Source organism: Stegodyphus dumicola, chromosome 8 (assembly GCF_044657685.1).
Source record: "Stegodyphus dumicola isolate Sdum_Otavi_A_Nest chromosome 8, ASM4465768v1".
Classification (NCBI taxonomy): Eukaryota; Metazoa; Arthropoda; class Arachnida; order Araneae; family Eresidae; genus Stegodyphus; species Stegodyphus dumicola.
Genome location: NC_140775.1, coordinates 121,095,183 through 121,239,361, shown reverse-complemented (window position 1 = coordinate 121,239,361; position 144,179 = coordinate 121,095,183). Strand labels below are relative to the sequence as shown.

The 144,179-nt window shown below is 32.6% G+C and overlaps 1 protein-coding gene across 3 annotated transcripts; it reads right to left on the bottom strand.

Annotated features, from left to right (window-relative positions):
* Positions 1-25,219: 25,219 nt before the first annotated feature.
* On the bottom strand, positions 25,220-142,715 carry LOC118192948 (sodium/myo-inositol cotransporter 2-like). Of its 3 annotated transcripts, none has more exons than XM_085822331.1 (15): positions 142,416-142,715; positions 94,754-94,825; positions 94,565-94,669; positions 88,427-88,486; positions 83,834-83,938; positions 70,064-70,169; positions 66,777-66,857; positions 65,891-66,096; positions 60,775-60,910; positions 54,437-54,544; positions 48,816-48,966; positions 36,836-37,004; positions 33,411-33,626; positions 30,767-30,911; positions 25,220-28,408 (listed from the first exon to the last, which is right to left on the bottom strand). In XM_085822331.1, exons 1-15 carry the CDS (start codon positions 142,557-142,559, stop codon positions 28,146-28,148), a joined length of 2,067 nt encoding a protein of 688 aa, XP_085678457.1. In that variant the 5' UTR covers positions 142,560-142,715; the 3' UTR covers positions 25,220-28,145. The 3 variants fall into 3 exon arrangements, with proteins under 3 accessions (XP_085678457.1, XP_085678458.1, XP_035219857.2); XM_085822332.1 differs by having other exon boundaries at positions 25,220-28,405; XM_035363966.2 differs by lacking the exon at positions 142,416-142,715 and adding an exon at positions 100,132-100,476.
* Positions 142,716-144,179: the final 1,464 nt, after the last annotated feature.

The window sequence follows — 144,179 nt, the reverse complement described above, 5'->3', positions numbered from 1 at the left end:
TACTGCTACCCCCCTATCAAAATTACCAGCAATTCGGATTTTGACAGGTGTTTACTAAATTTGGAGTCCATTCTCAAAGAAGCGAGAGCTGCGGCTTCAAAACCAATTTTCTATCCGGGTGTCAGACTCCCACCTGAAACTAAATCCAAAATTAAGCAGCGGAACTTTTTGCGAAAACTTTGGCAAAGGTCGCGTGATCCCAATATCCGCGCCCAATTTCGCAAAATACAGAACGAGATAAGGACTGAAACCCGACTCTTCAAACAGACGGAGTGGAAACACTACATTGAGTCCCTAACGACTGAAGACAATTCGATTTGGCGGGCTGCCGCTCGAATACGCAAACAATCCAGACACATTCCGCCGCTCCAAACGGCCGATGACGCACGGATGGCTTACACAAACACTGAAAAGGCAGAAGTCTTAGCCGACAGCCTTGCTACTCAATTCGCTCCTAATAACGACGCCTACTGTAACCGCCCGGTTACTCAAGGGCGCATACATTCACGTGTTGAAGAGTTTTTTACACAACCTTTCACGCCTGAACTTAGGCCCACTGATCCTAAAGAGGTGATGGAATACATCAATAGACTGAAACCCAACAAGGCTCCAGGCATGGATTCTATCTCTAATCGCATGATTAAAAATTTCCCTGTAATGTTTATTGTTTGGATTACGGTCCTTATTAATTTTATGCTAAGGAGAAGCTACTTCCCCGACCGCTGGAAAATTGCAACGGTCGTCCCCATTCCAAAACCGGGGCAAAATCTAAACTTACCCGTCAACTACAGACCAATTAGTCTGCTTTCCTCACTCTCAAAAGTATATGAATATGTCTTACTTAATCGCCTGAATGAATTCTGTCGAGATCAAAACTTAATCATCCCGGAACAATTCGGCTTCCGACCTAAACACTCCACGGTACACCAGTTACTACGTGTAGTGGAATTCATTCATGAAGGCTTTCGTAAGCGAGAGAATACTGGAATTGTCTATCTTGACATAGCTAAAGCCTTTGACAGGGTTTGGCATGACGGACTTATTTACAAGCTCATGCGACTTGGATTTCCGGCTCACATCATTAAAATTATTAGCTCGTGCTTAGTCGGACGAAGCTTCCGCGTATGAGTTAACCACGAACTCTCCTCTCCCCGCCCGATCCATGCTGGATGTCCTCAGGGCAGTCTTGTCTCACCTCTGCTCTTCAATATCTATATCAACGACGTGCCTAAGGCACCTAGTATCGATTTAGCTTTATATGCAGACGATACGGCCATCCTAACTCAACATACCAACATCACCACAGTAATCTCTACATTACAGAGTTACCTTTCAGCCTTAGAACTCTGGCTCGGACTGTATAAAATCAAAATTAATGTCGCTAAATGTGCTGCCACTTTATTCATCCGAAGAAACATCCCTCGTTTAGATAATCTAATTTTCTTCGGTGAACCTATTCCCTGGGTTACTACTTACAAATACCTTGGTGTTCTACTAGACTCAAAATTAACTTGGCAACATCACATTCAAAAAATTATTGCGAATGCGGAAGCTGTCAAAGCCAACCTGCGCCCCTTTTTCGCTAAAAATAGCGACCTGTCACTTGATAACAAGATCTTGCTTTATAAATCTATCATAAGGCCTATTCTCACTTACGCGAGTCCCATCTGGGGCTCAGCTGCTCTGACTAACCGTAAACACGTCCAAATTTTTCAATCAAAATTTTTACGGCAGATATTAAACGCTCCATGGTTCATAAGGAACGATGACATTCATAACGACCTCAAAATTATGCCCATTAATCGCTTTATACAGCGACTTTCGGAAAGATTTTTCAAAAACATCCATCTTGTTGGAAATCCAGTATTACATACCCTGCCGGTATATGATCCTGCGGTTGCCTCTTCTAAAAAGCGACCCAGAGCAATCTTACAACCTGATTATGCTCAACTACCTTTTAAACGGCGTCGGTATTGGAATACAGATGCCCAAGTGGATGCTTACCTCTTGTTCCTAAACCCCAACCGCCCCCGCGTTAACAATGCGTAAGGGCATTGACCGGAGGAATCCTGTTCTTTAACTCTTTAAGAAGAGCCTTCTAACGTTTCTTTAACAAGGGACAACCTATCGCCGCAGCCGCACGCGACTGCACTTAATTTCTCAATAGCTTCTTAAAAGCTTCTTCTCCACCCGCTAAACGGGTTGCTTTCGACCCCCTAAGGGGACCTTTTAACGTCGCACTAAATAGCGACCAATAATTTTCTTCTCCTCCTTCAGTGTATCACACTGAACTGCTACTAGAACCCGCCCAACGGGTTTCGCCCCCAGCCCTTTTTGCCCAACTCTCCGGATTGCTTGTCCTAAGGATTTTATTTTGCTGTTGATATCAAGAATCAAGGAAATGTATTGCACCTTTTTATTCTTTTCAAAACTTTTTGAATGTTGACTCCTCTCTCAAAATTTATTCCTGGCCCTTTTTAAACACAAAATTTAATTTAAAGAATTTCTAAGAGTTTTCCTTTTTTTCTCATGCGGAAGGCATTATCTGAAAAGCTTTTATTTTTATAATTAGGCTTCAAAATCTTCCCTTATTAGATGAACCCCTCTTTTGATGTAATTATTCTATCTCTGATGATGTGGAGTTAAAGGCCTAGCCTAGCGCACTCCGTAAATTAACTTCCTTGATCCTTGATCTCCAGCCGGAACATTTTCGGATAAATTTTAAAATGTTGCTCGTAGCCGGGACGCATATTTCACAAGTGCACATCTGTGTAGCCATCGAGGGAGTGGCCTCTAGGATGAACCAATGAGCATCCAGTAATATATCTGTCATGTCACATGACCTTTCGCGTGCTTTAAGATTTAAGCAAGATGGTTGAAAATATTCTGTACAAAATAATTAAAGCATCATCGTTTGCTTCTGAAACTTTTCATTGCGAAGTTAAATCAATTATAGGAAATTCTGAAGATTTCACTACCTGGTTGAAATAAATACAAACACATGTTGGATAATTCGCAAAAATATCGATGTGAAATATTGCTTAATAAGTGGTAAATAATATGAAAAAAGAAATATGTGATAAAGGTCTGAGCTCAAATGCTCATAAAACTATGCGTAAAATAACTAAACTTTACATAACTTTACATAAAACTATGCGTAAGAGAAAATTATTTACACCAATTGTATAAGAAAATAGAAGTCAGCACTTTTTATTGCAGTCCATATGAAAAAGATGTTCTATAATAATAATCAATGCAGAATTTTATTCAAAGTGAACTTTACTAATTTGCATTCGAATACATTTAGTGTGTTAAATTTCACATTTAATAACTGCTCACTCTTAAATGTACTGTCTACACAAGAAGTACTCATGAAATAGAGTGAATTTATCGTATTCACAACGAGTATATTCAATTTACTCACATATAAATTTTAATGTTAACAATGGATATAATCAGATCATATGTATTCTGAATCTTACACTTTAAAAATCAAAAGAATGCAAGCACTGAAATAAGAAAACACTAGATTCATCGTAACACTTTCAGTCATTCTCAGCTCAATTAAAAATATATATGTACACTTGAATTCTCTTAATCCACATAATATGGCGTGAACATCAATCCTGATACTAATGCGTGATAAAAATCGCGAAAGTGAAATGTCAGCGATTAATCAAACTCAGTAAACGAAAGCACTAGGAGATTTAGCGTCACAAGAGCAATAGCAGCTCATTGGTCCATTTTCGAAACCCCTCCCTCTGTAGCTACGCTGATGTGCACTTGTGAAATATGCAGCCGGGACAGGTTCCTCCTAGCTAGACGAAACATTTCTCGGAAGCCTGCCGCTTAAAGCCGTGTTACTAGAATCTTGTTTCTCGGAATTGTGCCGGGTAAGCGCGCACGTCCATAGAAGTGATAAGGCTTTAGTTGTTTAAGTTGCTTCGTTTTTTATGTGATAATACTTTCTCTTTAATTCTATAAACAGACATAATTTCTTGTTCAGTTACAAAGTTCCGTTAAGTTACAAAGGATATGCCTTTATTCATTTTTTGCAGAAATTCCACTTTTTTTGTTTAATGGATTTCGAAACATACTTTCGCTTTGTAGATCCTTTACATATTAGTAAATATATATCAGAAATTCTATTCGACATAATCGAAAGTTCAAGCTTACTTTTATAAAATTGCTCTAACAGTTTGCAAAAAATAATAAGCCGGATACAATTCGAAGATTAAGGAACAAGGCAATCTGCAACATTAACTGAATTAGATAATTTTAGCTTAGCTTATACCGTCCGTGATACATTAAACGCGCATTCGTAACTATTTTGCGCATGCGCACACGCATATTCGCAGCCGTAAAAATCTTACGCGCATGCGTCAACGTGACTTATGCGCAGAAAGTTTGTAGCTTTAAGGTCCGGATTATGGGTGTCCGAATCAACGAGTTTTGACACCTCCCTTTGTGAAATGGTATTTTCAGCACTTTGCACATCAAAACAAAAGCCAGGAATTCCTTAAATTCTCATGTTCGCACCACATGACTTCCTTGTACGGTGGGCATCTGGAAGCCCATGTTTGGAACAATGGCAACACTGTACGGGTGAAAAAAAAAATTCTGAAAGGTTTTTAGATTTTAAATACGTCTAAAAGGGCGCTTTTTTAACGTTTTGTGTGTTACTTTTATTTATTAAATATCATATTCTTTGCACTTAAAACCATAAAATTCAGTTCAACAGCAATATCGCAAATTAATTTTAAAATGAGCATATCTTTAGAATTTCCGATAACTTCCCCCCCCCGTACAGTGTTGTCATTGTTTGCTTTGATATCGTTTAGTTCGTTAAATCAAAAATTCGTTGAAAAGTTACAAAATCTGAAATCGATAATAAAATAAATTTCAAATGTGGGCTTTCATATGCCCATACTTGTATTAGGCTTTAGGTACCGTTTTTTTATCACAATATGAGAAACATACAGACATTTATACACATTCTTCATTATTTAATTTCTTTAAATATACCACAGGGCGATAATGTTTGATGGCAAGAATTCGAAAAATGAAACAGACATTTAAAGTTCTCGATGCAAAAAGCCAAAACTAAATTAATAGCCCTTGTGGCCTAACGCCCTTTGTTCTCCCTTTGGGTGTAATATAAAATCTGAAAACTTTCAGATTTTTTTAAAATGAATTTAAATTATTTAATACTAATTTTCACCATGCGTCAAATAATTTTGAATAAACATTTAAGTTTAAACACGGTTACCAGACACGAAGTGGGTTGCAAGATACCGGAAGTTTTCCGGTATCTTGCTAAAATTACTAAAAATGTTAAAAGGATTAAGATTTTTACGATTAATTTAAAATTTAAAACAGATGATTGCTTTTGAGTTAATTGTTTATTAGATTTAAAAAAAAACATTATAAATAATAACGAATGCAAAACTTTTTCAACTATAAGTACAAGGAAATATATGTATATATACCCACAAGTATAGATGTATACGTTCTATTAAAAGCCCAAAAAACGCACATTTTTGGCTGCACTTCATTTAAACCTCTTTCCTCGTATTTCATTCGAGATATATCTCTCATTTAATCAATTCAGTTCTCACTTCGAGCGAAGGGGAAAATACATAAAAACTCGAAATATCTTCATTTAAAATTGCAAAATACACAGAAATATAAAACACTGAATACAGCTAAAACGGTTTAAAAAAAATATGTTTTACATTTAAAATTAGAATTTCTACCCCAAAACAAGTACATGTGGCCAGAAGGCACATTTTTCGGTGCACAAATATAAGTTTCTTTTTGGTCCCACTCGGCAAAAAGACACTGAAGGAGCAGAAAGACTTAATTCACTATTCTGCTAAGTTTCAATTGCAAACAAATATGGCCGCTATAATAAAAAAGTAGGCTTAGCCATGCCTAAACATCTTTTAAATTGTTGACCATTCTACAACTATTGTATGCAGACTAAGTAAATGCATAAAAATCTTAACCGGAAGATAAGAACAACATAATTCAGTCATTTTTAAAGCAAAAAATGCACAATTTACCAACACATAAGAATAAAAAATTGAGCTTACTGAGCCGAGTTACAGAGTGCATATATTTATATACATTTGGTGCAGCCAATTACATACAGAAAGGGATCAGCACAACTGCATGTTGTAGCAGTCCTATATACAAAATTTCAGCGTTCTGAGGCTAGTCATTTTTGAGTTATGCGAGATACGTACGTACGTACAGAAGCCACGAAAAAAGTCTCTTCTGGATCCATTTTAAATCAGTTTTATAATTCATTCGGTGAAAAACAGTCCTTTATTCTGTCCTTACGCACAGATGTCACGCAAACATCGTTAAACTGTATTCGATAGCGGTCAAAATGGATATTTTCGTTGGAATATTGTACCCGAAATTTTTCGTGATTACGGTACTTCCTTTACTTCGTAACAAGGAAGTAAAATGAGGCTTGTTTTGATAGAATTATTATGAATAAACAGCAATAACCTAGCCATTAAAAATCTAAATATTGCTTTTTATGTTACAGAGTAATATATATTGTAAATAAACACGGCATTTTTTTATGCAGTAAATGTTTTTTCTTAATTAAAAAATACACCCAATTTTTTTAAAGGGTTGCAAGAGCTTATTTTTAGATTCAAGGGTTGCTGATCATAAAAAGTTTAAGAACCGCTGTATTATTTGCTTTGACTTCAATGTCAATTCATGTTTACAAACTGACGACTCATCTCCTGTAGTAGTTTTTCTTTTCCCTTAGAAAAGCCCTCCACGAAGGCATCCCTTCCTTCAGCTAACAGCCGTCGAGTATTTTGCCATAATCAAACCATCTCTTCTATTCATCATAGTATTAAAAAAATTGTGGTTTGATCAGTCAACACAATACTTTTTTCATTTCAGTTTTTATTCATCAAGCATTTTGGACCAATTTTTTAGCACAATTTTCTCATTCCTAATTTCTTGACAAAAATAATATGAACAGTCATTATTCGTTTTTCTTAAATTCAGCTCCTCAACAATCAACGCAACAATTAGTCATTATGCTATGCTCAGGGCATCATATGAGCAATGCTTTTATGAGTGCAGTTGAAAGCCATCTTATTTCATCAATCATGTTTTCTCACTCCCCTTTGAAATGTGTAACCCACTCCAGTAATATTGGCTTCCACACTAGATTTTTCATATACCTGCCTCAGTGTATTATGAATTTGTTCTATTCTTCCTAAACTTGATGAGAAATTTCTTGGTAACGTATTTCTCTGTTAACACATAACTTTTTAGATCAACCATGCGCGAAAAATGTCTCATAGTTTTATAAAAATTAAAAATAAATGTTGTTCACACACTATACACATCTCAAAGGAACCAAAACTTGGACTGCATATCCTTATTATGCTTTTCCCCATTCAACATTGTGCTAATATTGGCTGGTGGGGAAAAGCGTCAGTCCACAATTATATTCGGACCACATAAATTCGAATGCAATAGTGAAGAAATGTTAATGTTAATGTTGATTGGTGCAAAAATCTTAAATGCAAACATTTTAGGACATTGGATCTTTTTGCAGCCAAGATACAGATATCTTTCCTGATGACCATTTCTTGTTTCAGGCAGACATTATTGCAATACTTACTGCCCGCAAGAGAATACAAGGAATCGATTGAATTATTTAAGTACAATAAAGCAAATGAGGGCTACCCGTTGATTGATATTTTTGATTAGTTATGCCCATAAGTTTGAAATCAAAATCTTGTAATATTAAGACACAATAACACGCCGAACAAATATTAATTCAGAAGTCAAACAACAAAAATCAGCGTTATATTTACAAAATTTTCACAGGACTAGTTTCGATGGTTTTACCGAATGGCCTATGTATATACTGAGTCAAGGAGAGAGAGGAAAGAATTCTATATCTCCCATTCTGCTGGGCCAATTGACACAATTTATCTTGCATTTTTTATGTCTTGAAAGTGCTACTTAGCAGATCTATTAGATTTATATACAGTATTGTTCTAGTATAGGTAATTTGGCAAATAAATGAATTTTTGTTTTTGAAATGATATATCAATTTTCTCAATATTTCGATCCTATCCTCAAATTCTACAAAAGTGTCAAGTTTCGTAAAATTCGCACGGATAGTTTTTAAAAAAATTATATATTTTATTTCCGCAATGCTAATTGAATTTTGGTATATATGTTTAATTAATCTCTCTTTTTTTTATGTAACACTTACTTGGTTCCTTTTTTCAGAACTTAAAATTTAGGTTCAATCAAAATAAAATTCAAGTTTTTTATGATTTATTTTGAAAATTTTAATTTTAAAATAATTTTTAAAAATTTTTTGAAAACAATTTTTGAATTGTAACCTATAAAATTTTTAACCATCATCTTAACCTAGATGTAATTGTACACATACCTGCAAACATTTTATTAGCAAAATTTCCCAAGATATTCGTGAATTTATATAATGGCGCGTTTTGAAATTTGGCGATAATACTGCCGAATGTGGTTTACGCACTTAATGAATTGCGAGTTATTTTGAACGTTAAATTTCTAAATAGACTTCAATTCTAGAGAATTTCTTTGTATGCATTTTTATTAATAATGCAAATAAATATTTACCAATAATACATGAAAAGCTATTTTTACTTTCTCCTGGGAAGTATTGTAATCGCCAAATATTTCGGGTTTCATATTTCAACGAAAATATCCATTTTGACCGCTATCGAATGCAATTTAACGATGATTTTGCTTGACATCTGTACGTAAGAACAAAATAAAGGACTCCCCTCCCTAAAGAACTATAAAACTGATTTAAAATGGATTCAGAAGACATTTTTTTCGTGGTTTCTGGACGTACTTACGTATGTATCTCGCATAACTCAAAAACGAGTAGCCTCAGAACGTTGAAATTTTGTATATAGGACTGCTTTAACATGTTGTTATGCACTTCTCGTTTTGGTTGCAATCGGCAGCACCAAAAAATTATATATATATCCACTCTGTTACTCGACTCAGTGAGCTCAGTGTGCATTGTTTACTTAATTGAACTATGTTCTTATCTTCCGATTAAGGTTTTTATGCCTTTAATTAATATGCATGCAATAGTTGTAGAATGATCAACAATGTAAAAGTTATTTAAGTGCGGTTCAGTCTTTTTTTACCATAGCAGCCATATTTGTTTACATTTGAAACTTAGCAGAATAGTGAATTAATTCTTTCCACACCTTCAGTGTCTTTTTGCCGCATGGGAGCAAACGGAAACTTTCAGTTTTGTGTACTGAAAAATCTGCTTCTTGAATTGCTTGTTTTTGAGTAGAAATTGTAATTTGAATTGTAAAAATTGTTTTTTAATTGTTTTAACTAGTGTTTTATGTTTTTCTACGCATTTTAATTTTTAATGAAAATATTTTGAGTTTTTATGTATTTTTGCCTTGCCGCGAAGTGAGAACTGAATGAATTGAATGAGAAATATATCTCTAATGAAATTCCAGGAAATAATTTTAAATGAAATGCAGGAAAAAATGCGTATAATTTAATATTATGTACTACAAGGAAGTCATGGTGTGTACACATCAGCGTTTTTTAAGTGTTTTAACCGTATTTGCGTTTTATATTTTTCTATATGTTTTAATTTTTAATGAAGATATTTTGAGGTTTTGTGTATTTTTGAGTTGCTGCGAAGTTAAAACTGAATTAATTGAATGAGAAATTCTCTAATAAAATTCGAGAAAATAAGTTTAAAAGGAATGCAGCAAAAATGCGTATAATTTAATATTCTGTGTAAGGAAGTCATGTGGTGTCCGCATCAGATTTTAAAGAGTATTAATCAAAAGTTTAAAGACTTGCTTATTTTTTTTGGTGGGGGGGGGACTTTCATGAGAGTAAATTTTTAATTTCGACGTTTTATCATCTGATATTTTACTTAATATCATTTCATATGCAACAAAATTAATTTTGCTGATTTCAAAATTGTTCATCATATACACATGCAATACTTCTGAGTATGTCAAACACTACATCTAAAATATAAAGCTTGCTGTTTTTTACTACAGAAATGGGTAAAAGCGGCAAAATTTAATGGAATAAAAGATTTTTATCATCTTTTCTGTGCGTAGCAAAGGCAACAAATAAATATGATATTTAAGATGTTTTATATCCACAGATATTTACTTGCCTTTACTGCAAACTCCAGTGAAACGGTGTAGCACCAAGGTACCTGGGTTAACGAGAACCCTACCCCTTGTAAAACGGCTAAGTTGTTTCGAATCATATCCAAAAAATAACCAGAACATAAAATCGAACAGGTGAAAAACTCAAATTACTTAAATCTCACATCCATATGAACCAGTGACAAACGTTGCAATAACGGATAGCCATGATCATGATCATAATAATGAAAAAGTATTACTAAGATGGACAGAAATAATCCTTAAATTTCATCATCCGCAAACTTTACTAGCATCATCGCAGCTCTGAATCCCTCAGTTAGCTTTTCGGCAGTAGACTTTGCAGCACGTGTATTTTCGCAATGTGATCGATCATACTTCGCAAGAAGCTGCTGACTTTTTTACTGCATACTAAATTTCTTAAACTGTTGTTTATGTTTGAAAATGCCCTTAAGTATCATCAAAGACCCTGTTTCGGAGCAAAATATATTTTAATGTAAGCATAGGATTTAGAATAAACACATTTTAAACAGTTAAATTACTATCTATCGAGACCTGATTTCTAATCATCACACGAAGCTTCGGAGAATTTCTGCTTTTCTTATTTGAATAACCGTGCATAAATAGGTTGGTTGGTTATTTAAATATGGTGAAGCATATGGAGATTATCTAAGGAAAGGAATGCTTTCGTAGAGGACTTTTCTATGGAAAAGTGGATCATACGAGTATCATTGGAGAAGATTACGAAAACCATGCAGCCAGCTCGTTTGCCTGGTTTGGTTTCTGGGAAAGATTATAATCAGTCATTAATCGCTCAGCTGCTAGTAAGACCATTTAAATTAAGTGCCAGGCTCTTATGTCAAGTATCTTATGTCTAAGTATCTTATGTCATTAACCAGTTATTTAAATCTTCACTCTAACTTTTGCTTTTCGTATTCTTCACCAGAATTCAATTTAGCTTTATGTGTATTTAAGCCGAGGGTTCTGAATCTCTATCGAGAGAGTTTCTGGCAATTGTGTTTTGCTGCTGGTATTTTTTGCCAGCTCTGTTCAAAAATTATATTCTGCTTTAGTATTCTTGCTAGCCGATTCTTTAAATATGCAGTATATGAGTCAGCTTATTCTATTTAATATGTAGTCTTGGGCTACGTTATTGATGTTCGAATTTGTTCTGGTCTGTTAATTTAAAATATCCAAAAGTTGTGGAAATTTCATCTTTAGCAGAAGTTGTACATTTATCTTCAGATTAAGAGCAAAATAAAAATTTTTAAAAAATTAAACCATCTGTATTTTGTGAGTTGATCAAGATGTAGCAAAATTTCACTATTTGTCTAATAGGGTCTTCAGGATTTTCTCTTGTTTCCAGTTATAATAGCAACTCTACAGATTCTAATTTACTGTTTGATTTTCAAATATTTAAAGTATTATATGCTCAGGCACAAACAGCAGAGTTTTGTTAATGCTTTAGTTTTTAAATTACCAAGCCGTAGCGCAGATGAACATTCATTTACATTTGCTATTATTGTATTCACTTTGGTGTTCTTGAAATCTTAAGTTAAAGGCAGGAGAAAGAATGAAAGGAGCATTACACATTAAATAGAATAAGCTGGCTCATATATTTTACCACAGCATATTTAAAGTATATGATAGCAAGAATGCTAAAGCTGGAATATAATTTTTAAACAGAGCTGGTTAAAAATACTAATAGCAAGATATTATTTCTCAATTAAAGATACAAAAACCTTCAAACAGACAGAACGCTTATAATGTCGCAGAAAACAAGCTATTTCAAAAGTGAGTATGGTATAAAGCGAATGTAAAAGGGGCGATGATTGCAGATAAAAGTATCTATAGAATGCCGTGCCTCAAGATAATTATCAATGCATTAAGGTTTTCTTGAGGCAATAAGCCATTAAGAAGATTAAATATTTATTTATTTATTTGATAAAATTTAGTCTTTTTTTATGTTATGCTGTTTGATTTTGTACGATCTAAAAAATAAATTTGAACTTATTTAAAAATGTGGATAATATTTTAACAAACTAAATGTAGGCTTCTAAAATAGTGTAAAGCTATGGCATAGCGATAAAATTATGGAAAATTGTTTGTATGTCTATCATTCTAAATTCAAATGCAGATGATGCAACTTTCTCATTCATGTGTCTTTTATGAACGGCCCATCGGAAGATGTATTAACAATGCCTCAAGGTATTTTCTCTTTATAAAAAATGTATATGAATAAACATGTTTAAAGTGCATAATATGAATGAATGAATAAAAATTTTCAAAATAACTATTTGAAAAACTGTAATTCAAACACGTAACTCAAGTACTTAAAATAAAATTCTAAAAAGGAAAAAATTTTAAAAATAACTGTGATTAAAAAATATAATATGAAGTAAAAAAATAAGCAAGAAAGGAAAAACAATACTTTTTTTTTCCACTTGTGCAGAATGGAAGGAAAATTAAAATGGGTTGTCATAAATTGAGAACTTTACTAGATTTTAACTCAGAAATTGTCATAAACTGAGAATTATTCTTGGCACAAAGTAAAAAAAGTACGCTAAGTTAAATTTCCAAATTACTGATTAATTTTCCCAGCAAGTTTTACAAAATTTGGTTTTTAGGCATAATTTAAGTTGTAGAATCGAAATATGAAAAGAAATTGTCATGTCAATTCAGAAAAAGGTCTGAGTTTGTGCCAAAATACATATGTTAAGAACAATGCTATATATAAGTTTAATATATATCCTAAGCCACGCGACGACGTGAAAAACGCAAGTTAAATTTCGTCAATCAGCCCAGTAGAACGGAAGATATAATACTGGCCGACCCCCCTTTTTTTTTGACTGAGTGTACATTATGTATGTAGAGGATAGGAAACTGAAGATTAAGTATTTATTAACTTATTGAGAACCAGTTATTAAAAATTGGATACATAAGGTACACTGCGAAATAAAAAATGGGACAGTTCTATGTCTCCTGTTCTACTGGGCCGATTGACAAAATTCAACTTGCGTTTTTCATGTCTCGAAAGCGCCACTAAGATATGTATTAGATTTATATATAGCATTATTCTAATATAGGTATTTTGACACAAAATCGGACTTTTTCTGAAAAAACATACCATTTTTTTTCCCAAAATTCTATTCGACTCAAATTACACCAAACTACCACGTTTTGTAAAAATCGCACGAGTAATTTTTAAAAATATTGGCTCTCAAAATTTTAGCTTCTCGATGTTAATTGAGTTTGGTATTGTTACTGATTTGGTATTTAAATATCTTATGTTAGTTGAATTGTAATTGTATGTTAGTTGGAAATGTGGTTCTGAAGGTCACCTACGACGGCATTGCAGAACACCCCAGGGCACGTATAATAAAATGGATGATTTGATAAGACCAGTGCATGCCTTAAGACGGAATACTTGTGAGAAGAAACCAACCCTAAAGTGCTGGAACTGCGGTGTTGAAGGCCTCAAGGCCTCATACGAAGGAACTGCAGAACACCCCAGATCACGGAAAATAAGAGAGATAGGTTGAACAGACAATTAAATGCCATGGGACGGAAAAGGATTAACAAGAAATCAAAGTGCTGGAATTGTGGAACTGAAGGCCACGTACGGAAGAATTGCAGAACACCCCAGGGTACGAAAATTGAGACCATTTCTCAGCAACGACGCAACAAACAAATTAATGACCATATCAAGGTACGCAGGTTGCCAGATAATGAAAAACCTTGTTTTAAAGCGCTCAAGATTTCTACAGTGAGTGGCAACAGTAACGGACTGTCCATCAATGGGCATATCGATGGAGTTCCTTGCAATGTGATCATTGACACAGGAGCTAATGTTACCATCATTAGGAAAGATTTAGCTGAACAGTTTAAAGATAAACTTATTTGGACGCCATCCTGTGTTACTCTTCAGACTGCGTCTGGTGATAAGATCGACGTAGCTGGGAAGTTAAACGTGAACATCACGTTTGGAAGGGCCGCCTACCATCACACGGCTTATGTGGCGTATATTACAGATATATGCATACTCAGATTGGACTTTTTAAAGAAATACAATTTTTCCTTATACTTCAAAAACAACAAACTGCTTTCAGCATCTGCTGACATGACTATCCATCCTCAGAAGGGATCCTCACCTGGAAATGCCGACGCCTTGTCCGAAAGACCCAGCTAAGGAAGCTGCCGAAATCATACTAGGGTGGAAAAGAAACGCAAGACTACCAGCTATTCTCCATCTCAGATGCTCTTCGGTCGAGACCTTCGTCTGCCTTGTGACCGCCTATTTGGTCACCCTACGGATGCGCCTTCATCGCCTGAGGAACACATCCAAGATATCCAGCCCCGGTTTGAAGTGATGCACCGTTCTGCACGAAAGCGAGTGAACTTGGCGACGGAGAAAGTGAAGACGAGATACGACACGAGAGCTACTGGACACAGATTCAACGAAGGAGACAAGGTGTGGTTGTAGAACCTGATTCGACGAAAAGGAGTCAGGCCTAAATTACAGTCACCTTGGGATGGCCCGTACGTGGTCCTAAATAGGCTGAGTGACCTCGTAGTTCGGATTCGTAAGTCTTCGAACTCTAAACCTAAAGTCGTTCATTACGACAGGTTAGCTCATTACTATGGCCATAGTACGTAATATAAATAATTATAAATAGTGTCTTTTATTATACCATGGTCCTTTTTGTTTCCAAATGTGTATTTAGTATTTGATAGCATTTGATTTGTTTTATTTATTGGATTTATTGTTCATGTTTTTTTTGTTTTGTTATTGTAATGTAATGCTTATTATTGCATTTATGCTTTAATTGTAAGTTTGGCTTCCGGTCCAGGGATTGTACTGCCCGGAGCGCGTGATGAATATTAAAAGAAAGCTAAGCCGGAAAATTGAAAATACAAGAGCGCGTGCATGTAACATTTAATAAATATCTCCTTTTGATTCGAGAAAGTACTAAAAAATTCTCGCGCACGATTTTAAAATCTTATAAAAGGAGGAAAACCTCTCAGTTCGTAGCACACACATTCAGAGGTCGCTGAGCGACGCACGCATCTTGATTTGTTGTAAGTATTTTTTGCTCTCTCCTCCTCCTCCTCATCAATGGCGGCCAAAAAACCACCAGACCGATTCTGGAACAGGCATGATAGTGACAGCGATATGGATCATTCAGATTATTCCACCTCATCCAAAAATAGCGAAAAATTTGAACTTAAAAACTATCTCAAAACATCCTCCGGCTCAGACTCTACGCTACAACAGACGAAAAGAATAAAGAAAAATAGCTCCCCTAATCCAGCGACTCCAAAAACTAAAGAATTCCGAGAAACTATGGAAAAATATAAAAGCATTTTCCCTAATTTAATTAAAGGTATCCAAACCGGAATAGAACAATCAGAAGAAGAAACACAATATAATGTACTCAGGAACGAAGTACTTGGAGAAATTTTAAATAAATCACAAGAAAGGATGATCGAACAAACCGATTTAATCGACACAGGCTCAATGGATGAAAAAACTTACATAGAAAATGTTAAAGAACACGAAAATTTAACAGAAACAATTCAGGATGTAATCAGCAAAATAAAATTACCTAATCAAGAAACCGCAAAAAGAATTTCAGAAGCGTATAATTGGAAAAAACCCTCAAAAACTTGTAAAGCTGATCAAAACCCCAAACCAAACACGGAAATTGAAAAATCTAACAGATTGGAACCCTTAATCAATAACGAAAATAAAGAATCCTCTGAAAATAAACCTAATGACAAAGATGTAATAAAAATCCCACCAATAGTTATAACCAACGAAGATTTAGACTGGCTCGATTTACAGAAATTACTAAGCACTCAAATCCTTAAAAGTCATTATGAAACGCAAATGAAAGCTAAAAAGGTTTACCTTCAAACTAACACCGAAGATGACTACAATAATGCCATAGAATTTTTAAAGAAAGCAGGCATAGAATTTCATACCTATCAACTCTATTCAAAATCTACCATTAAAAGTAATCTTAAAAAACATGCCAAGAAGCATTTCCGAAGCTGCTATCCTAGAAGATTTACAAAAAAGGAAATTCCCAGTAATCAAAGTAAAGCAGTTTACCAAAAGAATTGAAAGCGAATATATTAAATTACCTATTTATTTCATTGAATTAGAAAGAAACAAAGCTGGCGAAGCAATTTTCAACCTAAATAATATCTTCAACTTTAACATCCTAATAGAAAAATATTCTCCTAAAAACAGAAGACCAGTTCAGTGCTATAAATGCTAAAATTACGGACACTCACAAAATAATTGTTTCAAAAAAGATATCTGCTGTAAATGCTCGCAGAACCACCGTACAAATACTTGTACTTTAAAAAATGATGATAAACCTACCTGCTATTTTTGCCGAGGCGAACACGTCTCGTCTTATCGTGGATGTCCGATGTACAAGGGCTCCAGTCTGGACACCGGTCGAGATCGATATCGGAAAAGCAGTCGGGATTCCCTTTCCACTCGACAGCAGAAGGGAGAGCGAGGCTGGCCCCTTCAAATTCCGTCGGCGGAAAGTGAAGTGGAAATTCCGTGCGGAAGTGACGTTTATTGCATAGCAACAAGTCTATCTCACCTCTACATTGCTCCAGGCTCAGGGAAAGGGGTAGTTTGTTGTCAAAGGGGCTGTTTCGCACGTGCTTATTACTGAGGATGGCGGTAGAAAAAAAAATCGAGTTCGAGTAAATGGTGAAATTTTTCGAAAAAATACGCTGCTGGATTTAGTAAAGAGTATGGAAAAAAGAAATGGGGAACGTTAATGGATATTTTAAACGCAGAAAGAAATGGCCTTTTCAAAATTTCAGGTATGTGAAGAAACGTAAACATAATTTTACGTATGATCTTTTGCAAAATGGAAATTTCCTAAAAGGTTATATGTTTGTAAACTATTTGTTAAAAGGTTATGCAACAACGTCATAAGTCAAATAATTGAAACATAGCACCGCGTACGGTGTTTAATTACGTACAGTTAAAAGCGATTCCAACCCAAACCAGCAGAGAAAACTCAAGAAATTCCCAACATTAAAGATTTTCCCGCCCTCTCAAAAAATGAAACAGTTAATAAAGATAATCCAGGAAATATCTCATACAGTGCAATTCTAAAAGGACAAAAAATTCTAACAGAAGATGAAAACTCAATAGCAGAAGTATTTTCAAACCCCAGAAATATTTAAATATATCCAAGACATGACCGAAGTTGCAAAAAAATTAAAACCACAAAATCAAGCACCGAGAAACTCTCAATGGCCTTCCAAGCAGTGAAGATTGCCTTACAATTTGCCGAAGACGAAAACTAAGCTCCTACTCTATTTATTTTACGATCTCCAGACCCATCAACAGATGGCGACACTTACGTGAAGATGCTATGCCTAAATTCAGATTCTCAGCCTGCTTTTCGCCGGTGCAAAAGGATGGCGCCACCTCTCCAATAGAAGCGAATGCTTCTGGAGTATTTTCTATTTCCCAACTTAGTTCAAGGATTTCATTTAGATGAAAATTCAGGAAAATCAGATACTGAAATACAATACGATGCACTCAAGCATGATGCACTCACAACAATTTTGAATAAATCCCAAGAAAGAATAATAGAACAAACTAATTTAATGGATACAGGCGTTATGGATGAAAAAACTTATATAGAAAACGTAAAAGACCACGAGAATTTAACGGAAACTATAAATGATGCACTCAGCAAAACAGAAATACCCTTAAAGTTAAGCAGCCACTATCGGGGTCAAGGCACGGGAGGGTGACCTCCCACGGGACTACGAACTAAAGTCTTCTACTGCTTACTGTAGATCTCTCACTGCTCCTATTGGTTTCAAATTTCTTTTATTTTATTTAATTTAACTTTTAGTTTACTGGAAAGTATGTTTTTATGTCTCTGCAATTGAATATTTTGTAAATAGCAAATTCTCATGATTTTCGCATACACGTCTCAACAGCCAATCAAAAGACCTCTACTAAGAGATATCTTTGACTGCTTCTGCTGGACTCCCTGCGGAATTTTACTTTTGTATATAGTCTTTCTAGTTGTGAGAAAAATGCACTTTGATGAGTTTATGCACTGAATATTTGTAAAAATGCACACTGTACCTGAAACTTGGACCAGCATCTCTCCAGCCTACCAGACACCGCTATAGCCTCACGTGACAAAGTAGTCACACCTTCTTTCATTTTGCATCCTGTCCTCCGGACACACTCATGCATTTGCTATACCTGCAATGTACTTTTTAATTCATGACAGCCGGTATACAGCTTGCTATCAGCAAGCTACACACGGCAATAGTGGGAAAAGGAAGGACAGAAATACCCAATGAGGAAACAGTATTAAGACTTAAAGAAAAATGGAAAAAACCCACCAAAACATGTAAAGCGGACTCAAACCCCATACCTGATATTGAAATTGAAAAATCAAATAGATTTGAACCCCTAAATAATAATGAAGACAAAGATTCCACTGAAAATAAATCTAAAGACAATAGTGTAAAAATCCCACCAATAGTCATTACCGACAAAGATCTAGACTGGCTTGAGTTACAAAAATTATTATGCACCCAAATACTCAAAAATCCTTACGAGACGCAAATGAAAGCCAAAAAAGTTTATCTCCAAACAAATACCGAAGACGATCACAGTAACGCTATAGAATTTTTAAAGAAAGCAGGCATTGAGTTCCATACATATCAACTCCTTTCAAAATCCATCGTCAAAGTTATACTAAAAAACATACCACGAAGCATTTCCGAAGCAGCCATCCTAGAAGATTTACAGAAAAGGAAATTTCCAATAATTAAAGTAAAGCAATTCACTAAAAGAATCGAAGGCGACTATGTTAAATTACCCATTTATTTTATCGAACTTGAAAGAACCGCAGATGGTGAAGCAATTTTCAATTTAAACAATATCTTCAATTTTAACGTCATAATAGAAAAATACTCCCCCAAGAACAGAAGACCAGTCCAATGCTACAAATGTCAAAATTATGGACACTCACAAAATAACTGTTTTAAAAAAGATAGCTGTTGCAAATGTTCAAATAATCATCGTACAAATACCTGTACATTAAAAAATGATGACAAGCCTACTTGCTATTTTTGCCAAGGCGAACACGTCTCGTCTTATCGTGGATGTCCTATGTATAAAAAGAGATTCCAAACTAAATCAGCAGAAAAACCTCAAGAATTTCCAGCCCTTTCAAAAAATGAAACTACTAATAAAGAAACTCCAAGAAATATCTCATACAGTGCAATCCTAAAAGGACAAAAAACGCCAACAGAAGATGATAACCCTCTAACAGAAGTCTTTTCAAATCCAAAAATATTTAAATTCATTCAGGACATGACCGACATCGCAAAAAATATTAAAACAGGAAAATCAAACACTGAAAAGCTCGCAATAGCATTCCAAGCAGTACAAATAGCCTTACAATTCGCTGAAGATGAAAACTAAATTCTTACGCAAATCAACCAACAGATGGCGACACCTACGAAGAATCTAAGCTTAAATCGAGAAATTGTGCCTATTTTTCACCGGTGCCAAGGGATGCCGCCACTCTCCAATAGAAGCGAACGCTTCTGGAGTACTAAATTTGGAATCCCGTTCAAGGGTACGTAGGTAGCTGCCTGGTTAAAGACCTTTTCAGGTCTGTGTACCAGTTTCCAGGCTCAGGATGAGGATGTGGATGTGGTGGTTAAAGACCTTTTCAGGTCTGTGTACAGTTCTTAGGATCAGAATAAGGATAAGTTCGTAGTAGTTACTTAGTTTGTTGTTGTTAGAAGACTGCTCTTGTTGACTGTAGCGAGTTCGCGGATTAGCTTTCTTTAGCTGTTTTGAATTAAGTTCTTTTGAACGTTTGAGTAGTTAAAAGATAACTACTGTGAGATATTGTAATACTGCACGAATAATTTGGGAAATTTAAGCATATTTGTTGTGATAACAAATATGCTTAAATTTTAAATAAATATAAATTTTTATTCATTTTTCATCCGACGTGTGCATTCATTTCGTAACGAACCTGTACGCACGCAACAGTATATATTTATTAATCTCTCTCTTTTTTTTTTTTATTAAACTTATTTGATTCTTCCTTTCACATTTCGAAATTCAGGTTCATTCCAAATAAAATTCACCCATTTTTTATGATTTTTAAAATTGGTATCTTTAAATAACTTATGAATTTTTCAAAAAAATTTTAATTATAATCTATAAAATTTTTACCATCATCTTAAAGTAGACGTATTTCTAAGCATACCTGCAAAAATTTAGAGTATTTTAATCAACTTTCCGAAGATGTACGTGAATTTATATATTGGCTAGTTTTTAAATTTGGCATATTTGTTTAAAGTGATAAAAAATCAAATGAGGTTGAAAGTGAGATTTTAATCATCATGAATCTATAATAAATATTTCAAAGTTACTTGTCAAATCATTTCTATGGGACGAAATTCTCATTCATTTTATCACCTCTAATGGCTGTTGCCCAGTGTTCTAACGTTAGGTCTTTTAACATTCCATTTAAAATTGGTGAATATTTTTTAAAATTAAAAGTAGTTTAAAAAACGGTATATTTCAACTACATGTTTTCATGAATTTTAGAAGGATATTAATTGCCAGTATTAAATACATAGACAGCAGATTTTCTTTTAATTTCAGAATGACATATTAACAATAGTTTTGAATTATGAATTCTTCCACAGTGCATCTTTCATCATGTAATAAATAATGTTTTTTAATTTTAGGTCGCATTAAGATATTTTAATATTCTTTTGTACATGCGATCCTGAATTAACTGTAATGATTTGAATCGGTCTTCGATACAAAATACCTTATGCTTCCTCAATTGTGTTTCATCCCCCCCAACAATTCTAAGAGTAGAAACATTCAACCATTCTTTCGCTTACATGACTACACTGCTGGCCATTAAAATCGCAAGGAATGATCTGACGAACATCAAAATTACATGAAAGGAAAAAGATGTTGGGATATGCAAATGATTCGTATTTCAGTGCATTTAGACAACGCGGGAGGAAGAAACGACATTAGAAACGCTGCATAAAAGAATGTGCAGTGGATTTCTTATTTGGAAAGTGCTTTGTAAGCTCGGACTTTCGTGTTATGCCTCGAATAAGAAGACGAAATGCTTAGCTTATCAGCAAGTGTCCAAATTCCATAAAGGCAGGATTGTTGCCTATCGAGAGTGTGGGTTATGATGCAGTGATATCGCTCATCGCACAGGTCGATATCCAACCACTGTCATATGCGAATATGGAATCAATGGACTGCTAAGGGTCATACTGAACGGCATGCAGGATCTCAATGCCCTCTCATGACTATCGCCTGAGAGGACAAACATATTGTGATGCTAGTGCTGCAAAACCGTACAACCATATCATGGACCATTAGTCTGAAACTGGGCATGTTTCCGCTTGTACGGTGCATCAACGTTTGCAGCAGCGTGGACTATCAGCACGACGACCATTACTTCAGCTTCCCTTGACAGCATAGAGAGAGAGGCGGGGACAATGGTGCACCAAACGTCAGAATTAGATACAGGAATGGCACGATGTCGTCTTTTCAGACGAGTCATGGTTCTGCGTGCAGTATTCTAATGGGCGTATATGTGTCTGAAGGCTCCGTGGAGACTGCACGTCACCTGCTTGCACTTGATATCGGTACAGGAACCCTGCATCTGGTGTGATGGTTTGGGCAGCCATGGGGTACACGACACACACATCTCTAGTTCGGATCGACGGACGACGCAGATCGGAACATTTTTGACATCTTAGTCCAGTGGTTGAGCCTTCTCTTCAAAGTCTGCCAAACGCTATCTTCCAACAATATAATGCAAAATCACATTGTTGCACATCGTATTCTGACCTTTTTCGATACACAGGGTATTCGGCTGCTGCCCTGGCCTACAAGGTCTCCAGATCTGTCACCCATCTGGTCACGGGCTGCTGAGAGACTGGCCGCCACTCCTCTCCTGCTAATACGATTGATGAAATGTGGTACAGACTTGAAGCAGCATGGAATGAATTGCCCATTCGACATCATGTCTAATCGGGCAAAGTCCGTTTTAGCTGCCCGGGGTGGCAGCTGCTTCTACTAATTTTGCACCCCTATAAACCGCCAAACGTCTTAGAAATTTAATGCTATACTGTCTATGTACAATAAATATCTTTTTTATATTTGCTTTCCTTCATGGTGTTGCAATTTTAATGGCCAGCAGTGTACTTTGGATAGCCAAATCACACAGAGCGCGAACCTTCCGTTCTTGATCTTGAAACCGAATGACTATATAAAGGGTTTGCAAGTAAATAGTTTCGCTTCTACGGAAATTACAGAGGGAATTCTGTGTTTTACACACATTCATTTTTCTTTGTTTAGGACACATATCAAAATCGGAATTATTACGCTGAGTTCAATTGGTTCTTAATATTACACAATCTGCTTATATGACCTGTCTTTTTAAGACATGGAAAACATGTACCTTTAATTGTTTATCACTTAAAGTCATTTCTTTTCCTTTGAAACATCTTTTGCTGGGATGGAATTTATAACAAAAAATGCAATTAAGTCGTTTATCTGTACTATTATCAAGGCTTACCAGAATTGAAGCCATCACAAGCTCAACTTCCTTTAAGTTTTCTGGAACAGAGCTCTTTTTAAAATTAGAGTGAGAGCCAAACCCAGTTCTTGCTAATGACACCATTTTTTCCCCTTGATTTCTTCGCAAAGAAAATTCATTAGTTTTTCTCACGTGCGAAAACTCTTGGAATCACTTGCCGTGTAATTTCGCCTTGTTTCTCAGATAAACAACATTTCTTCTGGCAAACCGCTTTCAACTAATGCAATTACAAAAATCCCCAAACCTTTCTTGCATTCTTTCTAAACTCTCAGTTCAGTTTCCAGACCATCATCGTCCTTGGCCCTCAGTTCCGACGTATTCATAACCACACATAATAAATAAATCACGAACATAAATCGGGACAAGTAAATCATCCTTCAAATCGTTCTTTTAACAGTTCGATGGCCTTTGGAAAATTTTTCGCCGTAGCCGGAAAACTCTGAATAAGAGGTTCAGCTTTCGATTTTGTCTCCACAGACTGTACTAGATATTGCAAATTATCATCATCAGGTAGGGACTTTCTTGTCTTCATGAATCTTCTGAAATAAGCTCCAGAAGGACAATCTCTTGATTCAAGTGAAAATTTTGTAAGCTCAATTTTTGGTAATTAAAATTTTCTTTTTTTCATATCTAGCTATAGAAGCTTCTTGCATTCGCTTTTTCAGTTTAGCGCAAATTTCTACGTGCCTGTCCTTGTATGTTTCTGCTTCTTCGAAGTCATCGAAATATAATTTTGTACCATCTACAGTCTTCAATAAACTTTCAGCAATTAATGACTGACAACCTTGAAGTCTCTGAAACTTGCAAATGCTTTAAACAATAACTTGCAAATGCTTTAAAATGGACACTTCATTTACTTCATAACTTTTTTAGCCAGCTAATTATCATTTTTTTTTTTTTTTTTCAGATTGAAAGTAAATGACGTTGTCAATCCCTTCCATTGTGCTTTCAGTGCAGTCAAATCCATCTCTAAGGAATAATTCAAACTTCAAAGCTCTAGATTCGAAACCCCTGTCTCGCCGAGAGTACCACGTCCCTATGTTGAAAATGAAAAGCTAGAATACTTTCTTGAGTTGGCATCTGGCCGATGAAGGGCCTCAAAAAAGACAGGAATCATTTCACAATCATAAAACACTTTACTGAAGCACATAAAACACACAAGGACAAACAGGACATGCAAAATGTTTCTTACATATCGTTCTTCTACTCAAAAGACGATGCCAGACTACCCCAACTTAAATTCACTCGCAACATCAGTAGCTCAATGATATAGAGCTGAGATCCTCAGACCTATTGTGGTTCTTTATGCTACAGCAATCGGAGATGAATTCATTGTCATGGATGACAATGCCAGATCACATCATGCTCAGCTAGTGGACAATTTCCTTTTCTACGAAGGAATCCTTCAAATGGATTGGCTAGCATGTTCCTCATATATGAACCCAACTAAACATATTCGTGGTATTCTAGTAGAAGGGTTGCTAGTTGCTTATTACCCCCAGAAACAATTCAGTAGTTGTAAAGCTCTTTTCTACAGAAGTGGAAGAGAAAATCCCGGTCCCTCACTGATTCCATACCTCGTAGGTGTGCAACATTGCTTTCGATCAGAGGAAACCATACCCCTTATTGGAACTCATTTAAATCTGAAAAATCACATTTCTTGTTCGTTTGTATAACAAGCACAAATTGTGCATTTTTTGTTTACCGGCAAACATCATCAATAAAATTTAATTTTTATTTGTACATTACTTCTATTTCTTTTCTCACATCTTACAACACCTAATTGTTTTCAGCGGTGTAATATGGCATTACTTGGCAAATATTCACATATACGAAATATTTTATTCTTAACATATTAATTATTCAATAACTTATTTTAGTGCATCACTATTCCTTTCTGTTTCAAAATATTTATAGTGAAATGAAAACAGTGCATTCAAACTTAGAAGATTTTTTAAAATGTAGTTAGTTTTACAGAAAAGCTTTCAATATTCTTTCTAGGCACTAACTGCCACCAAATCATATAATATTTTGTACACAAACTCCTCTACAGTTCAAAAGGTTTATAGAAAATTCATCTCATGCATGGATTTGCAATATTTGGCTGTTAGAGCACATGTGCATATTTTACAGAAGAAATATATGAAGTGACATCATCTTGGAGAGTGTAGTTTCAGTTCATAAAATAGAACTGCCCTATAAATTTTAGTGGCTGCATTTCAAACATAGGTGTATGGCTATCCAACTAAATCCTTAGCTATTAAAATGACATTTCTCAGATTAATGACTTATCAAGCCTGCTACAGGAAGGCCTTTCAAAGATTTTGAACATGAATCTCGATGGAGAACAAAAAACACCATTTGTTGTAGTTTTTATTTATTTTCATGACAAAAACAATTTTAATGAAAGAAGCAGCACACAAAATGAAATATATAAGAAAATGATTTACAAATTAAGCACATCCAAAATGTTAACCATGATAAACATACACAGAAACATGCAAGTCCAAACACATCGATAAAAATGTAAATAATACTGAAAATTAAATGTATAAGTCACATTAAAATATAAATACTAGACTTTTTAGACCTTAACAGTCATTTTTTCCCAAATCCAAGAAATCATATTTCAGTACTGAATATAATTTCAATGCACGTTAGTAAGATACACTTTTCTGAATACACATTTTTTAGAAAAAAAAAAAAAAAATTCATTCTATTTGTACATTGAAATATGCAAAAAGCCACATTAAAAAAACCTGGGGGGGGGAAGAGACAGACAAATTGATACTTATAAAAATACTTTTCTTGAAGAAATAGTTACTCTAGTAATCAAAGAAAGTTTAGTATAATGACACAATTTTTCTACATACATGTGTGTGATGTCTACACATAAAAGCATTAAATGAAAGATTTTCTGAATACATTTTTAAAGAAAGGGATGAATAAAAAAATCCATTCGCAATGAAATAGGTTTATATACAAATACATCAAAGGAAGGTGTATTTAAAAAAAAAAGTGACTGCAGTGCAAAGAATTTTAACGAATTAATGACTAGAATATGTTACTCTAGTTCTCCAGAAAACTCAAGAATTCATTCATTCATTCTAAGAGAAAATATATCACAAATGTTCTTTGTACAACAGATCATGAATCTAAACTGCACAGTTATAATACTACTAACCCTTTCAACCCTGATTGTTTACTTTCATCATAATACTTAATTTTTAATTTTGGCAAGTATTACGTTTTCCACTTTATTGCAAATACTTTTTCAAAATACCATAAAATTTCAAAAAATTAATTAATACGACACCTGGTCCTCAATATATCACAAATGAGAAATTTTTATGAGCTACAATTTCTTTATATCAGATTAATATGTATGAAAAATACCAGAGTTTCTTAAACTGTGGGTCACGACCTGCAGCATGGGGGTCACCAAAAATTTTAGCAGATTTGATATTTCTTTAACTTATTATAATAATTTTATAATTATCAAATATTTTTATACAATGTATCTGAAAATAGATAAAGATAAGACAATACAGACAAAGAAAAAACGATAACATTGACTTTTTTTTTTATAATATAAACTTTTACGTTACTTGCTTTGCACATGACGATATCATTTCGTCTGTTACTTATTTAAAATTTTCACATTGTTCATGTCTTTAGTTAATGACCTAAAAGTTAAATCACCCAAAACTGCAATAGTATATTACAGTAAAAATTAAAAAATTGACAGTTTCACTGATGCGTGTGTCAGATTTGTGTAATGCTTGTACGGTCGTACAAAATTTTCGTAAATATTATGAGGTCCTGGAGTCAGGAAAAAATTCTCAGTGATAAAAAGGGGTCGCGACTGAGAAATGTTTTAGAAGCCTTGAAATATACAAATGTAGTGAACAATTATATTTGAATATATTTCAGAACACCTCACTATCATATAAAATCTAAATTTTTACAGTTTTATAAGCGAGTAGTAATCTATTTCAGAACACATCACTATCATATAAAATCTAAATTTTTACAGTTTAAGCGAGTAGTAATCTTTAATTTATGGAAAATCAATGTCACAAAATGTATGCCAAAAAAAGTATTTTTGCAACTGGCAATACTATTTTTCATTGACGTAAAATCCATTTCCCACTGTTACCAAACTATTTTGTACATATATGTAGAAAGAAATAACCTTACAAGTTGTCTTTCAATGTAAAAATGAAAGGACAAAAAATTGTTTTATCAAAGTAAAGTATTTATAAAACTAGTTCTGCAGTTACTACTCAGTAACTTCTGATATAGAATATTTTAGCATACAAAATGCTAGGTTAAGTACCAAAATCTGATCTAATTACTTGCTGAAAATAAAATGCCTCAATCATAATTTTCATGTAACTAGATTGCGAACAAGTAATGATCTATGTATAAAATCATATAAATATTTTAATAAAAAATGTATAAGAAAAATCCAAATGTTCTTAAATGACATGGTGTTTGGAAAACCAAAAATTTCTCTAAAGGTTCATTATAAAAATATGACACATTACTTTTTTTTGTCTAGTGTAACTTACATTTGCTTAAAATATATGACTTGAAATTATGTATTTTATACAATGTCTTTCCAAATGATTGTTGCTAGCAGTTATTTTGCAATATAGTTTAATTCTTTTCTTTTTCAAAATATTATTTTACTCATTACCTGAAATATAAAAATACTACTCATCTTAAACTACTCAAAAATGTATTTTAAACTAACATGTGGAGGTTGCTTCTCCTTTAGACTACATCAAAGGATAGAATACAACAGTACATATTATTTTATACACTATTAGAAAGTGCTGTGAAAAAACACTAATGTTCATACTGAATATATTTTCATACCAGTTGTTTGAAACATTAGACACTGATCTAATAAAGTGTTTACAAAACTAAATATAACCGTGATAAGTTTGTAAGAATATGACTCCACTGTACTTACTAAGATTTACATTGCAATGCAAGGTAATAGTTTACAACTTTTTCAAATATCAAAAGGCCAATTTTTATATAAGTTGCACACACATATATATATTTAAAAATTTAAAAATTATAATGCTTAAAGGGAGAATCAGAACTTTTTTGTTTGTTTACAAAGCTTGAATTTATCACCCCCTTGAATTTCCATTTTTTCCATTATTTAAATTCAAAGAAAATCACTATGTTATGCTGAAATACAATTTGTTACTTTTAATTTGAAGAACTAGGATGTAGAACTTTAAACATCTTAATACTCAAGCTTCTTTATAGCTACAGAAAAATAAGCATATGTAAATACTGGTATAGCCAATGCAATAACCAATAAAGTGTTAAGAATAATTTTATCTCTCTTGCTTTGACGCAGAGATGCAATTTCGGTGAGGTGCTGAAAAACCTCCTCATTTTTATCTTGGGTATTTTGATTAAAACCACAAAACCAATTGCCCAATTTCTTCAGATAAAAAACTGCAGTTTTTTCTTCAATTACTCCAGGTACTTGAGCTTCTTCTGCTAAGGAAAATAGAAAAAATGTTGTGAAAATATAAGATTGTATTTACATCAATCTGATTTTTTTTAATACAACATAAAATAATTATGACCAACCAGGATTTCCAGATGTATTCATTATTTTTATATTTCAATGTAATCTCAACAATTTCTTTCAAAGAAAAGAAATATCAAATATAATTTAAATTTCAGTCTGAATAATTAACGATCTTGTACCTTAGTGCAAGTTCAGTTTCCAGCATGTCAAATAATTTTAAAGCAAGATGTTTAAGTAGTATAGTTTTGGAGGGCTTAAAATGTTACATTTATAATGTTGTACAATGCAACTACAACAACCTTACTATAATAGATAGCTATTTTTTAAAAATAGATTTAAGTTATAATTTAGTGGTCACTTGCACAAAGTGGGAAAAAGTAAGTTTTTCTAGTGTGAGCAAGCATTTATGTGTGCTTAAAGCTATTTTAACCCTTTCGAGACTAACGGGGCAATATGTCCCAAGGCAGTTCATTTTTAGTCTTGAAAGGGTTAAGACATTATGAAATTAAACTATTTATGTGTTAAATTAAAAATATTCCAGAAGCATAAATGTTAAATTTTATGTACGACTATCTTATGGGGAAAACTTGGGAATACAGTTTTAAATGTTATAAATTTTCAATCACTAGCTTCTTGACATGTTTTCAATCCAAATATTACTTCTTTATAGCTACAGAAAAATAAGTGATAGTGAACTGCAAAAATTTTCATACACTTCAAGATGTATATCAGTGTATATCGATCAATTTTGATTTTCACCTCATGACATATACATTCTGAAATTAACTCAAAAACTTTTCCTACATTCTTTGGAAATGCAGTGTTGAAGGTGAAAGATGTTTGTGAATCAAATTTCTCTATGTAAAATTTCAGAATTCTTAAATGTTAATATATTAATACAATACGTTATTATTACAGATAAATATCTATGAATAACATTATATAATCTGTGATTTCTTCAAAAGCACTAATGTGAATTAATTGCTGTCACGAAAAAGAAATTTTCTCTTCTATTCAACAACCTTTTTTTACTAGGAGGGCATATTTTAGAGATGCAGAATTTTAAAGGACACTGTAGGGCAGCTATAATAATTATTAAAACCAAACATACAAACAATTATAAAAATCTGAAAACTTTCAGGTTTTATATTACGCCCAAAAGGGCATTTTTTTAAAACCTTTTGTGCGTTACCTTTATTTATTAAATATCATGTTCTTTGTGCTTAACAAGGTCAATATCAGTTCAAGAGCAATATCTCAAAATAATTTAAAAACAGCATATCTTTAGAATTTCCGATACACAGTCTCATGTGCTGGATATAAAAATGTTTTCCCCCCTCTAGAGTAAATTGTCATTGCCATTGCTCGCTTTGAAATTGTTGAGTTTGTTAATTAAATTTCGTTAAAGTTTTACAAAATATGAAATAGATAATAAAATAAACTCCAAATTTGGCTTCCAGATGCCCGCATTTGAATGGAGGACTACATTATTCAAAATTTGATGTCTCTAGGTACCACTGTTTCCTCATAGTGCGGAAAGCATACATACATTCATGCAGATTCTTCATTATTTAATTTCTTTAAATATAATGCAAGGCTATAATAATTTGGTGGCAACAATCTGAAAAGTGAAATGCCGTTTTATATAATGACAACCAACACAAAATGCCAAAATGAAATTAATAGTCCTTCTGGGAAAATTTCTCCTTTAGGCTAGTAAATAAATAAATAAGAATAAATACATAACTGAGCTAATGTATGTGAATTGTAAAAGTTATAATATTCTTAAAATCTATTGTGGTAATGCAAAAATGTTTAAGAAAAAAATTAATATAATATGTTGTTCATAAATGTTAAAACTGCAAACTATTTTGTGCAATTGAAATAAGTTACTGATACACAATGATCAGCTGAAATGAAATTATATTCTTAGTAATACCATGTTACCGACCTCAGTCCTAGACAATTATAATTGCAGAATGGGGCTGCATTTAATGGGAAATTTAAAAGCATCAGAACTTCCACAAAACTACTAAGAAATAAGAGGAAGCATTATTACTTATGTGCTTCCATTAAAAGAAAAAGTCCTTGTTCCTCAAAAAAAAAAAAAAAAAAAAAAAAAAAAATAAATAAATAAATAATAAAAAAATAAAATAAAATAAAATAAAATCCCAAACTATTTTTTTTTTTAAATAACATGCTATTACTAAATAGAAATCCACTGATAGAGATATATTCAACAATATGCTAAATATAAATAAAAAAATATTGAAACATGTTCAAAGATAACCAAAATAATAATTTAAAAATGATTTATAGATTACCATCTATATCTCCAGCTTCTTCTTGGCTCATATCATTTAAACATACTTTCTCTTGGAGGTCAACATTTCTTCGCATTTCAAAATTATCCTTATCATCATCCCTATCACCTTCTTCAAACCTAGTCCAGTAGGTTGTCCTAACAAGCTGTTGAAAAATTACAATTAAATATCATTTTGCACTATGGGATATAGAAAATTTACAGAAGCAATAAATTTTCCAAATGTTTAAAATTCATAAATTTCATGGTTTGTAGAGCTTTTCAAAAAACTTTATTTTACATTTGAGTAAAAAGATAAAGTGTAGTAATATTAACATTAGAGTTTGGGAAATTTACCTATATATAAAACAATGGCAATAGTTATTTTGACTGCTCTTAAATAGCGTTTCAATTTATAAGTAAAAAATAACAAAAAGAGAAAAATTAAATATTAGCATGTCATTATATATTATTTCCATAACATCAGAATTATTAAAAATGCTTTGACTAATATTAAGAAGTACACCCTCCCCCAGAAAAAGAGGGGAGGACAGTTCTATCTCTCTTTTACTTTTCCAATTGATGAAATGCAACTTGCAGTTTTCCATGTCTACATAGCCTGATTTATGATACCAATTAGATTTCTATATAGTGTTGTTCTTACATGTGAATATGACGCAAAGTTGGACTTTTTATGAAATGAGATGCCAATTTTTTTTTTCTAAAATTTGGTAAGAAACTCACTGAGCAAATCCAAAATTTCAAATTATGATAGAAATTAAATAAGTTCGGTTTAAAATAAAATATTATTAAATACATGGGAAATTCTATTAACACTGCAAGATTAAAATTTTAACTGCTAATTTAAAAAAAAAAACTGTTTTAAAAAAATGTGTTAAAACTTGGCACTTTGGCATAGTTTGAGGCATAGAAGGAAAATGCAGAAAAAATTTGGCTTCTAATAAAAGTCCGATTTCGTATTCAAATAATATACAGGGTGTGGGAGGAAAACTTCCTCATTTGAAACGCATGCCATCTAGCGACATTTATTCCTAGAAGGGTGGGGTGGCGCTCATTGAAAAGAGCGGTATCTACAGTTTTATGTCATGTAAGTTTAGTACCGATCATGCAGTGAACGAGAGAGGAGCGCACGTTCTCCGTGGAGACTGTACTTTTCAATGTACTGCATTTTCATCCATATAAAGTGGCAGTGGTGCAAAAACTTTCCATGCGATTTTCTTTCGCAAAAAAATACATGCAAAGCCGTTCTTGACAATATGTTTCAAGATGCCGCCCTTGTGTTCTTTAGCGATGAGGCTCATTTTCATCTTCCCAGTTGCAGCATGCATTAAGCAAAACATGCAATAATGGTGTGGCACGAATCCCCGAGAATTTCATGAGCAGCCCCTCCATACAGAACGTGTGACTGTTTGGTGTGCATTGTCCAGAATAGGCATCATTGGACCATGATTTTTTGGAGAACATTTCCCTGAACACCTTATCTCCTTATGGGGCGATTGTCAGTGGCCAGCACGTTCGCCTGATTTAGCCCTGTGTGATTTCTTTTTGTAGGGCTATCTAAAATCTCTAACATCCAAAGACCTTGGTTCAACTGAAGAACAATATTCAAGCTGCTGTCGAGAACATACCCACTGATATGCTGGTAAAAATAGAAAGAAACTTCAAAATTCGACTATCTCAATGCATTGACCAGAACGAAGGTCACCTTAATGAGAACGGAGGCCACCATTTTTAAACCATAATAAAAAGAAACTTTAAGTGTCTCTTTATAACATAAAAAAAAAAAAAAATTAAACTATATCGCTAATAGTATTTGTGTTATTCATTTTAAAAATAAGGTAGTTTCCACCCTGTATTAGAACAATATTATATATAAATATAAAATATATCCTAAATCACACTTTTGAGACATGAAAAATGTCAACTGAATTTTTTGTCAATCAGTTGAGAATGATGGAAGTATGAATATAACATATGGAGCAGATCATTTGGAGTTTCTGTTATTGTTTTAATTAACTTAATTTATGATGCAATATTTTTCAGATTATGATTTCTAATCGATTTCTTTGTTAACAGAATATATTTTCATATTGATGCAAGTGATTATCAATCGTAAGCTACACAGCGATGTATTTTTTTTTTTACTTCATTTATTAGCCTTACCTAATCTGCTAGAGTATTTTTTTCTTTATTTCTAGAGTATTTTATTTTCTATTAAGAGGATTACTATATTATTATGTTCTAAGGAGTATGAAAAACATGAAAAGCTTAATTTATTCCCTGTTTGCATTTGATTATATTTCCGATTTTTTTATTACTAACGATTTTTTAGTGTTTGGAGTAGCTGAATCAGTTGGCACATTTTCTGAAGAGTTTAAACTTTCTATAAACCAGCGGATAGTGAATTCAAATAGAGTGAATTAGAGTGCCCTTCACATAATAGTAAGTCCAAGATTTTTGGTATTTAAGTGTACAAGATCAAATAAATCATAGCCTTTTATTTTAAAAATAAAAAGATAAAACAAAATACTCTTTGAAACCTCACTGGCCTTTTCATTTCCAATATGAGTGTATTAATCACTATGCATGTTATGAACACAGAAATATTATTTATTCGAAAAACTAAACAAAATTTAGTGGCTTACCCTAAACTCTTCTGGAGGTTCTGTCATAAGGCTGATGATAACTGCAGAAATTACAGTGATACAGAACAAAATACAAGCAAAGTACATATAATGAACTTTTTGAATGATGACAGGTCTTGTATCAATTTCATTGCAAGCAGGTTGTCGATAAATGAAATCCAAAACCATTCGGGTAACACCAACTAGGAAACCAAGCATCATAGCCCAAAAGCAGCCCTAAAAGAGTAAAAAATATAATGTATTTGTTGCATCTGCTACTAAGTTATGTTTTTCATGGTTTTAACATTAAAAATTCTGCATCTACTTCAACAGACTCTGTATAATGATACTAAAATTATTAATTCTCAAACTTCTTCTCTTATTCAAAATGCAGATTTATAATAAAAAGTATAAATTTCATATATACAGTCAAAAGTCCATAATCTGGAATGATCTATAATCCGGACCTCAAAGCTACAAACTTTCTGTGCATGCGTCAACGCATGTATTAACGCATGCGCATAATACGTTTACACATGCGTAAATTACGTGTACGCATGTGCATTTAATGGATAACAGATGGTATAAGCTAAGCCAAAATTATCTATTTCAGTTAATGTTACAGATTGTGTTGTTCCTTAATCTTCTAATTGGATCTGGCTTATTATTTTTGGCAAACTATTAGAGCAATTTTATAAAAGTAAAGCTTGAATTTTCGATTATGTCAAAAAGAATTTCCGATTCTGGAGCTGCCAAAGGATCTACAAAGGATTATGTTTCGATGTCCATCAAACAAAAAGTGGAATTGCTGCAAAAAATGGATAAAGGCATATCCTTTGTTTCTCTAACCATTCCGAAATCTGTTTATCAATTTCACGCTGCTCTGCGGGGGAAGGGGGAGGGGAACGTTGCGGCGCGCACGCAATGAACTGGAAGTTGATCTGTCAACACTATCCTTATCTTCAGGGCAGATGTTTTTATTTTATTCAGCTTATAATTCCTTACTAATTGTAGTATTTCATCTCGATGTACTCCGTCTTTGATATGATTTAAATCAAATTCCTCATCATTATAAATATCACGAATACACATCAAATATTTTTCTGGTTGCAATTTTCTAATTTCGACTATACATAATGTATGCTTTACGCATGGGCGCGTTGAAAGAAATGTCTCATAAAGTAAACAAATAAATATTAAGCTCTTTTTTTGTAAATTTTGATACCCTTTAGATCATAATTGCTCTTTATTTCATAAATTACAGTTTCATATTTTTTATTTCATAATTTCTGCATGCCATCTTACCAGATTTAAACTGATGATGTATAATCTGGAATCGCCGAAGTCCCGACGAGTCCGATTAAAGACTTTTGACTGTATTTAACGATTTTATGTTACATGCAGATATAAGATGTGCTTAAATAACATGCAATAATATTTTAATGTAAATATGGACAGCTGAACAAAACTTTTCTTTCAGGAGTGAAGTTTGGATGAAACTTCCCCTTCAAACATGAGATATTTTAAAGAACTCACCTACAAAATTGATGCAAAGCAAATGCAATGCAGTAGCAATTGGTGTTATGAGCATAACTGAAAGCATATGTTTGTTAAGTATAGCTGAAAGCATATATTCGTTAAGCATAACTGAAAACATATATTTAATATTAAGCAAAATTGAAAGTATATACAGTAGAAAGTTTGAAATCCGGATGTCCATTATCCGGAATAATCTAAAATCTGGACCTCAGAACCACCACTAACGGTTTTTTCGTAGGCTTTACACACGTGCCTTTGATTCTCCCCTCCATGCATGATAAAACATCTGGAGAGTCCCGATTTTTAATTTCACTTCGATACTAAATAAAATACCTCATTATTGAAGAAATAATCATTTTAGCATAAATTTGTATGATCAGTAATTTGGCTCCGTTGCTGCATATCTGCTTTAGCACACATCTCAAACCGAAACATTCCACATAGATACATCGTTGATTTGACACCAACCTGGCAAATCATTATTTATTATACTTTCCTTTCATCACCGCATGTTTATCAACACATGACAACTTGAGTAATGACTCATGTTGCGATGCAGAAAAAATTTTTTTATGTTAGTGTTTGAATAATAAAGGAGTATGGTAACCTTTTATGCTGACATTTCGCTTGGCGATGATTACAGATTTACGTTAAATGCGCTAAAAACGTTGACGAGGAAAAATTTACCACAACTCTCTTTCCATATGCTAAAAATAGATTTTGTTGATAATACTCATAGAACCAAAGACTGAATTTAGGGCTATTTTAATTAAGAATAACTTATTTGTTATTCACATAAACCCAGAATGAGTGCCAGGGCTCATATGGCCGCCTTGGGTTGCAGAATTTAGGACCCACAGAGACTGCATCAGGCGGTAAGATATCTAGCGGCAGCCCTCAGTAAGTTTTAAGTATATGTGGGAATTCATTTATTCAGAACTCTGATAAGCCTTAAGCATGTGCAAGAAATAGACATAAGTATAATAAATAACTAAACTAACATAATAAGTCTGATAAAATATAATAGAACAACTTGTCGTTAGTCGCGAAGCTCATGATGCATAATAGCCAAATATGTATAGTGAACAATAGTTAAATTTGCTGATGCTAGCTGCGAATTTAAAGGTTTTCGGATATCACAAAACAAAGGAGAAATTTTCCAATTAACGGATTTTGTAAAGCAATGCGGAGAAGCGGTAATGAATGAAGATGATATAAAAGAAGTTTTTCATTGTGGTGACAATGCTTTTCAATCATGAATCAATTAATGAATGGCGAAATCTGTAGTATGGTTCTAAATCCAGAAAATACTGCTACAGATAGTGAAGAAAGTGACAGAGAAGTTACTGAAAATGAAAAAAATTTTGATTGACAAGTTAGTCGGAATTCTCGAAACAGCAGTTACAGGACTTCAAAATTATGTCTGTCTACAGAATTAAAGAGATAGTATTAACACACACACACACACACACACACACACACACAAAAAAAAAAAAAAAAAAAAAAAAAAAAAAAGCAACTTAAACAACTTAAACTGAAAGAAATGTTTAATAAGGTAAACAAATAAATACTAAGCTTTTTTTTTTTTTTTTTTTGTAAATTTTGATACCCTTTAGATCATAAATCATGATTTCATATTTTTAATATAATTTCTACATGCCTTCTTACTAGATTTAAACTGATGATCAAATATATGGAAAAGATCATAAATCTGCAATCGCCGAAATCCCAACAAGTCCAGATTTCGGACTTTGTACTGTATAAGTTAATTTAAAATCCTGAGATTAATACAAATTCATGATTTTATATTTGAGTATTAATATATACTCTATTACATATAATATGTGTTCATGATTTCATATTTGAGAACTAACTGCAAACAGATAAATAGATCTCAAGCAATTTACCTGTTCATTCATTCTTTTCCACAAAACAGCTAAAATATAAACAGCTGCAATTGGTGGGGCAAGGTATGCTGATACTGACTGAATGTAGATAAAAAGCTGCCCTCCTTGCAAGTTTTGAATTATAGGTATCCAACCAATACTGATGAGGATCATTAATATAATGAAAGTTCTAATAAAAAATAAAAATACTGTCTGAACAACAGAAGAAATAATTTTAAAACATACATAAAAATCCATAATTTAAATTTTTTTGTTCAGTTATAGATAAATAAAATCACTATATTAATGTCATTATTACATTTTTTGCTTTATATATTTACATATATATAATTATATATATATACACTGCTGGCCATTAAAATTGCAACACCATGAAGGAAAGAAAATACAAAAAAGATATTTATTACATATAAACAGTATGGCATGAAGACCAATGATTCAATTTGTAAGCATTTTGAAGGTTTGCAGGGATGTGAAATTAGTATAAACAGTTGCCACCCCTGGCAGCTAATACAGCCCTTACCCATTAGGCATGAAGTCAAATTGCACTTGGATGACAGAAATGGGCAACTCATTCCATGCTGCTTCAAGTCTATCCCACATTTCATCAACCATATTAGCTGGAGATGGCTGGTGGACTAGTCTCTCAGCAATCAATGACCAGATGGTTTCAATGGGTGACAGATCTAGTGACCATGCAGCAGTCGAAAACCCTGTGTATTGAGGAAGTTCAAAACATGACATGGAACATGACGTTTGAGGACCTCGAAGATACGGTGCAATCACTGGATGTAAGATGTCAGACATGTACCATCTGCGTTCAAATTACCATTGATCTGAACTAGAGATGTGCATGTTATGTACCCAATGACTGCTCAAACCATCACACCAGATGCACGGCTCCTATGCTGATATCAAATGCAAGCATGCAAAGTTCAGTCTCCTCGGATACTCCAGCTATGTATAGAGTCATCAGAATACTGCATGTAGAACCAGGACTTATTTGAAAAGGCAACATTGTGCCACTCCTGTACTCAACTTTGTCATTTGGCACACCAGAGTTGCTGTCTCTCTCTATGCTGCATTGTCAAGGAAAGCTGGAGTAATGGTCACCCTGCTGATAGTCTACACTGCTGCAAATGTTGATGCAACTTACGGGTGGATACTGAGCGTGCTGCAAACATGCCCATTTACTGACTAATGGTGTGTGATGTTGTCCTACAGTTTTGCAGGGCTGACCTCACAATATGTCTGTCCTCTCTGATGTTAATCATGGGAGGGCATTGAGATCCTGCATGCCATTCAGAAGGACCCTTAGAAATGCATTGCTTCCATATTCACATGACAGTGTTTGGATGTTGACCAGTGTGATGAACAATATCATGGAATGGTAATCCACACTCTCGACAGGCAACGATCCTGCCTCAATGGAATTTTGAAACTTGCTGATAAGCATTTCCTCTTCTTATTAGAGGCATAACGCGATATTCTGAGCAAACTCCAACTTTCCAAATGAGAAACTGACTACACAACTTTTCTTTTATGCAATGCTTCAGATGTCGTTTCCCCCTCCTGCATCATCTAAATGTGCTGAAATTCTAATCATTTGCATATCCCAACTTCTTCATGTGATGTGATGTGATTTTGACATTTGTCAGATCATTCATTTCTTGTGTTGCAATTTTAACGGCCAGCAATGTATTCTGGCTTCAAACATATTTCCAGAAAAGTAATTAGTAATGCAATTATTAGTCAAATACTCTGTAATGATAAACTAGATATTCAAAACTAGATATTAATACTTATTCAAGTTCTTAAAAATAATTTGGTATCAGATAAATTTATTAATTACTGTCTTAAAAAAACAGACATTAAATACTCAATTCAAACCTGTTAACTGATAAGGTTATGACAATTTATTCCTAAACCTTCAAAAGGTGGATTAAGTTAAATGTCTGTTAGTTTAAGATTTATAAATTTTGTATATATAATTTTGTATATATTTTTTGTATATACAATTTTTTTCTGGCATTCTATTCTGTTGCTAACTTATGGGCCTATTTAAATTTTCTCAGACTGGTAAACAGTCCTTTTCTAGTAAAGAGACCTCCTTCTTCTTTATGCTTTTTAGAAATAAATTAATTTATTTTATCTGTTTGATTAGAAAACGTTTTTTACTAAGAAACTAGTATCTAATAACAACTTTAACTAGCAGTAAGATTATCTCGCCATTTTAAGGCAACCATCTCTAAAATAGAGTTTAACACATCACCAACAACTAATTTTCTCACATTTAATACGACAACCCTATTACATTCCATTATTGAGTACATTTACAGTTCTACCATTTCGTTTCACATTTTGCAAACAAGTAAATTAATTTTAATTTCCTTTCTGGCACTGTTTCTTAATTTGTATATAAGTCCCTACTTTTAATTATAGTGCAATCTTACTTTTAATTTTAATATAATGTATTAATTTGTACTGATTTCAATGTTTTTTTATTGTTTTTGCAATATGAGAGGTTCGGGATTTGTTTTTCCTAAAGTGACGTCTCGTTTAATTTAGCTCTTCACAAGTACCTTAAATAAAGAAGAATATATAGTCAAAAGTTGTTAATTCGGACACCCATAATTCGGAATGATCTATAATCCGGACCTCAAAGCTACAAACTTTCTGCGCATGCGTCGCGTCGACGCATAAGACCTTTACGGCTGCGAATATGCGCGTGCGCAAAATATGTTTACGAATGCACATTTAATGTATAACGGATGGTATAAGCTAAGCTAAAATTATCTACTTCAGTTAATGTTGCAGATTGCGTTGTTCCTTAATCATCGAATTGGATTCGGCTTATTATTTTTTGCAGACGGTTAGAGCAATTTTATAAAAGTAAGCTTGAACTTTCGATTATGTCAAATAGAATTTCTGATATATATTTACTAATATGTAAAGGATCTACAAAGCGAAAGTATGTTTCGAAGTCCATTAACAAAAAGTGGAATTGCTGCAAAAAATGGATAAAGACATATCCTCTGTTTATCTAAACCTTGTTTATCTTTAATGCTGCGGCGCACAATGAATTGGAAGTTGATCTGTCAGCACTATCCTTATCTTCAGGGCAAGATGATTTTATTTTATTTGGCTTATAACTCCTTACTAAATCTAATATTTCATCTCGATGTACTCCTTTGATATGATTTAAATCAAATTCCTCCTCATCATAATTCGCTTCCAATAGCGAAGAAAGTGACACAGAGGTTATTGAAAACGAAAAAATTTCGATTGACGAATTAGTCGGTATTCTCGACACAGCAGTTATAGGACTTGAACAGTGGAATTTTGTAACTGAACATGAAATTATGTCTGTTTATAGAATTACAGAAGAAGAGAATGTATTATCACATAAAAAAGGAAGCAACTTAAACAACTTACATTGAAAGAAATGTTTAGTAAACAAATAAATATTAAGCTTTTTTTTTTTTTTTTTTTTTGTTTTGTTTTGTTTTGTTTTGTAAATTTTGATACCCTTTAGATCACAATTGTTCTTTATTTCATAAATTACGGTTTCATATTTTTAATTTTATAATTTCTGCATCCATCTTACCCATGGAGGTAGGAAGTAAGATGGAGTCGCCCTAAATAAGTTTCTCCCGTATCCTGCTCTGAAGCACCGGCGATCCCTATGTGGTGACCAAAACATTGGGTCATTTACCATTGAGTTCTATGGGATTTGACGCATTCGGATGTATATATTTTGTAATTACGTCGTAAATATACATATAAATGTATATATTTTCTTTTTCTACAACACTTCAGAGTCCTAAGTATGTGAAAACAACATATTTTTAAACAACATTTCATTCTGAACGGAATTAAATGCTATACTTTTCACAGGGCAGTTTACTCAGAATGGTTTAATTTGAATGAAATATTTTCACAAGTTTTCGTTAATTACATTAGAAAAAAAAATTAAGGTAATTTGATTTTATTCGGTTAAGGTACAAAAATTAAGATCAAAGTTTATTGTATTATTAATATTAAAATTATGCATTATTTCTTTTCTATTTATAGAGCTTCTTCCTAAAATACTTTCTTAAATATGACATGATTTTTTGGCTTCTGAGGCATCTTTTAAATCAAAAAATGTAAGTCAATTTATAATTAATGCTCTATTTGGTTCATTTTGAATTAGAGAATTCCTAATAATTAAATAGGTATTAAATAGTACTTGACTTTCTCTGAACATTTCTGAAAGGGAATAAAATAAGTTTTTTTTTTAAAGTATTATTTAAAACTTGTAACTGAGTTATTATAAAATGTAAGGGGAATAATTCTTTTAATTATACTTATCAGATTTTTTTTTACCCTTCATTTCAACAATACATATTCTAAAACTCTTTATTACGTTCTTAAGTGCGCATCTCATAGCATTTGCTTAACAATACCTTTTAACAGATTGCTTTCCAATACAAACAATTCTTGCTTAAATAGTTTTATAACGTATTTGTCAACAGGATTTCAATTTATGTTTACAATTCAATATTAAGGTTATTATATATTTAGATAACATTTATAATCATTATAAATTAGATACATTTAATAATTAGATTTCTTCACAGTACTTTCACAGTTGTTTATAAGTGAATAAATTCTTCATTTCAAATACATTTATAAATAATTTAATGAATATTAAAGTATTCTGTCAAAGGCAGATACATGCTTTATGCAAGCACATGCATAAATACCCATACATATTTCCTATTTTTCATTTCCAGCATGTGCAAATCTTTCATTTCTGTGCATTCACTATATTTTTCGTGTAAAGTAATTTACACTAATTTAGCATACACCCGAAAGTTTTACATAAAAATTATATATAAATATAATTTGAACGAAAATTATAAGTATTATTTTTAATACCCACTCAAAGGTAAGTTTTTCTTCAAAATTCCTCCACGATGGCATCTCTCTCTTTAGGCAGATAGCCCTTGCATGCATTACTCTATTTAATAAAAACTTAATCTGACCTATGTGCCTAATTACAAATATTTTAACATACATAATTTTATATTTATAAAACGTGTAAGCCCAAAGTGATTAATTTTCAGATATATAAAATTAAAACGATGGGTTTGAAATGAGCAGCAGTAAAGCCTCTCCTCTAAAAAATTTTAAAAGGTACATGTTACAATAATATATGGATCTGAAAAAAATTTGTTTTATTAAAAACATTTTGACGTTTGGAAAATAAAATAAAAGTAGCGAATACTCTATCAAGGGTATCGAAAGACATATACAATTTTAAATGCACTGTAAGGTATTTTTCATTCCTTAAGCATAACATTTTTCTTAAAATCTATATTTTTGTAGTGCAACAGCTTATAATTTTATAAAACAAATTCATAATCAAAATCGCTGTTGTTAGTTATCGAAAAATAACCAAGATGTGATTTTTGCATAAATGTCACTAAACTATACAAATTGCTATTATCCATCACACTATGAATGTTTCTTTCATGCGAGAGTGTCCCTTTTTCGATTTCTATGGAACTGTCGTGTGTCGAAATACTATCAGAATCTTGTCAAGTGAGCTTCTGAATGTAAACAAAGAACACCCCATCTGGTGGCCCAAGCTTCAAAGCAGTGCTTCACTTTTAGTGCGGGTTGGCCCCTCCTCCCTTTTCTACCTCCATGATCTTACCAGATTTAAACTGATGATCTATAATCCGGAAAAATCGATAATCCGGAATCGCCGATGTCCCGACGAGTCCGGATTGACTTTTGAGTGTATTACTCATTTTTAATTTACATTTTGTTTATGACAAATGTTATGACTGATTTCTTTTTAATAATTTTATTCATAGCTTATATTTTAACTCTAGCAAAATAATTAATCTTATCCTTAAAAAAAAAGACTTCTTTAATTTGGTTATTGTTATTTGATGGTGGATTCGTTTGTTCTCCTTGACAAGTCAATTAATCTACAATCAATGACAATAGCTACCTTTTCAGTACTTTTTTAAATTTTATTTTTTATTTTTACTATTATTACAGTTCAAAATTATATTTCCATACAGCTTTTAAATAATTTTTACTAAAACAGAAATCTAAATAACTTTAAATACACACTTAAAATTCTGCTTAAAAGACTGACTAAAATTTATTCTAATAATTTATCACTTTAAAATACTGACTGAAATTTGTTCCAATAATTTATCATTTTAATTAAATTTCTGTTCCTTGGAGGTGGTATACAAAAAAACCTTTCTAATAATACATATATATTATTTCACTTTCGTTTTCAGTTCTTTGAATAGAATTCTCTTTAAGATACAAAATTTTGATTAGAATTTACTTCCCCCCTTGCTTTGAGGAGGAGCCAGAATTTTCAGGTGAACTATTATAATTAAAATACATTGAAATGGTTTAACGGTAAATTCTGGATAGAGAAAAGTATGGATTTTTGTGGAAGAGATTTTAATTGATTTCAGTGTTCCTCCTCTTGATAAAATAGCATTGAAGTTGATTAAATTCCTCTTCTATTATGTTCTTTTCTCTTTTAATTTCACTGATTTTTTTTAAAAGGGGTGTTGCTTGTTTGAAGAGCTTTGATTTTATCATTCTTTTTTGCATTTATAGGATTATTTGAAATTTATTACTCATGGATTTCAGGTCTTTGTAAAAAATTGTTTCTAATTTTCTTACTTTATGTCAAGCATGATTATATTTTCTTTTTAAAAAATCGTTTTGAAATTACATATATGTTTATATATATATCATAATTTAATGCGTAGGGAGAATCCAATACTTTAACAGCTCTCATTTGTCATGTTCAAGGAAGGATATTTTGATGTGCTGCAGCCTGAAATCTACATAGTTGATTAGATGGATGCATAAACCTCAAACTCCCGTATGTGGCCATTTCAAAATATAATTTTATTCCATTTATAAGTCACATCAGATCAATTTTGTAGGTAAGGGATTTATCCAATCATATTTCAATATGATAATTTTTATGTACACTGATTTTAAAAGTAAGATGTAGGCATCTGAGAAGCATATAAGTGCAGTGTCGACACAGCAACACTTAAAGGAACAGAAAGATGTAGTCTATTGCGATAAGAGTATTTATACTAAGTCTGATGTAAAACTATGGTTAATCTGCGATTGATCAATTTTAGGTTGTTATATAATATGGAAGGATCTCGAATTTGGGAGAACAGATGAATTTAGGGGAAGAGCACCATATCTAGAATACTTAATTTTAAGGTCGCCAGTTATTCTTAAAGCAGCTATTGTATTTTGTTATATCTTATATATATATATATTTATTACATACACACACACACACACATATATATATATATATATATGTGTGTGTGTATGTAATAAATTCAGGAGCAATGACCAGGAGAAGGAATTTGGATGGTGTAGAAGTGTTGATCCATAATGACTAGGAAATTGAAGACGAAGGCAGATTAAATCTTCAGTTTTATTTTCAGCGCAACATGTTGCGGCTACACACAAGTTGACACATTAAATGTGCCTGTTCCAAAAGGCTTACATTTTTTTATTACTTTGTAGCAAGAAAGCAGCAGCGGACAGACAGCAGTCTAGCTATAGCTAGGCAAAAGCATGGAAAGAAAGTGCATAATGTTCGTACTAAAGCTTCAAAGTAATAAAAACAATAAGTTATTTTGTAGCAGATTATTGAATATATTATCACCTTTGAAATAAAGTAGTTAAGTTAGAATTCTATTGAAATGAATTTACTCATTAGCATAGTTAAAATTGAATTATGAAAATGGAATAATTAAAAATTAAAGTGCAACCAAGAAACTAAGTAACCATCGCCATTGACTGGAAATTAGTTGGCTTTTCAAAGGCAACAAACTAATTTCTGACCAATTAAAAATAATTAATAGATGTGAAAGTGTTTTTATCTTTTTCTCAAGTAAGAATCAAGCCTAAAAAAGCTGTTTAGTAAGAATGAGTTAAAATTAGTCAAATTGCTAATTAAGAAGCAGTAAGAAATTAGTGGTTCTGTCCAACTTGTAACAGAAAGAAACTGGCGATGTTTGTTGAAAGTGTCGGGGAGCAAGTTTCTCAAATAAACAGAAAAGTCAACTAATTTCTGGTTAATGGTAGTAATTACTTAGTTTGTTGGTTACTCTTCAGCTTTTACTTATTCCTTCATTTTACTTTTTAATTATTAATTTAATTATTATTATAATTCAATTTTAATTTGCTAATGAGTAATTTCAATAGAATTTCTAACTTAACTACTTTACTTTCAAATGAGATGAAACATTCAATAATCAACTAGAAAATAAGTTTTATATATATGTAAACATTCTGAAAAATGAATATATATATATACACATTCTGAAAAATGAATATATATATACACATTTTAAAAAATGAATATATCTATATATATACAGGTAAGATAAAATTATATGAATCAGAATTATAATATAACTAAAAACATTAATTCTTCCTCTCTACTCTAAAATCATAATAACTTCTAGATCACTCTATGGCCCGCGCAACTCTGATTACGTAATAATTAAGAACTGAAACTGTCGTTGTAAACCAAAACTTTTCTCTTCGCGTGCTTCCATCTTTCATAACGACGCACTTCAGCTTTTGCTCTCTACTGTGCTAAGATGTAATTTCGCTGGGTTGCTTTCTATCCCAACAATATCAGAAATGTAAATCTTCTGTGGAAAGGCACGACTAGAGTGCCAAGTGATTGTGGCCACAAATATCAATTGGAAATAAAAATGGAAATAAAATTGCCTCGACTGCCAAGTTCTTTAAATACTATGCAATCAGATTACTTCCTCTTCAATATAGGATAACTACGCATCTACAGTGCTCCGTCATTTCCTTGTGCTTTTATTATGACAATTAAGCCAGTAGGATAGTTTCCTGCAGCCTGAAACCTCAATGGAAAATTTAATTCAGCTCTTCAAATCATCGTTTTGTGATAAATCCAAGATAATGTGAAAGAAGTGAATCATCAAGTTTGTTTTTTCAGTGTTTAAAAAATAACAGATCATTCTTCTGCTGTGGTGTTTTGCAAGTGCTTCAAAAAAAATAATCACGCCTAGTGTTTACAGATTGAAAGTAATATCTCGATAAATTGAGAAGTTTGAATGCCTAGTGAAAAGGAAATCATCAGTGAATTACCGTTTAGGAATTAAGCATTACAGCGGGTTCAAGATCGATCTGAGTTAGTGTTTGCAAGTATGTGCGACAGAAAATTATTTGCACTTCCGCTTTTTCAACAGCTAAAAAATTATTACATTCGTGTGAATCTAGCTCAGGAACTAAATTATTTAATGTGCTGTGGATTCTATAGTTTTCATTTCAACTTTGGTTAAAATTTCTGCAATTTGTTTTGAGAAAATCTGAAATTCTTGTTCATTAATGTTTCTAATTTTTCATAATTATGTGTGAGCAAATTAAGTAACGAATTTTAAGCTATTTAAATTATTCATAGGGAAGGATATTAAGATAAGTTTTTATATTTTTAAAATTTTGTTGAAAATTTTGAATACGAATTTTATAATTATTCTAAAAATGAAGTAGGTGTATGGGTGATTGTATGTTAAGTATAGTGTATGTCGAGGAAGTACTGTGTTCCTAAAACAGAGGCCTGTAATTACCTTTGTACAGTTGTTCTTTTTACCCTCTTCAAGTAAGATATTGTTGGAGGCTCTCATTTTATGAGTGTGTGCAATTTTTTTATATTATTATTATTATTATTATATTTTTTTATTATGGAATGTATTAGTGCAGTTCTCAAAGGCCAGTTACCTTAATGCAAGGAACAGAGGCCTTTTCAAGTAACTGCCTAGGCACCCTGGGCCACCAGTGCATAGAACACACTGGTTAGCTCAAGAGGACAGCCCTATTGATGGATATGGTTTGTTTAGAAGTATTGCGAGGCCTTCCAGTTGGTAAAATACAGGTATTATAAATGAAAGATGATAACTTTGAAACCATAAATTCTGAAAATCTTAATCCTAGTATTTATGATGTTAAATTATTATTTATCCTTATGGAAATAAGTATCATAAATATTTATGTGCATTACATTTAATTATAAGTAATGATTATGTAAAAGTTTATTTTGTGATATTCTGTAATAACAAGAGCCTTCCCTGAAGAATTATGATTATGTGAATTCTCAAACAAAAGGACTTTTGGACTGAAATGCTGAAAAATTCAATGACTCTAAAAATTAAAAATTTATTTAAAAAAAATTGCTATTTATAAATTATACTTAACAGAAAAAAAAATTTATTATTTATGGTTTCTTTTCTTTTTTTTTCTTTTTTTTTTACATTTGCTAGTGCTTTAACTCTTTCTCTTTAAAAAGGCTTCTCTGCCGCTACGGGTTTTTCTTTTTGAAGGGGGGGAATATGTAAGATAAAATTATATGAATCAGAATTATAATATAACTAAAAACATTAATTCTTCCTCTCTATTCTAAAATCGTAATAACTTCTCTGCATTGCATCATTTCTAGATCACTCTATGGCCCGCGCAACTCTGATGACGTAATAATTAAGAACTGAAACTGTCGTTGTAAACCAAAACTTTTCTCTTTGCGTGCTTCCATCTTTCATAACGACGCACTTCAGCTTTTGCTCTCTACTGTGCTAAGATGTAATTTCGCTGGCTTGCTTTCTATCCCAACAATATCAAAAATATAAATCTTCCGTGGAAAGGCACGACTAGAGTGCCAAGTGATTGTGGCCACAAATATCAATTGGAAATAAAAATGGAAGTAAAACTGCCTCGACTGCCAAGTTCTTTAAATACTACGCAATCAGATTACTTCCTCTTCAATATAGGATAACTACGCATCTACAGTGCTCCGTCATTTCCTTGTGCTTTTATTATGACATACATATTCTGAAAAATGAATTTACCAGATAATTATAGGGCTTCTTCAAATTTTAAATAAACAGGAAACATGATGGGAATAATGAATCTAATGTTTACAACACATGATTTCCTTGTATGGCCTATTAGATTAATGCATTTTTTTCTGAACTTCATTTAAACTTATTTCCTCAAATTATTTTAACTTCATTCATTGATTTCTGAAAACACATTGTAAATGGCATCAAAAATTGAAAATTTTGTAAATAAATATCCTAGTCAATTTCTGTTGACTGGGAGTCAAACTTCTTATAATTTTATTTTTTCGTAATAAGTATAAAACTTTTGCAAATATAATTAAAAAGTATACAAACTGGGAAATTGCATTAAAAGTTAAATTTCGTTATTTGTGGATTTTTTTTTAGTATGACAAAACATGAATATTTTCATCATTTAAAACACTTCTGCATATGGAAGTATATGACTATGACCAACGATTGTGAAAATAAAGGCTGAGTTACAACTTTAAAGCCAGATAAGGTGTGTATGCTTGACATTGCTGATTGCAATAAAAAAAGGGAGGTGCAAATTAGAGGTTATAGCAGTTTATACACAAAATTTCAACATGCTACATAATTAATTGTTTTTGAATAATGCAAGATACATACATATGACGTTCCATTTTGGATAAAAAGAGTTCTTTATTCTGTACATACAGATTTATTTTATACATACATACAGACATCACGCAAAAAAAAAAAAAAAAAAAAAAAAAAAAAAAAAAAAATTCATATGGATTCGGGAGTAGTCAAAATGGATATTTCTGTTAAAATATGATACCTGAAATTTTTCACGATTACAATACTTTTTTTACTTCATACAAGGAAGCAAAAATATGTAACTCATTTATACTTATTTTAATGATATGAAAGTGAGATTTTTCTTTCCTCTGTTCTAAAAATATATCAAAATCTCAGTCACTTATCTATGACTTGTAATACAAATGATCTATTTACAAATTATTTAAGCTCATACTGTTAAGAAAGAAAAGAAAAGGAAAGAAAAATGCAAAGCTCACCTTCCTACTATCATGAGTTCCCACACAGTAGCTTCTTTTCGAATTTGTGGCCAAATATCCATTGTAAATAAGGTACTAGCACTATTATATACAGATGTCAAATCACTCATTAATGCAGCTAGCATCACAGCCATCATTAGACCACGCAAACCTAGAAAGAGAAAAACTACATGTTAATTTCCTGAAGTCTTTTGTTGTTTTCATTTCGTTGAGAAACAGAAAATGCTTTCCTAGTAAGTGCTGAAATAATATTTTCACATCAAGTGAAAATTTCAGGTTCTATTTCTTCGAAACAGATCCTGGATTCTTTTTCTTTGAGCATTTGACTACTGGTTTCTTCTATTTGTCTTTAAGCTTTTCTCACGTTCTCAATTTATAAAAATTTGTTTCATACTTTTTTAAACATTCATTTATAACGTGACTCATTTTTTTGCCAAGGCACAACAGCTTAATAGTTGATTCTGTTCTGAGTACTATTTTAACTTAAAAGTCTCACAATGGAGTACTGCAGGGTTGGTTACATTAATTTATGTATTGACTGGCTACCTTCAGGATACTGAAGTTACTCATGGGTGTGTTATGGAGAAATTAAGTGTCTTTCTTTCTTAGAGGCTGAATCAGTTAACAGCATCATATTTAATATTTGTGATAAATAAACCCCACATTACAAATTATATCTTTGATTACCTGAAACTTTTTATCATATACATTTTCTTTTGTCAGTACATCTGTTTCAAGTAGAACAATAATGATGACACTTTTAGATTTTTTTTACAAAGTTGATTCTCAACTTCGTCAATTGCAGTGGCAAACAACATACAGATTCAATTTTAAAAACTAAAATGGGAAAATTAAAATGCATGCCTTGTTGATGTATTAAAATATACCAAAGAAACCATCTGTAATGCTGAAATGTGTTGAATAAACATGATTCAAATTTTACCACTGAAGACAAACGATACTTCAAGACTTCCTGATATTCTGAGATTATGTGTGTGTATGATAATTTTCAAAATTAAGTATAAAACTGAAAACATTTTAACTATGCTGTTTACATAGTATGCTTTTAATGAAATATTAACTACTGGGCCATTTGGAAAGTTCTGCAATTTCATGATAAATACATATAAAGAGTACACAAATGTAAGAAGATTTCTCTGAACCACAGCAGCACCATTTTGTTCTATGACTTTTTGCTATCTCCTTGGGATCTAGAAAATTTATTTTCTTAGAAAGGCATTAGATTTATTCATGAAGGGGTTATTGTGACACTGTTTGACAGTCAACTCCAGGCTGTTCGGAGAATTTTGAAATGACCTCAAAAAATAAAACTAGGAGGGGGCAAACAAAATATCTAGGGAAATTGGGAAAGATGATACAAAACATCACAGCAATATTAAAAAAGTTTGCCTGACATTCATCAAAATGAGAAGCCAAGCATTTATGATGATGAAAGACAACTTAATAACTATCAGTAACAGTAACTGTGGCCAGCTCTAGATGCTTTTTTCAGTTACTGCTTTCAAATGTGCCATTTGGGAACAGTGTTTTCCTGAATTTATTGTCTGACTTGATGAAAACAATATAGTATGCGATTTCTTGTAGTCCTACCATACACAGGGTATTTTTTGGGGGATGCAACTTTTCTTTTGATGTCACCAAAGAAGGTTATTTTGGCTTACTCCATGATATTTCCCCTACACATTTATTGTATAGTATCCACTTTTATCTCCAGTAATGAGCAATTAAAAAAAGGAGCTTCTTTATTTCTTCTCAACAAAGAATCACAAGCCAAAACTCAAGCAAGCATATTCTGCTGCATAAAAGTACGGTGTGCCTTATGCACTGTAGCAGCTCACATTCTTCTTCATGTGATTATCGGATACTAATTCAGAAGTCAAACAACAAAAATCAGCGTTATACCTACAAAATTTTCACAGGACTAGTTTCGATGGTTTTACCGAACCATCATCTTCAGCTGCAAAACCGCAAATGAACAAGATAGGAAATAATGATTAGATAAGATAAGAAAGCCTGGACAAGAATAAGCAAGTGGCGCCATCTGTTGGCGAAACCAGAACTAAAACATAATTTTTCTAAAAGCCGAAGGCAAATTTGGATTGGAATTAGGATCGTTAACTAGAACAGAAAGATTTTTATGAATGTGAAATGCCTCTAGAAAATCCAGTTCTCCAATGGAAGATGTTTTTTGAATAATTTTGGCAGCAGAAAAATTGAAAGTGTGATTTTCGGACCAACAATGTTGAGCAACAGAAGACCTCTGTGTTTCCTTTTTTCTAACATATGCCTCATGTTCTTTGACGCGAAATTTTAAGGCTCTCTTAGTTTGGCCAATGTAAATTAAACCACACTGGCAAGGAATCCTATAAATACCCCAGAAATTCATATCCGGAATGGGGTTCTTGAGTATAGAAGTTGGAATTTTATTGATGGGAGTAAAAACAACCCGAAAGTTAAATTTCTGCAAAATATGTGCAACTTTATAGCTAATGGATGGAAAGAAGGGAATGACAACAGAATTTTTATAATCTCCTAAAATAAGAGTGTGGCTTTTAGTGTGTTGAGATGAGAATTTTTTAACTGCTTGATTAATAATGTTGGGTGAAAAGCCCCTGTCAATAGCTATTGCTTTTAAATAATTTAGTTCTTCATCAAGGGCTAGTTTGGAGGAGCAAACTTGAAGAGCACGGAAAACATAGGAATAAAATGAAGCTAACTTTTGTTTAGTCGGATGACATGATTTAAAGTGTGGTGGAAGGCAAACCGATGAAGGTTTACGGTAAACTGTAGTACTGAAGTTGGATGTGTTACGTGTGACCAGAATGTCGAGAAACGGAAGAGAATTGAAAGTCTCAAGTTCAAAAGTGAACTGAATAGCAGGATCAATAGAATTCATTGTTGAAAGAACTTTATTTAAATCATCTTTATTACCTTCAAACAGGGTAAAAGTATCGTCTACGTAGCGGAACCATGCCGGGAAGTTTAAAGTTTCAAACAATTTTGATTCATAATAATGCATGTAGATATCAGCCAGGATGGGACTGAGGGGACTTCCCATGGCTAATCTCTCAGTTTGCTTGTAATATTTATTTTGGAAAACAAAATGTGTTTGTTTCAAACAGAGTTGAGTGAGAGAAATTAGCTCATCAATTTCGATGCAAGAGAAATGAAATTCGCGAAGTCTGGTTTCTAGACATCTTAATGCACCCTCCACTGGGACATTGGTGAATAATGATTTTACATTATTCAGATTATATGCTCTTCCCAAAATTCATAAAAGTGGTATTCCTTTCCGTCCTATTGTATCAAATTTAGGTACTGCCTCGTATCCTTTAGCTAAATATTTAGTTTCTAGATTTTCCACTCTATTAGACAATAACATTTACACCATAAAAAATTCAATAGAGTTTGTAAAAAAGGTTAAAAACATTTCTCCTAGTAATTTACTCATGGTTTCTTTTGATGTAAAATCATTATTCACCAATGTCCCAGTGGAGGGTGCATTAAGATGTCTAGAAACCAGACTTCGCGAATTTCATTTCTCTTGCATCGAAATTGATGAGCTAATTTCTCTCACTCAACTCTGTTTGAAACAAACACATTTTGTTTTCCAAAATAAATATTACAAGCAAACTGAGGGATTAGCCATGGGAAGTCCCCTCAGTCCCATCCTGGCTGATATCTACATGCATTATTATGAATCAAAATTGTTTGAAACTTTAAACTTCCCGGCATGGTTCCGCTACGTAGACGATACTTTTACCCTGTTTGAAGGTAATAAAGATGATTTAAATAAAGTTCTTTCAACAATGAATTCTATTGATCCTGCTATTCAGTTCACTTTTGAACTTGAGACTTGCAATTCTCTTCTGCTTCTCGACATTCTGGTCACACGTAACACATCCAACTTCAGTACTACAGTTTACCGTAAACCTTCATCGGTTTGCCTTCCACCACACTTTAAATCATGTCATCCGACTAAACAAAAGTTAGCTTCATTTTATTCCTATGTTTTCTGTGCTCTTCAAGTTTGCTCCTCCAAACTAGCCCTTGATGAAGAACTAAATTATTTAAAAGCAATAGCTATTGACAGGGGCTTTTCACCCAACATTATTAATCAAGCAGTTAAAAAATTCTCATCTCAACACACTAAAAGCCACACTCTTATTTTAGGAGATTATAAAAATTCTGTTGTCATTCCCTTCTTTCCATCAATTAGCTATAAAGTTGCACATATTTTGCAGAAATTTAACTTTCGGGTTGTTTTTTCTCCCATCAATAAAATTCCAACTTCTATACTCAAGGACCCCATTCCGGATATGAATTCCTGGGGTATTTATAGGATTCCTTGCCAGTGTGGTTTAATTTACATTGGCTAAACTAAGAGAGCCTTAAAATTTCGCGTCAAAGAACATGAGGCATATGTTAGAAAAAAGGAAACACAGAGGTCTTCTGTTGCTCAACATTGTTGGTCCGAAAATCACACTTTCAATTTTTCTGCTGCCAAAATTATTCAAAAAACATCTTCCATTGGAGAACTGGATTTTCTAGAGGCATTTCACATTCATAAAAATCTTTCTGTTCTAGTTAACGATCCTAATTCCAATCCAAATTTGCCTTCGGCTTTTAGAGAAATTATGTTTTAGTTCTGGTTTCATCAACAGATGGCGCCACTTGCTTATTCTTATCCAGGCTTTCTTATCTTATCTAATCATTATTTCCTATCTTGTTCATTTGCGGTTTTGCAGCTGAAGATGATGGTTCGGTAAAACCATCGAAACTAGTCCTGTGAAAATTTTGTAGGTATAACGCTGATTTTTGTTGTTTGACTTCTGAATTAGTATTTATTCGGCGTGTTATTGTCTTGATTATTGGATTTTCAGTGATAGCTTTTTTTAATTGCTTCCTCTTTACAAAGGATGGCTGTCCAGAGTGGGTATCATCTTCAAGGCTGAAATTTTCATGCATTAACTTCTCAAACCACTTTTGAACCATGTCATTTCAAACAGCACGCTGCCCATATGCAGCACAAATTTAATGACCAATTTGACTACCACACTTTTTTCCCTTTTTAAATAAAAAAAAATAGCAAGAAAAAGAGCTTTTGGGTTCTAACTTCTTAATACTGCAATTAAACAAAAATTATATCATAACATATACTACAATTGCACAACATGAGAAGGAAAACTGTATGTAAACATCTGTTTTGACCAAGCTTACACCTTATCAGCAGTAACAAGATAAATTAGAAGAAAACACACTTTGATTTGAAAAAACATAGAATTTTCTGTTAAGACCCAACAGTTTCTATGATGTATTAGCCTAATTGAAGTAGCACGCTTTATTCTCTGTTACCTGTTTTAAGCATCTATCTTCGAATTACATATGCATTTTTCTATTTGAAAAATATATTGCATTAATTAATCATGTCCTTTAAGTAAAGACATAATTTGTATGAAATTAAGTTCATGATTTTTGGTGAATTGTTTAAAGAAGAAATAATTTAGGATTTAATAGATAAAACATTTTTTATAATATTTCACAGTGCGATTTTAAAAATATAAAATATTTATTTATTATCACAAGAAACAAGTTCATACCTGTTGGCATAAGTTCTAAAACAAGTCGAGGGTATGCAACATTTGAACATCCAGCGGGATTTTGACAATATGCCATACAAACTTCAGGATCTACACATGCTACTTCATCTAAAAAACAATCAATAAACATATTTGGAAATAACATATGTATTTCTATTTAAAGTACATATTTGTTAAATATAAAAAGATAAATGTCAAGACAAATATCCAAGATTTGGACAAAGACTTTTGTGGTCTAATTTTGCTCATTTTTAATGTTATCAAAATTTAACTTATGATTTATGGAATATAAAACCATTACATTACAACCATAATCAATGCAAGTGAATGAATACAAACTACAATCAGCAAAGCAAAGAATCATTAATGCATTAGCCATCATTCACAACACAATTTACATATACTAACTAGAAGTGCAAGTGACCAAAGTAATAAAACTTGGCTAACCTATTTCTAGAGCATATAACTTTATTCGAACATAAGCATAACATTATGTTTCATTTATGGAAATAAAGGTTTGCCTACTGCAATCATTTTAGATGCAATTAAAGACATTACTTAACATTATCAAACACACATTTTTTTCTTTACTTTGAAATTTGATACTAGTATCAAATAAATATTTTCTGTTAGCTTAAAGAGAGAAATTTAAATAGCAAAATATCAGTTCTTTAGTATGAACAATAATATATAGTGTCTGAGACTTTTATGAAAAACACAGGGTTCGTACACATTTCTGCACATAGAAATTAAGTACTTTTAACCTTTTCGCGATGGCGCACCTTTGTTTAAGACGCTCGTGTGGGACGGAAGGGAATCGAATGCAGTCACCGTACAAGATGGAGGTTTTGCATCGCTAAGCCTAATTTTATAAAAAAAATCAGAAAAAAAAAAAAAAAGTTTCACTTCTAGCATTGTAATTTTTGGTATCATTTTAGATTATTACTTGAGTTCTTATATATGTTAAAATTAGCACTTAATAACGTTTTTTTCTTTACTTTACATGAAAATATACTTAAAAATTTCCTTATCTTATAAAATAATTTTCGGAAGCGCTATTCAAATTATTCATGATTCTTTTTCTAAAGTTTTAATGGATAAAATCCATCAATACAGTCTAAAATTAATAAAACAACACAATAAAGCCTATTTACAGTAAGAAATAGCAAAATTTAAAATGAAGACTGAGTGTGGCAAATCTCGAAGCACGGAGAAGTATTACTCTCTAACTCTTAGAAAAAGTATCACTTTTTAAATCTTTAGAAAAAGAATCATCACTCTTACCTGCATTAGTTAAATGGTTCATTAACCATATGAGGGTATTCTTCCTCTTATAAATAGCACCTTTGCGCTATAATAGACAAGAGGTGAGACTTCCAGAAATAAAAAGAGAAAAAACGGGAATATATCTGAAGTCAATGCAAAACTGACTGGGCTGTCTAGTAACCCTGAAAGATGGTATATAGTAGAGGAAAAAACAGAATTAAAAAAGGAATTGGATATAAATCAGACATGCGAATATTTACATTACATTAGCACGCAGCAATTTAAAGAGCCCACCTCTGTTTACAATTCGCTCCCCCCCACCCTCGCAACAGTTCATGAGTAAAATAGCAAAGTCAGACAGAATATATCAAACTCAAGGTCAGGAACCTAAAACTGTGTTCATTTCAAAAGTAATGGACATAGAATGCCATCTAGTGACCTTCGGAAAAACATTCCAGCTTAAAATGCGTATATGCATCACCCGTCCTCTGAATGCAGTCTCTAGCGATGTGTGGATGGGACAGCCGGCTGTAAGAGACGTTCTTAGACGTATATGGGATGCCTGCCTTGAAAGGTTAAGGGCCATTAATGAAAAAATTAAGGACCTATCAGCAAATGGAAGCTGAATAAATTCAATTAAATTCAATCAACTTAATGTCTGAACTTCACTTTTGTAATAACACTCTAAGTATAAAATAAATCCACAAGTAAGATGCATTCTTATTAAATGTAATTCAATAATCATAACTATAAAACAAATTTGAAATTTATTAAGTAGCATTAAATATTTTACACATATAATTGTTGGACGTATTTGAAAGAATATTAGGGACATTGAGTTTTACTAACAGTTAGCTTTATGTTGATTTTTCTTTTATGTCTCATTTTGCCACGTAATTAGTCTAGAGGTTTAGTAAATAGTAGGTAGATTTTATGTCAAATAGCATAGGTTAAAATAAGATAAAAATCAGCAAGATTCATAACAGTAGAGTGGCTGTTGCCAGTGCTGCCTAGAGAGGGAACTGTTAATCAGAACAAATCTGAAAGCCTGATGTAGACATGGTTGGCAAGTTTTGAAAATTAGTTGTCCTCTGTCTGTCTGATGAAGTTAGTGTCGTAACTTCGCGAAGAGCTCCTGGGGCTGTAACCCAGTTAATATACTCTTAAGTTCCAATGAGCCACTTAAAGTGCCAAATGTGATAAGTAGTTTTGTATTATTTTACGTCTCATTATATGCAAAGAATAAGTTTTACATTAATTTTTATATTTTTATACTGTATCTAGTGACCACAGTAAGGATTAATGAAAAGCAATAACTCACTTTAATATGTAGAAATAACTTTTAAGGGTGAGCAGTTACAAATAATTAAGTTAGATAGTTAAATACCCTTAGTCATTATAGATTCACATGGCCACTATTAAATTTTACTTATCTTTTAAAAATATTTGTTCAAAAAGCACTAATAAAATCACAAACTAACAACATTTCACAGTTTAAAATACATGCAATTTATGACACAGATTCTTAAACGATATTACGACAATTACAGTTTGAAAGCTATGAGCAACACTCAAAATATTTTTGCCTCTTCTTAATTTGAAACCTTCCCAGATATTTTGGCTAATTTATATTAATTTCCTTCTCTTTAAGCATCTTTTCTAACAATCAGAAATTCACAAACCAGTGTTCCCACTAGTTTCTAAACTTATCTATTGACCTAACTTATCAATCTCTCGACAATGTATCTGTGAGGTTTTACTTCATTTGGTAAAAGTTAAATAGTCCAAAACCCCAGACAGAAATGACACAAATTATCCCCATGCCTGAAAATCAGACAAAAAGATGCCAAAAATATTCCTCCAAAATGCTGATTCACACTCAAAATCACAGTCGTAAAAACAAACATAAAGATGCCAAAAATATCCCTCCAAAATGCTGATTCGCACTCAAAATCACAGTCGTAAAAACAAACAGAAATTTCAGATGATTAATGTTGTCTATCCTTAGTAGGTAATAATTTCACAAGACACTATTAAACTAAATGCTACTTTATTAGACACAAAAGATATCATCCTCGCTTATACATGTATCCTACAACTACTTGCATTCCAGTCTTAGTTCGGGTTTACAACTACTTCGCATGCTTGCGATGGCAAGCGTTAAGTCAGATTATGATTAAGATCTCGAAACACCATATCTTTCCCCCTTTATCACAACTACATTTTACTTGAGGGATGCTGAATTTTACTGGACCGACGCAAAGGTTGTGGCACTGCTGGTTTCATTGGTAACCTGGTTGTATCAGTAGCAGGTTCGGTGAATGGAACCTCTGGTACAACTTTAGGCTTGGAAGACGACACAGACTCATCCACCTAGTGGCTATTATCTTTGGATGGTTCTGGAACTCCATTCTTATCAGGCTCTTTGGGAATAACAAGAGCTGGAGGTGGACATATGCAGCCATCATCAATTATAGTTCCTCCATCATGCACCTGATCAACATGTTGCTGCCATAGCTGACCATCTACATTTATAGTATAATGAAGCTGCCCATCCTTGGATTTGGACAGTTCCAAATCTCCATCGTCTGTCACTTTGATGATAATTTCTTAATGCCACTTTAATGCCAACTCTAAATCCTCAGTCTGCAAGTCTGCAAACTCGTAGGTTCCTTTTCCAACTTTGTCTTCCACCCTACTTTTGAGATCTGGTCTCAATAAACACATTCTTGTTCGAATTTCCCTCTTCAGCATTAGCATTGCAGGGCTCTGTAGAGTAGTTAAATTTTAAATTGAGAGCTTTTCTATATTGCATCAAAAATGCAGAGTTTTTATCTCAAAGTTTGTAGTTTTATGTTTTATTCAGTTACTTTGTAGAAATACCTTAAACTCATGTGAAGTGAATTGTGGCCTGTTATCACTCACTCACAATAGTATTGGTAATCCGAATCGTGCACAAAAGTCCCGTAAACATTCTATTGTTTTGAAAGTCTAGCTTGATTTCCTTGGATAGGTTTATAGCCATTTTGAGTGAGCATAGACAATTATAAAAAACATATGCTCAAAAATAAGTCCTGCATCGATATGAATACGTTCCATTTTCTCAGTGTTGTTTTTAACGCATTACAATCTTTATTGGAAGGATTATCAGGAGCCAGCAAGTTTTTTAACAGACTATACATTTTTCCAGACAAACTGAAAATCGGTACTTTCCGCAGCTTGTCTTGCGAAACATTTTGTATATCTACATAACTTTCGAATCTTTCCAAAAAAGAATCATTGTTCTTCGTGTTCATTATACAAGGACATTATTATTATTATTATTATACAATTATTAAGGACCTTCTGCAGATTTTGGCCAAAACTAAGGACTTTTACAGACCAAAAATCTATTCCAAAAGACCTAAGGACTTTTCTGGACTCTTAATGACCGTAAGATCCCTGTTAACCCCACATTTCAATACATGTATAAAGGTAAGAAACTATCAATAAATCTGCAAAAATGCTGCCAGTGGGATTTATCTACAATTAAACAGTTCAATTTTTATAATAAATTTGAGTTATCTAGTAAGTCAAGAAATAAGAATCAGCTATAATAAACATGATTTGCTAGGAGTTCTAGTTGTAACATAGAATCTTGCTTGGTGTAACAATAAAACCATGAAATTGAGTAAGTTTAAACTCTACATATTTAATCTTGCATTCAAAGTGAAAACAGAAGCTATATCACTAAAACATATTATTGATAAGGTCTAACAAATGGTGTTAGCTTGATTCGAGCAAAACAGTGTTAGATAAAATATTTACTGAAGGCAAATAACATTTAACAAATATTATTTACACAAATCTTCTCTTAACAGACCAAAAGAAAAATACACTGGAAATTTGAATATAAAACACAAACAAAATAGATATATACAGAACAGATAGAGTTTTATTTTAAGATAAAAAATATTTTAACATGCTTAGATTTTGACTTCCATTTTACAATAAGTACTATTAAAACTAAATTCGCATGCAATATTGCCAAGAAGTAAAGTGACACTTTTGCAATGGTGGCACAGCACAAGACAAGAACACTGGACCAAGTGCATAATTGGTTAATCCATTATTCAATAATTTATTTCCCACTTATAAATTATAAAATAAGGCCACTTATAAGGTTATAAAATTTCACTTTAACAAGTAACATCCATATTTATTTTATCTTTGTTTATGATTCTTTTTTCTTGGTTTAAAAAGGTATATGAGATATAAATAATGAAACAAAATGTTAAGATCTGAAGCAAATAAAGTTAAAATGTTCTGAACAGTGAAAAAGCATCGGTATACAAATGGTTCAAGTCAAAATGCTTTTAAAAAAACTATTATCATGACATTTTACCTGACAAAACTTTGATATTTTCTCATTACATCTTGCATAGAGAGTATAGTAAAAATCATATTTATGAGGTTTAAATAAATTCTTAGAAAAACAAACTTGTGAAAAAATTTTATTGCTGAGTTTGTGCATTTCCCATTTTTACTCTCTAATACAATATGAAATTACCTCATTCCTATTTTTCTCAAGTTGAATAATCAACCTCTATTATTGGTGTAACACATAAAACATAAAAACATCTATATTTTGCATAATGACACTTATTGTCTTTTTTTTTTTTTTTTAGGAGTGTCATGAGACACCCCCTAAAAAAAAAGAGCTCTCCAAGCACTAGATTTTTTATCAGTTTCTTTGCTATGAATAATTTTTCTGCTGTTTCATAACAAAGGCAACAATTATTCTTTGCAGTATCACTGAATTTTTAAAAATTTGCCTAAGAAATAATTAAAATAGGAAAAGATGACCCTAGTACACTAAGAAATAAAAAAATCTTGTACCATAAGTACATTATTTATGCACACGGATAGGGTTAACAACTAATTTTTTTTTTTTTTTTTTTTCATTTGTCTTCCAAATCCCTCCAATGAAAAGGAAGACAACAAGATATCAAACTGAGGCACTAAATAAGCTTTGGGCATTAACATGATGGGTAAGTAGATAAAGTATGATCTCATAAAACTTAACTGCATACCTGTGAAAAGGACTCTGCTTATCATTCCTGGCATAACAATCAGAAAAATAGGTAGAATTTTCATGAATCCAGCAAACAATGTTCCTCCTTGAGCATGAGATAATGATTTAGCTGCCAAAAGTCGTTGAACCATCATCTAAGAAGCAGAAGATATTTCCAATGTGTTAATATTAAATTTCATAATACAGTAACAACATCCGAAATGATCTAAACTCTGGACCTGCAAAGACCATCAGCAACCAGACCCAATTCTTAATTTCACTTTGGCACTAAATACGATATCTCTCTATTAAAGAAACAATCATTTAGTAGCATAAATCTGTATGATCACTAATTTGGTTCTGTGGCTACCTTTTTGCTTAGCTTAACATCTCAAACCATGACATCCCACAACGAAATATCATTTATATATTATATAAATGATTCAGTAGGATATAAATTATTCAGTTGGTGTAAAACTTACTCAATAATTTATATCTCTGACACCAAATTAGTAGTTTAAATCTCCATATGATTATGAACACACAGCAGCCTGAGAAATGACTCAGCCAATGATGTCTGAACAATTTAAAAAATAAATAAATAAAAAAGGAAAGATTTTAGATTTTACATTGTGCCCAAAGGGGCCTTTTTTTTAATGTTTTGTGTGTTATGCTTATTTAATAAATATCATGTTCTTTGCACTTAAACCATCAAATTCAACTCGACAGCAATATCGCAAAACAATTTTAAAATGAGCATACCTTTAGAATTTCCGATACACAGTCTCACACACTGAAGATAATTTTTTTTCTCCCAAATACAATGTTGCCATTGCTTGCTTTGAAATCATTGAGTTTGTTAATCAAAAAATCATTAATGTGTTACAAAATAGGAAATTGATAATAAAACAAATTCCAAATTAGGGCTTCTAGATGCCCATAATCGGTGGAGGATTACGTTATTCAAAATTTGACAGCTTTAGGTACCCCTATTTTATCACAATGTGAGAAACATACACATATTTATGCAGATTCTTGATTATTTAATCCCTTTAAATATAACACAGGGTGATAATAGTTGGCGGCAACAATTTGGAAAGTGAAACGAAAAGTTTTCGAAGCAAAATGCCAAAACGAAATTAATAGCGCTTTTGGGCTAAAAATATTAGTAAATAAATACCTAACTGTATTATAACCTTTTATGATGACATTACACTCGGAGATAATTACAGACTTCAGCTAACTACACTGCAAAGTGTTGTTAAGTGTGTTGAGGTGGAGAAATTTAGCAGAAATTTCTTTGCTCATGCAAAATACAAATTTTATAAATGATACTCATAGGCTAAAAGATTCTATTTTATGCTGCTGCAAATGAGAGTTACTAATTTGCCTTTATTTTATGCTGTTGTAAATGACAATTACTAATTTGTTATCTAGATAAGCACATGCACAGTGCCAGAGGTGGTGTGGCCGATTTAGGGAGAGAAAAAATTTTTAGAATTTAAAGAAGTATTGAGCAACAAAATCAAGGAGGTGGCAAAATTTTTAGGAAAGCACTTGACAGCAGAATTTAGGACACACAGAGAATACACCGGACTGCACAATGAATGTACAGCACCAGCTCTAGATAAGCCTCAAGCCAATGTGAGAATTTATTTATTCAGGACACAGATGAGCCTTAAGCATGTACACAAAATAGGTGTAAGTATAATAAATCAATAAACTAATAAACTAATATAACTCAGACTTAATTTTGTCAGCATGCAATAGAATACACATGATTTATCAGAACAATAATGTCTTCAGTCACCAATCTCATGATACACTGCCAACAGTGTAGAGCAGATAAATAGCTAAGCTTTATGATGATAACCACAAATTTTAAGGTTTTCAAATATCCCAAACAAAATGCAAAATTTTCCAATTAATAAAATTTGTAAAGACATGTGGAGACGTGATAATAAATAAAGATGATTTAACAGAAGTTTTTCATTGCAATGGCTATGCCCCAATCATCAGTCAACTAATGGATGGTGAAATCTGTAGGTTCTAAATCTAGAAAGTATTGCTATTAACAGTGAAGAAACTGACAGAGCTAGCTGAGAATGAAAAAAAAATTTCAACTGTCAATTTAGTAGGAATTTTCAGCACATCAATAACAGGACTTGAAGAATGGAACTTTGAATAAGAAATTATATCTATACATAAAATAAAAGAGAAAGTATTAGCACACAAAACAAAGCAACTTAAACAGCTTACACTGAAAAAATATTTAATAAAACATTAATAAAAAAAATAAATACTGAGCATTTCTGCCCCTTTTCTGAAAAATTTTGACTCATTTAAGGTCACAAATGACCAAAATCTAGAATTGTGGAAGTCCAATGAGTCTCGATCTCAGATTTTTTACTGTAATTCAGAAAATTCACTATTTAAGAAAACGAGTATGTTATAAATAGTTAAGTTTCACTTTTATCAACAGCTATGCTTCTAAAATGAAAAGAAGAAGACTCAGAATTAAAACATCATTCTTTGACTATTCATGCATTTCACCATAAATACTCATCACATTAATAATAGTGTTGGAAAGGAATACCTAAATTTACAAACATTAAAGAAACAGGCTACGATTTTTTGCAAATAACATAGAATTTACTGAGTATAACAGACAGATCTGTATGCTATTTATGAACATGGAAGCTTTTCGTAACTAAATACGAAGTTTTCATATTACATATAACCAATATACATAATAAATTATCACACTTTTAATAGGGTTAATTGATGAATTTGATATGATAGTAAGTATGAATGAAAATCATATTTCCATGGAATGTATAGTCAAAGTCTGCTGTTAATAGATTTTTTTTTGCTTCTTAGATCAGCAGCAACAATGAAATGAGAAAATAAACAAACAAACTCAGGAAATGTGTTACTTGTTTAAAAAATGTTAACACTCTTGTTACTGCTGTCAGATTCATAAAGGAGTCTACACATTTACTTTTGTTTCAGAGTTGGTTATACAAAACTAATTAAATAAATTATAAAATCTGAACGTTCAACATTATTATTTATAATTCATAATATATTTTTAGTATGCAGTAAAACTATGCAAATTAATTAAGAAAACATTATTCTTAAAATATTTGCATCCTTAGAACAGAATGATCTTTTGTAATAGGAGTAGGACAGAACAGTGCAGAATTAAGCTTTTAAAATAGGATATTATACATTAAAAAATGTTTGTTTCCAACAGAATTACTCACATTAACAACATAATTTTAAGTTTTGATATAGTACTCAAACATTGTAAGTATGAACTTTTGTATGTATTCACTTTTTGGGTGTCATTGTACTGTTTAATACATATTTGCAAGCAATTTAATATTTGCTAATGTGCTTCTGAATTTTACAATATATTACTGGATAAATATGAAATTTTAAAAGTAATCAAGAGTGGCTTTTGAAAATTATTATCATATTAATAAATACTTCCTATTCTATTTCCCGTCAGCACACGCACTGGGGTAAAATCCACCCCACGTATAGTCTTTTCTTAGAAAATAAGGGAAGGTCGTACGTGATCTTTCTAGTACTTTATGTACCTTTCAAGATCAAGGTTAGGAAGTGGTCGTTCAGAGGAATTTTTCCCGTGTCCTTGGGATTTTTGTGTTTTTGGGGAAGGCATGTGCAAGGGATTGTAGCTACCCCGTGTGTGTACTAACGTTTCACTTCTAGGGAGACGTTCATTGAGATAAGTGTGTACGAGAGAGAACAGTAACGACTGTGGGTTCTTCTCGCTAATGTTGAAACTGATAGCAAAATTGAAGATTCTGCTTCTGAGTGCGATAATATTTCTGAAAGTGCTCAATCAGTTGAGCACTTCAAAAAAGTGCTCAACTGATTCTGACCAGTATTATGATGATTCACATGATCTTTGACATCAGATGATTTTTATGTTTGAATAGATGGAACAATATGAAGTAAAAAATTACTCTCGAAAAACGTTCGGACACGGCCACACAATATAGTGTCAAGAAAAGCTTTAGAAATTTGAAAAATCCAACTGTTTATTGCAAATTTTTTATGAATAAATAATGGAAGATTTGGTGAAATCAACAAACATTTACATTTCATCAATCATCAATAAGAAACAAATTCTCTAGACAATGTGATGCACAAGAGACAAACGTAGCTGAATTGAAGGCGTTGTTTTCCCTATTATATTACACAGTTTGTAAAAATATGTACTTGTAAAAATATGTTGTCACACTATGTGAGGATTGTTCAATCTGAGGAGATTATTTGAATTATAAACTCAGGTGGGAGGGGGGGGCGGAAAAACTATGTGTTATTTATATTTTTTAATATTCTTAATTAGAATCTATTCTTTGATATGATTAATTGTATGACATTATATTGAGTTTTAAGGAAAAAGCTAGTAAGAATGCAGCCTTTTCATATTCCTCTAGTACTTTATCAAACAACTCTTTATAATAAACACTTATGTTTAAAAAATATGTATATATGAAAACGGATTTTTCTAATATAAAAGAATCACATATGTATTTTATATAAGTTAGTAATTTTGCATAAATTTCGATTTTTATGGCTTACTTTAGGTAACCAGTATGGAAATGTTTGTATAACTTAAAGTAAGATTATCTCGAATTAAAACTGGAGAAAAGGTTTAACAGAATTCACAAAGCTATTAGTCATTTATACATTCATTGAAAACAAAGAAAATGCATTTATTTATATTATACGTTGCGGGGTGAACTCAGAAAAACATATCCTGGGGTAAAATTTGTCCTGGGCGTGTACTAACATAGTGCAGTGATGCACGTGTGCTGAAGGGTTAATATCTATTCATAGCAAATAGCATGAAGAAAACTAATTCTATTAGATTTTTAGTGCCATTTCATTTTTCTCTGCATTGTCATAAAAATTCATATCTGACAAGTGTGATGATTCTTAAATTTTAGAATTCTGTTGAAAATGACATTACTTGCATAAATTGCTCATTAAAAATGTATATAAATAATACTGTCCAAGCTATCTTTAAAAACAAATTATGTACACCAACTTACTTAAGAATATTATATATATATATATATATAACAACAACAACTTACTTGATCAGTACACCAGTACCATATAGACGCTGGAGTTTGACCAATGAGAAAACCAAGCCATGGCATATCTGGATCATCCCAAGATCGCAAAATCATCCAGGCATCTTCTTTTGGAATGCCACAATCTGTTCCATTGATTCTTTGTGATGGTATTGCTTGCATATATTTTTCCTGCAATCCTGATATGCCACCCACCTGTATAAAAGCTGCAATATATATTCAAATTAGCAGTCATTTAGCAATATTTTTTTCAGACAGAAATAATAGTGAACTTAGTTTTACTTATTAACTTAGTTTAAGTTAACAAGATAATTTATAACAATTAAAATAAATAAATTGCTGATTTATATTAATTACAAAATATAAAAATATTCTAACTTAACTTGCATACAATGCTTTTAGAAAACAATTTTTTACAGATATGGCAAAATATAAACTTTTGAAATCTGCATGTAAAAATATAAAATTACACCATTTGAAACTTTAAAACTTAATGATACTGCATGATGCTAAATTATATGCTCTTAAAGATACAAACATTTCATAGCATTTTATTTATCAAATTTGATATGCAAAGTTAAATTATAATGTAGAACAAAAAAGTTAACCTACTTAAAAGTTCATTCTATCATTTTTCATATCATAGCAAATAGCATAATTAAAAAAACTCATAGCATGGATATAATTATTATAATATTACATATTAATTTACATATAATAATTTTACTCATGAATTAAACTGCCAGTTGTTGATCTTAAGAAACTAAGGAGGGAAAAATGCAGCTTTTTTTTTTCCCCCACATATCAAAACATAAATGGATTCAAATGAGTTTTAAAGTATTATTATGTTTTGAAATGGAGGAGGGGAAAAAAAAAGAACACATACCTTTTACAGCAACAATAGCAGCTCCTGTAATCATAACAAAAAACTGAAGTGTGTCGGTATATATAACTGCAGCTAATCCACCTAAAGAACATAAAGTATTTTGTTATATTTAGTTAGCCAGAAATTAATTTTAAGTACAAGAAGTTCAAAGCTATATGAATATGCTCTCTGTTAATACAAGATTATAAGAGAATGTGAGTTGGAACTTTTTTTTTAACATTTAATGCACAGTTCTAAAACCAACTTTTAATGACAGTTTACAGAATATGACAAGAACCCCCCATTAAATTACACAAAAATATATCTATTTACAAATTTAAAATCAAATAACATTACAGCATTTTGAAGATATACGAGAGCTTGAAAACCAGTAAGTTTTTAAGTACATATGGCTCATTCAATTTTTATTTTTTGGGAATAAAATGTATGCATTGTCATTAAATGAAGAGTTTTTACAATACACGCACACGCACACACACGACAATCTAACATGGCAGAGTTTCTTACACTTTTTTCAATCGCGACCCCCAGGACCCCATAATATTTACAAAAATTTTGTGGGACCCCGTAAGTATTGCGTAAATCCAACACACGCGTGAGTGAAACTGTCAATTTTTTAACTTGTACTGTAATAGACTATTGCAGTTTTAGGTCATTTAACTTTTAGGTCAATAACTAAAGACATTAACAATGTGAAAATTTTAAATAAATAACAGAAAAAATGGCAGCATCACGTGCAAAGCAAATAAAAATAAAAGTTTATATTATAAAAAAAGCGTCAAAGCATTTTCGTTTTTCTTTGTCTGTATTATTTTATCTTTATCTATTTTTAGATACATTGTGTAAAAATATTTGGTAACTGTAAAAATATTATAAGTTAAAGAAATATCAAAACTACTAAAATTTTTCGCGACTCCCCATCCTTAGTTCAAGAAACCCTGTCACATGGGACCTCATACAATGCTAGAACAACCTTTTCACCCTGACCTTCAAGTTATCCATATGCACTAAACTGGCTGTGGTTGTTTGATTTCTCCATGCTGCAATTTGATGACTTCTTGCCATAACCCCAGTATTTTTCTTAGCATACCAGTCAAACTTTCGCAAACAACTATAGTAAATGACTATAGTACAACTATAGTAAATGACTATAGAATGAAATGAGGAATAAATTTGTGAGCATAATATGTTTCTTCTTGATTTTGACTTGAAATCATAACCTTTTTCGTTTTTATATGATGCTGAATTTTATTCAAGTTTTTTATAAAATGTTTTTATGTACATAAATTAAAAAAATCTGATGTGTACACCACATGACTTCCTTGAGCAGAATATTAAATTATACGTAATTTTCCTCCACTTCATTCAAATATACTGAATTAACAATTAACGAATTTTGAATTAAATCTACTTAGTCAATAACGCATAAACCACAATAAAATAAATGCACTCTTTAAAGTTCACTGTATTTATTTACCATAGCGACAATTCAGCACTAGGTTCACTTAACAGCATTACATCTCATTCATTTTATAACTCAGAGTGCACAAAATTTGTATCATCTAAAGAATTACCACACGTTCTATTAAAATACTACAATAAATCTAAAACAATGTATAAAAGTAATTAAACAAATAAATATTTTCATTAAAAACTGAAAGATATAGAAAAACATAAAACACCAAGTACAGTTAAAGCAATTAAAAAATTTATAATTAAAATTACAGTTTCTATGCAAAAACAAGCTAAAAAACTGAAAGATATAGAAAAACATAAAACACCAAGTACAGTTAAAGCAATTAAAAAATTTATAATTAAAATTACAGTTTCTACGCAAAAACAAGCTAATAATTTATATGATAATTCCAGAATGAATTAAGCATAATTCACAATAATAAAAGAAGACATTACTTTCTTGTTACGAAGCTTAGTTTCTCCAGATTGGCAACAAATCTACGACTCTGCAAACTTTCAAATGTAAACAAATATAGCTGCCATGCTAAAGAAAAATTAGGCTTAGCTGAACTTGAAACACTTTTAAACTGTTGATAATTCCACAGTTATTGCATGCAGGTTAAATAAAGGCAAAAAACCCTTAACTAGGAGATAAGAACAACATAATTCAATCATTTTTAAAGCAAAAAATGCACAATTTACATACATATAAGAATAACGAAACTGAGCTCACTGAGCCAAGTAACAGAGTGGATATATATATATACATATATTTATATACTTTTGGTGCAACAGATTCCAACCAAAATGAGTGGCGGAACACATGCAATAGGCGCACATCTACATGCTATAGCAGTCCTATATACAAAATTTCAACATTCACAGGCTATTCGTTTTTCAGTTGTGCAAGATACGTATGTATGTATGTTCAGACGCCACAAAATAATCTTTTCAGAATTATTTTAAATCAGTTTTATAATGCTGTTGGGGGAAAAAAAGCCCTTTATTCTGTCCTTATGTACGTACATCACGCAAAAACATCATTAAATCGCATTCGATAGCAGTCTAAATGGAGATTTTTGTTGAAATATGATACTTGAAATTTTTCATGATTACAATACTCCCTTTTTACTTCGTTACACCATAAAAGGCAGGTTTCTTTTTTCTTTCTTTCTTTCTTCTTCTTCTTCTTCTTTTTTTTTTTTTTTTTTTTAAAGAACCGAATCCTTGTTTTTGTATTAAGTTGGCATCTCTTATAATGCAATGTCCCACAACACGGTATTTTCGAAGAACGTAACTACCAAGTTGTAGGGGGCCTCCGGTATCATAATTTAGGACAAAACGGTTAGATCAATAAGATCACTTTCAAAAAGCTTCCATTGATAAAAATAGCAAATGTGTGGGTAATATTTTCATGTAAACATGAGTGTTCTGATTCTGCATTTTGTAAAATATACAGAAAAACTGTACATGATGGAAGATAAATAATGCAAATGTAATGTCAACACAAGTTAGAATAAAAACTGAGCATTAATTGCTGAAAACACAGAGATTAGTTCCAGTTTCAGATTTTTATCATAAGCAATATTGTATATAAAGTCATATTTGCTATAGATATGAAGAACTACACTCTTCTCTACCACAGACATTTTTCATTTAACATACATATTTTGCTTTTTAGAGTGAAACATAATAACGAATAAAATGAAAAGGTGCGAGGAAAGCATTTAAAGAATTTCAAATAAAGTAGAAATGTAAACTATGTAAAAACTAGGTCCTAACTATGTAAACTATGTAAACTCATATTTTATGTGAGAATAATAGATAATTACCAGTTACTGTACAAATGCCAGTCATGAGTAATAGTCCCAAGATTGCAACATAGAGATCCCATTGAAGAGCTTGATTGATAAAAACTGCTCCTGAAAACAAGTTGACCTGGGGAAATCATAAAATTTTGTTTAATTTTTAAATGAAAATTATGAATTTATAATGTAAATTTTATTTAGAGCAAAGGATGTTCTAAACATTTCTCTAAATAACAGTTACATAATTTATGGACAATTTTAATAGAAAAAAATTAATTAAATATTGAATAAAATTAAAACTATCCATCATTTCTAAAAATATGCACATACAGCTTCCCAGAAGAAATGCTTAAAAGTGCATGTATGTGAAAAGCAGAATTAAGTCTCGTAGACAAAAATACATGCAAAAAATGTGTACTACGGTAGTCAGGTTAATGGCAATTAAATGATGTAATAAAAATTGTGTAACCCACACTAAATATAGCTGAAATTCCATTAGACATAATTAGTTAAAAAAGAAAAGAAAAAGATGAATTATTCGCATACCACTAAAATGTTTAAAAATCTTAAAATTATGACAAATTCTAAAATACTTCAGATAACTGCAGTGACAAAATTTCATACAGTGGGCTTTTCCCATTTGAGGTATTATAAAATGAGATTAAAGTAAGCATTCTAAAATCTTTTATGAATATATGTAGTCCTATAAAATTTTTGAATCAGCAATTTGTTAAGAAATACAATACCCAATAAATTACAAATTTAAATTTTTTCCCTGATAATATACACTTAATTAATATACACTTAATTCTTCACTTAAATCAATATCAGTATTAAAAATGCTATTAAGATCTATCATTTAAAAAAATCCCAGAGGTTAGTAGAATTTGCATTATTCGATTGGAATTAAAATGATTTTCAGTTGTGAATTCCTTTTGAATACAAACATTTAGAGCTTAAATTTTAAAGCTTATCACGTTTTTAGGAGCCCCTTTAATATTAGACATTTTTAGAATGCAAGAGGTAAGTTGCACAATTTTCCAAAAATTGTTTTCATGCAGAAATATTAAGAGCAAAAAGGATCACTATAAGCACACTTAAAAATTCATGCAACAATTTTACAAAGTGTTTTTGTATCTGTATTATACAGCCAATTCTATACTAACACATCAATTCTTAAAACAAATGAATGGGATGCAGAATTTTATCATTTGTGTGTTAACTTTTATTGTGTTAAGTGAACACCTGTGATAGATTTAAGGATCAGAAAACATCACTGTATATAACAATGGTGAGATCAGCTTATATTGGCAGAATTTATTTTTTGCATATTAATATAACAAAATGTATTTTAACACCAAATCATAAAGAAAAAAACTTTTTACATTCCAATATATTTTATCTTATAGAATTGTTCATTAGTTTATTTTAATGTCAAACAAGTTTTACCATCTTCATCCGGTTTGTGAGCAATACGTTTTAAAATGCTTGAGTGTATGTTAGAAAATTTTAAAAAACTTTTTAAAGAAATATGCTAAGTTCTGATAATAGATTAAGATAAAAGATACACAATAAAACCAAGTATATGCTAATAAGTTGAAATTGCTCCATAGAGACTGGATATTTAAACAGAGTATTTAGTGTACAATTGGCTTTAAATTTACATGGTCAAATTTAAAAAATACTAAAATTACATAATTTGAGTATCCGTGAAACCATAATCAATTATATTAGCCATAAAATTAAAATGAAAGTAGCATTTTTTTGCAAGCCACAAAAATTTTAAATGAAACACAGAAAGTGTATGCACCGTAACAGGTAAAATCTGTAAAAAATTTGCTGAGAACCAACACCAAAGTTGAACTGTTCACATTTATGTCACTCCCACTGAAACTTAAGCAGAAAGTTGAGTAACATATAGTACATGGCACAATGATAATGCAAAGCATTAAAATCAGACAAAAATATATTATAAAGAAAGTACACATAAAAATAAATCTGCAATCTACGCATATTATAAATATATAAACAAATCCTCTTTTTTTAAAACAGGGATTGCTTAGCCAGCCTAACTTAAATTAGTCTAACTATTACTGCTATATTAAATTTGCTATGTTTGCTTCTTACAAATAATATTATGAAAATAGTTATATGAAGCTTAAGATATTTTTTAGCATTTTAAACTCATTAATATGATTGAATAAAAATATTTGTAATGTATAAGAAAATATTTAAAAATAATTCAAGCAGATCAAACACCTATTTATTATTAAAGCAAAACTAATTTAGCCACCTTAATGTTTTTAATAAAAGGCAAAGAATAAAAAGAGTGAGGCACAGCCTTTTAATATCAAATGAAGTTAAAATATTTTCTATTTTATAATGATCAAGGTAGTCCAACACAAAACATGGCCCAAACCACAAACCTACAAGAAAGAAATACATAAAAACATCCAAAATTATTTTTCAAAATGTATCATAAGAACAAATGCAACTTTAAGAAAATACTAATATGGTGATCACTTTTCAACCGCTTAACGTGATCAATGGAAAAAAATTCCAAACAACGACTTATTACAGCTTAAAACTATCACAGTTAAAAAAATAAATAAAAATAAAAGTACCATGCTAATTAATTTCTTAGTTCATTTTAAGGCTATCACTTTATGCAATATAATAATAGCATAATTTATGCATATATATACTAGCCATTCCATTTAACTATTATTTTATGACATCTCATCATGAGAACAGACTTTCCACAACTTAAGAAAAGGTTAAAATTGTTCTAAAAAAATTCTAAGGTATATACAGAGTATTTAAAAAAACATTGCAATTTCATCTTTTGAATCATTGATGATACAGCCATATATTCAATTGAAAGTTCTTAAAAAGTTTCTTAAATTGTTAAAGGGAACAAATTTGATCAACTTCAATACTACTACAAAAAGTATCTTTTAAAGCAGTTCCCAATAATGAAAATGTTTAGATACTCCAAAAATCTTCACAAACTCTTGCATCAGTTAAGAACAGAAACAGAAATTATGATCGCAAATTTCAGAATGATATGCATTTACATATACGATAGGTATTATTAAATGATATGCATACACATGAAAAATTTAAAGGTCATAAAAATTATACACACTTATTTCAACAGTAACTTCTTACAAGCTCTTTTTAGTTTAAGAAATTGATAAGATGGACTTACACAAGTTTAAACCTTAAATTTTTGGTGGTTCTCTCTTCACAGTGCTTAATTACAATTAAGTACTGTAAGTATTACATTATGTATGTGTTAAACAATTTTTGATTTACAAAATATTTTACTGTAATGTACTTTTCTCTCAAGGATGCAAGAAATAAAACAGAATGTACTAATTTTGCATAAGAAAGATCTGGTCATTTTAATCATAACTTAATCTTTTAAAACATTTATAGTATTTTTACAACTGAGGTGTGTGTTTACATCAACAGTTCAAAAGATAAAGCTACAGTTATTCTTTTAAATATCCTGTATGATTAGTATTATATGTGTGATATATAAATGTTTATTACTTTTGTTCCATACACTATGTTTTTTGAATTTGTGATTATATTCAATAAATATGATGGACAGCTTACATTCAGCAGCCAATTGTGTAACTAATTAATAATCATAAAATTACTCAGGAATATATTTAATGTTTTCAAAAAATGTTTCCATTTCTATATGTGTCATGGTAATATCAGCATTATTACAATTTACATATAAAAAGTTTACTCTTTTACTAAATGGTATTAATTCAATTGGACCAATGAAAATATGTAGCAGTATTTAAAATTACATTCAATATTAGATATTACATGTCTAGAAAATAAAGAGCAATTAAGATGGCTAATTTCCTTTGTGAATTAAAGAAACATATAAAAATTTTACTTGGTACAACTTAAAGTAGAAAAATAAAAACTAAAATTTGATTTTAATTGATCATGTCCGGCAAGCTATTTGTATTCACGACATACATATCAGAAGGAACATTCATATACTTACTGTAATTTTAATGGGAAAATTATAATTGTACCTTCCTTAAAATAGTAAATTATTTAAATGATTATCAGATTTTTGAAAAACTAAACATTAAACTCATCGTAAAGTAAGTTTCTTATAATTTCTTTTTTTATTCTGTTTCAATTCCTATTTATCATACAGAATTTTAAACATTATGGAATATTTCACTTTATTGCTTAAAAATTAGAGAAATATGCTTAAAAAACTTTTATACCCCTGCATATACATATATGTATATATATGGAGCTGTGCAATTTATAAGCCACTTAATGCTATAAAGTTTTATAAATTAGTAATGATCACATTAAGCGGCTACTGTATCATTAAAAATTAAACTTAACACACTGAAACTTGCATATTTATAGCAAATGCCTGCAGTAGTGAAAAAAAATTAAAGTTCAACGTTGTTTAAAGCAGTGGTTTTTCTTATGCTGAAATATTTTAAGTTTTTAAAATTATGTAAAATAATAAAAAAATTACCTTTAAAGAAAACAGTGCTTAGTTAATAAATTCAAACTAAACACTTATAATATTCTAAATACTTTGAAAAAAATAAGCAAAAAAACTGATTTACATATAAAATATTTTGGAAAACATGCAAACTTTAACTGAATATATCTAATCCTTTAATAAAAGGAAAATAAAAAATAAGAATAAATAATAATTCATAAATGACATAATGTGATTCTGCCCAAACTTTTAGAAATACGCATTAAACAGAATTTTAAATAAAAAGATTGAATAATGACTGAGTAACAGATCTAAAGAATTGCTAATATTCTCTAGTAGATTCCTAAAAAGTCCCCTTCTCCATAATTTTTATTAAATTAATTTAAAAATTTGCATTATTCAATGGTATAAAATAATGGCCACACCCCACAGACAGCATCTTGGTATTTTGTACCATCAGTACCAGCATACTGCATGCTATGTAGTCCTCATGAGTTAGTCATTTGATGCTTTTATCAAATCAGCTCTATTCTACTCACTACTACATACACTGATACCTAAAATTACCTTCACATGCATAAAAAATAACCTGGCACATGAAGTAAGCAATCAATTTTATTTTTTTCATGGAATGAATAAACTGCAAAGCTACTTATCAACAGCCTATTCAATTTGATCAATCTATTTCTAAAATGCAAGTTACAATATGTCATCCAAAGTACGGCAAACAGTTTGCACAAAATACCACTTTCTATCAAGAAATTCTGCAATTTCAGATTTGATTTTAGCATTTAATAAGAGAATATACTTCCCCTCCTTTTTTTAATACAGAGCTAAAGTATCATTTAGGATGAATTACTGTTGATTTTTAGAAGTAAAAGAAAACAATGAAAGGAACAAGATCAATGAATATTTGAAGACAGATGAAACTTTTGATAAAAAGTCCTTAAATATCACTAAAAAATAAATAAATAAATAAATAAATAAACAAACATGTTTTTATTGATAAAGAACTTTTCTACTTGATAGATAAGTGCAGATTCTGGAAAATTTTGCATTGGGATTAACTGTACAAATATAAGTTTCCAAGTGACTTCAAGCCAAGTAAAATTTAAATAGTAATATTTGCAATAAAGAGACAGTTCATTATAGCATTTGCGCTATAAAAAGTTTTGACAGGATATATGTTGCAATGAATTTGTTAATGTGCTCACAAAAATCGCATTTGTTAGAAGACTTAAAAAACAATATAGTACAAAGCACAAAATCCAAATGTCCAATATCTGAAATGATCTAAAATTCAGACAACCAGCAATACCGATTCGTAATTTTACTTCACCACTAAATAAAATACCTCCTTGAAGAAACACATTTAGTAACTGTACAAAAATCTGTACCAATCTGTATTAAATCTGTACGAACAATAATTTTGTGCATAATAATTTTGCTTGGCACTACCTCAAACCCAAACATCGCTGATTTTACAACTACAAAGTAATTTATACCCAACACCAACCTGGCGAATCATTATTTATTATTTCATGCTTTCAGCACTACATGACTATCAACTATTGCTGATTTTATAACTACAAAGTAATTTATATAATTATATATATAAATCTGAAAGGTTTCAGATTTTAAATTACATCCAAAGGGGCATTTTTTTAAACATTTTATGTGCTACCTTTATTTATTAAATATCATGTTCTTCACACTTAAACCATATAATTCAGTTCAACAGCAATATCACAAAATAATATTAAAATGAGCATATTTTTAGAATTTCTGATGAAGAGTCTCGTGCAATGGAGATAAATCCCCATACAGTGTTGTCATTGTTCGCTTTGATATAATTTAATTTGTTTAATTAAAAATTTGCTGAAGTGTTATAAAATATGAAGTCAATAATAAAAAAGAAATTCAAATTGATATTAGGGCTTCCACATGCCCAATATCACAATGCGAGAGACATACACACATTCATGCAGATTTTTCATTATTTAATTTCTTTAAATATAATACAGGGTGATCATATTTGGTGGCAACAATTTGAAAAGTGAAACAACGCTTATCGTGAATTGACGCAAAATGCCAAATGGAAATTAATAGTCCTTCTGGGCAAATAGCCCCTTTGGACTAAAAGAGATACTCATATGCCAAAAGATTATATTTTGTGCTGTTAGATTTGAGAATAATTGTTTTGTTATTCAGATAAGACCAGGACTGAATCCAGAGCTGATGCGGCAGAATTTAGGGCAGGCATAATTTTTAGAATGTACAGAAGCACCAAGCAACACAATTAAGGGATGACAAAATCTTTGGGAAAGGTATTGGGATGAAAATTTTTTAGATCTTAGGCAAGTGCCTGGCAGTATAATTTAGGACATGCAGAGACTGTATTAATTTACAAAATGTCTAGCTCCAGCCCTGAATGAGCCTAAAGTATATATGGGAATTCATTTATTTGGGACACAGATAACTATTAAGCATGTATAGAAAATAGGCATACATATAATAGATAACTAAACTAATATAATTCAGGGTTAAATTTGTCAACATCCGATACAAGCAAGACAAAAGCTAACAGACCAATGTCTTTATTTGCGAATAGCATAGCTATAGATAGCGAATACAGTCAAAAGTCTTTAATCCGGACTCGTCGGGACTTCGGCGATTCCGGATTATCGATTGTTCCGGATTATAGATCATCAGTTTAAATCTGGTAAGATGGCATGCAGAAATTATAAAATTAAAAATATGAAACCGAAATTTATAAAATAATGAGCAATTATGATCTAAAGGGTATCAAAATTTACCAAAAAAGAAGCCTAATATTTATTTGTTTACTTTATTAAACATTTCTTTCAACGCGCGGATGCGTAAAGCATACCTTACGCATAGCCGAAATTAGAAAATTGCAACCAGAAAACTATTTGATTTGTATTCGTGATATTTATAATGACGAGGAATTTGATTTAAATCATATCAAAGACGGAGTACATCGAAATTAAATACTACATTTAGTAAGGAATTATAAGCACAATAAAATAAAAACATCTGCCCTGAAGATAACGATAGTGTTGACAGATCAACTTCCAGTTCATTGCGCGCCGCGTCGCCCCCCCCCCGCGCAGAGCAGCGTGAAATTGATAAACAGATTTCGGAACGGTTAGATAAACAAAGGATATGCTTTTATCCATTTTTTGTAGCAATTCGTTTTTTGTTTGATGGACATCGAAACATACTTTCGTTTTCTAGATCCTTTGGGAGCTCCAGCATCGGAAATTCTATTTGACATAATCGAAAGTTCAAGCTTACTTTTAGAAAATTGCTCTTACAGTCTGCAAAAAATAATAAGCCGGATCCAATTCGAAGATTAAGGCACAACGCAATTATCAACATTAACTGAAATAGATAATTAGATAATTTTAGTTTATACCGTCCGTTATACATTAAACGCGCACGCGAAAACGTATTCTGCACTTACGCACACGCATATGCGCAGTAGTCAAGGTCTTACGCGCACGCGTAAAACGCCTGTGCGCATGTGTCAACGCGGCGTATGCGCAGAAAGTTTTTAGCTTTGAGGTCCGGATTATAGATCATTCCGGATTACGGATGTCCGAATTAACGACTTTTGACTGTAGCATAGCTATAGCGAATAGATGCTAGCTAAACTTTATGGTGATAGATGAGAGGTTAAAGATTTTCAGATATTGAAAAAAAAAAAAAAAAAAAAGGGGCAAAATTTTGAAATTAATGGAATTTGGAAAGAAATGTACAAAAGTAGTAATAAATTAAGATGATGTGACAGAAGTTTTTCATTGCGATGACAATGCTCCAATCATGAATCAAAGGACGGCTTAATCTATAATATGGTTGGTTCTAAATCCAGAAAATACTGACACCAATTGTGAAGAAAGTGACAAAGAGGTAGTTGATAACGAAAAACTCCCAACTGACAATTTAGTGGGTATAGCAGTTATAGGATTTGAAGAATGGAACTTTGTGACTGAACAAAAAATTATGTCTATCTGTAGAATTAAAGTAAATCAAACACATACACACAAAAAAAAGAAGCAACTTAAACAATTTACATTGAAAGAAATGTTTAATAAAGTAAAGAGATAAATATCGAGCTATTTTTTCTTTTCTTTTTTTAGGGGTGGGGATGGTAATTTTAATTCTTTTAAGGTCCTGTGGTGTTGCCATGGAAACATCGTACGAAGTTTGGCTGCAAATGGCTTTTCTGGCTGCAAATGGTACTAAGATAAATGTATTAGATTTAGGTTTAAGAAAACAGTTTGTTTATCCTTTTTATGTATGCAATGGTCAAACTGTTATAATTGGTGCAGATTTTTTACATTATTTTAACCTACAACCAGATCTTAGAAATCGCCGCTTAAATGATACACCAAAATAAATTCTTATGGTATTTTACATGTTGCTAGTACATATTCAGTGAAATCTGTAATTTGTAATAATCATTATGCTAAGTAGTTAAATGAATTTCTAGTATTGTTCAAGTTCCTTGTGCAAACAAAATTGTCAAATATTTAGTTCAGCATCATATTGAAACTTTTGGCGCTCCCGTTTTTACCAAACCACGTCGGCTTGCATCCGATCATTTGAAAATTGCAAAAACGGAATTTCAACATCTGTTAGATTTAGGCCACATTCGTCCATCTAAAGCAATTATGCTTCGCCACTACATATGGTCCCTAAAAAAGATATGAATGATTGGCATCCTGTTGGTGATTTTATTTGGGTATAGCAGAGCCCTTAATGCTCAGACTAAAAAAGACAAATATAAAATCCCTAGTATTATTGATTTCACAAGTGAACTCCATGGGTGCAACATATTCTCCCATGTTGATTTAGTGAAAGCATTTCATCAAATTCCGATTGCTCCCGAGGATGTCCATAAAACTGCTCTCTGCACACCATCTGGACTTTTTGAGAGTACTCAGATGCAATTTGGTTTGTGCAATGCATCAAGCACTTTTCAAAGGTTTATCGATGAGGTGACGAGAGGTTTAACCGGTATATATGCATTTTAAGATATTTTAATTGCCACAAAGAGCATATTAACAATCTATGAGCTCTTTTTCAAAGATTAGATCATTATGGGTTAGCAATCAAACCCTCAAAGTGTACATTTGGAGTTCCTACCTTAGATTTCTTAGGATATAAAAAAGATATTTATCCCATTCCAGATCGAGTTGATGCCATTTCTAAATTTCCTAGACCAACAAGCTTAACACAGCTTTGCAGATTCCTTGGCCTATTCAATTTTTAACGTAGATTTGTGCCACATGCAGCGCACATTTTGTCACCTTTAATTAAGCTTCTCGAAGGTCATTCTAACAAAAAGAAATCATTCTGTCCAACTAAGAAGACTGAAAATCCTCTCCTGTGGTCTGAGGATGCTGAAAAGGCATTTTTAGCAGCTAAAGAAGCTCTTACAAAAGCTACCCTTTTAAGACATCCAATTCCTGGTGCTCAACTCAGTCTTTGGACTGATGCATCTGATGTTGCTATTGGCAGCTCACTAATGCAACTTCAAAATGATCAATGGAAATCAATAGCATTCCTTTCTTTAAAATTGAATAACAGTCAATGAAAAAAGTCTACATATGGCAGCGAACTTCTGGCAATATATGAGTCTATCAGGAAATTTTGGCACATGTTAGAAGGTCGCACTTTTATCATATTTACCGACCTAAAACCACTAACATTCGCTTTCAGACAAAAAGCAGAAAAGCGCTGTCCTCAACAACTGATACACCACTCTCAATTTTCCACCGATATACAATATGTTAAAGGTAGGGAAAATGTTATTGCTGACACATTCTCCTGAATAGAAGTAGATTCTGTTTCTTGCTCACCTATTCTGAATTTCAAACAGTACAACTCACAGACCATGAACTACAACAATTACTAACTTCTAAATCTTCTTCTTTGAAGCTCTCCAAACAGTATTTTCCGCTTGAAGATATTGATCTCTCTGTGACTCCACAATCAATGTCCCTCGTCCTTTCATTCCCTTTTCATTTAGACCTATCATCTTCCAAAGTATTCACAACCTTTCGTATTCATGTACATCTGCCACTTCAAAATTGATATGCAGATGTTATATTTGGCCTAACATGCACTCTTTTATCAAAAGCTCCGTGAAGGCTTGTGAGAAATGTCAACGTTCCAAGATGCATAAGTATACGAAATCACCAATTTCGACATTTTTACTTCCTGATGCCAGATTTTCTCATATTCACATAGATTTTATTGGCCCATTACCAATTTCTGAAGGTTATCAGTATTGCTTGACCATAATCGATCGCTTCATGCGATGGCCGGAAGTAATTCCCACATTTGATATGTCAGCTGAAACAACTTGTAAAGCTCTAATTAGTGGATGGATAGCTCGTTTTGGATGCCCTTCCACTATCACTACTGACCAGGGTCGAAACTTTGAATCACATCTTTTCAGGGATTTCACGAACTTGCTGGGCACTCACTGTATTCGTACCACTGCCTATAGACCTCAATCAAATGGAATCATTGAACGTTTCCATCACCAACTGAAAAACAGCATAAAATCGCAAGAGAATCCTCCCTGGACAGAATCATTACCTCTTATACTTTTGGGTATTAGATCTTCCGTCAAAGACGACATCCAAGCAACTTGTTCTGAGTTAGTCTACGGTACTACCTTAAGACTGCTTTCAGATATTTTGTGCTTAGATCAGCTTCCTCTACCATCCCTGACACCAACCTATGTAAATCGTTTATGATCTATATTGCAATCTCCGATTCCCATCGCAACATCAAAACACTGTTCAGAGCCTGTCCACATTCATCCATCTTTAAAATAGTGTTCTCATGTTCATTTGAGAATTGACTCAGACAAGCCTCCTCTTCAACAAAAATACTCAGGTCCTCATCCAGTCATTGACTGATATGACAAAACCTTTATCATCTCCGTGCACGGTAAAAATCAAACTGTTTCAATTGATCGACTCAAACCTGCATTTTTCATTAGTGACAAAACCTTTGTCCCTAAAACTAAACCTTCCAATAAGACAGACACATTGAAACCTACCATATCAAATGTTCCTAAAACTATCACAAAATCCGGATGACATGTCAAATTCCCTCAACATCTGTCTACCACCTACTATATATAACATATATATTGTTATTCATTCAATATTTCATTATGCAGTTTAATTTATTATGTGTTTTATATTGTACCTTTTACCTTCACATTTATCATTGTATAATATAAATTCTGTATTTTTTTTGTCTATCATTCGGTTTCCCTCACTGGGGGGGGGATACTCTGTGGTGTTGCCATGGAAACACCATACCAAGCTTTGTGAGTTCTGCGCATGCCCACCTCTGATGAGCTGCGGATGGAGGAGAGAATGGCATGCATGCAGCGGCAGTTTCTTTTTCTCATCGGAATGTCATTATTGATGTGTTAAATAAAGTTTACATAATTTATACTTGTGTCTTGCCTCACCATGAAACCTCTACAGTCCTAATTACTTCATTATTTCATTAACCACATTTCATATTTTAATTTTATAATTTCTTTATGTCATCGTATTAGATTTAAACTCATGATCTAATATCTGGAAAAACCCTCAATTCCAGAATTGCTGAAGTCCTGCTGAGTCCATATCTTAGACTTGGTACTATATTAAAGAAGCAGCCTGGGCTATTGGTGATAACATGCCATAAAGGATCTTTAATAACATGGAGTATCAAGTATAAATGTGTCTGGTGACTAGTGGGACCATTTCTAACATTTTTTTTTAATAGTGCAACATCCCAATGCTGTAAGCCACATAGCATGTTTCTGTGTAAAGAACGCATTTGATTCTGTGAAAGTAGGAGTAATGTCACCTCTCATAGTTCTCATCTCACTCTACTACCCTAAATATGTCTGAAGACTTGCCTCTTGTACTGATTTCATTTCCCACATAATATTGCCACCCACATATCTTTTCAATTCTTCATAGTAACTTCAAGATCTCAGATCATCAAGTAGAAAGTAATAATATTTTTTAACAAGCTAGAATATATTAGTTCTCATTTAAACGGTTACAGAATAACATGCACATAAGAATGCAATATGTATTGGTTAAAAAGGAATATAACATTTATATATAATCATCACTTAGAATTTCCAATCTTGTGCAAATGTCACTTACTGGTTAAAGAACTATTTAACACATGTTCTCGGAGTAGCAGTTATTTTCATGTTATATTACTTTCCAAAGTTTTTCAATCAGTTTAGAGAATGGGACCTTTTAGAAATGCAACCTTTGATTTTTAACATGCTAAAGGCTGAAAATTATAGCAACCACTGCAGAAAATATAGTTAACTTTTAATGCCATGGAACCAGAAGAACAAAACTCAATAATATAATCAAATGGTTACATTAAGAATTTTCATATCTGTTCGTAATGGAATTAAAAATTACCAAGCATTCCAAAAGCATATCAGCATAATTTACATCCATATGACCCAATTTTCAGCAGGAATATTGCAGTCTTAGTTACGATGTATAACAGCATTTGTTTTCTATGTACATTTTTTGCTGCAGAAAAGCTCTAAAAGACCTAATATTACACCCAGAAAAAAATTAGGCAACATGGAAATATTTTGCTATGCTGATATACTGATAGCACACCTTGGTAGAGCCTCATGTTATAAATGGAACAAAAAAAATGGTGGACTACCGCACAATTCCATGAAAGGGCCATTGCTTAATATTTTTTTGTTAAGGTTTTGTACTCCTTTGAGCTCCATGGTACCAATATGCAGGGGAAGATCACACCCCTCAATTTTATGAATAATCAATTAGAGCTGAAAAACAAAATTCAAATTAAATTGTAATCAAAGCCTAGGTTTACAGAATACACAAAGTTAACCTAAATGTTTAATATTGAAGAAATAAAAAAATAAAATACATATCTGAGGATTAAAACTTTACTTAATCCTCAAAGAAAATAAAAGATTAACAAAAGTACTCCTTTAAAGGTGATTAAATCCTTTTCATTTTTATAATGCCCAACAAATAGGATTCTTAAACTAAAAAAATTTAGAAAACTTTTTGAGCATAATAAAAACTAATATATATATATATATATATTGAATTGAAAAAGTAATAATTTTGGCAAATAAATTCAATCAAAAAAAATCAAACTTAAATGTATTACATGAAATAAAGAATATAAAATCATAATAAAATGAAATGAAAGTAGCACGGAGAATTACTTACAGATATTTTAGTGAAGACATACAACACAAGTGACAAAACAGCAAGGTAGGTTCTAATGCGTAAACCTCCAAATCTTTTTGACATGTATTCTGGGAGTGTACAGACCTAGAAATATGAGCAAAATTAAAGTTTTGAGAATCTATGTATATCTATTTTCCTGAATTTAAACATATGCTTAAAAGATAAATGCTCATTTCATTCTTCCAAAAAGGCAACAGACAAGTTTATTTTATTTAATTATTTATTGATATTAAAAAGTTAAAAATATTAATAATAAATTCAATATTAATGTGACATAAAAATATATTTAACAAAGTGTAACAATGCTTTAACACATTCTAAGAATAATTTTTAGAATAACCAGGGAAATTGTTTAAACATCTGAGCATCTCCAGGTTGAAAAAAAAAATACCCTGGCATTTTTCCCTGGCATATTAACTCAAAGTAACTGGAATTCTTACAAAACTAATTCCATGTATATCAAATAATGTATTCTACTTTTATGAAATTCTATGGAATCAATATTTTAAAAGTAAATGCGGTTTTAAAGATAAAATTAATTACCAATTAATTTTGATTGTTCAAAACTAATTCCATGTATATCAAATAATGTATTCTACTTTTATGAAATTCTATGGAATCAATATTTTAAAAGTAAATGCGGTTTTAAAGATAAAATTAATTACCAATTAATTTTGATTGTTCATATTTCAGTAAACTAAATAGAATTAAAAAATATATATAATTTTAAATCAATGACTTTTCTCAGTAAGTTAAATATTTAATGTTACATACAATCAACCTGAATTTCTTACTTCCCCCCCCCCCTTTTTTTTAGTTTTAACTTATGAAAGTTGATTGTTTATAACTCTATAAATTTATGATAAATAACTTAACAAGTGGAATATTCATCTTTCAACCTTACCGTTATACGAAATCAAAGCAGTAAAAAATATTTAAAGCTTAAAAAAATACATTGTTAGAAATTTCAATAAGAAGGTAAACTATACTACAGGTTAGAAGCTAGAGATGTGCGAAATTTATTGTTCTGCTGCAGCAGATATTTCAGTTAATTACGATGAGCATCTGCTCTATATTTTTTTTTATAATTTTACCAATTTCTGCACTCAACATTCACATAATTTCTACACATTAAATGCACCATTCTATTTCTTACAAAAAGTACTCCAGTTAGTAAAATGCTTGAGGTTGTAACTGAAATTGTATTTGTAGTTTAAAAAAGAAATATTAAAAAACAAAATTTCAATGTTTCCAAAATGCATATAAATTATAAACTTAGGCATTCTAAGTACAGTCAAAAGTCGTTAATTCGGACACCCATAATCCGGACCTCAAAGCTACAAACTTTCTGCACATGCGTCGGGTTGACGCATGTGCGTAAGACCCTTACGGCTGCGAATACGTGTGTGCGCGTGCCAAAATACGTTTACGAATGTGCGTTTAATGTATAACAGACGATATAAGCTAAGCTAAAATTATCTAATTCAGTTAATGGTGCAGATTGCGTTGTTCCTTAATCTTCGAATAGGATTCGGCTTATTATTTTTTGCAGACTGTTAGAGCAATTTTATAAAAGTAAGCTTGAACTTTCGATTATGTCAAATAGAATTTCTGATATATATTTACTAATATGTAGAGGATCTACAAAGCGAAAGTATATTTCGAAGTCCATTAAACAAAAAAAGTGGAATTTCTGCAAAAAATGAATAAAGGCATATCCTTTGTTTATCTAAACTTTGTTTATCGTTAACGCCGCTGCGCGCAATGAATTGGAAGTTGAGCTGTCAACACTATCCTTATCTTCAGGGCAGATGTTTTTATTTTATTTGGCTTTTAATTCCTTACTAAATGTAGTATTTCCGTCTTTGATATGATTTAAATCAAATTCTTCGTCAATATAATTTGCTTCCGATAGCGAAGAAAATGACAGAGGTTATTGAAAACGAAAAAATTTCGATTGACAAATTAGTCGGTATTCTCGACACAGCAATTATAGGACTTCAACAGAGGAACTTTGTAACTGAACAAGAAATTATGTCTGTTTATAGAATTAAAGAGAATTTATTATCACATAAAAAACGAAGCAACTTAAACAACTTACTTTGAAAGAAATGTTTAATAAAGTAAACAAATAAATATTAAGCTTTTTTTTTTTTTTGTAAATTTTGATACCCTTTAGTTCATAATTGTTCTTTATTTCATAAATTACGGTTTCATATTTTTAATTTTATAATTTCTGCATGCCATCTTACCAGATTTAAACTGATGATCTATAATCCGGAAAAATCGATAAACCGGAATCACCGAAGTCCCGACGAGACCGGATTAATGACTTTTGACTGTAGTATATATCCAATTAAAGGTATACAAACAAATACAATTTATCATACAAGGCAAGCCACAAAGATGTTACAACTAAACAGAAATGACAATTTAAAGGAGAAGATGTATATCGATGTAGTCCAGATTTCGATTGATATAACTCATACTGATTCAAGTGAAGTTACATTTCATTTGTCAGGCAAGGTGAATTAACACAACTGTGTGACATGTAAGTCACAGACTATCCATATGAACTCTGGTGAGACATACAGGATGCACCAAAAGTAAAAATCTGATGTGATATCTCTAAGCTGGACATAGTGAGGATTTATTTATTTACTTATTTATTGAAGATAATAATGTCACCAGTGAATGATATTTTCATGAAAGACGACATCCCAATTTGCATTTTGTAGTCAAGTTACTTCCAATAAGATGAAGCACCTAGTCTGGTGGTATCTGGATGACACATCTGGAAATTAAAGGAGTGGAAAAGGCAGACCCTAGGTTTGGCCAGCATGACCTTCCAAAATTATGCCTTGCAAATTCTGGTTACTGGAGATTGTAAAAGATAATTGTTTATGCTGTGAAACCAAAAATCCTTAACAACTTCCATCAATGAATTATCAATGTGTTTCAGTCAGTGCCATTGTGCTATGGGCATCATGAGCCAATGAATAGATGCATGCATTCAAAACATGGGGAATCAGTCTCCTTGATCTAGCTCAAGGAGACTGAATTGAAATGACATGAATCTGTGAGATACATTTGGTATCATTGCCATATGTACATATACAACTTGCACTGGAAATTAATACAGCCATTTAAGTGATAATGCTTTCATTATGTGAAAAATACTATAATTCACTGCATTTCAAAAATTAGTTTTAATAACTGCTTACGTAGAAAGAACAATGTATCTATCTCTTGAAAGGCATTTAAACGTTTCATCTGAAATTAACTAAATTTATGCAAATTTGAATTTCTTTTAGTTGTTAAAGTTCAAATTCGTACTTGGATCTTTTCATATTACAAATAGATGTCTTACAACAGCAGTTTTGTTAAATCAGCTTTAACATTATATATATATATATATCCAAATACTTGAGAAATTTTTTTTAAAAATTTGTTTTCTGTTTTCTTCTTTTCTAATAAACCATTAGGTTAAATTTCAAAGATAATACACTAGATCGTGATGGATTCAATTCAGTTTTGAAATAAGATCTCATCTGGTTCTAAAACATTACTTATCTTGAGACTTAGGTTCACTAAAACCTTATGAACTGGGCTATTAAATGGTTAAAACACTAAAAATTTAGTACAATTTGAGCTTTTATTCCTACTGGAACAAGTTAGCAATAAGAGCAATTTTTTACCTTTTTTCATAAGAAAAATGGCCTGTGTATATTATAAACTACAAATGAAATATCTCTAAAGCCCAGTAAACAAACATGAGCCAGCATATTTCCAGAGGCGTAGTTAGGGTTTTCAGCGTCTTGGGACAACTGTAGATTTTGCACCCCTTTCTGTCTGTCAAGAATGGAAAACATTTCATTCTAAAATTTCATAACATCAATTTGGCACCCCCGGGATAGATGTCTCCCCTTGTCCCAACCTAGCTATGCCACTGCATATTTCTAAACATATTTCTTCCAGTGTTTGTAGTGCCTGCACCATGAATAACAACCATGACCACAATGGGACACAAACTGTTGAAAATTGAATTGCCAACAACCGAAAAAATTATATATGGAAATTACATGCTACATATACCCATGCTCAATTTCATTTTACTATTCTGCTCAGCTAAGGTTATTATTATTGTCTCAAAATGATAAATCAATAGATGTGGTTAATGGCTTAACTCTTTGCTCCAATTCATTTTGTCAAGAGCAGTAAAGTTATATGGAAAATCTACCATAAAATAATAGCATAAATAAAACTGTGAAAGCTTCTTGGTCTTAAGCAAGTAGCATTTCCTTCCCTCATTTATATTATTTTTAAGAATGCTTATAGTAATATAGCAGCTCAAGCCAAATTTAAAGCAAAATTGTGGTATGGTAATGAACTGCTGTCAAGCAACAAGTTTTATGAGGAAACTTACTGCATCATCAAATAATTTTGTTGCTTCATGTAAACAGGCCCCAATGAATCTAATGCATTTCATCATAACTAAATACTTTTAAAGAATTGATTTTCCACAAATAATTTAATACAAAAATTTTTAACCAAAAAAATTTGATTTCTTACCCTGCTGGCAATGAATACAGGAAGGAAGACCCATCCAGTCAGTTGAATAATAGCCAAAGCCTACAAAACAAATGTTACACTTTTAAAACACCGTAAATTTTTATCATATTAACGCAATACTTTTTTTGACTTGCCACCAATTATGATGGGTAGCCATAATTGGACAGACTGAATTTTACTGTAAGCAAACAGTCAATGCTTATTCATGTATAATGGAAAAAAAAAAAAAAAAAAAAAAAAAAAAAAAATCACTATTTTAACTTTTTCAAAGTAGCATACCTATTTTTTTTTTAAATTAAATTTATCGCATATAATTTTTTACTCCTTTATTTTCAAATTATATGTTTTGTTCGATATGAAATAAAGTATACCATATTTACTTGTGTACTCCTAGCTTTTAAACCAAAATCCTTCCCTCAAATATTCATGTATTTTTTTCCTTTGCAAGGCATTCAGTAAGCAAGCTTCCTTAAATTTTAAAACAGATTCGTCCACATAGTATTTGTTTTTGCCTTACTAATAGATTTGATTATGAATTTGGGATGCAGAGAGAGTAATTAAGCAATTAATGGTTTAGTGAAGAATTTTAATAAAATCAGGATATCTAATGCTCTTGATGGTTCTGAACATCTCTGCAAGTGGGAAGGCAGATTGAATGTGATGAAGATGATGATGACAATGGTGATAACTTGAAAGCTGAAGCAGATGATACAGACAGCAGTTTCAGCAGAGCTGAATGATTTTACACTACAGAGCAGCAGTGGACAGCAGAGCAGGCAAAATTTAATGTACAGTGAAGTAGAAATAAAGATATCTGTTTAGATATAGCAATGTTGTATTTTCACTAGAATAGGCTTCTAAATAAATAATAATTGTGACAGTTACCAGTAGTTCATACATGAATACTTCATTTGTTATGTTCTTAGTGTATTGTATCTTTTGGAAAGTATGCATAATTTTCCCCTCTCAATTTTTGTATGAAAAAATTAGTAAAAAAAAGGTGGGAAATATGCAAGTAAATGTGGTAAATATTATGTATTTTTACATGTTTTCTAAATCTCTAATTTTGTTATTTTTCTGTTTAGGGGCCACACACGGTATTTCTAAAAATGCTGGTTAGTTTTTTCTTTTTCTTTTTTTTTTTTTATTTGCTAATCCAACACTGTTTAAGTTGTTTTATTAAGATTGCAACGTAGAGTAGACACTGCAATGTGATCCCATTTATCCATGACTCACATAATTTATGAGGTAATGTTGTATAATATGACTCTCTGAAGATTTGGTACAAAGTTATAAAAAAAGGACTACGGCATTCTAGAAATAGAGCACTCTGGTCGGCCAACCGACGTTGATGAGGGCTACATGTGAGAACTTATGCAAAAAGATCAGTATACAACCACCCGAGAACTTGCTAAGGACTTAGACGTTCATGCCATGTCCATTAGTCATGCTATGCATTACAAAACTTGATTTACAAGTTCAATTGTTGACTCAAACAGATAAGGACAGACGTGTTCGGGCCTGCCCTAATCTACTCGAATATCAAAGCATGGACAAAATTCTAGACGGATCATCGCTCATGATAAAAGTGGATTTATTTCAACAACACAAGCCGAAAAAGGGGTTGGCCTCCACACTGTAAGCCTGTCAGCAACATCACAAAGTGCAATTTGACATGCAAAAGATCATGCTTTGTATCTGGTGAGACTGCTGTGGTATTATCCATAAAAAGCATCTGGGAAAAGGTAAAACCCTCAACAGTAAGGTATAAAGTGAGATGCTAATCCCTGTTGACGCTGCTATCAAGGAAAAACGTCGAACTGAGTTCCTGTGCAAAAAAGGTAATATTCTATCAAGATAATGCAAGGCCACATGTGTCTGCATTCACTAACTAGACTCTGTAAGGACTCGAATGGGATCTTTAGCCATACCCACTATACAGCCCCAAAATTACTCCTTTGTTTCTCACATCTTGTTGCTACATCTTCTTGTTGGTGCTATCTTCCATTCTGCACAGGAGCCTCCAAATGAGGTTGATTGATCTGTTTTTGGATTTGCGACCACCAAGTTTCTGGGTCAAACACTTTGAAAAACTACCAAAACATTGGGAAAAAATTATAGATTTGAGTGGTGAGTACTACCTGCAGTAAAGGTACTGCTTTCATATTTTGTCTTTTTCCTAATTTTATTAAGAATTTTTTTGGCAAAAAACTTATATATTTTAAGGTATTCAGATATTTTTATAATATAGGGAAAATTGGCTCATATCCACATTCACTTGTGGAAAATTTCAAAACATCCAACCCGTTTGCCAAGAAGTTAACTACCTGTATTCAGCAGCTTTACTACTCACTCAACTAGTAAGCTGAATCCATTTAAGAATTTTATTTGAATGCTCTTCAGGATGAAGAGCTAACACAAGGCCGCTGTTAGCAGTAATCCCAGATAATGTGTCTGCCATACAAAAAATGTTAATAGATGATAATCACTGCATCCACCAAATGATACAGAAGGAACTTAACATTGGATCTGCCGCTTTACGAAAAATTATTCATGAAGAACTGCATATGAATAAACTAGTTTGCCATTGGGCTCCCCATAGTTTAAATGAGCAGCAAAAAAAGGAAAGAGTTAGAACCAGTAAAGAAACCCCTAAATTACTTAAATATGGTGGCCACCGCATTATTTCTAAAATCGTCTGGTGATGAAATGTACATACCATTTTTTGATGTTCCAGCATGTCAAGAAAGTGAAGTATGAGGTCTTTGAAAATGCTCCCACTCCCACAATGGTGAAAAGATAACGTGCCATGAAAAAAAATATTGTACGCTGTTTTCTTCAGAAGTTCAGTGCCAGTCAAAGTCATTACACTGGAAGAACAGAAGATAATCACAGCTAACTGATACACTACTGTCTTCCAGAAATTCTTCAAGAAGTGAATGTTAAGAGGACTCGTACTCCACTATGACAATCTATCTTCTCATTCAGCAAGGCTGACAGTTGAGTTTCTTGAACAAAAACATATGAAAGTAATAGAACATCAACCTTATTCACCCAATTGAGCTATGTGTGACTTTTGGCTATTTTATTTTATCAAAAAGAACTTATGCAGACATTGTTTTCATTCTGAAGATGGAGATTGATGAGGCTACAAATGCATTTTTTTCCATCGTATCCAAGAATTGAATGGCTTGAGACATTTAATATTTGGAAAATTTGCCTACATAAGTGCACTGATGTTGGAGGAAACTACTTTGAACACTCTTGAAATTTTGTAAGTACTTTAAAAACCTATGTGAATCTCAAAATTTTCACACTAACCATCCTATAATTTAACATAAGATTTTTTAGATCTGATTTTCTTATGGATGATATACATACCAAGCAATCTTAGTTGATGAATTTCTTGAAATAAGGGCACTTAATAAACAAAGTTGCCAAATTTCTTGGTTTGAATTTCACAAGAAACTTCACAGGACAATTTTTGAATAGTTGTTCAGAGAAAAATTCTCATCCTAATGATCTCAATGGTACAAGAATTATAATGGTAGACAACTAGAAAATGCTCCTTCAAACTTTAACTTCCTTAATGACAGCACAAATTCACCTTTCCCCCCATGACATTTCTTATTAATGGCAAAAGCTTGCAGAATAAAATTTTGCTGTCATATAATATTTCAATTCTTTTTCATAATATGGTTTTGTGTCACATGCACTCAGATCTGAATTTTCAATATTTAGGTAGTGTTATGATGTTATGTGTCATCCAAAATTTCATTTTATAGCTTTTGAGGAAATGATTGTTTCTTCTCCACATAAGGATAACCCTGGATACCAGTATATATTCACAGAAATTCATTCTGAATGAATGATGAGACAGGTGAAAAAATGAGTCATTAGACTGTGTTTAAATAAAAGATGCTACAAAAAATCACTATCAAAACAGTGAGGACTAATAAACAAACCTTACAAATTGCATTATTTTTTATCAGAGTATCTATTAAAATATCCACAAGAAAATGAATGGTTAAATTTGAAATAATGTCGCTGTTGAATAAGCATGGTAAAAACAGAACTGCCTTAAAATTCTTCTCGCATGTAAAAATAGGATTATCGATATTACAATTATCTATTAACCCGTTAGCTGCTGGTGTTGCGTTGACGCAACGGTCAAAATAAATGGCTATATAAATATAACTACCTAAGATATTTTATACCAGCAGATGATTTTGTGTAGGGAATATGATGAAGAGTATTTCTGTAAAAAAATATTTGCCTTCAACAATCATTTTGTTTATAATAATTAATCTCATACTTTAAGCAAAATTTTCGACTGGGTATTTTTGCTGAAAATATTTAATGAAATTCGCAGTCTTTATGAGTGATCCAATTTTAGTCGAGGTCACCGTTTATCAGAACATTACAGCAGTCAGATGTTTACATTTGTGTTGGGAAGGAAGGGAAAACAGGTGTTGCGTTGACATCAACGTCAGCAGAAAACGAGTAGTCAATCTCCTTTTTCACTCATTCTTTTCGATGTTCTGGTTATTTAAAAATGCCTAGAATGAGGTATCTTACATTAGAAGAAGCCTTTCAAAGATTTTTTTGATGAAGAAACAGATGATGATAATGCTAATAATGACCAAAATGAAACTGATATTGTTGTTGTTCCCCCAGAAATTGCAGAAACTAGTGACAAAGAAGAAAGGAATGGCAATGTTTTAAATAATGATAATGATTTTACCAAATGATACTGCTGGGGAAGTTGAAATTCACGTAAGAAGTAAGTTTCAGCCTTCTAAAAGGAGTTATAGTCATACTAAAATGTTTAAAAAGCAGAAGACTGATATCTTGAAGTGGATAAACAAGGAACTGTTAGTTATGTCTCAGGAAGAACATGAAGAAAGAGAGAGAAGAGAAATTATAAAAGATAAAATACAAGGTAAAACTAGTGCGCAAATTTTCGATTTTCTTTTTGGTTTAGACATTTACTCTCTTCTCGTTGAACAAACAAATATATACACTCAGAAAAAAAAAAAAGCCCAGAATTTATTGCATCTGAAGCCTATATGAGAAGATTTATTGGAATATTATTGCTTACAGGATATCATTCTTTACCTCAAGAAAAAATGTATTGGTCTTTTGATAAGGACATTTATGTTCCTGTTGTACGAGAATTGATATCACGTTTGCAGTACAGGAATATGAAGCAGAATTTGCATTACAGAATAGTCAAATTGACAATACTGATAAATTATATGAGGTGAGACCGTATCTAAACTTACTAAATATCACCACTTTTTACTACTGGAAATATAAAGTCTCTTTAAGATTTCAGACACGAGAATGCATTATTCCTTTTGCAAACTCCTATTGAGAATGTATAATTAGACAGAAATAGATCAGCAACAGGAAGACGTAGTAAATTCGGCATTTAAAAACCATTGCATGGAGATGGTAGACATTTTATCGTAAAGTCCGTTGTTAACAAAAGACTTTGTTGTAAAGAGTATCATAGCCAGACTGTTTACAGATACAAAGTATGTAATGTAGCTTTACATCAAGGTTGTAATCAAGCTTTTCATGCTTGATTTTCATGCTTGCTCAGTTGAAATAATCTGTATTTGTAAAAGCAATACAATGTATATTTTAATATTAAATTAATTATAAGTAAAGTGATTTGCAGATTTATAAAGCATTATACAGCAAAAAAGTAATCCTGCGCTCCACTCAAAAGAAATATCACACGAGTACAATCCTACTCACTAAACATCCGTAGTCTTTATTCCGCTGACGTTGCGCGAACGCAACGCTCGCTTTTTCACAAGTAAGAGCACTTTTTTAAATTTTCAATGTAAATTTATATTATAAATGCTTAATTTAATGTTTTTTATTATTTTCATGAGAAAAGAAACATTCCTTGTAGTTTTGGCGGTTAATTAGTTAAGTTTAAAATGAAAAATAATATTTTTAACAAATATAACATTGTTACTATAAAAACGTGTAGATAATACAGTAAATCTTTTTAATATGTGCTTTGTAACTATCTTTTCTTCAAATGAAACTAACAACCCATGATTTAAATATAAAAGTGGTATCACAAGCTTCAATACTGAATCTTCAGCAAGTAATACTTACATTAAGCTCAAAAGCTCCAACACTTATTCCAGATGCTGCTCCAGAACCTGCTAAACCAATAAAATGTTCACTACCTATATTGCTGGCAAACAATGATGCACCAACCTGTAATAAGACATATATTAATAGCTGAAACAAAATTATTAGAAAGGGATAATGCAGAAAAAGGTGGGATAAGATAAGACATACTGGCAGCCAAAACATAAATCTTCCAGCTAAGAAGAATCCACTTATTGTCGATCGGTTCGAGACACACATAGACTAAAAATAAATAAATAAATAAATAAATAAAATAAATAAATAATTAACAAATTATGCTTTTAATTTTTTGTAGAAATCAGAATAAATTATCAATAAAACAGTATCAAAACTATTTAAGCACTGACTATAAATTATTTCACAATTCAGGAGCTCCAATAGATTCATTCAGTAACCTAAAATTCAGAGTTTCTGAAAACACGTCTTTAATTGCCTGAAATGAATTGATTCGATATTTTAGACTTATAAATTAAAACTAGAAATATTTTTCTCAAATCTGTATTTATCTGTTTGATTCTGTGCTCAAAAGTTAGGAATTTTAATCATTGGAGCATTTACTATGAATTACCTTTATGTTTTCATATGCAGCAAGCAAAATTTATATTTTATCTCGTTGATTAGAACTCTGCATTAAAAAATATTTGCAAATTAGGAAATGCAATTTAAAATTTTTACTTTTCTGTCAATGCTTCATGTACTATTATACTGTACAGCCTCAGTTATCCAAATTAACAGGAACAGGAATAAGTCCAGATAATTTATTTGTACAATTGAAAATGATTATTACAAGCAAAAACTAACTTTTAAGCCTTATATTACTTATTATTATTGAATAGCTTTATCTGTTTTTAAGTAATTTTAACCAAATATGCAGTACTTATAACTAATCCCCACAGCTGTTAATTTTATCATTTAAGAAGCTTTAGTTGCTGCCCAGACCGTATAGTGGTTAGGTACCGAAGAGCCCGGGCTGGAATCGTATGTGTGTGTGTGATTATGGCAAAGCCTAAGAGAAGGGATGCCTTCGTGGAGGACTTTATAAGGGAAACTGGCTCGTATACACGTTACACATGGGGAAAACCACGAAAACGCCCATGCAGCCAGCCCGTTCGCGGGATTCGAACCTCGGACCGAACTACCAGTGTTCAGCAACGTTACCGCTAGGCCGCTGGTGGGCCTCGGGCTGGAATCTGGAGAGAGCATGGATGTTTGTAAATGTATAGTGTCTTTGCAGAATGAGGGTACTCTAAATATATAGTGAGCCAAATGTCCTTTCGAGGCCCAGTCTTCCTGGGGTGCTCTCTATCACAATTGGAGGCGGAACTCAACTAAATCGCACTGTCACCTGCAAGGTGCCCAAGGCTGTTGCCAATGACAGCTGTTATCTTGCGCTCCTTGACACGAGGAATTTCGTGGACTTTAGCTGACTATAGGTCAGACAAATGAGCATTAGTAACAACAACATCAGGACCTGAGGATAGAAGAGATTAAGGATTATTTCAAAAGAACAAATGGTAGCTTTTTTAATAAAGCCAGTGATTACATTAATTACTCACAGTTTTTTAACTACGAGATTTTGCAAGCAGACAAATTTATCTGGCCGATTGCCACTCATATAATCACTGACAGCGACCACAACTTTGACATCAAACTTTTTCATGGGTCCTTATGTTATAGACCCTTTCATGGGTCCTAGTGTCATAGACCCTTTCATGGGTCTTTCCTTTATACATAGTAATTTTATTTGTTTGTATTGTACATTGGGTTAATCTTTGGATTATGGTAACTTGGCAATTTTTTGGCGACCAACCCTGCTACAGCAACCTGCTAGTTTTTGTTTGGACGCCATTTTGTTTTCACGAAGTAAAGGCATTTTCCCTCCCCCCCCAACAATCTGCTAGCCGAATTACACTTATGCTAACCTTTTATGGAACAAAAGTGCTTAATCATGACGAAGATTAGGTGTGAAATTGGGACAAAAAGCAGAATTGCCCACTGCTTGCTGCATTTTTAAGAATTGCACATACACGGTATCATCCATGTACAAGTCGACCTATTTTCACTTAAAAAAACATCCCACAATTGCACAAAAATGGCATTGCGCACACTTGACTTTATTCATGTACACTGCTCAAGTCCTAGGCTAGTAACCTTTATCGCCTTACCAAAATGTCGCCAAACTACTTGTTACCATATTCCAAAGATTAGCCATACATTGTAATTTTTCATGCATTGATCTAGTTTGCTCTTTTTGCACCTTCTGAAGTGTATTTTGATCGATATAGCATTTTATACTTTATATTTGGTATTAATCATTTTATTTTTATCTTTTATTTTGTATTTTCTTTCACTTATGATTAGACAAACACAAAGGGACACTTCTCCCAGTTCAGATGGAACTCGCAATAACTTCTAGTTTTACTTTAGCTTCTCAGACTTTTCTCCTAATGCCTTGGCCTTTTTGGACAAACCCCTTCTTTTCCTCTCTGCCTTTGATTTCTCATCTGCGAGATTAAAATATACGGAATTCTACATCATGTGCCCTAGCATTTAATTTTCAATAAGCTAGCAAACTTACACTTTTCTGTAATAGTTCCGGCAATAAATCTGTAACCTGAACCAGTTTTTCTCCCTCCTTACCATGTGGCTTAATGGTGTAACGAGAAAGCACATCCAACTAGCCATCCGAAGGTCTGGAGTTCGAAGTTCAGCATGGGCACTGCACATTTATCATGTTTTCCAATTCAAAAATTCTATGTAACTCTACAAATTAAATCATTTTTTAGTATCTACACAATCTGACTGCCTTACAAACCATAAAAACCTTCTCAACATAAATTTTTCATTGCTACTTATATTGTTAAGTGGGAAGAGAAAAGCATTACTCACAATTGAAGCGTCTTATAGCTTGATCCCAGATACTGTAGTCCGACTTGTCAGACTATGACATAACAGTCAGATTTACATGTGAAAAGTTATGCAGTTTTATTCAAAGTTTAACTCAAAGAATATGATGCATTGGCTGATCTTTACAATATGGTAACTGGTAGTTTGGCGACATTTTGGAGGCGATAAAGGTTACTACCTGGGACTTTGGTAATAATGTGAGCAGTACTCAGTTCCGATTACGCATTATTTTGTGTGAGGGAAATGAGAGATCATGTGATATGTCATGTGATATTAATGGACGAATTACGGTTCTTTAATCGGAAAAGGGGGGAAATCAGGAAAAAATCTGGAAATTTTGTATTTGCCTTTATTCTGTGTTATGTGAAACAGTGTTCGTTAATTTTTGGATCCCATGGCCCTAACTAAAGTGAATTCGAAATGGGTATTTAGTGGGATTGAAAGGAGTAGTAATAATTGTTTCTTTAAGGTTGTGCAAGATAGAAGTAAAGATGTTTTATTAAGTTATTTATTTTACCTGGTACCTTGGTGTGAACTATAAGTATGATTTTAAAGATCCTGAAACAGAAATAAGAAAAGTTTATCGGACACGTAATCAAGATTCTGAAGAAGAATAGGTAAGTTAGTATTTTTAATTATTTGAGGATATTATTTTTATGCATTGTTCTAAATGTAAGGTGGAAGTAAAGTAATTTGCGTAAACGTGCATGGAAATAATTTAAATATTTGACACTAAGTATTTGTAACCATTTGTAATGAAGTAAAGGTATGAATTAGTTAGTGACGTTTGTAATAAATTAGATAATGTAGAGGTAAAAGTTTTTGGATATTTTATTTATTTTATACGAGAAAATGTTCATATTTGGAAAGGGTATGTACTTTTTCACGATCAGGTAATTTCATATATGTTCTTTTTACGGGGTTTAAAGATTCAGAAAATTGTCATGTATTTTCGTGAAATTTTTCTAATTTATTAGAAAAAAGCAGTGTACATGGATATAGTGAAGAGTGTGCGCAATGCCATTTTTGTGCAATTCTGGGATGTTTTTTTAAGTAAAAATAAGTCGACGTGTACATGGTTTAGTGATATTTTAATTAAATGATAGTTATTTTGTGAATTTTATGTTTGTAGGAATTTGGTATACGTTTAAGTTGAAGTAAACGTGCATGGAAATAATTTAAATATTTGACACTAAGTATTCGTAATGCTTGCGGTATGAATTCGTTGGTGACATGTATAATATAATAGATGATTTAGAGGTAAAAGTTTTTGGATATTTTATTTATTTCATATGTGGAAATGTTCATATTTGGAAAGGGTATAAACTTTTTCGCGATCAGGTAATTTCATATATGTTCTTTTTACCGGGTTTAATGATTCAGAAAATTGTCATGTATTTTCGTGAAATTTTTCTAATTTATGAGAAAAAAGCAGTGTACATGGATATAGTGAAGAGTGTGCACAATGCCATTTTTATGTAATTCTGGGATGTTTTTTTAAGTAAAAATAAGTCGGCGTGTACATGGTTTATGTGTGTGTGTTATTTTGAAAAACGCGTAAGGAGTATGGTATTGTGCACTTTTTCCCAATTTTGCAGTGAATATTTGTCATGATTAAGCAGTTTTGTTAGATAAAATTTCTAGCATAAGTGTAATTCGGCTAGTAGATTGTTGGATGAAGTGTTCAGTAGATAAAAAGAAAAGAAACATGTCTTTACTTCGTGAAGACAAAATGGTGGCAGGAAAAAAAAAATAGAGGGTTGCTGTAGGAGAGTTGGTCGGCAAATTTTCGCCAAAAAAACGCCAAGTTACCATAATGTAAAGATCAACTGATGCATTATCTAATATTTTCAGTTCTTAAAAGTTCATCATGTATGTTACACAAACCAATGGAATCAACATCACACCTACCATTGCAGTGTTGAAGTAAAAAGATATTTTTATAAATTTTCTATGCACTTTAAATAAATGCTCATCATGAGGAAATTTAGGCTGATAAACATATAATAAAAATAATTATGATTCAGTACAACAGATAAAAGTATACTTAAAAAAGTAAAACAGATAGTAATATGCTAAGCAATATAGGAACTTTGATTGGCGCCAAATAGCAATATCTAACAAATATCTGCTTGCAAATCAAGCAGATATTTGATTATTATGACGGAATTCTACATCATGTGCTCTAGCATTTAATTTTCAACAAGCTCGCAAAGTTACACTTTCCCGTAATAGTTCCGGCAATAAATCTGTAAGCTGAACCAGTTTCCGGTTCTTATTAACAAATATCTGCTTACAAATCAAGTTCAACTTTCACCATATTCTTTTTGCTTCCTTGAACGAAGTAAAGGAATTAATTACTGTAATCGCGAAAATTTCCGGGTGTCATATTTCAAAGAAAATACCCATTTTGACCACTCTCTAATTCCTCTAAACGATGTTTTTGCATAACATCTGCATCTACGGAAGAAAGGACTCTTTTTCTCAAATCAGATTGACAAGTGGATTTAAAATGGATTCAGAAGAAATTTTTTCGTGACGTTTGTACGTACGTATGTATCTCGCATAACTCAAAAATGAGTAGCTTCGGAACGTTGAAATTTTGTATGTATGACACTTACCTTTTTGACTGCAATCGGCCGCAACAAAAGCATATAAATATATACATGAGCATATATATATATACACCCACTCTGTTACCCGGATCGGTGAGCTCATATTTTTATTCTTATATGTTGGTAAATTGTGTATTTCTTGCTTTAAAAATGATTGACTCATGTTGTTCTTATGTCCCGGTTAAGTATTTTCTGTAGCAATCTTGCTTTTAAGCAAGAAGAAAGATGAGTTATGCCTTTAGTTAATCTGCTTGCAGTAGTTGTTTACGTGCTACTAAGCCTATCGAAGCAGTCATTTGTTTACATTAGAAATTCAGTAGAATAGTGAATTCAGTTTCTGCACATTCAGTATCTTTTTCCCGAGCAGCAGTCTGTACGCCGTTTCCTCCTCCAGTCCGTGAGGCTCGTAAGCGTGACCGTGAGGCTCGTAAGAAGTTGGCGAGTAAGCGACTCAACTTCGGAATTCTTAGACGGGAATTTTTTACTAATTCTGCAGGAAGTATTGAATGTCCTCTTTATCGCAGAATTTGGCGATATAGTTCCTTAGATGATTGTATTTTTTACACTCGTTCAATCTGTGCTCAAAATCATCTCGTACTTGGCAATTTACGCATAAAATGAGTGCTTGAAAGTTTTAACTTGAATTTAACGTAGTTCGTGAGGATACTTCGAGTGAGGATTTTGTTAATTTTACATTCCATTTTCCTTGAGTCGGGCCAATTAATATTTAAGTATTTGGTGTTTAAGACATTTTCAAAATGACAATGATGCTTGGTATTCTGCCAGATGGTTTCAAGTTCCCCTTCCTTGTCTTGTTTAATTTCTTTTTTGATATCCTGCCATGTATAAATAGGAAGGTTCGGAGTATTGCATGAATTAACCGCCTTTTTTACTTAAAAAATCTGCCCTTTCGTTGATCTCGATGCCTTTGTGATCAGGTATCAAGCAAATTATAATCTTACTATTTGGCATATTTTTGTAAATTTTATATCGAATATTCTTAATTATGTTGTTATTTGAATCTTCGAAGGAGGCAATGGCTCCTAATGCCCCAAGTCAGTCGGTGAAAATTATCATCGCTTCGGAAAGGTTTGCTAGATATTTCAACGTGTACCAAATTGCTGAAACTTCCGCGGTGTATATAGAGGCGTTTCTTTCAATTTTGATGGCTCTGTTCACGGTATTTTGTAGATTTGTTATTCCAAATCCGTTTCCGTCCAAGTTTTTGGAACCCCATACGTTTTCTGCTTTGAAATCCGCAGCTACATTTTTGATAAAAGGAACGTAATCAATGACAAAATCATGAAAATTCTTTAAATTGGTGTTACTAAATTTGCTAAAGTTTATCAAAGGCGGAACCCGTGTATTTTGGCGAACGATGTTAATATCTAAAATCCATTTAGATTCATAGCTGTCAAGAACTGCCCTTAAATCCTTTCTGTCTTTCTTAAACCTTCCACCTCTAGTGGTGGGGAAAAAGTGAGCGGCTCCCCGAAATTTTTAATTAATGATGGATAATGTTCTTTGTCATTTTTTTATCTTATTGTAATGCGGAATAGCTGCAATTCTCCTTATAACGTCATTGGGAGCAAAATGTCCTGTCCCTAAGGCTTTTCTAATCGCTTTATTGATATACATATCATACTTATTTTGGGAGAAGAGAGATTCTTCTGACCTAATTTCACATTCGTGTTTGAGTTGGGGAATCATGATCTGCTGGATGATCTTTAATATGTTTAAATATGCCAAATTGTTCTCATTCCTTGAGTAGGGTTGGAGAGGATTTTGATCAAGTGTTATTTAATCTTTTAATCAGATATGCCTCGTGAGTTCGCCAACTGAGGTTGTGTTCGAGTATAACGTTAAGTACTTTATGCTCTTTTTTCCATCCAATACTGAGAGCTCCTATGCTGATGGGGAAAGAGTATTTCTTTCTTCCTCTTGAGAAGTTAATGAGTGTTGATTTCTTGAAGGAGAAAGCAACCTTGGTTTCAGCAGACCAGCTAAGGATCTTCTTAAGGGTATCTTGTAAGCAGAATCCCGGCTGTTCTTCCTAACAGTAACATGCGCGTAGATATCATCAGCGTAAATGAAAAGCTTGGTACTCCTATCATTCAGTCTACAAAAATCCAACAAGAAACAATTGTAGAGGAAAACACATGAAATTAGAAAATATCATCATCAATTCGAGGAATTTCCTCTTCTTGAAGCGTGTTTGGCCCATCATTCCAAGATATCAGGGGACTAGCCTGATCAGTAGTATTCAAATTAGATGTTCTGTTTGAAGGTTTTCATATGCAAGGCAGGTCTTTGATAGATCTTCTTTTATTTTTGGATCTGTTTTAGGGAGTTTTCATACACGCTTCTAAGTTGTGTATTTTCAGTTTTAAATTTATTATTGGCTTCCTTAAGATTTAAAGTATTTACATAGAGAGAATCAATTTTCCATTCGAGATTTTCTAATCTTGCGACTATCTTAAAACATTTTCCCCTGACTTTTCCGATACCGAGCCTTTAGCATTTATATTTGTGTGGGTGCTAGTAGAGTTTTTTTCTTCCTCTTTCTGGACTGCTTCTGCCCAGGAAGAATAAGTGGGAGTCCGGACAGATTTCTTCGACGAAGATTCACGCTTCTGACCGTTCACGTCCCTTTTTTTTAAAATTTATTTTTGGGCAAGATTTGTCAAAAGCATTGTGCTCATCTCCACATCTAAAGCAAATGGTATTATTTTTACATGGGTCGTTGCCAGTGGCGTAGCTAGGGTGGGGCAAGGGGGGACATCTGTCCCCGGGCGCAGCATCCAAGGGGCGCCAATTTGATGATACACCTTTCAGAATGAAATGTTTTCCATTCTTGGAACACAGAAAGGGGCGCAAAATCTTTAGGTGTCCCCGAGCGCTTAAAACCTTAGCTACGCCTCTGGTCGTTGCAGTCATTTTCACCACAGTTCGCACATCTCGCTTTGCTTTTGCAAAGTTTCGACTTATTGTGGCCTATATTACAGCACTTGTAGCACATTACGGTATTTTCAATATATTTGGATACCGCAAAATTAATTCCACCTATTTTGACATCAGACCGATTACAGGAAAAGTTCCTTAATCAGAATTATTGGCACCTTTTCGTCCGACCTTGGCTTAGTGAATCTTGCATGAGAATTTAATTTCACTTTCTTCTAGACCGGCTGCTAGATCTTCTAAACTGAGTATCAACATTCTTAACTACATGTTTAGTTGTGTACGTATTTTCAATTATTGAGGCCTTTACTCCGACACTTTCCAAGGATTTTAATTTACAGACTTTTCCTACAGTTTTGATTCTTTTCGTGGAAATGATGATTTCTTCCCCTCTCGTGATATAAATATTATCTCCTTTATCAGTAATTTCCTTTAGGATAGAACCTTTTTTAAGCAACTTACCAACCGGGATCCCAGATTCAATTCCTTTCAAAACAATTTTTACGTCTTTTGTGCCATTTTTGAAGGCCATTTTGACATTATGAATAGCGATAGTGTCCGCGCTATAAAAGTTCCCATTTGTTTTCCTCTCTTTATTGCTGCCACTATCCATGTCATCATCTGGTTTACGCTTAAGTTCACTAGGCATAATCCCAAACAATTCTTCTGGAATCGGAATACATTCGAATCAATTTAAATTACCAGTAGTAAATATATACAGATAAACCCCTAACTAAATCACACTTTGCCATCACCAAAGACACACCAAGTTTACTATTATTAGTATTTTTTTACCGCGTGGGACCAAAAGTAAATGTTCAGTTCTGTGCACCGAAAAATCGGCCTTCTTGGTCGTTGGCCGAATTGCATGTTTTTGCGTAGAATTTCTAATTTTATTTGAGAAAAAAAGAGGGGGGGGAACTGTAACCGTACTGTTTTAATTGTATTTGGTGTTTTATGTTTTTCTGCATTTTACAATTTTTAATGAAGATGTTATGAATTTTTGTGTGTTTTTGCCTTGCCACGAAGTGAGAAATTAATTGAATGACAAATATATCTCTAATGAAATTCGAAGAAATAAGTTGCAATGCAGCAAAAAATGTGTATAATTTAATAGGCCGTACAAGGAAATCATGTGGTGTCCACATCAGATTTTTTAAGTATGCGTTCAATCGTAAGTTACATGTATTCCAGCATCCGACATGCTACGCATTTGTTACTTTCTTTATGAGTCCCTTGTAATCGCCATATAACTGAAAGGAAGCTGTACGATCTTCTCAGAATTGTCAGTTACTGCGAAAAGTTATGGTAATGCTGTAATTCTCGTGCTTTGATTCGCATGCATGGACAATTCTTGAATTTTCCCGAACACAAATCTTAAAAAGATCCTCGAATCTTTTGAATCTCAGAACTTCATGGAATAATAAAAAGGGAACAAATACCGTAATACCAAAAGGTTTTAATGAAAGCCAAATTTGAAATATACATTTAATGTAAAACAAAATTTCAGAATGCAAATTTTTAAATACATCTAAGTTTACTAAAAAGATACTAATGAAAATTAGAAGATAAAGTACCTTATTAGAAATATAGAATTTTAATGTAGTTTGACAACTAATATTTAAGTACCACTCCTTCAAACATTTTATATTTTGCAAGAACCCTTTTAAATTAATCTGTAGTATAAATATGAGAGGACTTAAAGAGTTAACAAGGGGAAAAATAAAGAAAAAAAAAAAACACTACACAAACAAGGAATGCTAAATTCTACCCGGAAATTTATGCAAGTTAACAACTTGTAACAAGCGCGTTTTTCAAACGAATCATGTTAATAAAATTATCTTTCCGAAATTTTCAATTTGAGCATTTAGAGTGAGTTTTCCTAAATTAGGATACGAATGACGGAAAAAGTAGTAAAATCTACTTTTCAGATTTCAATTTTTTTCTCCCGAGTCCCCAAATGTTTCATCCCCAACTGAAAATCTACATTTCTCAAAAAAACGTGTTGTAGAAGCACAACGTTGAAAATGCAAGCAGACGATGAAAATGAGAGTAAGAAATCGATTTTATATAGGTCCCATTTATGCCAATTATACACACGGTGTATTTAGTGTTGCAGATATACACATAAATAATCAGCTAGAGATAATTTTATGCTTTATGTAACAGCCTGCTCATGTAAGGATTCGAAACTTGGAATTTAAAATACACCTAAACAAATAAATGCAATAGTTGCCTCAGAACACGACACATGTCATAATTTTAACCTTCAAGAGAAACTTGTCTGAGATGTGTAGTAGCATTCTAATCCTGCGTAGTGCCAATACCCCCCCTTTTAGATAGTTACATTCTTCGAGGTGTATTAGTATTGTCATATCCACCAATTTGGTACCGACATTTCCAACTATCCATGAGTACAACAAAAAAGAGGAATTGCTTTTGTTCCTGAATGCGTTTCGAGTGACAACAAGCATAACTTTTAGATTAAAATAAATTGCTCAAGCACGTTTAATACCAATAACGTTCTCCTACAGAAAAACACCTAGGAGCATTTCGGAATGATGTAACCAAATGTTGGGGGTGGGGGCAAAATAGTCACTTACCCTGAACCTTATGTTTGTTTCTCAGCTTACAAATTAGCCTCGGATTTGAGGCTTCCTCAATGAAAAACATTCGCTTGAAGGCTTACGTTTACATTACACAGGGATCATGGTCAGCCACAAAGGAAGCATGTATTCATAATCCATAAACACTTCTCTTTGAACCTACGCTTTTCTATTAAATTTGTCATCTATACTAGCATATTGTTTCAAGTTTCCCCTTCTCATTAGTGAGGTTTTAACGATATTACCTTTTTTTTTTTCATTTTCTATTGTTAAAAGGATATTTATTACCACTATCCATTGAAATATTAGAACAAACTACTTTCTTTTTTTCTCATTCGTCTTTTGACGGTTAGACTAATATATCAAAATTCGTCTCAAGACAGTATGCAGTATATTTTGAATTACTTTATTTAGCATTGTAACATACGCTATGGTGTAATGTATATTTTATTGCATAATTTATCAAATAAATTTGACCACATGTATGTATATTACACAAATATCCCGTTTTACCTATAATATCCAGGGCTCAAATTCAGCCCGAAATCTACTCCGATACTTCTGAATTTCCGAGGAGATCCGGATGCTCAAATAAAATTAATTCTCGTATTTTGCTGTTTAAAGAATTTGTAATATTAACAGAAAATGTATCATGAATTTAGTTTATTAATGTTTTTATTTACGTTTTTACTTAGATCAGTTTTAAATGTTCATTATTTACTGTTTCATTGATTTACATCTATTTAAATTACTCTTTAATTTTGTTTTATTAACTATTATTTTACTTACTTGTTTACTGTTTGCAATGACCTTTTACAGGGCTCTGGCGCTTTTAATTTTAGAAATTCAGCCCTTCTAATTATACTAGAAAGAAAGGAATTAACTAGTATAACCTATCATTAACTCAAATTCTCAAAAATATCTCCTAAAATATTTTCAAAATACTAATAGGAAGTGAAACATTTTATTATTCATTTAAAACTATTACTTGGTTTGTTTTCCTTGCAAAGTTTAAGATCCTAAAATTAAATTACCAGCATTCCCAAAATTAATTATAAAACAAAAAGGAAATTCAACAGAAAACAGAACTGATGGAATAGAATAAAGCAAAAAAAAAAAAAAAAAAAAAAAACTTGTATTATCACCTAGAGAGAATTTACCTATCAACGAGAGTCATTCAATTCCAGCCCTTTTCTTATCAAGTCAAATGTTATTTGAAAAATTAATCTGTGGTTTTCGAAAAATCTATAGCATAAAGCAATGAATTATTTAATAACATTCTAGCAAATCAAAGAAACACAAATCCTGTTTAATGGTCACTATTCATGACGAGATGGCGGAAATGTTTTGAGACAATATTTCATTCAGATATTTAAAAAAGAAAATGAAGTGCTGAGAATGCATTCTGTTTCCTTACATTTTCTTTTTCTGTTCTTCCCACTTTTTGGTTATTATTAAACTATTCTGAAGGTTAAATTTAAGACAAGCATTTCGGAATCTTGAAGATAATAAAAATGCTGATGCAAGCTTGAAGATATTTAAGACACATAAATTAATTATGTAACTGATCTTCTTCACAATAAATGACTCAATCACTCATTCGTTTTCTTTAATAAATTGCCATATTGCGGCAAGGTTGTTGTGTTAATATTTAAGTATCCACGAATATTACACTTTCGAACTTCGATTAAAACTTCTTACAGTGAAAAGTACTGACCAAAGCAAAATTAAAATTTCAATCACAGGACTCTTCATTAATAAAAGCAATGTCTAATTACAATTTTCAGTCCGAAAGGGTTTTTGACCCTGAAGGACTATTGTTTTCGTTTTGCGATTTTGCGTTGAATCACTATAAACGGTGAATCACTTTTCAAACTGTTGCCACCAAATGTTAGAGTCCTGCATTATATTTGAAGAAATTAAATAATGAATAATGTGCATAAATGTATGTATATTTCTCGCATTGTAATAAAACAACGGTACATAGAGCCATCGAATTTTGAATGACGTAATCATACTGCGAATATGAGCATTGGAAGCCCAAATTTGAAATTTGGAATTTGTTTTATTATCGAATTTATATTTTGTAAATCTTTAACGAAATTTTGATTAACGAACTCAAGGATTTCAAAGCAAGCAATGGCAACGTTGTACAGAAAAAACATTTTTATCTCTAGCGTGTGAGACTGCTTATCAGAAATTCTAAAGATATGCTCAATTTAAAATTATTTTGCGACATTGATATTGAACTGAATTTTATGGTTTAAGTGATATTTAATAAATAAAGGTAACACACGAAATGTTAAAAGAAACGACCCTTTCGACGTCATTTAAAATCTGAAACCTTTCAGATTTTTATTTTATTTATTTATTTTTTTAAAAAAGGGAAACGAAAGGAAATTTTAAGAATTGTTTTCCACGGCTTTCTTTAACTGATGGAAACATTTTATTTACTAAACTACTTGTAATTCACTGTCGGCCGTGTCCCACATAGCACAAAAACATCCTTGGGATATCCCGAGGATGTTTCTCGCGGGATATGCACACATCCTCAGGACATCCCGGAATATCCCGCGAACCTCCTAAACACCTCCTCCTGAGTGCTTAATGTCACATCCCGGGATATCCTCAGGACATCCTAACAAAGTCCCATCGACAGCGTGCAGGATGTTATTAGGATATGAACTCCTACTTACTAATCCTCAGGACATCCCGGGATATCCCACTAACCTCCTAAACACATCCCATTATATCCTAAAAACATCCTATCTATGTCCCATCGACAGCGTATGGGATGTTATTGGGATTTAAAGTCCTACTTACTACATCCTCAGGACATCCCGTAATATCCCAGTTTCCTCCTAAACTCATCCTCCCGAGTGCTTAATGTCACATCCCAGTATATCCTTAGGACATCCTATCTAAGTCCCACCGACGGCGTATGGGATGTTATCAGGATTTGAAATACTAATTACAATATCCCTTTAACCTCTTAAATACATACTCTCAACTGCTTAATGTTACATCCCAGTATATCCCCAGAAATCTTTATATTCCAGTGAAAGTGTGTGAAGGTGTTGTGATAACCTGAAACTTGCTTATTTTCCACAGGCAGTCTCAGGTCCTCCATCTGTGGTTACTATGGAGAAATAAGAAATGTTAAGAATATTTATACAATTTATTTTTCTAATTTGAATTTCAATTTATTTAATAATTTGTAAATATATCTAAAACTGAGCAAGAAACTTGAAATGAATTATTAATACAAAATATTATAAGAGAAAATTTTGCTTTAAGATATTAAAAATCTTTCGATCATTTTTAACCATTCAATAGCTCAAAACTGAATTCTTCGATATATTCATAATTAAATTATTCTACAAATTCAGTTCTGACTTCAGTTAATTTGTATTCAAAATTCAATAATAAAATTAAGCATTTAATAACCTTTAAGTAGTGAAACAGATGTGTGTAGATTTTGAAATTCTGAACTTAAGTCGGTTACGTTGATTGAATCATTATTCACGGCTACAATATGATTAAACAGTTCATGAGTTCGTCTTGCTATTTGCTGTAATGGAGCGGAAGATGTTCTAATCAATTTTTTTATAGAAGATATATAGCTTTCAAATTTAAATGCACTGTAATTATCTAACGGCCCAAACATTTTTACATCTTCGCAAATATGCAGTAGGCCGTGAACATTATGAGATATATACTGTTTTTCATAATAAAGCCCAAAATTTACTACGAAGAGTTTTAATAGAGACTGTGCGCATTCATCAATTGCCGTCTGATTCTGTATAAGAGTCTAATCGAAATATGAAGTAGTAAAAAATGATCATATAGCTTTTTTTAAATTTAAAAAAAATAAGTGGGCTAGTGTACAGTAAAAATTGACGGTATTCTGTAGCTTTCCAGTGTTTCAATTCTTTTAGAGTTGGTTCCTTGGTTTTCTTGCAAATTCAACTGGTACGTAAGGCTTTAAAAACTGGTCATTTTAAAAAAAAATTAGTTCAACATTTTTATGTGGTAATCGTGCTTATAAGGTGCCTCCGCCTATCCTAATAGTAATAATTTTTTGTACTACTCCTGAGCATACAAGGTGCATAAAGTCTAACGGAATATTTATTAGTCCTATATTTGGAATATTCCGTAAAATGGGATAATCGTTTTGGTAATCGTCATCAGTCTGTTCTTCTTGAGACATAAAAGTTCATATTTCGAATCACAGTTTGAAATGGAACTTAAATAATATTTGCTAGCGCAAAAATTTGACACAGTCCTTTTCATAATTAAATACTACTTCATCTTCTGACGAATCCGCTAATATACGTTAATTTATTCTGCTGTAAATCCGTCTTTTAGATATCTGAGATAATATTTTTACTTCTGATCATTTTTGTAGAATAAAGGAAAGATTTTGAAACTTACTTTTCACACTCTCTCAGTGTAACACTTGCAAGCGTCAGCAAGTCAGTTCGTAACTGAAACAGAATTTGGAACGACGGCTATTAACGTTTAGAAGAATAGCTGAATTCTGGAAATCAGAAAGTAAGCACGTGTACTTTCCACTTTGTGGGGTTCTTCAAGGATATCACTATTACGGAGCAATTAAAACCGTTGGGGGGCATTCTGCGTCCTTTGTTGTGAAGGAATGCTTCCCTCATGGTTCCTAACTCCATGGTTTCCCTTGTAGGGTGATACAAAGAAGGAAAGTCTGACACATAAATCTGCCACGTTAACAAAAGAGAAATCTTCTTGGGGCATCGGCTACAGAAAACGTGCTTAGAGGTGTTACATTCTTAGCGAAGCTCGCTTTCTCAAAAGCAAAGAAAAGTTGAGAAGCAGTTTTACGAACAATGATAAATAATGTAAACAAAGATTTAAGATTTTCAACTTCAATTGTTATTTATAGTATAAAATAAAGTAATAAAACTGCTGAGTTTAAAGAACGCGTTTAATTTAAAGTTTGAACATCTATTTAATCCGTTATCTAATTTTGAGTTTTCATAACAACGTTTGTGTTATATACCTTGAACAAACGTGTTTACTGCATTTTCTGGATGTTACAAATAAATTAATAAAGCAGTAATTATTGTTAAATTATGAGGAGTCATGTAGCATTGCCGGTATAACGTATAAGACTGCAGAGCGCTGGATATATTTTTTTCGAGCTTTGCTTAACAAAGATGGAATATTTATATGGTTAAAGAGGTAGCAAAGTGAGGTTTGAGGAGAGTAAGAACTTAATGTTAGTTCTTCCCATTCTTAAACCTCATTTTCCTATTACAGAGAGGTAAAAAATAAGTTACATTTTACCTCAGTAGCTTTGAAAGACTAATAATTCTCATTATTACAGAACTTACCAGAAAATGAACGAAGAAACTGCAATGAATTTTTTAGCCCAATAAAATTATTCTTCTGTTTATAAATTCAAATGAAAGCAAGTTAAACCTCGTACAGACTAGTTTTTAACTGCGTCTGTAAACTAAAATTTCGTTTAATTCAGAAGTCAAACAACAAAAATCAGCGTTAATTTACAAAATTTTCACAGGACTAGTTTCGATGGTTTTACCGAACCATCATCTTCAGCTGCAAAACCGCAAATGAACAAGATAGGAAATAATGTTTAGATAAGATAAGAAAGCCTGGACAAGAATAAGCAAGTGGCGCCATCTGTTGGCGAAACCAGAACTAAAACATAATTTCTCTAAAAGCCGAAGGCAAATTTGGATTGGAATTAGGATCGTTAACTAGAACAGAAAAATTTTTATGAATGTGAAATGCCTCTAGAAAATCCAGTTCTCCAATGGAAGATGTTTTTTGAATAATTTTGGCAGCAGAAAAATTGAAAGTGTGATTTTCGGACCAACAATGTTGAGCAACAGAAGACTTCTGTGTTTCCTTTTTTCTAACATATGCCTCATGTTCTTTGACGCGAAATTTTAAGGCTCCCCTAGTTTGGCCAATGTAAATTAAACCGCACTGGCAAGGAATCCTATAAATACCCCAGGAATTCATATCCGGAATGGAGTCCTTGAGTATAGAAGTTGGAATTTTATTGATGGGAGAGTAAACAACCCGAAAGTTAAATTTCTGCAAAATATGTGCAACTTTATAGCTAATTGATGGAAAGAAGGGAATGACAACAGAATTTTTATAATCTCCTAAAATAAGAGTGTGGCTTTTAGTGTGTTGAGATGAGAATTTTTTAACTGCTTGATTAATAATGTTGGGTGAAAAGCCCCTGTCAATAGCTATTGCTTTTAAATAATTTAGTTCTTCATCAAGGGCTAGTTTGGAGGAGCAAACTTGAAGAGCACGGAAAACATAGGAATAAAATGAAGCTAACTTTTGTTGGACAATAACATTTACACCATAAAAAATTCAATAGAGTTTGTAAAAAAGGTTAAAAACATTTCTCCTCGTAATTTACTCATGGTTTCTTTTGATGTAAAATCATTATTCACCAATGTCCCAGTGGAGGGTGCATTAAGATGTCTACAAACCAGACTTCGCGAATTTCATTTCTCTTGCATCGAAATTGATGAGCTAATTTCTCTCACTCAACTCTGTTTGAAACAAACACATTTTGTTTTCCAAAATAAATATTACAAGCAAACTGAGGGATTAGCCATGGGAAGCACCCTCAGTCCCATCCTGGCTGATATCTACATGCATTATTATGAATCAAAATTGTTTGAAACTTTAAACTTCCCGGCATGGTTCCGCTACGTAGACGATACTTTTACCCTGTTTGAAGGTAATAAAGATGATTTAAATAGAGTTCTTTCAACAATGAATTCTATTGATCCTGCTATTCAGTTCACTTTTGAACTTGAGACTTTCAATTCTCTTCCGTTTCTCGACATTCTGGTCACACGTAACACATCCAACTTCAGTACTACAGTTTACCGTAAACCTTCATCGGTTTGCCTTCCACCACACTTTAAATCATGTCATCCGACTAAACAAAAGTTAGCTTCATTTTATTCCTATGTTTTCTGTGCTCTTCAAGTTTGCTCCTCCAAACTAGCCCTTGATGAAGAACTAAATTATTTAAAAGCAATAGCTATTGACAGGGGCTTTTCACCCAACATTATTAATCAAGCAGTTAAAAAATTCTCATCTCAACACACTAAAAGCCACACTCTTATTTTAGGAGATTATAAAAATTCTGTTGTCATTCCCTTCTTTCCATCAATTAGCTATAAAGTTGCACATATTTTGCAGAAATTTAACTTTCGGGTTGTTTACTCTCCCATCAATAAAATTCCAACTTCTATACTCAAGGACTCCATTCCGGATATGAATTCCTGGGGTATTTATAGGATTCCTTGCCAGTGCGGTTTAATTTACATTGGCCAAACTAGGGGAGCCTTAAAATTTCGCGTCAAAGAACATGAGGCATATGTTAGAAAAAAGGAAACACAGAAGTCTTCTGTTGCTCAACATTGTTGGTCCGAAAATCACACTTTCAATTTTTCTGCTGCCAAAATTATTCAAAAAACATCTTCCATTGGAGAACTGGATTTTCTAGAGGCATTTCACATTCATAAAAATTTTTCTGTTCTAGTTAACGATCCTAATTCCAATCCAAATTTGCCTTCGGCTTTTAGAGAAATTATGTTTTAGTTCTGGTTTCGCCAACAGATGGCGCCACTTGCTTATTCTTGTCCAGGCTTTCTTATCTTATCTAAACATTATTTCCTATCTTGTTCATTTGCGGTTTTGCAGCTGAAGATGATGGTTTGGTAAAACCATCGAAACTAGTCCTGTGAAAATTTTGTAAATTAACGCTGATTTTTGTTGTTTGACTTCTGAATTAGTATTTATTCGGCGCGTTATTGTGTCTTAATTAAAATTTCGTTTGTTAAAAAAAAATATTGTTACTAATTACTACACAGTACTAAACATCATTCATTACTAATATAATAGTGTAACAGATCAAAAAGTATTTTTTTCTTTTGCAGTTTCAAAGTATAGTTATTTCTATGCTAAGAACTATCGATGAATTTAATAGAATACTTTTATAACTTGATATTTCTGATTAGTGCCTCAGAGACGAGTAAGTGATTTGTGACAGATTGCCGTACAGAAGGGCTCAAGTTCGAATGCCAGATAAGACATGGATGTACATCATGCCCATCTGTTCATAGGATAAATGTCTTTGTGAAAGGTTTTCTGAGCTAACCTGTAACGTAAATAATATTTGTGTTCAAATATATTAGAAAAGTATCTAAAATAATGTTTACAAATATATTATGTAGCAATTAGAATTTAATCGTAAACACAATTTCAATATGAAACTCAAAACGGCTGAAAACACGTGCCTATAATTTGTAAGAAAGTACTCTGATCACTAGGCATTGTGAAACAACAACAAAAATTTGAAAACATTATTACTTAATACTTACAGCCAACATATACAAGACAAAAATAAGTGCGTAAGCATAACAATTAAATTTTCATATGCAGAATAGGTAATCCATAGAGTAAGATTTCGATTCTTATAACATCATTTGCGTGTGGTACAAGGTTACTTTACTTTAATATTTTCAGATATGAGCTTCCATAAAAAGTAAGTACTGAAGATATCTGAGAAACAACATCCTCAGGAGATCTTCATATATCCCGGGATATTACGACTTGAACAGGATATCCTTAAGATGTTGATTTACGCAGTCCTCAGGATATCTGAAAATCAACATCCTGAGGAGATCTTCATATATCCCGGGACATTGAGACTTGAATAGGATATCCTCAGGATGTTGACTTAAGAAGTCCTCAGGATATCTGAGAATCAACATCCTCAGGATATCCTAACTGCTTCCCGGGACATTGCGACTTAAATGGGATATCCTGAGGATGTCTTGTGTTATGGGGGGTGTGACTGTAAAACGCTTTTAATAAGATTCATGACAGAAAATGTTCGATTACATTATGTAGTTTGACCCAAGAGTAACACAACATTTCTTGAGCAAAATCCTTAAGATTGTGAAGTTTTCCATAATTATGGATATCATAAAAAGTGCAGATTTCTTCACGATTGCGCAATTCTCTTAAATCAATATCACTCTGAAGAGGTAAAAATCTTAAATTGTTGCTCAGTCGGTGCACTATCATCTTAATTTGGTGTAGAGACATTAGGTTATTTAGAAGCAGGAGACATATGGTCACTTTACTTAACCTGGTTCCCCAAACTAAGTTAATGGCACTACAGGGTTAGGAAGTCATCCTAGTCATTGCTAGCAATCCGACGGTTAGGCCGCCTTTCTACATTTTACATTACTCTTTAGTTTTTTGAATATAATTATTTTCATTCACTTGCTTCATTATCTCCAAGATGCCCTTGTTGCAGTAACAGTTAGTGAACAGTCTATTCACAGGATATGTGATGCAGTCGGAAGGAAAGAACTGCTGTCGAAGGTGCTCTGTCAGAGGGCAGGAGTGCGACAGCGTCTTCCCCGCGAAAACCTCAAGAACAGTTGACGTTCCGTCTGAGGAATCGTCTGTAATACGTTGGGAATTTCCAGTGGATGGTACTGGCCTGGAGGAAGAGTCGGTTGCATTTGAGCCTCTTGACAGTAGGTATTGGTAAGATGTTGTAAGTAAATCTTCTTGTTTCTTCTTCCTGCCATCGTGATAACCATGTCTCTTGGAATGTTGTCTTGAGAAGCCTTTTTGCAACTTCTGCGGAAAGAGAAACTTCTTTGTCAATTTCTGGTTTGAGAGCTGCGGTCTTAGCTAGTTCATCTGCTCGTTCGTTGCCTTTCTGTCCGGTGTGTCCTTTTATCCAGTTGATCTTTAAAGGGATGGAGGAGCCTAACGTCAAGAGGATCTCTCTAAGTGCTGCCGTGTGCGGATGTTTTGGAGGAAAGGAATTCAGAACGCTTATGCTATCTGTGAAGAATGAAGTGCGAGCTGCTAACCGTAGTGCTACTTCTTTGAGTGCAAAGTACTCGGCTTGGAAGACTGAAACATGGTTACTTAGACAGAATTGTGCTTGATAAATTTCTTCATTGTTCGAAAAGACCGTGAGCGCTACCCCTACTCGTCCTGAAATTTTTGATCCGTCAGAGAAAAATCTCTCTTTGTTGTGAAAAATGAGCAACGCGCTCGCCGGGAATCGAACCACGGACCTCTAGAATACGCGCCCAACGTGCAGATCACTACACTACGAAGGCATGCTAAGAAGGCGGGAGAAATACCTTATAAATGAATCACAAACTATACCTAGAAAATAGTTGACTCATAAATTAAAAATGTTCTATAAATTCAAATTTATTTTAATTAAAGCGGTTAGAAAAAGGTCAAAAAACTATTTTAAAACTATAATTACTTTATGCGAGCCACACGAAAATGCACCACAGGCCGTAGTTTGCCTGGGACTGCCCTAAAGCAATGTGCCTTAGCCTGGAACCGATTTCCGATCTTTTTCATTTCATTTAAGCTTAAATGATCTAGAATAAAAATCTTAAGCAATCAATGCATAATAATTCAAAACTGATACCTGATCAACACGCATGTCTAAAGCTTCAAACTGCTAAGGTAAAAGTAACAGACGACCCATATTTTTTGTCGCCCGATGCAGTCTTTGCCACTCCTAAATTCTGCCGCCAGACATGGAGGCAAGAATATTGCCGATTGCCCTAATAATGTATTAATCAAGTGAGGAATTTTTATTATCACATGACCTAGCCAACCAACAACATTTGATCTTGGAATAATATTATTAAGTGTAATGAATCATTTGTTTACGGAAAATGTTTCAAATATATTGGATTTATACTACTATATTGAATTTACTGCTACTTCACTGCATTGAAATACTATTTAAGCGATCGTTATATAATGAAAACCTTCCACATGTCATAATTCCTTATCTTTATATACACCATACGTGGGTACTTTATTTAAAATACAGCATTTCAACAGCTGAATGACGCCAGGCATTAAGTTTTAGCAACTCGTGAATTCATAAAATGCTTAAAAATGCAGCTGCATTCCTCTGACCAATATTTCAACTAAAAAGTGAGAGGAGATTTTTCTTTCGTTAAAACAGAGTTTTAAACATTTACACGATACCAATTGGCTGAAATCATTGCCCGTTCAACGAATAGAAGATACACGCTGAAAGAAACGTGGCGGACCTGGATTTCATTTCCCAAACGCACAAGGGTGCAATTTAATTTTCCAACATGTGATCAATCGATATGTAGCAGACATGACCTCCGAAGAAAGAGCAGTGTCGGAAATTTATTTGGAGTAAATGTCACGGAATTCGTGGAGGATATTTATTGGATTTCTGAAACTTATTGATTTATTAAAAAAAAAGGGGGAACAGAAAGAGAGAGAGAAAGAATGAATACTTCGCTCAGCTTTGAGATTTTGGATTACGCAACAGCCCACTAATTCCAAGCCATGGGATAGTGGAAAAAACCGTTAACTTTCTTAGTAAATATGATGTGCAGTAATTTCTAGCTATTAAACGAAAAATGATTCTCCAGTAACCGATTTGTCTATCCCAACCGATTTGCTGTGAAAGAATTGGAAGTTTGCCGCAAAGTAAATACAAACCGCAAAATCCTGATTATAGAAATACGTTACCTGAAGACCAGGTTTCCGAACGATTTCATCTTCGTTTTATTTTTCTTTTATAACTACTCAACTAACAACTGGAAGAAATCTTTAAGGTGATCACTGAATGCTTCGATAAAGGCATAATTTCACTTAAAACTTACGTATACTTATGTGTTGATGGGGAGTTGAGCTTATGTAATGACAGGGAGTTGGAGGATGAGCGACCGAAGTTCGGTTTCACTGCTTTACTCATAGAGATGATCTCGTATTAAACAATTTACTTCTACATTGAAGTCTGTATTTTATGATATTGTAAAAATAGTGAATGTGGTCAAAAGTAGACCATTTCAGTCATGTCTTTTCTCGATTATTTGTGATGAAATAAGATTAGAGTACCAATCCTTGTTGTTCCATACTAAAATTCTTTGGCTGTTGCAAGGGAGAGCTGTAGATTTTGAACATAACTCAATATCAAGCTAAGGCAATTACTGGTCGAATAGAAATGACCTTCTTAGCTGATACATTTGAACATCTAAATAAACGTAATTGAAAAATGCAAAGACCGTTCGAAAATATATTAACTTGCACTGACAAAATTAATGGATTCAAAAAGTTCAATTTTGGAAAGATTGTGGTGGTAAATAATTCCCTTAAATTGTTCAGTCGATTTTTGTGATTCGAATATTAAAACAGAACTACTAGAACTTGTAGTAGTTCGACACCGATGCATATGGTCAGTGAAAGTTTCATCACTACTTTGAATTTCATTACTTCTTTGGATGAATTCTTCAAATTCATTTGACTTGAAAAACCGATTGTACCCTTAACAGTACAGTGTAAAAATTTTCCATATTTCAATTTAAATCAGAAAAAAAGGTTTCATTCATCTTCAAGAATGCTATAAACATTCATTAACTATTTCCTGCAACTTTATGCCTGAGGAAAAATTTCTCTTCTAGGCCTTACGATCAAGAACAAGTGACATTCACTGAAAAGCAGCATCAATTCTATTTAGTTCTTTGAACCTTAGACTCCGACAACAAACAGCTGTGTTCACAGAAACAAGCGCAATTTTACCAAAGTAAAACAGTAATATGCATATGGAAAGAAAATATCCTACTTATATTTAATACTTAAAATGCTTGACTTGCTATTAAACTATTATTGTCAAGATATTTACACATAGTCAGCAATTCTTTTGTGTAAATTAATTTTACTCTTATGTTTTTACCAGTTTATAAAATAGTTGTTTTAAAAATTTAATGACATTTTCACTTAATCAAGTCTGATAATTTAGTTCACAGATGTGATGTTATATAATGAAATATATGAGTGTGCTGCAACTCTCTTGGCCGATTATTATCTCATGCTTAACGCAGCACACCCAACACAAAGAAAAATAAAGTTAAAAGATTAAAACACAGATTGAAACAAAAATACGGTCAAAAAACATCAAACCAAAATTCACAGTGTTATTCTATTTCTATTTATAAAGTTCACCAAATCCTTTGCAAATCTAAACCCTTTATTGCGGCAGTAGAATTCCTTTATGTTTATTATATTTTTTCCCTAACATGTCGCAATAACACGCAGTCTTCAACGAAATGTCGTGCACTGCCTTCAGTACTACAAAAACTACAATGACTATTATTTTGCAAACTAAATTTTTTCACGTACGCCGGGAAGCGCCCGTGTCCAGTAATTATGTGATTTTAATCAAAATCACATATCATTCTCATATTTTTAGAAACTTCAAAGTTCAACAAATAATCTTTCCTTTTTTCCAATATGTTCCACTGCTCTTTTTAGCAATCATAATAGAAATCCGTGATATGACCAATAACAATTCTTTTTTATGCTTGAATATCGAACGCATCGCCGGCATTACCCATAGCAGCCTATTTGGCCAGCATGTCGGCCCTCTCATTGCCTAATAACACCAATATGGGATTTCACCCAGTTCATTTTCACTTCATGTATTTTCTCAACTTTTACAAGGAGACCAAAATTTGATGTTATCAACATCTGCTAGTGCTTCCAAACCAGATAATGAGAGTCTGTATATACGCTCTTTTGAAAAAATCTCCAAGAAGGCGATCGTGACGAAATTTGGTATGCACAAACATCTTGATCGAACATGCAAATGATCAAAGTTTCAAGGCAAATGAACAGAAATTGCGATCATAGCGCGCATTTCTAGTGCGCAATTCGCAAAGTATAAAACCAGTAACAGAGGCGGAAAGGTTACCTTTTTTGTTGCTGCCACTGTAATTCCGTAAAGAAGCAACATGCCATTCCGACGATATCAAAGATCTTACAGACAACTAAACGACTTCGAACATGGTCGCATTGTAGGGTTGTGTGAAGCTGGGTGGCCATACCGAGCAATAGGCTGCCACCTGCAGCGTACAGACACTGCTGTGCAAAGATGTTGGCAGCAATGGTTGCTACAAGGAAACTGCCGACGAAATGAAGGCTCTGGAAGGCCAAGGAGTACAAATGCGAGGTAAGATAGGATGACTGTTCGCCAAGCCCGAACCGTACCAACGGTATCATTGTCGACTATTCAACGCACTACAGCCACATCTAAACCTCCCGTGGTACGGTCAATCATCTCAGTGCGTTTGTCTGAGGGGGGGTTACGTTAACAGAGGCCTTTAAGACGTTTGCCTTTGACTCCACAACATCGGCGGAGTCGTCTGAAGTGGTGTCGCAGCCGATCATCATGGTTGCCATCAGACTGACATCGTATAGTGTTCAGCGATGAATCCCGCTTCACTCTTGAAGCAGATGACCACCGTGTTCGTGTCTGGAGAGGACGGGGGCAGCGGTCCCAATCAGTCTTTGTTTTACAAAGGCACACAACTATAACCCCTGGTGTGATGGTGTGGGGCGCTAATTCTTATGACAGCAGATCATCTTTAGCCATCCTCCGTACATCTTTAACAGCTCAACGATATGTTGATACCATCCTGGGACCAGTTGCATAACCCTTTATGGCTCGTCATTCTGGGGCCATTTGCCAAAAAGATAATGCCAGGCCACATACCGCTCGCATATGTCTGGACTGTCTCTGTGCAGTTGATACTCTTCCTTGGCCAGCAAGGTTCCCAGGCCTTTCACCAATCGAGCATGTCTGGGACATGGTAGGCCGCCAGATTCGGGTACCACAAAATATCGCAGATCTGGAGCGACAACTGATGTATACCTGGCAGAAATGGGTCGCAGGATGACATTAGGAACCTCTACCACTCCTTGCCTTCACGAATTTCAAGCATGCATTGCCGCCAGGGGCGACTCAACCAACTACTACTTTGAACACTCAATGGATGACTGTGAGCCGCGAACAGGTACTATGACCTTGATTTTTTAATCATTTTATTATCTGTGTATGAGCTATACACATATTCAATTTTATCAAAAACAACCACTTCCTTCATGGTGTTTCGATTTTTTTTTGCAAAAGAGTATATATTAATATATGTTTTTACAGTCAGGTTTTCATCAATTCATTTAAGAGCAAATATTATAGCAGCCAACTCGGCTTGAAAAATCTAATTGTAAGGTTCGAATCTAATTTGCAATAGTCTATATTTATACCAAACAAGTAAACCATTTCCGATGTTATAACCCGGACCGTCAGTAAATACGTCCAGTTCTCCTAGGCTAGTGGTGGTGAACCTTCTTAGGGCAGCATGCCCAAAATTCAAACAAAACCCACTTATTTATAGCAAAGTGCCAACACTCCAATTAAACCTGAAAATGGGGTTTGGCTTAGCAAAACAACACACGCTTGTCTTAAAGAGAAAAAACAAAGAGAATTTTCAACGTTACAAAACTTTTTATTACAGGAAATAGATTGGTTTTGCGTAATTAATGGGATTTTTGCCGTTGTATATATACTGATAATCTGTCAAACCTTGGCTCATACTTCGTTAATTTACACATGCAGCACTGGGGTTATCTGTCAGTCTGTGCCTTGCGTCACATTTGATATAATTCAAAGCTGAAAACAGCAGGTCACACACATAAGATGATTTAAACAAAGTAAGAATAGCACCCCCAAGTATTTTCATTGATTTAAACGTATTTGGCAGAGAATTCCACGCTTTAAGGATTTCATTTTCAATAACTATCAATTGTGCTGTCCTGTTTGATCTCTTTTACACTCCATCTTCTCAAGTGTAGCACGCAGATCAGAAAATTTTCTTGAAATTCCAATATCTCCACTTCCAGATTATCAAGATCTGACCATTGTAAGCAAGAAAGATTAAGTCCTTCAAACTTAGATTTATCTGGTGAAGTCAGAATGGATTAGTAATTATCTGGAGAAGTAAGAATGGATTAGTAGTTATCTGGAGAAGTAAGAATTATTTTAATTATGCAGTTTCTCAGCAACCCGTGACAGATGTTTTCAATGGGTGACAGATCTCGCAGTCGAATACCCTGTGTATCGAAGAAGGTCAGAACACGACGTGCAACACGTGGTCTTGCATCATCTTGCTGGAACATCGTGTTTGGGGACCTCGAAGATAGGTCACAATCACTGGACGTAAGATGTCAGAAATGTACCCATTTACGTTCAAATTACCGTCGATACGAACTAGAGATGTGTGTGTCATGTAACTAGGATTCAAAGCTCTCCCGGAATTGAGTCGTGGAAATTAAAATCTCCCGGCTCCCGGAAGGAATTTAAAATAAATATTACTCTCCCGGAATATCAAGTTTCTCGAAAATAACGACACAATGCGCACGGACGAAATGGTTGAGAGCATCGAAAATTACACGACCACGCATAACAGCCAAAGAACGTCTACGTCAATGCATATTCTTTGCAGCAGCGATCTGCGGTAAGTAAGTGCCTTACGGGATTGAGTAGTGGTTTCATGCCGGCGTATCGCGCGCACGCGCCCTTATCTTCCCTCACCCTCTCATTTTCAATCCTTTCTTTCATTTAGTCTGCAATTAGCTAGCTATCCACAAACAAGTGCGTATTTTGAAATTATTTAAATACTTTCATAATAATGTCTAGTGAAAAAAAAAACGATTCTGATTCTGCAAGTGAACAAGTGAAAAAAAAAAAAAAAAAAAAAGACAAAATATTCGACGCCGTTTCAAGACAAGTGGTTAACTCAATTTGATTAGCTTGTGAAAAGAGACAACATTAACGGAGAATGTAGAGTATTTCGGAAAACGGTTAATATTAAGTACGAGGATGTTAGAGCTTTAACTACATTCCCAAAGCAAGAAACACCAGTCGTTAATATTGAATAGAGATTCATCGCAATCGGTTTCGAACTTTTTCGTAAAGAAATTTCAGAAGAACAGGATAATATATCACTCATAATATATCAATAATTACTTCAGTCTGTCATAAGATTAAAGCATCATCCCACTTTTAATAGCCAGGATTGCACAAATTGTTATAGCACTCTATTTCCAGATAGATTCTTCTTTGGCAAAAATGATTTCTTGTGTTAGAACAAAATGTACAAGTATTTGCGAGAGTGTGCTTGCTCCTGTAGCTCAAAACATACTTTTAAATGAGATTAAGGAGGCGGAATTTTTTTTCAGTTGCGACTGAAGAAAAACATTTTTTTCCTTTCCCGGAAACTATATTTCCTCTCCCGGATTTTGACAGCCAAGAGGTGGCAACGCTACGTGTAGCCAAAGGCTGCCTAAACATCAGGTGCACGGTCCCTATGCCTGTATCGAATGGAAGCAGGCGACGTGCGGTCTCCAGACACGTATACGGCCATCAAATTGCATGCAGAACAAGGACTCGTTTGAAAAAGCGACATTGTGTCACTCTTGTACCCAGCTTTGTCGTTCGGCGCACCAAAATCGCCGTCTCTCTCTATACTGCATAGTCAAGGAAAGCCTAAGTAATGGTCATCCTGCTGATAGTCCACGCTGCTGAAAACGTCGACGCACCTTATGAGCTGATACTAGGTGCGCTGCAAACATGCCCTTTTCCTGACGAATGGTCAATCCAAATTTTTAAATCTTCTATAGCAAATGAAAACAGTTTCTCTAATTTCTTCAAAGAGAATTACATGTAAAATGACATAATATATCATTACATAATATACTTACACCATTTGGGCACTCTTTCTTTAACAATTCATACATTACGGTGTTCCAAAGCAGTGGAGCACTCAAAAACCCTGTGGTCAAAAAACTATGTCAAATATTAATCATTGAAAATGTGTCTGGATTAGGTATTTTCATTCTGTTCGCTTCATTTATTTCATGTGTGTGATTGCATAAGAAAACTTATCCGAAACGAAGGTATAGCACGAAAGTTTATGTATTATAATGCAAAAATATGAAACGAAATATGTTATTAATTGAATCCCTAATATGGTAAAGAAAATAATCATATTAATAGAAAATGTTACTTCTTAGTGTGTTGTGGAATTATTTATGTTTGTGAGATGTGGAGTTATCTGTGCTTGAGAGGTGTGGCGTGAGGTGAAAAAGGTTAGGAAACACTGGTCTAAGAGGTGATCAGAAGCATATACAGAGTGTGCATGTATGTACTTTTGCACCTTTAACAGAATCTAGCAGTTGAAAATTAACAAATAAACAATTCTCTTACTCATGAGCACTTAATTTCTTACTTACGTTAACAATAAATGACGCGTGAAGGAATGCAGTTTGCGACAGTAAACGCGTTTCTCTCTGAATTTTGCAACATAATGTTACGACTATTATTATTTTCCATTTTTAAGGCCAGCCAATACGTGACATAACACGCATCTACGCTGTAGTTCCTTACGCTTAGGGAATAGAACGATAAGATAGGACTCTAAATGCCACTCAGAAAAAAATTCCTATTGAGGGTTAAGGACTGTTGTTATCATTTTTTTTTAATATTTATTTATACATTTATTTTAAATAACATTTATTTGACAAATAATCTTCATGTTTAAAATCTCGTATCTGATTCTGAGATTTTGCAAACCCATCCAAATTACATAATCAGTTACAACTGATGACCATCCAACTTCAGTGTTCTTTTTTGCTATTTATTTATGGTTATTTTTAACGTACTCGAGTCGCATTTTGCATATCAATTAGCTGATGAAATGCAGACGAACGCTCACGCCTGATGAGTCAGGATCAAGTTTATTAAATTAACTAATATTTTGGAAGTCAATGGTAAATAAAACTATCGTTTTGCAGCGGGTAGAATTTTAAAAGTACGTATTATCAGTTTCGCACAGCAGCATAAAAATGATCAGAGTGCTTTTCCTGTAAGTGGTGTACCTACTTAGTAAAATTAAAAAATTCACTTGCTCCTTGTTCATTCCGATATTTGCCCCTTTTTAAAACTCAGAAGAGTTATGTTTAATGAAAAATATAAGATTTTCCTCCGAAAGAAGCTGACGATTTTCTGAATTATTTTAATAATGTTGAGCCACTTCTTAAGCATAATTGAAGGTAGTAAAAATCAAAAACCATTTGAAATGGAACCTTCTCTCTCAGATGATTATAACATTGCACTGAAAAAAAGCCGTTAACATAGATCATTGCAAATAAATAAACAAGTCACGATAAAATATTAAACGAATATACGAGTTTTTATAAAACATACAATGAAGATGCTCATGTTTCATTCTCTTACATGAATAAGACCATTTCACAGATCCGAATAAAACCTTAATCGCCACCCTTAACCAGAAAAAATACCTTCTAGATCGTTTAAAATATGTTTCCAACATAAAAATTTTTAAATTCGAATCTAGGAAATTATGCGACGACAAATAACATTTCAATAATTTCGACTTCAAAAGTGTAAAGATTCTGATGGTGCTGATTGATTAAGCGAATGAAATTCCAGAAAACTTGTAAAAAATGGGCTAATATTAGTTTATTAGTAAATAAAATATTCTGTATATGTGGGAGAAAAGTTTCTGTACATGTGAGATAAATCTCGATGTCTGCATTTGCTGTGCATGTATTTTCATAGTTGTAATAATCTGTTAAGCGATATTTCACTGAAATTTATTTATAAAATTAATTCATAGATTATATAAAAAAAAACAAAGTAAAATACTTCTATCCAGCATTGACACACTTATAAATTTTAAATCTCAGAAAAGTCAACCTTTTTTGGGAAATCTCTTAACTGTGCATGACTTACAGTTATGACATATCTGCCTGCCTGACAGCCGAAAGAGTTACAAATATTGTGACATCACTGACTCTGGTCCTTTTCAAACATAGTCGTCGGGAGAGATTTCATTGAGTTTTATGCAAGCTATTTACTATTTTATTATCTGTAACTTCAATTCTCAAATTTAGCTTTCCTGCTACTTTCATTTATAAATAAATGAAAAGAATGTTCTTAAACATAAAACCAATCAAAATACTATTATTTTTATTCAATTTCAAACAAACTACTTTATTAGTCGCTTCAAACTGCGCATTTTAAGTTTGTTAAGAAAAAAACGTTTAGAGTATTTAAATCTTATTTTCTAGTCAGAGAGTTTTTCTTTTCAGTCCTTTGGGAACTGAATGCATGAAATCAGACAAACAACGTAAAAACTATATAAATAATTGCATATCAGAATTGAAAAAAATCACTATTTAATATCATCAAAATATATCATCACTCTGCTCACTTTTACAAATATCAGATTTTTATAAATGATGATTTTCAATTTAACATTAGGTTAATTTAAATATCAGATTAGATTCGTTTCAGAGATAATCTATGGCCATTCTTCATCGAAAAGAGAAAAAATAATTTTGGCACTGAAAAGAAATTGTATCTTCTCTCTCAGATGCATCAGTCCTTTGCGTAGAATAATAATAAATAATAACATTAAAAAATCATCGTTAATCAAGGAAATATTGGTTCATCTATTTTTCTACATCTTTTACTATCATTACATTGGTTCAACGAAGTTCTTGGAAAGAAAATACAACGGCCAACTCAGCCAAATTAACTGAACTCCTTTAAACGAATGGCTTTACAGATTTTTATGTTAAAGTTCTAATTGTTACATCCCAAGAGTCATTAAATAAAAGATACAGAATGGCATATTATAAATTCGATAGAATGATTACCTGCAGAACAGTGCTAAGGCATTATCATTTGAGAGGCGAAAAAAAGGGGGAATGTGCATTATGATATTTACAGGCATTAACCCAACTGTGGCTCGAGAGATTTTTGCGACCCTTTGCTCTATGGAATACGACCTGTTTGCAACAAACAGTAGTTTAATTTTTTAAATATAATTGCGTTTTGAAATTAAAATAATCCAATGACACGTTTCATTATTAATCAGTAATTTAACTACTTAAATTATGTGTTATGTATGTAATAATTTAATCGATTTCAAACTGTCTGCTGCAGGCTTATCATCGGAATAGCACAAAATATACAAATACGAGGTCATTTACTTTTAGAAGAAAATCGTTGTCCACATAGAGATCTTTTTAGTTTGGGGAAGAATTTGAAATCTGAGGATTTTACGATTGGCAAGGTAAAAAAAAAAAAAACTTCTTGTTCTTACTTGGTTAAGAGACATGTCTGATTTTCTAACGTGCAGGTATCCTTCAAAATTCATTCCGCCTCCCTAAGCAAATAAAATTATTTTTATGCAGTTTCTTTACTATTTTCGCCCACCTCGCAGTAATATACTGCAGTTAACACATTATTTCTCATAAACTCAATCTTCCGTAATAATTTCCTTGGTAATCCTAGGGAGAAATTATCATTTATTTAATCAATGATTGAGCATGCTAAAAATTTTAGGGCCTCGAAAAGAACCACTAGATTGGCAGCTATTTCAATTCACGTTTTGACAATTATCGAGTTCGTTATTCGAGATAAAAAATCTTTCAATTTCATCATCTAATCTTCCTTTCAATAATGTTGCATCAAATCAATGAGGGATCAACTAGATACCAGCTTCTCTCTTCTACAAAACTTCTGTCAAAATACGGCATACTGATGCCGGTGAAATTCGTTTTTATATTTTCTTGTATGTTGCTTGACGAACTTCTTTCTTTCTAAATCGTCATAAATATCGCACTAAGTTAAAGCTAGTAGGCTTTCTGCTGCACGGTACTTCTAAAATTTGTCACCCCTTAATTCTGCCGTTGCACCGGTTTACCCCTGCTCTGGTAACAACGTTACACTCTCTTAATGTATTGGTATTTTTGGTATTCCTGATCATGGATTATTATGTACGTTTGACACGTCGTTCACGGTAGCCCAACGGCAAGCTATGTACCGCAACGGAAAGTTATTCTATGATCCACTATCTGATCACTACTAATTTTAAGCAACGTAATTATGAAATTTTGTTGGAGTTTACGTTGCGTACGTACGAGAATGTAGAATTCCAGTTTTAAGTCTGATATCTCATTTTCTAAAATCATAATACCTTCATACGCCTATAGATCCCATTTCAAAAACCATTAGGCTTTGTAACTGTTAGGCTGAAGATTAAATAAAAAGATTTCAGCGTTGGAGCTATTTTACTTAGAGATTTAAGACGTAACGCTAAGTCATTTGACTGTCTTTGCGGGTCCAACAGTTAACAGTTTGAATGTAGTAGATGTGCACATTAGTGTGGCAAGAAGTCAGGAACTAGACTATCGTCTAGATAGACGTCTGTCGTATCACAAAGAGCCTCCATAAAATATATACAACTTATTTATTTGTATTTATATGTAACCATGTTAATCACATATAAAAAACGAAATTCTCATTAATTTACATCAAAGGTGTCTTTCAAAATTTTTCTAATTATTTTGGAAACAGTATAAATATAGATTTGGGTCTCTCGAGCTTCCATAAAATCTGCCATGCGGCTCCTGTGGTCATGAAGTTTGGCTACCCCCGTTATATTGCAGTTTAAACTGCATTATTAATTAATTTATTGCATGCCTCCACTCTCTTGAAGTATATATTTTATACATAGCATAGCCTAAAACAGTGACAAAAATTTTAACACTAGCTTTTGCAGTTTCTAACAGTAGTAGCCATAAACAATGACTAATATTTATTAAATAGAAGAACCAAAAGAAATCTGTTGATAGTTCACTCAAAATAACAAATTATATAAAACATTACGCATAATATCAAAAGGCACTCCATGTGCAGACACACATGAGCAGTCACTATCCGCTTGTCTTCTTGTCACCGACCGGAGGATACTGAGCTTGAACCAACTGTAAATGAGCAGCGCTTATAGCTACTGCAAGCTGATGATAACAAACAGGTGGTTGCTTCTGCTGATTGGAATCTGCCGAAGAAAACTAGAGGACCCCTTTTTTCGGTTTCCGTCATATCCACAGACAAAGTATACTTAATCAGGAAAAGTTGCTACAATCCATATAATTCGCATGTACGGGTGGGCGGTAAACAACCTCTGCTACACGACCACCTGCGGCAATAACACCAGTTTGATACAAATTCAACATTATGGGGGACCATTTTAAATAGCCTCATATCTTTTGCCTGTTCATTTGGACGGATGATACTAAAATATTTCATCGAGGAAGTTTTATCCGAATTATTAAATGACCAACAGGCCCAGCAGTTGCTGTGCCATGATATGAGATTCTAGCATGTTAAGGACTCAGCCTATTTCATCCATGAAGTTCGAGAGCATTTAAATGTTACATATGAACAACAGTAGAAGCGGGCATGGTGGTCTGATTTATTGGCCTATACGATCGCTGGATCTATGATATATGAATATTTTTTTCTGGAGTCACGTGTCTGGTTTATGATACACCCATGGGCAGTGAGGAATATATTGTCTCCCTCATCTGCTACTGCGGCCCTCCGAGAGATGCCCAAAACTTCGAAACTTCCTCGATTCCATGCAGCGCTTACGTCAGGCTTGTGCTGGAGCTGGGGTCTGAATATCTTGTGTGATTTCTCTTAATATCACGATTGTTATATTTTAATGAATAAAATAATGTTCTTGTGTATTCTTTTTTCATTTCTCATATTTTATGTACACTTGCACTTGACGACGGCGCTTTAGACTCTGCATTAATCCCGATGCCGTCTGAGTAATATACTGCTCCCTGAAATTTGCAGACGTAGTAAAGATTCATCCTATATATGCCTCAAATATCAATTTCTGTTTTGCTTATTCTACTTTCTAATATATCATGGCGAATAAAAAAATGTTTTTTAATTCCTTTTACTACAAATTTACTGGAACTTTGGAAAAGAAATGTTTTACATTTGCACATAAAAGAGCGGCCAATTAACGCATGACAACGTATAACTTCCAACATACGTAAAATGACAAGATACAATTTTTAGAAATCATCAAGAAAGGTATAAATTGCATAATTCATAAAGTAAGAAAAGAAAATTACACGTGTGGCACGTTTTTAATTTTTCGCTCTTTCATTTCTCACTACTCCGTACCCTAAAGAATTTATTAAAAATAGAGTTCTCATTATGACTCACGAAGAGTAGAAATGTAAATGCAGTGAAAAGATAACTACATACAAACCCGAATTAATACCAGGAAAATTTTAAATTAAAAAAAAAATCGATCGAAGTAATGAGTGGAACAGACCCTTCACTTGAGTCAGATAATAATGATAAGTTAAAGAAAATTACATTTCAGCTTCGCTTCCGAAATTATTGAATAATAAAAATAAATAAATAAATAAACAAACATTGCGTTTTCTATACGCGTTTGTTTTTTCCTTCAAGAATGATCTACTGTGGGGAATGGGTATGGACACATGCAAGATAGTTATTAAGAATTATTTTTTTTCCAATACCGTTTGCTTTCTATCATTTTTTTAATTATAAATTTATCACCAAAGTTTGCGGAACAAAAGCGGCTACGGAAAACGTTGTGAATGATATATCTGTGATTTAAGTTTAACCTAATTTCTCATTCTTCTCTTTTCCCCTAAGCAATATTAGATTTATTAAACCAAAGTAACTTTCTTTATTCGCTCGTGAAGTTCTTAATGTGAAAGTTATACTTCCCCTATTACTACCGTAAAAACAATGTGAAGGGTAACAGTAAAATGGATCCTACAACTGTCTGATCGGTAGTTCTCAGAAGCAATTATAGAAACCTGCTTTTTAGAAGGCATTTCACTCACGTGTTGCTAAAACGCTACTTCACGTGCAAAGACCACGTGAGTGCCGGGCGAAATGGCCTACACACGACCACAGGCTATCGAACTGAATACAATAAAAGCCAGTTTTTATTTCAGGCCAATGCTTCCTCTTTATCTTCTCTTGCTGCCCTCATCGTCGATTGCTATTTGTATTTCCTGTACCTCAACAGAACGAGGGAAGGGGCATGTGAATGTGACCTAGACATGGTAGACTAATTTTTCGAAACTCCCATGTTTCTTTTATGACTAAATATACACAGGCAATATTATCAACTTTTTGTACACTTATATCTTTCTGTTCGCATTTTAATTTTGACCTTGGCTCGCGAATGACAGAAAAACATGGGAATTTAAATCACAACATCTAATAAATACTTTTATAAAAATTTTAAGAACAAACTAATTAAATCTGACATGAATGGAAACCAATTTTTCGGCAAAGTAAGAATTTTTTATCAATTGAGTAAATTAAAGGAATTTATGGTTGAAAACGATGTAGTGTAATGGCTAAACAGTTCCCGGCTTCAATGTATTCAAAAGTCTTTGGGAGATCCTTCGCTTTCAAATTTATCTGCAAATATACAATTAATGTTCAAATATTATAAATAACGGAATTACGATATTCTTCAGTTAAAAGTTTTATTAATTTAAGAAAAGGTTCTTGAACTAACAGATTATGTTACGATCCTTAAAAAGATCGAATCACAGAATTAAATACTGCCATTACGTATTTGGCATAAATACCTGAATTCTGTCAGAAGCAGATAAATGCATCGGTGATTGGCTAAATTATTTCAGGGCAGTGCGTATTTTAAACGTAAGAAAGAAGCATAAAGAGCTTGTTACGAAACAAACTCATATTAGGAAAAGAAACACATAAATTTAATAGTTCAATACCTTAAAAGTATAATGCCATGATACATAGTAATTTACATTATATGCTTACACACTATAACTGGAAATAAATCATGAAGACAATATTTCGCGTTATCCGAACAAAAGCTGCAGAGTAAATGGACTGCCACGTGACTTATATCGATCATAACAAGCTGTTAAAATTTGGAGCTATTAGGAAACAGGAAAAGCAGAAGCTGCACCGCACGGATATAATGAAGTTATAGATCCAAAAGTAACCAACCAAACAAAGTTGTGTGGCAATTATGTTACGAAACCAACTGAAAATACAGTGGTTTAAAAAACTACTAAGTATTACTTTCACCTTAATACTAAAAAATTTTTGACTAATTCAAGATTTTAATTCTGACTAAAGTAAAGTATTTATTATAATGACATAATTGACACACAAATGGTGAATTATTACGTACAGAGCGTAGAAAGACAAAAGCGCACAATATAATACACCGCAGTGTGTCTTCATGGCAGAATGAATACACTGATTAACAATTCTAGAAATACATATATTTTGAGATATACGGATGTTATGTTCTCGGAACACATGTAAGAGTAACTATAAGCTGCTGTACTTGACCTTAATACAGAAACATTAGTAGGTAACTCGAAAAATAAATTAAAATGCAAATTTTTATGTAATCCGTATTTTAGCAAAGGCGCAGAAATTATCTATAGGTAATTCAGATTAATTAATCTTACAATTACTCAATAAAGTTTTCAACAGAATTCATCTAGTATTAAATTGTTCTCTGCGAAAAATAGAATATATATATATATATATATCTTTCCAAAAATATTCGATACTAATACTTACTAACAAATTGCAATTTTTACGCAATAGTTTGACAAACAAATATAAGAACAAATATAAGAAAGTATTACAGTTATTTAATTGTGATTGATAATTGGAAATTAATCACAGTACAGCTTTTTGGGCATTTTATTCCGAAAGGACTATGACAGAGAAGTCGAGGGTCACTTGCCTATCGAAAAGATTGCCTTTATGGAAATCTTTTTAAGAGGAACAGGGCTGGTGTTTATGTTACACATGGAATTAACTATGAAAACTCCCACGCAGCCAGCCCACCAGCAACCGAGCGATGATGTCGCTGAACGCTGGTATAGTTGGATGAGGATTCGATTCCAGACGAATAGGCTGGCTGTATAGCGTTTTCGTGGTTTTCCCCATATTTAACGTGGATACCAGTCAGTTTCCGTTAGAAAGCCCTCCACTATGCCAACATTCTTCCTAGTCAAATACCTCCCCCCAATACCGAATTAGCGTATTGTTCAATTTTGAAAGTATTAAGACCTCTAAAAGTGAGCACAGATAAATGCTTAACATTTTGAAGGTGGAAATGATTAGGATTACTTTGATTATGGTAAAGAACGTGAGGGCTATCTTCCAAAAGAAAGGGATGCCTTCAAGGAGAATTTTTTATAGAAAACTGATTTGTATTCACGTTATACATAGAAAAAATCACGAAAACGCCTATGAACGTATATTTCTAAATCTAAGTGTTTAACACTAATACTATCAAGTGTTTAACACTAATACTATCGTTCTCTTTTGGTTTTGTTTTTCTAAGATAGTGTTTTATATTTCTTTGTTCTGCACTCAAGGCCGGGATCACCCCTCCATAAGAAATTGCTAACAATCTTCAAAAAGTTTAATCACTTTGATTTTTAAATATGATATCTAGCTTCATATCGCATTTTTATGGGATTTTTTTATTTTTTGCTGCGAAGCCAACCGTATTTAAAAGCCAAAGAGCCGTAGTTTGGCTATGTCTGATACATATCATCGATTTTGAGAAACAAACATGAAAAGTTTGGACGAATAGTAATTTCTTGCTTCAGTCTTTCGTTCAGTTACAAACACTATTATTTCACTGGGCGTACAAAATAGACATGTAACCGGAAGATAGCAAGAAAATATTTCCTACATTTATATATCGGAAATATGGCCGCCCAGACGGTATAGTGGTTAGGGGGAGACTGCTGCGACACGAAGAGCCCGGGTTCGAATCTCGGAGAAGCATGCCAGTAATTGCCCGTCCCTTCACAGGAGGCAACGGTGGCATAATAAAGTGGATATCACTTCCAGCTAACTTAGCAGTGGCCAAGATACAGTCGGTTAAGTGGCCGCCAATGGATAAATAAAGTACTGGAAATACGCTGTTAGGTAAATACAAGACGTTCAATTTCTGCGGGGGCTATCAATAAAAATTGAAGAAAAACTATTTATACACGTAATTTTGATTAATAAAAGTATTTTCCGATTTAGAAGTAGTTTACAAGGGGTTTTCTATATCTTAGCAGCTCTAAAAAACAGTTGTATAAAAATTAATCTCTTGTTTCTTACAGCAGTTTAGTGAAACCTGTGTTCACAAGGACCGTAAGCTATCGTATGCCTACTGTATTGAATATTTACTATTTAACTGTATTATATTTTATTAATTAATAATTTATTAAATTTTATATATTTTTAGAAATTTCATTGGTAATTTTCCGTTTGGCCTATTTTTCATTTCGCCGGCACAAGCGATAAAATCACCGAAAATGGTTACAACAGATGCCAAACCGAATATCTTCGCTGATAACCTTTCACGTCACATTTTCAAAACAAGTCGCTGCTATTTATCAGATTGATCGTTTCTTTCAATATTGGCATACAGGTACACAGAATTTTTAAAATTATATTATTGAAATAATTCTTGCATTTAAACTCGCATTCCATACTAAGATTTAACTTGAAATTAATGTAGATAATTACTGAGACAATCAGATTTTTGTAGCGTAGTTTACGTGAGATGAGATTATTTGGGATCATGTGATATGAACCCGCGAATCAAGATGTTGTACCATGAAAGCATAGTCAATTCTTAAATTAACGTCTTCTTACAAATATGTCAAAAATGGATGGAAAAACCAATGAAATTTTGCGCAGGACAGAGGAAGAATCTGTCATTCTTTCAAGCGAAAGGCGTTTTGCCTAACATTGCCATTTGTGATAATAATCATAAAATGAAATTATATTTCGAAGACGAAATTGAATGGCCCTGCAACCTTTCAACTTAGCGCAGTAAAAGAAGTATACGGAAACGCACATGGTGTCAATCATCGAGATTGAGTTTCTTGAAGTGTGTAAGATTTATTTATTGTTGGAGTGAAGAATTAACTTAAGTGATGTGAAAAGCAGTTGGAAATCAGTCACGGAATAGTTGTGGATTGGAATAACTACATCCGAGAGATTTGTGTGGATTCTTTACTTAAACGTCAAGAACGCAAAATAGGAGGACCTGGTGTGATCGTTGAAGTGGATGTAAGTATGTTCACGAAGCGCAAAAACAACGCGGGGCAGATTCTACCACAACAGCGGATCTTTGGTTTAGTTTGTCGTTAAACAAACGACTGTTTCCTTGTGAAGGTGCCAAAACATGACTATTGCATTAGAAGCAATAAAGGAAAATATCGAAAAAGGACCTGCGATATATTCAGATTCATGGAAATCATATTGCACTGAAAACCTGGAAGAGGAAAGTTTCGAACATTTCAAAGTGAACCATATTGCACTGTATATACAATTTTGTAGATACGGAAACTAAAACGCACATACAAAAAATAAAAAGACTATGGGGTAGCGCCAAATGGCGGAATAAGAAACACAGAGGAACAGTACGTCACTATCTGGAAAGTTACCTCGCCAAATTTATGTGGCGAAAGGACACAAAAGACCCATTTGAAAAAAGTTTAAACGATATTAAAATATTTATGCCTCCAAAATAAGAAAAATTCTTAGAACTAACATTTGTTAACAATTTTTATGTGTATGCTGTGAGTTGTCGCCAATAAAGTCTGCTTGGCGAGATTTGCGCCGGCGAAATGGAAAAGTACCATTTCATTTTACAAGGAAATTAGAAAATATATATGTGTTTACTACTAATATAATGCTAAGAGTTTTGAAACATATATTGTGTAACGGATTAAAAAAGTTATATCTTTTTATTAAAACAGGCTACGCTACAAATGTAAGTGGCAACATTTTAGATAGGAGAATGACCTCTTTCTTGAAAACTGCAACAGCTAAAGCAAAAGCAGCTCATATCATCTTCTGAAACTCAAATAGTTCAAGGCGAAATTTACAGTTTGAAAAATCCGAGCTTATAATTTTCATTTTCATACAAACATATTGCTATACATTGATCCATTCAAATTATTTTAGCTGCATAAAAAATACAGTATTAAAACTATAGCGGGTCACATTTTCTTGGTGATCATGTTTTGGCGACAAAATACATCCAGTAAACATTCTGGTAACCCTATAAAACTCTTGGGTTAGATTATCCGGATTATGGCAAAGCAAGCGACGGCCTCACACAACGCGAATTTATGGAGCTCATTTTAAGAGAAAATGTTGCACATGATGAAAATCACGAAAACTCCCGCGCAATGAGCTTGTTCGCCGAGATATGAACACATATTGAACTACTAGCGTTCAGCCCTCCTATCGTTCCGCCAGTGGTGGACACCATATTCTTGAACCACGTCTATGAGCATCTGGTTCTGCTGGTGGACAATTTTTTAAGCTTTACTTGCTTTACGTTTTTAAGTAAAATATTTAGCTACTTACTAAAGTGAAGGAAATAGAGCGAGTTAAATTCATGTGTTGAAAGTTGAGGGGAAAAAAGGCAAATCAGAGTTTCCAGGGACATACTTTTTACACGAAAAAAAAAAAAAAAAAAAAAAGAGCTAAGAAATAGTTAAGGGTTACCAAAATTTCACTGAAGACGTTTTGGCGCGAAAATTGAGAAAAGAAAAGAAAATGTCGCCAAGAAAATGTAACGCAGTGCAACAGCTAAGTACCAGAAAATGCAACAGGCACCGTTCTTTCGAACGCTACTTACGTATTATCCTAGCAACCGGGAAACTTGCCAAGCAGCGCGATTTAGCGCCAACTATGGATAAGCGTGATGTCACAACACACTTGTCAGCGTATTCGTCTGATCTAAACTCAAATGATTTTCCATAAGCTACCTTTTCGGTTATTACCAGTGATTAACTAGTATAACATCATTTTAATTAAAATAAATCTAGCTAATTATGAATATGGAACAATAACTGTTAACGGTTGATCTTTACAATATGGTAACTGGTAGTTTGGCGACATTTTGGAGGCGATAAAGGTTACTACCTGGGACTTTGGTAATAATGTGAGCAGTACTCAGTTCCGATTACGCATTATTTTGTGTGGGGGAAATGAGAGATCATGGGATATGTAATGTGATATTAATGGACGAATTACGGTTCTTTAATCGGAAAAGGGGGGAATTTGGACAAGTATCTGTGGATGTATATTATTTTGTATTAAGCTTCATTGTGTGTTGTGTGAAGTAGGGTTGAATAATTTTGGGATTGTATGGCGCTGTCTAAAGTGAATTGTAGATGTGATAAAGAGAATTTTTCTTTTATCAAATTCTATCAAATTCGGAAAAAAAATCGTTCCGTAATTTTATTGAATCCATAATAAAAGTGTATCCACCATGTAAGGAAGATTCGGAAGAAGATTAGGTTAGTTAGACTTTGTTAAGAATGTGAGTAGTATTCAGTTCTGATTACGCATTATTTTGTGTGAGGGAAATGAGAGATCATGGGATATGTCATGTAATATTAATGGACGAATTACTGTTCTTTAATCGGGAAAAAATCTGGCAATTTTGTATTTGGCTTTATTCTGTGTTGTGTGAAATAAGGTTTGTGAATTTTTGGATCCCATGGCCGTAACTAAAGTGAATTCGAAATGGGTATTTAGTGGTATTGAAAAGGATAGTAATAAATGTTTTTTAAGGTTGTGCGAGAGAGAAATAAAGATGTTTTATTATGTTATTTATTTTACCTGGTATCTTGCTTTGAAAGATAAGTATGATTTTAAAGATTCTGAAACAGAAGGAAGAAAAGCGTATCCGCCACGTAATCAAGATTCTGAAGAAGATTAGGTAAGTTAGTATTTTTAATTATTTGAGGATATTATTTTTATGCATTGTTGTAAATGTAAGGTGGAAAGGAATTTGGTATTATTGGGAAAATTGTTATTAGCAATGATTTAGTTTAAAGTAATTAGGATTGTAAGGTAATTTTTATTAATTTAATGTATGTGCTCATTTATATTTTAAGTAGTGTTTTTGAATTTAATTATATTTTAATGAAATGATAGTTATTTTGTGAATTTTATGTTTGTAGGAATTTGGTATACGTTTAAGTTGAAATAAATGTGCATGGAAATAATTTAAATATTTGATATTAAGTATTTGTAATGCTTGCGGTATGAATTCGTTGGTGACGTGTATAATGTAATAGATGATTTAGAGGTAAAAGCTTTTGGATATTCTATTTATTTTATATGTGGAAATGTTGATATTTGTAAAGGGTAAATACTTTTTCGCGATTATGTAATTTCATATATGTTCTTTTACCGGGTTTAAAGATTGAGAAAATTGTCATGTATTTTCGTGAAATTTTTTTAATTTATGAGAAAAAAGCAGTGTACATGGATATAGTGAAGAGTGTGCGCAATGCCATTTTTGTGAAATTCTGGGATGTTTTTTTAAGTAAAAATAAGTCGACGTGTACATGGTTTAGTGATATTTTAAAGAAATGATAGTTATTTTGTGAATTTTATGCTTGTAGGAATTTGGTATACGTTTAAGTTGAAATAAACGTGCATGGAAATAATTTAAATATTTGATACTAAGTATTCGTAATGCTTGCGGTATGAATTCGTTGGTGACGTGTATAATGTAATAGATGATTTAGAGGTAAAAGTTTTTGGATATTTTATTTATTTTATATGTGGAAATGTTCATATTTGTAAAGGGTAAATACTTTTTCGCGATCAGGTAATTTCATATATGTTCTTTTTACCGGGTTTAAAGATTGAGAAAATTGTCATGTATTTTCGTGAAATTTTTTTAATTTATGAGAAAAAAGCAGTGTACATGGATATAGTGAAGAGTGTGCGCAATGCCATTTTTGTGCAATTCTGGGATGTTTTTTTAAGTAAAAATAAGTCGGCGTGTACATGGTTTATGTGTATGTGTTATTTTGAAAAATGCGTAAGGAGGATGGTATTGTGCAGTTTTTCCTAATTTTGCAGTGAATATTTGTCATGATTAAGGAGTTTTGTTTGATAAAATTTCTAGCATAAGTGTAATTCGGCTAGTAGATTGTTGGAAGAAGTGTTCAGGAGATAAAAAGAAAAGAAACATGTCTTTACTTCGTGAAGACAAAATGGCGGCGGGGAAAAAAAAATAGAGGGTTGCTGTAGGAGAGTTAGTCGCCAAATTTTCGCCAATAAATCGCCAAGTTACCATAATGTAAAGATCAACCCTGTTAACTACTGGTAAAGACCAGGTGTCCCCATTAATCTTCAACTAAACCGAACGAAATATAAATTGACTATTATAAGAAGAAACATATTCTTTTTTCCCTTGCATTTTTGAGGAAAATGATTAAAATTTGGGACCCCTTTTCTACACAGTGGATATTTTCAAAATTATGGGATCCTACCTTCAAAAATGTGTGCATTAATGAAAACGATGCGGTCATCTGAATATGGTTTTTGGTTTGATTTATTTAATTACGGCAAAGCACACTAGTGCTATCTGCCTAAGGGAAGGGATGCCTTCGTGGAGGAGTACTGAAACTGGCTCGTATACACGATGGGAAAAACCACGAAAACGCCCATGCAGCCAGCCCGTTCGCGGGATTCGAACCTCGAACTACCACTGTTCAGCGACTTTACCGCTCAGCCGCCTGGTGGGCGCTCATCTGAATATGTAAGGCATGACAGTAACAGACTGAAACAATTACTTGCGGGAAGTTTATACTCATAGAATTCTGAGTTTCCAGTAAAATTGGGAGGCAACAACAAAATAGTAAAAAAAAAAAAAAAAAAAAAAAAAAAAAACGAAATCCTTTTTACGGAGCCCAAAAAGCGAACCCTCATTCTTTGTTAAATAAAGATGCGTCACTTCCTTCATAATACCACAGGAACGACGGGCGCAAGTTTGACGGAATTTCCACAAACTTTCATATTTGAGGTAGCCGATTTTCATGGTTGACACGATAATATGCAAGTACACTTCGAACTAAGGAGCCCGATTCGGATAACTCATGTAAAATACTATCTGTAATTAAAGACAGGAATAAATAAGTATAATGTTGTTAAATACACATACATTTGTTTACATGTTATATAAAACTTTTTATATAAACTGCTACATAAAACGGTATTCAGGTTTCACGCAACTGAGGTTAACAACCCACTCATCCACGGCTTATAGCGAGTGCCGAAGCTCTCTGGAAGTCAGTTAAAAAATGAAAGTAAAAATAAATAATGCTAAAAAATAATGAATAATTAAAGTTAAATAAAGTGTACACAGAAAATATCTGATGTGGGCACCCCATGACTTCCTAATACGGCCTATTAAATTATACACATTTTTTGCTGCACTTTAAACTCATTTTCTTGGATTTCATTAGAGGTATGTTTTTCATTCAATCAATTCAATTCTCACTTCGCAGTAAGGCAAAAATACATACAAACTCAAAAGAAGTTCGTTAAAAATTGCAAAATACAGAAAAATCTAAGCCACTAGGTACAAATAAAAAAATTTTTACATCTGAAATTAGAGTTTATACCCCAAAACAAGCAACTGGGCCAGCGGATAGGAAGACAGATTTTTCGGTGCGCAAAATAAAAGTTTACTTTTGGTCCTAACTCGGCAAAAAGACACTGAAGTTAGTGCACAAACTGACTTAATTCACTATTCTATTAAAAATGTTAAAGGTAAACAAACGAATGACGGCCATGTTACGGTTAGTACCACTTAAAAACTTTTAAATTATTGTTAATTCTAGAACTATTGCATATAGATGTCACAACAAAAATTTCTTCTGAATCCATTTTAAATACATTCTGGGTAAAAAAAAAAGAGAGTCCTATTTCTTCATTCCGTCCGTAAGTACATATATCAAGTAAAAAATGAATCAAATAGATTCGAGAGTGGTAGAAATGGATTATTTTCGCTAAAATATGATACCCCAAATTTTTGAAGACTTGCACTTCCTTTACTTCGTACAAGGAAGTAAAAATTAATAAATTATATTAAAGAAAATAATTAATAAATAATAATACTGAATAATAAGCAGAAATATCAGAAGTCGTCATACCTGGAGCACCGACTTGAATTATCATTTCAGTCAAACACGTACATGTGTAGCACCCGGGCTCCGACTCAAACCCTGCACACATTCATTTTATTAAAAGAATTTATGCACTTTCCATCGAGTAGGAATAAAAAGTTCAAATACACATCATCATTTCGCGGCCAATGTTACCCATCTCTTTTCATTAACTATGCTACCGGCACGCTGTTGTTTCCCATGTTTCATTAAACTGTCATGCAATTCTTCCTCCCCCTCCAATGTACTGCTTTATTACAAATATACATAAAAATATATAAGCATTAAATTTTTGTTTGGGATAAATAACAAAATATAAATAAATATGTAATAATTATTAATCAAAATGCTTAGCTTACAATCATAACAGAAATATCCTTCGTGGATTTTTTTTAACAAACTGAAACAATTCTAAGCAATGGTAAAGTCATTCAACGAAATGCTGTATTGTGCATTTTCGGGAAATATGGCGACTGAAAACGAACGAAGTTCAGATTTTTATCCCATATACCCGTCGCTCTCTATATCGTTTTCTTGGTCTTTCTGTTAAGTCTATACCGTTAACCGGAAGAAAAACAAGGTTGCTCCTTCTAAATGTTCTGAATTTAAGTGCTAAAAAGCAGCGAAGAAAAGTGGCAATTCCTTTTCAAGCTGATTCATGCACGGAGGATGTTTCCGAAAAATATGCAATTCAAAGGCAACATTCACAACAGCATGTTTCAAAATAATCATGGAAATTCATAGTAAGACAAACCACAGTTACGCATACGTACTCCATGCAAACTCATTTCTTGAAAATGATCCATGAAAGCGTAAAGAAAAATGTCAGTTCTCCCCTTGATTACTGATGTTTATTATTTGATCATACATTCGAAACTCTGAATACGAAAATTAGCAAAAAGGTTTAATGAAATAAATCCATTTCAAGACCACACAAACCCTTGTTTATTAACTGCGCATTTAAAATTAATCACCTTCCTCCCCCACACGCGTAAGCTAACTTCGAAAAATTTTTCAAGACACAGAAATTTTTTCCAGTCATCTTCTCCACACATACAAAAGCAACTGATTTTTTATTAATGAATTGAAGTGAGTGTTTGACAAATAAGTTTTCAACTGCGCGTACATATCCTTTACTCTTCGAACCGATCATCTTCCTCCTACCTCCAACTCCTACGGGACGGTAAATGCATTGCATGACACCATAAAAGAAGAAGGTAACAATATTTCGAATTTTTTAAATCCATAATTCAGCTTGAAAAAGCAATTTTTGGCATTTATTTATAATTTATCGTACTTAATAAGAGCTGACACTTTTTACAAAAGAATTTCGATTAAATTTTAGTGTAATAGTATAATTTTAAGAGTGATTTAAACTGTCTTATAAAAATTGGTAAAAATAATATTTTTCTTCGGTAATCAATGATTCGCGCATTTCAGTTTCCTGAGGGGGTGGAATATTGCTGATCATTAAAACGTCGATTTTAGAAATAAAAGAAAACTCTTTTATATTACTAAATGAGTTATTAAAAATAGAAACATTAAAATGATGCTTTAAATAATATTTCTGAAGTATAACTTTGAAAAACAGTATCAAAACATTTGATCCTTTTTTCAAGTTCAGTCAGAAAGTTGAATTTTCATGCCTTTATCTCTAGCGTCATAGATGCAAAAATTCTGTGTTACCAAAATAACTGTAATCGCTAAGTTATGTTAACTTGGATCACCGGAACTTTTTCTCTTTTAAACTATTTCCCGTGAATCTACCGGAAAAAAAATAGAAACGATCATATGCAATTTCAGTATAATACCAGATGATTTTGATTTAAAAAAAAAAAAAAAAAAGTATATACTTACATAAAATCCTGTAGCTAGGACCAGGATAAAATAGCAAATAACTACGGCAATATCATACGAATTGAATTTGTCCGGTAAAACGATTGCATCTGACGCAGAATCATTCACAAAAGAAGTAATCACTCTTTCAGTAGACTCCATCATGTTCAGAATTCGGGAGAATTTCGTTTCTGATGACTAAAAATCTTTAATTAATTTTCGAAAAGTAATTGCTGTTGCTTCGGTAGAATTTTGACAGGTGTACAATAACAAGGAGTACCGATCGAACAGTGGTTGGGTTCACCGATAGAAGATGAGAGGGTTCTGGAAATGGCTCGCACGTGTGGAGTGCTATCCAATGCGCGCGCATTTTGGAGCCCTGACGTCACGAGCGGGGAAGGTCCCCTATTTCGGGTTTGCTTACATTTTCGAGATGATAACGACGCTTACTTATTTTGCATTTTTATATTTTGGCAACAGCTAAATATGAAATAGAATTACAATATAAATTTGATACAGCTTAAATGTTTCTTCTAAACGTAAGTTGGTCTACACTGCTCTAATAAACGAGAATTAATTTCCAATCTATATTATTTTTGAATTTATTAAATTTATTGTTTTTGAACAATTTTTTTTAACCTAGCTTAAGAAAATCTTCGAAAAATTCTTATGAAATAAAATATATAAATACTATTTTAATTAATTATTTTTTATGATTGCATTAATTTACTTTCGCATAAGAGACTGAATTATTCATTAGCCCAACAGCCAGCTTAGCAATTTTAATTTAATAAATTAGTAGCCTAAGGTATTCTCACGTGCTTATCGTGGCAATTTTTCCATGACATAAATAAAGAAACGTATTTTGCAAGTTCAGTTTTCTATTACACAATGCTTGTTTTCACTCAACTTTTGACCTATAATTTGAATTCACTTAGACTGCTCTAGAACTGAGAAACAATGATTTTAAATGTGTTATTAATTTGCTTCAAATCTTCTAATAGAAATATTCTTTTTAAAAGGTGTCAAATTGCAAAGAAATAAACCTCTTAATTTAATCTAAGGTAAGAAAGAACTCCACTTTGATTACATTATTGCGATTAGCTATTTATCAATAACAATTAGGCAGGTATTTTTTTCGCGAAAACTTTTAAGGGCTTCATTTGATAGTTTAGTTGTATTAATATATAAATATATATAATTTATTCAATATTATACTGTATTTTAGTATTTTCAAAACATAAGAAAGCACACATTGTTCCATATCTGAAATTCATCTTTAGGTGAAGAAGTGTTTTTATCAGCAAAATACTATAATTACATTGTTTAGTTTCATTCCATGCAATTACCTTTCGAATCAGAGAAACATAATTAACAGAGAAAGTATTCACTCTTTTATTTCAGTAATATGCATCAAGTTTAGCAAGATTATTTAAACTTAAGCAGAGGACATGAAAACTATCTGGGAGTGACTATTTTCAGATGAAAAACTAAATGGCTCACATCTCAGTGTAACAGGAAAAACATATATACTCATAGCACGTTTTTGCTAAAAACAAAATCTTCTACGAAATTATAAATATTTATAGATAGCAAACCGAACTGCGAAACCGCGATTTTTTTTATTTATCGAATATATATTATATATATATATATATATATATATATATATATATATATATATATATATAGTGTGGTGTAGTGTTAATGCTTCAACGGTGTGATGTTGAACTCCAATGAAAATGCTAATGACGGAACACCACATGAAAATTTTATTGAACGCCC

Bases quoted from the DNA above. Each gene is read 5' to 3' on its own strand.
- LOC118192948 (XM_085822331.1), bottom strand. From the start codon at position 142,559: ATGATGGAGTCTACTGAAAGAGTGATTACTTCTTTTGTGAATGATTCT. The intron at 66,097-66,776 runs GTATGTGTTCTT...TATATATTGCAG, and splicing joins TGCTATTGTTGCTGTAAAAG to CTTTTATACAGGTGGGTGGC. The intron at 33,627-36,835 runs GTAAATTGCTTG...TTACTCTTTTAG, and splicing joins GGAAAAGAATGAATGAACAG to GGCTGCTTTTGGGCTATGAT.